Raw genomic sequence first — 144,179 nt, forward strand, 5'->3', positions numbered from 1 at the left:
TTTATATAGAACTGAGCATCTTCTGCCCTTACAAGGATAAATGCTTTGTACAATTGAATTATATCCAAGCCACTGATTTCATTTTGATAACTGTCTTCCCAAAATCATTTGCAAAACATTTGCATTTACATCTCTCAAATAACCAAAATACTGAAGAACAAATAATTTGACTGTTCTGAAATTGTGAAGTTTTCAGCTTTCAGTTTCTTTGCTGTATTTATTTTTGTTTCTTTATTTCTTTTAATGTAAAGGTAGCATGGACAGATTCAGTCAAACCTAAAACAATTTGGAGTTTTTTTGGTGATTACTAATATATCTTCTGTTTTTTTTTTCCTTCAAAGGTCAGTAGGGCTGCCATTTGATTATATAACTGTAACTGATTCATCCACTGAAGGAAGATTTAGTGGATGCAATCTCTGAGCTTAGTATCACGTTAGGAGTACACACTAAACACATCTAGAATACAAAAAATGAAGTTCAGTCCTCTAACCTCCTAAGCAACCCTAGAAGAAATGCAACATATTATTACAACAAGCACTGCAAATCAAGTATACTTAAAAAATAAGCAAAAGCAACTTTCCTGAATATAATATAGATTTAATAAATTAATGCATTGAATTTTTAAAAATTAAAGATTATTAGAAGAAAACACTTGCTTTACTGTTATAAAATCTCCATAAACTAGTCTAGTCCATAACTTTTAAAGGGACTCAAAATATTTTGGGTGAATTAATGAATATGAATGACCACAATAATGAAATTAAATGAAAGCCTGAGTCACTTTTATTGAAGCCTTACACTTTGAGTAATTCATAATACTGTTAAAACACATTATCCGATCTAAAATTTCCATTTTTTAAATAATTTTATAGTAAATGTTCTGTCATCATTATTATATTCTTATTCTTCTAGATTTCTGACAGACTAATCAAGCAGAGTTTAAAACTTGAGATGAATCTTGATTTTTCTTGTCCACCAAAGCGAGCAGTATAATTACTGTAAGGTATTTACTATCTACTTTTCCCTCTGATCAATCAATAAGAAATTGTTAAGTAGCATTTTTAAACATTCAGTCTGTGTTCTGAAGCTCTAGACATAATTAACGTCAAAATAAATTATTTATAAACAATATTTTTAATTTATTTGGACTTTTGAAACATTTCAGCAATTTGTGTTTGCTTTTCATGAAGCATTCCAGTACACAAATAAACAATAGTTTATTCCATTGCCTTGATAAATAGAAGCAAATCTTCCATGCAGTTTTTGTGAGGTCAAAATGATAAGAATGTAGGATAATGTTCTGTTATTACTGCAAAGAAACATGATTACATAGGACCTCCAAAGTCTGAGACTAATATTACTCTTTCTGTTTCCTATGGCCTAATCTCCTGAAGCTGGCAATTCAATAACCAAAATAATTGTTATCAGCCAAACTTGGAAACTCTGGCTTTGCTCCTAGTGATTTAATCTATACTATACACCTTTCAGTGCAGTCCACAATCATTCTTTTCAATGGCATATTTTGTCCATAAGCTGTCTTTTAACATCAGGTTTTCACATATCCTTCCAAATGGACACAGAGTAAAGGTTAAGAAATTTTTATTTTTGGCCTTAAATCCAAGTATAAATAAAAAAGAATTAAAATTAAGTCACAGACAAGTATGTGCATTATTCTCTAATGCATTTTTTTCTATGAAGACATTTCTATGTCCATATTAATGTTCATGATTCAATGCCTCATACTACATCAACAAATGAACAAAAAAAAATAGTTTGAGTTCAAGTTGTTTTTGGTCTTTTGCTACTAATACAGTGCTAATTTAAACAGAAATTTTCTTCTCTCCTTTCAGCAGTTCTACAATGATACCAAATTTTAAATGTTCCATATCAGTGATATTTATTACTGTAAAGTAAATGTGGCTTGCGGTTGAACATCTTGTTTTAACTTACGTATTAAAGTAAAAGATAACAGCAGATGGAGGTATTGGAAATGTTTCCACTCCACATTTTATTTGAGCAATACATTTATCATTACTGCTTATAGCAGAGCTATGAAAATTGTAAGTTTCTCCCCAAAGAAGGTCCCAAGTTTCTCCAGTTTCCTTGACTTTTAAGTAGCTGTGCAATAGATAAAAAGAATGAACTATAATCCTTTTGGTGCCAATCTTGAAAGGGAATCATGCTGAACTGTCAAAAATATTTGACTATAAATGCATTCATATTGTCTTATAATTTAAATACTTTATCCTATAAAATGAAATTATTTTATAAATCTTACATTTAATATAATTGAAATCAAACATGATATAACTTGCAGTATCTGATCTCAGCCTACACTGATATTTTCAAAAAGAAATAAAAGATAACTATAAAGATCAAACTATTCTTTGAAGAAAGTACCTACAAAATATGACAGATGCAGGCCACTCACAGAATTGAATCACATTATCTTAATGTTTGAATTTCGTGTTTATGTTGGCAAAAGTGAATCAATTGGTAAATTTGAGCTGCATAAACCCAAATATAGTCTTCAGAACTGAATCTCCTATCCATGCTATTTTTCTGAATTATATAATTACTACATCAAATACACAGTGACTATCAGAGCATGTACTACCAGCTTTCTTGTGTGTATGGACAGCATCCTTAGGAAGCTGCAGATGTTGATGCTGAAATACATCATCAAATCCCTTGTGTCCTCTACTTTTGGCTGGAGAGGCCCAGGGAAATTTTGGAAGAGGGGATGAGAGCAAAGTCATAGAGACCTGGCTTCAATACCCCTGATTCCCTTCCTTTGAAGTCACCTCCGTCTGGCTGCCCTCAAAAAGAGGGCACTACTGAACTCAAGGTGGCCTCTGGTTCCGAAAATGTCTTACCCCACATCTAGCACCTTTATACCTAAAAGCTGCTTCTGGTAGCAAAGTGCAGGGATTCTGCCCTAATCTTTGTGGTTTCCCAAAACTTCAGTCATTTCTTTTTAATTCAGCACTTATCAATAAACCATCTTCAAATTGTACTAATTTGAGCGTGCCATTTATTTTCTTTATTTAATAGAGCAAGTGATATCAGAAGTGTCCGAGGAAATGTAACCTCAAATTGGGATTATGAGCTTTGATTATGACCATACTATCCAGGAGCTCAAAGATAATCTTCATTCTGGAGAAAAATGAGACACAACTATGGCAAAGGGTGGCCTAACAATTACTCAGATTAGCCCTGCTGGTTACAGTGGATAAAACACAGATGGAGAAAATGTGTGTGATTAAGTGCTTTGATACTATATTTAAAAAAAAGAGAGCAATTTTCAAGTTCAGAAGAATCACCTGTCCTCCTCCAGAGGCCCTAGAGAATTAACATAGGGCAATGAGAAAATTCAAGCTATGAATGTGAGACTAAAAATATATGTGAAAAATCAAAATGTCTCTCTGACAGCTTTCATAAAGACTCTTATCTCCTCTAGTCACAGTACATGCATAGCTGAGGAACATGCAAAGGAATTATCATAAGTGTTGAGTTTCAGCATCAATTAATGCTCAGAATCCCAGGTCTTTTAGTGAATGGCACTAGTATACATGGAGAAGGACCTGAGACATGGAATGGTGACAATCAAATAGACAATGAAAGACTTTGAGGATCTTGAAACTTTAAATTCCCTTAGGCCTCCTCCATCTGAAAAATATCAATCTCCTCTCCCTGTTGCACCTGACACAATTAGCCTCAGAAGATGAAATTATTTCCAGAACTCTCTTCTCTTTCTCTCATTCCTTCCAGATCTATAAAAAGGCTTATATCCCAGCATAGTCAAGGCAGTGAGGTAAAAAGTCTGCTCTAGGAAGAGATAGTGTATACACCAAATACATTAAAATTCCTCACAAAAAATTTGGTGAGAGTCTAGGGGAGTGTATGTGGTAGTTGGTTCTAAATTTGTCAGACTACAGATAAAATTTAAGACTCATTAGGTTCTAACTCTTAGCGTGGATGCATTCACATTGGTTCCAGAATTTGTTGTGTAGGTTTGAATGACCAGTACATGGCATTAATATTCTACTAGGCTGGCTAATTTAAGCCTTCTCTCAACAAAGAACTATAGATAATGAAGTGTAAAGGCAAAAACTTCTCTGTCATACTGTGGATAAAGTGAATATTCATGTGACCAGGATTCTCATCTGGCCCTGGTCAGCTAGCTCACTACACACGTGTGGGAAATATGTTGTTATTGACTCTATATAAAGAACTATGCCCAGTGGTCTGTGTAAAATGGTGGCACAGCTGCAAGGCTGCAGGAGAGCAGAGACGAAGATAAAGATTGAGATAGCTGCATGGGTAGAGAGGCCCAGAGGCAGAGACCGGCTTGCTGTGTGCAGACTCACTCCGAGCAGAAAGGGTTCTAGTGATTGACCTGCCACCGTGTCAATAAAGTTGGTTATGACCCTTTCACCCCAAGAACATTCTGCTGTCATTTCTTTGGTCACATTGAATCCATAGTGAACTTACCTGTGGCTGAAACCCATTGGCAAAACACATATTCTAAAAGAAAGTCTTCATTCTTAAAGAAAAAGACTTGTTGGAATGAATCTATTAAATGGAATCTTCTCAGCCACTGCCTTGCTTCATACCCCTGACCTATCTGGGAAGACACTCCCTCAACAAACATTAGGAAATGCCTTCCTGTACTCTCATCCTTGTGACTAATTTATATTATGGCTGAGATTTTATGCCTCTTTATCCCTTTACCTATTACAGCATAGGAAATATAGTCATTAGTTCTGTAACATCTTTTTATGTTGACAGTACAGTAACTATACTAGTTGGGGTGAGGATTTAATAATGTATATAACTTGAATCAATATGTTGTATACTTTAAACCAATATAATATTGTATATCAACTATACCTCAATAAAAAGAAATCAAAGAAGAGAAAAAAAAAAGAAAAGTGCCTTCCTGAGGGAGGCATAAACACTCCTGATGATCTCTTTCATGGTCATTTGCTGTAGGCTAAAGATTCCAGTGTGAGATGCAATGAAAGCTGACCCTGTGATCAAAGTGATAACAGTGCATGGCTAGAACAGCAGAGTTCAGGTGCAGGTATTTAACCATCAGAGAAAAGGTGTGTGCTATCACACAATGAGCCATAGGGAGAAAATGGTTATCATAGTATGTTGACTTACAGGAATCTGTGCCTATTTATTAATTACTCACAGACTTGTTAGGCAGGAAAATAGATATGAGCAGGGTGGAAAGAGAATAAGGCCAGGAAAGCCCACCAAAAAAGATCCAGAGTTAATAAGTAAATCAGTTCAAGCTCAAAATGCCAAGAGTAATTTGGTCTGGAATGTTTGAATATTCCCCAGATAAAGGAGGGTACATCAGCATAGCCCATGTCTTTATTGTGTTAATCATGCAGGCCCAGCTTGTTTTTTTTACTTTACCTATATGCAGATTTTATTTTTCTCCTTCAGCCCTAACCAAGTAATTTGCAACCTGGGCAACTAATTTAGCAAGCAGGCCCAGCCATAAACCACATAGGAAAGAGCAAGAAGAATTCCATCTTAAAGATAAGATTGCATTTTAAAAACCAGGAAATTAAGAAATAAGATTCTTAACTTACTCATTAGCAAACAGACAGTATAGCTTAGCCCACCATGGGGGCTGGGCAGGCAGTCTTGTTTGATATGCTACCAGACCAAGAAACCAGTATTTCAGGAAGAAATCAGAGCAGTAAATTCCTTGTGTTGAGTTAATTTCAAATATTCAGAGACCACTTGACAATTCTGCACCTCCAGCCCTTTGTCACATTCCTGAAAAATGCTTAAAAGGGGGAAAGCCCAACCTTTCAAGGCACTCCTCTCTCTGAGGTAGCCTGCACTTTCTAAGTGCACAGATTTTCTCTTTCAATAAAACTTAAACCTTTCAAGGTGCCTTTCCCTCTCTGAAGTCACCTGCTGTACTCTTTCTCTCTTTAAGTAACTTTAAATAAAACTTTTACTGCTTCACCACTGTGTCTCTGCCCTTCAATTCTTTTTTGTGGTGGGGATAAGAACCAAGGAAAATACACAATGCTCCCCCAACAGACTCATAAATGAAATAAATTGATCTCTAGAAGTCCACTTTTAAATTCTTGATTTGCTGGGCAAAAATCTTCCCAAATTGCCATTTGGAGATTCATATCTTAGTTATTACACTTAAGTCCATTCAAGACAGAGACTTCCTCACAGTGAAGCTGAGGCTGATCAGTTTGACAAAAAAACAAAACAAACATAAAACCTGTATATTAGGTTCCCCAAATGGACCCACTACCATGTTCCAGAACGATTTTAGAAAGGGAAATACCCATATCAGAATTCATTAGTTACTGCCTCTGGACTCATGCTCATCCTCAGAAACCCACAATATAATCACGTTCCACTATCAGAGTAAGCCTCGGGTTATCCTAGCTGTGGTTTCAGAACATACAGTAGGAATAGAATATATTTAGGCAGAATTCTCATATTGGTTCCCTAATAGACAAAAGGGTCGTTACTGTGGAAACACCAAGAAGATCTCTGTGTCTCTTCCTTGCCCAAAAATAGTGGAGCAAAATGCCATCTGAGGGGGAATCAGAGACAGGTGTCACTATTGGATTTGAGATATGTGAGGATTATGACTCCTGGCACAGCACCGCTTAACTAGCCTGTCTGGTCAGTGTGAAAGCCTGATGGGTCACAGAAAATGACAGCAGATTGTAAAAAACTTAATCAAGTGCTGATGCCTCTCACAGTTATGGCTCCATATTGGAACTACCAATGTTCATGAATTTGCCCTCTTGGTGCAGTTTTCAGGAGTCCAGTAGCTTGGGTCATGTCAGAATATTTTTTTGTAAAGTTAAACATAAGCCCAATTCAAAAGAATAAGCACAATGATTTGTGGATATAAGTGGATTTCAGAGGCAAAATGTCTCCTATGTACATGAGCTGCTTACACCAGGCTCCCAATATGCCTATTTTGAGTGTGGTCTGGAGCAAGAAATTTCACTTCATCAGGCTTAGGATGTGGTACAATTGTGATAATATTGGACATAATGATTCAGTAATCCGAATGGTTTTAGAATCATCTGTGCCATATAGATGCTTTATGAAGTTTCTGGTAAACACCAGAAAGAAAATCAGCAAAATCTCAAGGGTCTTTTGAATAAGACCATGTCCTCCTCTTTTGGCTACTGTTCCATATTCGAAAAGCAGCTCCCGGCATTTAGTCTGTAGATCCTCGTACAGACTAAATGACTGAACATGAGATATTTAATGATCACAAACCAACTGCCCATTATGATGATATTTTTCTGACCCAACAAACCCAAGCACTGTATTTTCACAGCAGCATTCCCTCGTAAAGTGGTGGGAAAAAAAGCTCTAGCAGGTCCTGAAGACATGTGAACTGCACAAGCAGATAACCAAGACTTTCCTGCAAAGGGTTCCTATCATTCCACTGTCTCTCTCTCAACCCACATCTGTGCTCATAGAAAGTGCCCCCCAGCACGTTAATAAAAGAGAGAAATGTGTGGGCCTTATTCATGGGTGGATCTGCTTAATGCACTAGAACCAGCTGCAAGTATATGGTTAGAGCTCTACAACCCAGCTCTGAAATGGGCCTGAAGGCCAATGCAAAGGCAAACCCTTTTACACGGAAGTGGCTGTCCACATGGCATAAAGGGAAGGGCCTCCCATGGGTCTGCTGGAATGGAATGTAGGACAACATTGTAAAGTGAGTGACAAAGTGATCTGGTAAAGATAATTGAGAAAAAATTCTAGAGTCATGATAAGATTCATAGTTTAGAGGAAATTAGTACCCAAGAAAAATAGATCAATTTCTCTATTCTTAAGTAAAACAAAAAACAAATGTTTCTAAAACTATAGAGGAAATGAGCACCATGAAAAAAACTTAAAAAATTTTTTTTTAATCTGCTGTCAATTAGTCAGACTGTGACACAGCTCTATTTCCCAATATAATGATTTTTCAGTTCATTGTTTTGAAAGGAATAATTAACAACATTTGCTTAATTTATAATATCAGTGTAACAATATACTGAATAGCATTCTTGGTCATGTAGGAGCATAATGATGAATGATCAATGTTTATTTTTGCCATTTTGGGAAATGCTGGAAACAAGTCTTAACTGTTAAGTTACTTGATAGGAGCCATAACTCATTACCACACAAAGGCAGAAATTCAGGGTCTGAATAAGACCACCTTAACATTCTGTGTTTTGCTTAATAGATCCACTAAGTGTTTGCTTAGGGACAATTACAGGGTCTTGTCAAGGTTCTCAAGCTCAGGATCATTTCAATGGCCTGTAATTATAACAGCCTAATTACTTAGTGATTTAAGTGACATAAGTTTTACCAAGTCATCTTAGCACCATTCGGATTACTGAATCATTATGTGCAATATTATCACAATTGTACCACATCCTAAGCCTGATGAAGTGAAATTTCTTGCTCCAGACCACACTCAAAATAGGCATATTGGGAGCCTGGTGCAAGCAGCTCATGCACACAGGAGACATTTTGCCTCTGAAATCCACTTATATCCACAAAACATTGTGCTTATTCTTTTGAATTGGGCTTATGTTTTACTTTACAAAAAAATATTCTGCCATGACCCATAATTATCTCCTATAATTAATACTTTTATAGTTAAGTGGTTTAATTTCTTTTTCTGATTATTAAGACTAAAGACCTCTCTGTCAAAGGTCACAACATTGATCAGAAATCTTCATTCATTTGTTATGATAACATACTATCTAACCAATTAAAAGTCAAAAATATTAAGAAATATTATCAAGACTTATAGAGGAATATATCTGACCAGAGAGACTATTTTAAAAATTCCCTTCCATTCATGAATGCAACAGAGAAATTCTCTCTTTCTTTCATAGAAAAGCATAAATTAAGCATCAGGGTAAGTTGTCATTGTGCCCTTTTAAATTCTTTTCAACATACTCTTAAATAAAGAACAGAAGGATATTCTTACTGTCTGTTACATCAAAAATTACATTCCTTCATTTAAAAAAGATTTGGCTTGTACTGTGCACATATTACAGGATATGCAGTCAGGCAATACAGGAACACAAGCACAAAACCTGTTCCTGCCTTTAAACCTCCTACAGCCTAAGAAAGAGTGCTGTGAGGTAAATCTCCAGCCCACAAGCATTTAAACTTGTAAATCCATCAAGTAGGTGCATTTGCAGGTACACATGGAGAACTTAGCTCTGTCAGTATGTCCCAGCTCTGTTCTACTGCATGTAAGAAGAGCTAGCCCTACAGCTCAGCACAAATCCCTAGGACTTGTATATGTAACAGCAGATAATCTCTACCTGCAATGTTAGAGATCTTTTCTATGTAGCTTTGTGGCCCCTTTACCTACCTGGGAATGTACTTTGTCACACTGGATGTTATCCAGGATTGTACTTTCAAAAGAACTTAACCACTGCGCAAAAAATAACAGTGTTTAATAAATTTGCAGCTAAATAATGGTTCTGAATTGGATTAGTCTAAATTTAATGTACTCTGTGCTTAGGAATTTGGATGAATGTGTGTACTGGAGAATATCTCCAGGTTTTAAGATCATCTTAATCAGATTCCCAAGGGTTCTTCAGTGAGTAGTATTAGGTCCTACAAATTTACCTGAGAAGATATTTTTATTTAATACATTTTCATTGTCAAAAATTTGACTTCAAATATTCAATAAGTAGTTTAGCTTTAGAATGTGGTTTTTCTAAAAGTCATCAAATGATACATGCATCAGAAACTTAGACCAGATTATTCACAGCAGTGAAAGCAATATTCTTTGGCCATTTAATGCAGAGCATTAAAAAGAGCCATTGTGGCATTCATGAGGTTCACTGTGGTGGGTACATGCAGATAACAAGACCTCAGATCATTCTGTTTCTGAGACAGGAATAAAATGCCATAAGGATTTAAATCCTAAAATGTTATTTGGTTGGTCAGATACAGAAAATAAACTATCAAAATACAACAGAAACATTTAAGTTATTAATACAGAATTCTCATGTATTGCTTTCTACACCAGTCAAATATGTCCCCTGAAATAATATTTTTATTATACATTTCTAAATTGCCCAATTTGTGTATGGATACAATGTATTAGATGCCTCAGTTACTCAACATAAAACACATATTGTATGTTAAAAACATTTATCCAAATCACCCAATATATTACTATGAACATATGTTTATAAATTCTAAAATTAGTAAAAACAGATTAAGACCACCTTTGAAACAGTCACCTATTTTTTAGACGTTTGGTAAATACAACCCACTGTGATTTTGATGGCCACGAAAGTAGATATAATACCTTTTTTCATTCTTTTACATTCTTCTATATATCTCTGTCTTCAACAAATACAAAGATATGTCCCCAGATTATGTGTCATATAACTATAATATTCCACAAAGCTTCCTCCATAATCTTCTAGTATTATTATCCCTACTTGGAAGAAATGGATATCGGGGAGAAAAGGATTCATTTACTTAATTGTAGGACATTATTTGTTCCCCAAGCTTCCACGCAGAGATGATAAAAAGTACATGACAATAAAAGCCCTAATTGTTAGGAAAATATTTTCAAAGATTTAAAATAAATGTAAGGAGTGTACATTTATTACATTTATTTATGATCCTAACTTCATGAACTTACAAAGAGGAGATAAACTTACCATACTTTCATTAGTAAAGGAAACTCAGGAGATTTTTAATAAAGTTTTAAAGTCACTTTTATTAAGAAATGTAAATATATACCTGAGATGTTAAAAGAATAAGAATGGGAACAGAAGGAAAAAAAGTGAGGAAGTATTAATGAAGCCAATACATGTGAAACAAATACATATTGTGTGTAAAGTCTCAAGATAGTAGGTTTTTGGTATATTTTTAAAACTGACTAGAATAGGGATTTCCAGTCCTCCTCTCTGAAGTTTCTTAGTCTTTGGATTTCTTGTCCTGGTCAGACCATAGCTGACACAACTATGCCTTTTACATTCAGGAGTCCATAGCAGCATAGAAGCACCAAGAGAGATGCTAGCAAATCCTCTGGGCTCCAGACATACTTCCTTCTGCTCCCATGTGTGACATCAACCTTAATACTTCATTGCAATTACCACTAATTACTTTTGATATTACAGGAGTTTCTAATTCCCTGTCAGGAGAAGCTCAAAGCTGTTTGATATTATGCATGCATCCAGTTCAGTGAAATTCTTTGTCCCTGGAGGACTACAGTGTTATTTCCCTGAAAACCAGGATCCTCAGCAGAACCTTAATGGGCAGACAATGAAAGGATGTTGATAGGAGCCAATCCTTTTCCAAACATTTAGTGCCTGGAACTGTGTATTTTAGCTTGGGGGAATACTCCCAACAGAAAATAACTGAATTTAGTACATCTATAACTTCTGGACATCAGTGTCCTACCCCTGAAGGGTGTTGTCCCTAAAATGATGCCTTGGCTAAGCCTTTGATAGAAGCCATTCCATCATTCTAAAAGCTCAGTTGCCTCCCGTGTTTGTATGATTGCAACGGATTCTATGGTTATGCTTTTGATTTTTATGCCTCCTTTGCCATCAAATAGGCCCCTGGGCCTGAGGCAATATCCTATGAGATAACGTGTTTATAAAATAGACATTCTATAAGCATTTAGGTGGTGGTGGTGAATGGAAGCCACCATATCTAGATTGTAAGAAGGAAAAATTGCTGCCTCATCCAGGAGGGAAGGAATCCCATATAATCACTCTGTGATCAATAACTAATTGGTCTTCTAAGGACTTGATGCTGAGTCATATTGAGAGCTTACCATAAATCTCTGTGGCTGACAGATTTGACATTCAGAAGGAAGCAGTAGTAGTGAATCCTGGTAAAAGGGAGACTGTACTGTTGAGTCCATGCACAGCCATCCCTGCCACCATGGCTTCTCTGTTTATGGGCCCATGGAACCATCTTATGCTGGCATTTTAGAATCAGATCCAAGCATTTTACTCCTATTTCAATTATATGTAGGAATGCCCCTACTAGAGGTAGTAATTGAAGTGCAAGAGTGGAAAATACCATGGAAGTCTGGAACAGTTATTCATATAATTTTTTGTGCCTTTGGGATCTTGGTCCAATCTCAAATGAACAATTTCTATTACCCAAAGGGCTTTTGTATTCATACCCAAATTTATGAAACAATGACTCTGATAAAATCCAGGTTATTCAAGGCAGCAGTGATTAGAGCTATCATCTGCTCTGATTAAAGTAACCTACCCAATTCACCTTTTTTTTCATGTATTAGAAAGATGAAATAAGTAGGGAAATGATGGGGAACCACCACATCTGAATTTATCAAGTTGTTGATGGTACAGATTCTGAAATTTATTTTGCATATTATAAAGAAACCCAACTCTTCTAGTTGTTTTCACATTAAATAAGCTATTCTTTCTTACTGAATTTATGTATCATCTTAGACAAACACAAAATTTTTATGTATACTGAAATTTAGTTGTGAATTATCTTCCACTGATCTATTCCTATATAAATATAACATGGCGGTGATTATAGTAGCTCTATAATATATTCTGAAATCTGTGAATGAATAGAGATACTGTATTTTTCAACTGTATTCTTTTCATTGGCCTATCTTTATGCCAATACCAATCAAAACATCACTGTAACTTTATATTTTAGTTTAAAAGATCTTAGCTTTCAAACTTTATCCTTTTCTAAAGTTGTTTTATGTTATTCAAGGTCTTTTGCATTTTTGTATGAATTTTAGAATCAGGTTGTCAATTTCTATACTGCTCCCCCCCAAAAGTAATATAGTCTCTCCCCGGATGTGATTGGGATTTAGTTGAATCTCTGGATCAATTTGGGAAGAATTCACAATCATATTGTGTCTTCTGACCCACGAAAAAAAGCATATTTCTCCATTTAAAAAGATCTTTTAAAATGTCTATTAGCAGTGTTTGTAGTTTCAGCATATAAGTCTTGCATATCTTTATTTACATTCATCCCTGGTGATTTCCTATTTCCTCATGCTAATGTACATGCAGTTTTAAAATTTCTGATCTCTGAATGTTAAAAATATAAAAGTCCAAAAGTTTCTTATATATTGACGTTGAATCCTGCAATCTTGCTAAGTTCACTCATTATTTTATAGTAGTTTTTGTATAGATTGCATGAGATTTTCAATCACATTGCTTGCAAATAACAACTTTATTCTTTTTTTCAAGTCTGAAGGTCTTTCATTCTTGTTTTTGACTTGAACCAGCTAGGTCCTTTCTCTTTGTAGCTTTCTCATCTTGAGTACTTTATTCTAAGCACTACTCATGCCCCTCTCTGCTCTAACTCAGAGAGACACCCCCACCCCAAAGCAGTGACCTGATGCAAACGTAGGGCTCATCTTGTTTGCTTCCCATCTCTCAGGGCTCACTGAGCTTTGTTGCCTGATGTCCATTTTCTTGAAAACGATTGTTTCGTATATTTTGTTCACTTTTTAATTGTTTCAGGTACAAAGAAAGTCGATCTCTGTTACTCTACCTTAGTCAGAAATGAAAGTCATCTTGTACAAATTTTAGTATATTTGCTAATATTAATGCATTAGTAAATAAACATATCTTGTTTTCTGATAATTTTACTTTTTTAAATCTGTGGCATTTACTAGAATTACTTTGAAGTACTGAAGTATAATGATAGTGACTTTCCTGTTGTTTATAATTTTAGAAAATTATTTTAAGTATTATAAAGTTGGTCTGAGGTAGTCTTCATCATATCTAACAGTTTCTTCTGTTATTACCTCTTAAAGTTTTTATTAGGAATAATTCCTGAACTTTGTCAAATACTGTTCAACATGTACTTATATGACTTTTTTTCTACTTTAACTTGGTGATGTATGGATTATACTGATAAATTTGTTGTTTTGAATCATCCTTGATTTTCTGGAATTAAAGAGCCATGGTAATCTTTATCTACATTACTAAATTCTATTTGTTAAAATCCACTTTTATGTTTGAAATTATATCCATAAGAAAGTTAGATTTATGTTTCTGCTATATTGTATTAAGCCTTAATATTACAATTTTGCTACTTCATGAATTTTCTCTTTTCCCATGTTCCAGAATATTTTAAATTATATAAGAGTTGTCTGGTCTTTAAAAGTCATACAGAATTCAGCTGTGAACTTATTCTTAATTGAAGCTTTTATTAATGCTAAATTTTAGAGTACTCTTTTGAGCTTTTTCATGTTTTTTGGTCTATTCAGATTTTCTTTTCTGTCTCAGATCAACATTGGTAACACATTTATTTGAAAATCTCTTCAACTTTCTTCATAATTTTTATTCATTTTTATTAACATGTGTATAATAAACTCACAGTTATTATAAAATGTATATTTGGTTGCTTCTCTTTTTAATCCTTATCACTTTATATTGTTGTTTTCTTTTTTTTCCCCATAACTGAGCATACCAAGATATCTGTTTTACTGCTTTATCCCTTCTATGGTATCTTTCTCTTTCAGTTATTTTAGGTTTTCGCTTTAATTACCAGACAGGGGTTTTATGGCTTCTTGTTATTTTGCTTTCTACTTACTGATGTTAATTGTGTGACTCATTAGTTTTTAATCTTTCTTAATTAATAAAAGTAAAGATATACATTTTCACAAAAGCACATCATTTGTTGTCTCCTATCATTAAGTAAGTTTCTTGTTGTTAAGTTAGTACACTTGAAATGCAGGAATTCCACCAAGTCAGCTAGATGAGTCCTTCCATATTCAAAGATTCCAGTTTTTCTTCAACATTATCCTATTAATTTCTTATTATTTTTACCTATTCCTTACTCTTCTTATTTGATATTAATATTAAATCTTTTGAAAAATTGTCCTTACAAATTTATTGAGGTATAATTGATATTTTTAAAAGCTGCACAATATGATGAGTTTATACATATGCATACAATAGTGAATCTCTATTTTAAATTTCAAATCTCTTAGCTTTTCATTCTTCATGCCCATCTTTGAGATTTTGATAGCTCTTCTTCATCTTAGGATAATTTATTTCTCAGCTGAACCCATTCTCTAATTTGGTTTATTTATTGTTATTTTAGTTTCAGTAAGTTTATAATGATATAATTGTAGTTCAGTGAAAATGGCTAAATTTCTTCTAGTTGCTCAGCTTTATCTTCTTCCCTCAAGTTAATAACTTCCCTTAAGCAACTGCAAATTTTTCTTTGCCTGATTTTTGGAAGACAATTCTTCATAAATATTTCACATTTCTGCATAGTTTGGGTCTTCTGAGTGAAGGAATTTATGGCAAACAAGGGATGTTTATATAAAGAGATATTCTAACATAGTAAAGTTAAAGATTAATGATAATATCTCCCACTATTCAGAAAAGGATCAACAAGTCACCCATAGCCTTGTATAAGATTAGAGTATCCTAAATTTAGGACTCTTTGCAATGCATCCCTGTATCTCTGCATTTGCGTGTGTATACATACAATAATATATAAAAACAAACTAAACTTATAAATATAACTATATAAATATATATATATATAACTGTGGTAGATAACTTGTCAGTTTGAAAGTAGTATAAGAGCTCAGACACTTGTTTCTGACTTAAAACTGATCAACCTTGTACATTTCTTTAACATACCTACAGGTTAGTTTTTAATATCACTTAGGAAATAGTAAGCCAGAAAGAGGGCTTTTTTTCCTTTCAAACTAGCACAAATGTACCAGCACTCTGTTATCCCTCTGTGATGGCAAAGACAAGAGTCTGCACTGTTCCCAGGAGGTTTTCAATTCTGGTAATATTATTTTCTCAACTCTAAAGCTCAGCAGTGATTCCTCCCTCCTTTGCAGCCAATTATCATACTGACAGGAATTAGAAGGCTCTGGAAGTCATTCCAGTAACCACATACAGCAAGAAATTAAATGCAAGTCAGTCCATTCAGGCAATTACAATATATGGATTCTCATTCCAAGATTACAAGAAAAGGCTTTTCCTCAACTGCCTACTATTAGTCTCTTGACTGGTACTATGAAAAATATACCTGAGCTCTGGCAAAATGTTCTTCAGTTTTTAAATCAAGAAAGGGATTTAGGAGTAAGAGTAATAAGGGAAATAAAGTCAGGTCTGCCTCCCTAGAATTCCCATACTTTTTGAGAATTCAGGAATTACAGGGAGCTGATCAAGTAATATGAACTGTTGATTATTTTTTTAATTTAAGTCAACCACCAATGGCCTAATCCAGAAACTACTCTATAAGATTGATGATGAGGAAAATTTCATGTCAAATGCAAGAGAAGTGAGGGTATCCAAAAATGACAGCATTACCTCTGAAATATAAGGCATGAGTTGATTTTTTTCTTTAGTTAGTCCATAGAGTCTTTGATCAAAACTGAAAATTTAGCAATGATAAATAGGTAAGTTAGCCTCAAGTATGATTCTTTCATGTAAAGCAATAGGAATATATAAAGGACAGCAGTACTAAGAACTACTAAGAACACACTGTAAAAACACAAGACTGAGTAAAGAAGACTCATCCAATTTGGCACAGTCATATATAATGTCACAAAGTGTTTGTGTATTTTGTTTATCTTCTCAAATAACCAGCTCTTTCTTTTGTTGATTTTTTCTATTGTTTTCTTATTTTCTATTTTATTTCAGTTCTGATCTTTATTATATCTCTGCTACTTAATTTTGGCTTTGTTCTTCTTTTTCTAGTTTCTTTCATTATGAGGTTAGACTGTTTATTTGGGATTATCTGTATTGCTATGTATTTCCCTCTTAGAATCACTTTTGCAGCATCGCACATATTTCAAACTATTGTGTTTCTGTTCTCTTTTATCTCAACATTTTATTTGATTTCCTGATTCATTGATTATTTAGAAGCAAGTTGTTTAGCCTCCATGTGTTTGTGGGGTTTTGTTTTTGTTTTTGTTTTTTTGTTCTTTTCATGTAATTAATTTCTAGTTTCATACCATTGTGGTCTGAAAGGATGCTTGATACAAGTTCAGTCTTTTTTAATTTATTATGGCTACTTATAGTTTCTTGAGAAACTTCTGTACTGCCTTCCAATGGAAAGTGGCTGCACCAATTATAATCCTAATAGCAGTGTATGAGGGTTCCCTTTTCTCCACATCCTTATCAACATTTGTCATGTTTTACTTGAAACTCTTAGAGTCAGACTACAATGTCTTTGAAGTTTGAGGGATAGTTATTTCCAGTTTAAAACTCTATACACAGTCAAATCAGTAACGTTTGGGAATAACATTAAGAACGTACTTTTCCTATAATAGGGCAGCTAATACAGAATTGCTTAGCATCATCTTAATGTTGTATCTATTATACCAGCATAATTATAATAGCCCTGTCATTCACTTCCTAGTTCATCTCCATAAATATCAAAGATTCAGATGGTTTACCTTATATGCTCCATAAGGAAGTTACTAAAGATACATTCCTGCACAGCAAGGACATAAACCATTAAAGAACCCCTACAATTTAAGAAGCAAAATATTTAGGTAAGTAAAAAGAGGAAATTCTAGTATGGCTGTTTAGAAAAGGAATTACCAAAGGAAGGATTCCCATTCCAGAATATTCAGTCATAATAACTAGCTATCTTTGGTTTTGTAGAGCAGTATATTGTAGGATTGCATCAGGTGAACTGTGGTCTCTAAAATTAAATAATTTTAAGTTTTATCTATCATAGTTCTGTGATTATGATTCATGGATGTCTGATTCTTTTGTTGATGCGAATGACTTCCCCCTTTATTCTAAAACAATATTTAAAAACTTTAAGAGGATTGAGTAAAATTTTTTTTTTTGAGAGGGCATCTCTCATATTTATCGATCAAATGGTTGTTAACAACAATAAAATTCTGTATAGGGCAGTCAATGCTCAATGCACAATCATTAATCCATCTCAAGCCTAATTCTCGTAAAATTTTTAAAAGGTTATGGAATACTGAACATAGTCTAGGTTTCATAAAATCTTAGGAAAATAGATATGAAACATCAAAAGTTGTCTGACCTTAGTAATGGTAATGGAATCATACTGAGCTATTTGTATTTTCTTAACCTGTTTCTCTGATGATCAATGAAGCCTGCTGATAAGAATACAAGACTACCTATAATCATCTGTAGAATGATAACCCTCTTTTTGGTTATTAAACCTGCAACTTTGACACAGATAGTGTTATATGCACTCAAAAGAGTTTAAAGGACTTTATGTAAAAATTTAATGTCCATAAATACAAAGTTTGTCAGTAGTTGTCAAAAAAAATCAAAATTAAATTCCCATTAAGAAAAGAGCTATTACTTAGACTGAATCATCAACATTATCTAGAGATTTACCAAAAGATTCAATTTTGAAAAAAATAAGATGTGATACGATTCTCATGGGAAAGGAGTATTGTCCTTGCTTAATACAAATGCATTCATTCAAAAATCACTTATTAAGCTCTGAGGATATTCCAAACACATGGTAACCATGACAACCAGGGGGAAAAGCTACTCCTAAACTTCAGATAGAAAAGTGTCAGAGAATTTAAGTGAAAGATATAAATGCTCATGTAGCTTCAGACTCTAAAATGGGAAAGTTCAGAGAGTTTGAAAATCCTTGAAATTGAATTTCTACCTCTGAAATTACAAAAAAACTCATCAAGTGGAGTATCTGGAGATCCACAGTGCCTCCATGAAGACCACTTGGATGATTTTAACTTTTAAATTTACATATAGAAAAGGCATACAGAGGCACCAACCCAAACACACAAATGAAAGAAAAATGAGCCTGTGAGAAAAGCGCCAATAAAACAACAAAATTAGTTCAGGTTTGTGAATAAACTGCATAAGAAAAACAAATTGTTTCTAAGTTATAATTATATTCAGAGAAGTACAAAGAGAGTTTACCTGTAATATGTCTGGTGAGATTTTATAAATTAAACAAGTCACTTAAAATGGGATTCTGAAGATACTATTTTACTCCATAAATCTCCTGACCAGCAGAATAATTTTTAGCCTGAAGAAGGTGGCATAAATATTGGTAAAAGCAATTGAACCTCAAGATACATAAAGAGATGCTAAGATAGCATTTAGCTTTTCTAAATGATTTCAAGTCTCCAGCCCTGAGATTACACACAGAGTATGGTAAAAACTTGCGGATAAGTAATGAACTGCATGAAGAAAAATTTCTTATCATCCAGCCACTGGGGAAAATAGGAGATTTGACCAGAAATCCCGAGTCAGAAATATTTAGTCCTGACTTTTAAAATGCAAGGAAAAGATAGTGTCTTAGAAGAATTTATTGTTGTAATTTGTATGTGTTCTCACTGTTCTAAACCAGAAGGTTGGCCATTATTACATCCTTGCTTCCAGAATGGTTTTAAGTGGAAAGCAGACTGAACTTACAAACAGTGGCTTCTTCAATCTTTTGTGAAAACCTAATTCCTTGAAGAAAGGATGTTGGGTTGCAGATGCCATTGATGCTTTAAATATGATTCTACAATTCCTAGTCTCTTTGGCATATAATTTGGGACCATGTAACTAGTTCATGCTAAGGAATTATGAGGGGAAGCCATATGCTTTATTTCCAGACCAAGGCAGTTAAAAGCAAATTCCTCCTCTAACTGTCTCCCTGCCATAGGAAGAGATAGTGGCATCCATCATCAGACGGAAGGAGCCTGATTCCCTGAGTTGTTAGAGAGGACAATCTCTGACAATTCACATCAGATTTTATGTGCCTAAAATACAGACTTTTGCTGTGTTAAGCTACTCATTTTTCATATCTTAGGGTAGCTAGCATTAATTTCCCTGCGTTTATATAGGTACTTATTATATAAATGAAAGTTTAGAGATAGTTAAAGCCGTGGACATTGTTAGAGTATAATCTTAATTTTACTTATAAAAAGTTTTCTCAACTATGTATGTTGGCTTCAGCCTCCTCAGGCTGTCATCATTCATGGTAGCAAAGTAGGCATAGGCAGTCATCCAGAGCAAGAGAAAAAGCCTCCTTTTCCCTCAACCTAAATTCTATCCATTACTCTGATTAGACTGTCCATGAACCAATCACTGTGATGCATATAGTTAAATTATGCTGATTAACTCCAAGCAATTAGGGCCAAGCCTGGAAATGAAGACAGATCAATCCAACCCCAAACTTGTAGCTTCTAAGGGTCAAGGAGAAGTTAGATTGTTTAGGGGGAGAAAAAGCCATGAAATATACTAAAGATAACTCAAATATCCCTTAGATCTTTACTTTGTCTAATTCAAAACATTCATAATGCTTTATAGCTGTGGGTAAAACTACAGTGTTTCCAGAATCTCTCCCCTGGCCTTAGTCCATCTCCATATAGTAGGTGATTACAAGGGGGAGTGAGGGCATATCTGGCCCAGAGAGGGTCGGTGGGGCCCCCTTTTTGCAGCCAGGTCACAATAAACAGGGGCAAGCAGAAGTGGACAACCGCTTATAGGCAATAAACGGGTTTCTCCCACTTTATTTCTCCCTTTGACTGATTTCAGTTTCAAAGGTAATTTGCCCTGGACTGGGAAAGTATTTTCCCCACAGAGTTACAATAATGTTATTTGGTAGAGTCAAAGATTGTAAAGAAAGTATGTTGGATAACACAATCAAGGTACAAAATATTAATAATCAATTGAAAAAATAGTTCAACTCAAACAATATAAGTGTTTCTTAAATAGAAATTCAAAACTAATATGTAAGATATAAGTAAGGACCTTGGATTTAAAAGGATTAATTATATAAATATAGACCAAGTAGCAAAAGATCAGTACTGGCTCCTGTAAAACATTAGGGGGCCATAGTTAACAGGAAACACAATCAATGAACAACATGCTGAGACCATTTAACAAGGCAGAACAATGTTAAATTGCACAAGTGGATACAGATAACCTACAACGATAGAGTGAAAAATCACATTTTATTCTACATAAATTGAGACCACTCTTGGGATTTGTGGGAAATTTTGAAGCTCACAATTTAAGAGGGAGGAATATTGAAAAATCAGGATCTATCTTGAGAAGAATGAATAAGTTAATTAATGAACTTGAAGCTACATCAATTGTGTAGTTGAAGGAATTGTGGATGCTTAGCCATGAGAAAAGGGGCTCACACATGCAGAATCATTAAGTCTTTAGACTTCTAAAATACTGTCATATTGAAGAATATATAACTTGATTAGAAGGAATCATTAGGACGAAAGGATTGAAACACAAAAACATAGATTTCAACAGCATACAAAGAAAGCTTTTCTAACAGTCACAAATGAAAGAGGCTGCCTCAGGGCAGAAAGCTTTCTCATCGCCAGGGTGAGTTCCAGCAGAAGCAGGATTTTAACTTGCCAGAGGTGATATAAAGAAGGTAACAAGCACACGATGACAGGTGAGCAGGATAATTTTTATAATCCCTTTAATGTCAGTGTTTCTAGAATAATATGAAATAAGCTAGATTTCATGACTCCATAGAAATTGTCTATTTTAATGCTTAATTCCCTAAAGATGCTTGAATTCTACTACACAGCTTCAGAGAAAATGCAAGAAAATGTCAGCTTTAAATGACTCCTACTTTCTAGTACATGAGAGATTTCATAAATTTGATGATTCCTAAGGACACAGAGAATATGTAATATTTTCACTAAGAAAATAATTCATGTAAGTTAATATCGACTCATGAAATGTCATACTCTGCTCATTAAATGTGATGACAGACATTGGCTAAACAGTATTTTTAAAGAACTCTATCTATATCATTGGTTTTAAGGATAGAGTCTCCAAAGTTATTCATTCTGTTACTCAAGGAGATAAAACCAAGCCAAGAAAGGAGGGGATAATTTCTACTTCAGCAGTGCATTTGATAAGGAAATATTCAACACAGCCATCAAAGTCAGCAAACCACTTTTTCCCTCCAGTTGGCAAAGCACCCCCAGCTCCCTCCTCCCCTCTTCCAGGCTCCTCCTTTGCCCTGCGCATGCCAAAAATGCCACATATACGAAAACAAAATAATATAAATTGCTCCCCTTGCTTGTGCTCAGGGCTCAGACCTTGGGAGATTACTCCCCTCTGAGCATGCCGGTGTGAAATAAAACCTCAACACTCCAAGACCTCCGAGTGCCACTTGGTTCTTCTGTCAGTGACCCAGTCCAGGTTTTCCAGTATTTTACGTAACGATATTTTCCGTAACACATTTACCTTGCAAATTCCCTGGCCTCTCTCTGATTTTTTCCTGCTATAAGCTAATTTGGAATGGATTTTCTACAGCACTTCTCCCCCTAACCTCAAAAAAATTCGTAATATCAATTTGTGACATTGTGCTTCCTTTTGTCTAAAGCTTTGTGTATTCCTTTGGATAAAGCTGCCAAACACTACAGTTTCTCACATAAAATTCAGAAAGCAGGACTAAATGAAAATGCAGTTATCACCAATGGAAAATAATCTCATTAGAATTAATAAACAAAAAATTAACTTATCATACATATTTCCTACACCAAGCAGTTATCTGTGGAAGGCCCTTTATCTAAAGTATCTGCAAACTGTAGCCCCATTTTTGATATTTTTAAAATGAACCAAAGATATCCTGGAGAAAGTTCAAGTCTATAAAAGTGAGGGGATTTTCCAGAAATGTAGACCTCTGACTACTACGAAGGTTTTCGAAGTTACACCACTTTTATAAAGTTAAAGCTGCCTCTTCCTATGTTTCTGTGTAATGACTAAAAGGCATTACTCTTTGGAGTCTTTCTAACAACCTGTGTGAAGTGAACAGGTGGACCCGATCCCTTCAACCAACCCTACTGATAATTTTTGCAGGAAGCTTTAGAGACTTCACATTTTACAAAAAGTGAATTATTTGAGATCATTTATTACAAATTCTGCTTTCAACAGGACTGATTCTAAAGAGCAAAAAAGAAGGAAACCTGCCCCCTTGAAGTCATGAATGAGCTACTTCCCAGGGAATAGTCCCCCTTTGAAGAACAATTTACTGGAAACTTTGATCATCCTTTTGATGAAATTAAGGAAAATATTAAAGAACTATTCCTGGAAAAGCATGAGGAGATGATAGCTCTGGCTTTCAAAGACCTATATTTGGAATTAAACTATTGATTATATTAGGTTACTTCCAAACTTGCTAAAAATGAATTTTGATTCTTGTTAAATCAATCCAACTTTTTGGTAAATTACATTGTTAAATATTTGTGTTTAGATGTTTTCAACAAGGATTTTCACAAAAATAGGCAAAAAATTCATGCATTTGACAAAGAGATAACATGGACATTTGGCTATTTCATGTTTATTTAGAAAATATTTATATAGGTTTATTTGTAATTTTATTCACACTATCTATACTACTTAAGGCTCAGTTCTAGCCTATCCAATTTTTAGTTCTTGATCATCAAGTTGCGTCTTAAGTAGATGGGTTTAGGAACCTGATGCTGCAGGGCCAATATGCAAAGTGGTCTCTGCTGGGTAAGACCTTTCCAAACCCAAAGGGCTCTTGCACTGACTAAAGGGAAATCCATTACCTAACTCAAGCAAATTGTTCCTATACAGGAATCAATACTTTTTCCCAAAGAAGCCACAACTTAGATTTTTGTATAAAATTTCTCAATTTTGAAATGTTAGAATCTACCTCAAGTTTTTCAAAAGTCTGTACAAAACAGTATTATAAAAACAAAGCAAAAACATACGTGCAGCTGAAGGAAATCTAAATAATGTTTGTGCCTCTGGTCTGCAGATTGCACAGGGCATCCAGAAGAGGGAATCATGATTTGTATGTCAGACTCCTCTTCGCACTCTTCCCTCCTTTCAGTCCCTCATTCTTCGAGTAGTGCCTCTTTTTCTTTTCTTCCCAATCACCCAGCATTTTCCTTCACCCCTGAGAAAAAGCAACTGAAACTTCAGTAATATAGTGAGAAGTACAATAGAGAACCAACTCCAAGCTATTCAAATAGGCACCAGAATCCACTATCACTCCTTTTCTAAGGGGATCTGGTTGCTCTCTCCAGGTGCTCCTACCTGGGCCTGGAATTAATCATAATCGTATAGGCACGATAGACCAGAAAAACTTTCAGTATGAATAAAAGCATTTAGCAAAATTGACTTCCATTTGATATATGACTCTTCTATACTCCATGCTTATTATTCAAAATGATATTAGACATATATTAAATATTAGAAGTGATAAGTTAGGCAAGACCACAGGGTTGGTTCAGCCTAGTAAGGATGTGTTGACCTTGGTTTCCAACTCCATTTGCAAACAAGCATCAAAAGACATATGTAAACAAGGAAACAACTCCCCAGTATCTCTCTAATTACTTAGGAAGACATGCCTGAAGGTTTAGTGGTTAATGAAGTCCACAGAAGAGTAACAGTTGATACTAAAAGGCCAAAGCTCCAGGCTTGCTGTCTTTTCATGCGTTAGGCTGGGAAAAGGTTTTGATTATAATGCTTGCTAAGCCACGTACTTTCCTCTGTGTGATATAGGAATTACAGCAGTCCTAATTTTGACATATCACATAAGGAGACAGAACAGCTGCATGAAAGAGAACTGTATCTTTTTTAAAAATGTTAAAAACCATGTTAATGAAATAAACAGGAAGAACTAAAGGAGTTTAGAAAAGGAAACTATTCTATTAGCCAGAGTGATTAAAGAAAGCTTTTAAGTTATAGAGGCAACTCAAACTAGAACATGAGGGAAGTACTCTTGCTAATTACAAAGAGAGCACCGTTTCAGATTCAGAGAATTGCATGAATTTGCTATTTGGTTGAGAGACCTATTTTAGAAGAGTGGAGGGATTTGTGAAGGGTATCATAAAAGTTCTGGCTAAAATGATGGACCAAAGTCAGTAAGAAACTTATGAATTCCAAATTTCAGGCTAAGAAGTTCAAACTTTATTTAGGCTTTAGGTTTGGCCACCAGGACTTCTTGTGACGAACTGAAAACAACTACAGTTAAATTTGATTTCTTAGAAAATACATGGACGGCCACTTACTAGAGAAACCAATTTGGCAAAAGCACAAATCCATTGACCTTTAATGCAGACTGAATGTCCATCTGGTCAGGCCAACTTCCCCCAAAAGACATACTGAATACCACTGTTCCTTGGCACATCTGTGCCTTTTGAATCACTCTTTAAAAAAATTATGAAGTTCCAGCTGTAAAGTGCTTTAAGTCAGCTTACCAGATACCTTTTATAGGAAAAATAATTATGCATATTTACATGTATAATCCTCTCAACATTTTTAATTATACTCCATTTAACAGATCCTACAGCTTGTTTTTTAGTGTAATTTTGAACCTCACAAAGGAAAAAATTGTACGAACCTGACAATTTGAAAGAAGGAAATAATCTACCCAAAAACATAAAATGAAGACTAATTTCTAATAGAAGAATAATTATTTCTTGTCTTTCCTAGGAAATGCTCTTTATTCTTTTAAATCTAAGTAAGTAAGTATATATCCAGAAATTACACACACACACACACACACACAAATTTATTTGGACAGCAAAGGCTGTCTCAACTTAACTACAGATTTTTGACTAGTAAGTAGTATTTGACACAATATACAGTTGGGGTTTAAAAAGTAGAAATAATACATATCAGATAGTGATAGAGAAGAGAAAGTTAGGAAGTTCTTTTCATCCACACATACACTCTCCTCTTTAGAGGAGATCTATGCCATGATACACACTTTAATTTTCTCTTCCAGCAGAGATGATTGTTCTGATTTGCACAGAAGAAATCCTCTTTCAGATCTGTGGCACGTCAAGCTACATACATCTTATTTTTGCAAGCAGCACTTTGATTGCTTATACATACACTCTTGTTGGTAAGTGTCTGCATCTGCTTGAGGTCATTCCAGGGATCAAATTAGGAAATCGGTACCTCTTGTTTCTTCAGTTCTTAGAGCATTATTTACAAGGGAACATCATTCTGCCTTTAGATATCTCTGCCACTGGTATGTTATCTGTCCTTTGCTTGTCACATCATGCTTGCTTATATTTTAGTACTGAATCTTCATCATGTCTTAAAATTGATCATACACTAAACTTCTGAAGATCAGAAATCATGCATGTAGCTACAAATAGTTTGAGGCCAAGTTCCCCTGATTCCAGACTAATGCTTCTTCTAACTAAATTTCCTACTCAGCTCTTGCGAAGTACATTCCAAAACCATGATTAATGGAAATGTAGTTGCTGTGAACTTCATTAGCTTGAAGCACTATGATTTTAAAGTCAAGGAATCTGAATTTATAAAGACTGAAAGACATTGGGAAAGTAACTTAACCTTTTGAGCCTCATATTATATCAGTAAGATTATAATATTAGATTGCCTTGATTCACAGGGTCTCTGTAAGAACTAAATGAGACATTGTATTTAGAATATTTACTACAATACCTGGCAAAGGGTTGGGACATATTAACTAACTAAATAAGAAATATATTTTAATATATTTTAAAAGTAACACCCAAGATATTGTGAATAATGCATGTCTTTAGAATGAAGTTATTTAATTAATAGGATAAGAATTTGTATAGTTCTGAAAGGAATAATCTCCAACCAACTCATGTGACAATTAAGGAGATTTAAACCAAATCCACCTCCTTTAAGGAGAACTTCACCAAATGTAAGGTGGAATGTATTTGTTTGGTGAATATTTACTAAGCAATTACTTTATGCATAGCCTTGTATGGGAGAATTATCAGCAGTATCTTCTTTCCTTCAAAACATTCATAATTTATCTTCATATGGCACTTACAAAATTCAATAGCAAATTATAAGAAATGAAGAGAGTATTCCAAGGGAAGAAAAGGAAAAAACAATACAAATTAAAGGAAAACACAAGGAATACTGAGCACAACTGGAGGTTTGTCAAGGTTGAGGCTAGCTACACTAAGGAGCCTGGGTATAAAGATCAAGGATCTGGATTTTATACTGTGAGAAACAGAGCACTACTAGAGAGCCAAAGCAGAACAGTGATGGACTCATCTGACTTTTAGGAAGATCAACCTGGCAGTGATGCTCCCAATGAAGTGAGGTGGGGAGAGACTGAAGACATGGATATCAGATGGGAAACTAGCACATTCATCTGAGGAAAGATATAAGGGACTGAAAAAGGTTAATGTCCATCAGAATGGAAATTTCAGTAGGATTCTTTTGAAGAACCAATAACCTTACAAACTGATTACATATGAAGGGAAAACAAAAGAAATTAAGGATGACTATACTGTCTTAAGGTGTCATGTGAACAAGTCAGCTCAAACATGACCTTGGACAGAAGTTAACAGTAAGACCTAGCTCTGATCCAGAATTTACCATGTGCCAGATACTCTTCCATTTCTGTGGGAATAACTAATACATAGTTGGTTATTCCCACAACAATACCATGAGTTTAAGTATTATTATAACATCTTTTAGCTAAAACCTGGGGCAGAGAGAGGTTAAGTAAAAAGAGTAAATAATCAGTAGGTAACAATGCCAGGTCTGAATCCAGGAGGCTGGGCTCCAGGCCACGTGCCTTTAGTCATGGTGTTCCACCCCTTACCATTTCTGTAGGAGAGACAACATATTGCTATCATCAGGTTAATATTCACAAAAACTATTTCTCCCTAAGATAGTTGTATCATTTGAGCAATATTCCTTCCTTCTAAGATTCTCTTTCAAAACTCAGAACCAAAAACCATAACTCATGAAATAAGTCAGAAATTATATTTTATCCTTATTTTTTTCTTATAACAGTCAATGCCAAAGAGATAAAGAGTTGCCAGCTATAATTAGAAACAGTGGTGTAGAGATAACAGCATAATTACAGGAAGCTAGATGTGTCAGATTTCATGAGTGGCCTCAAATAGAAGACTCCTATGTAAAGACCTTTAATTTTTCTATATTTTATGCCACAATATTGATTTTTTTAATTTATTGTATTTCAAAAAATAATCAGAGGTTCAAATTAGTAAGTTGCCAGAACATACGAGGAAAAGGACAGTGTTCCTGGCTGTAGAGTGCTGTCGTAGCCCACAGGATGTGGGACATGAAGTGATTAAGGAAACATTTCCTTGAAGTTGCTTTACCCTCAGTGGCAGAAAGAGTGCTGTTTGCTGGTATGACAGTGTTGTGCAAATGCAATCTAATTTCAACCTGAGCTCAGGTTGTAACTGACACCTCCTAGTTTTGCATGTTCCTTTCCTCATTCTGAATAGAACATGAGTGATGGCCTACAGTGCAAAAATGCAGGACAGAATGTCTAAATTAAAGATAAACTTGACATGACATGCAGAAATAAAGAAAGCAACCAATATTTTTTCAATTACATTGGGACACCATTTTGTGATCAAAATTTTAAATAACATCTATTTAACGCATATAAGAGTTTATATACGTCCACACTCATGCACTCCTATTTATTCTTCAAATATCCCTGTGAGGTAGATAATATTATTATCACCATTTTATAGTTTAGGAAACTGAGACACTGAAATATTAAGTAACTATGCAAAGTCATATAGCTTGTAAGTGGCAGAAACAGGGTACCAATCCTGGCAATGTGGTTTCAAAGTAGAAATTCTTAAATCTCTACATTTTACCATTTATCAGTGTACATCGGAGCACAGCAGACTTTTAAAATATATTCACAGAGCTTTCATGAAGTATCTTTTGAACATTTGCAAATGAAAAGGCTCAGCAATATTTGCCATCAGTATTAAGAGCTCTGAAAAAAGACATTACAGCCCAGAATATTGTGAGACAAGATTTGAAAGACACAACAAAACTGATCATCATAACTGAGGAATGCAACAAGGTACAAACTGGCCCACGATCAAGACTGGCTCCTTAATCACACTGATTCAGAGTTATTACCTGAAGCTGGTGAGACAGAAATAGAAATTCCCATTCCAGGATTTGGGGAAAGCTCTCTTTCAATAGATTAATTGTAGTATTTCTAAATCCCTGAGTAAGAGAACTCCTATAAAGACCAAGGGTATTTAACTATCCCTCACAGAAACTTATATTAACATAAATTAAGTCTGTCTAGTCTACTAAATACACAAGTAAATGAGTTAAGAATGTAATTTTATTCTAACTGGAGTACTAATCTTTGCATGTCTTTTTAATCCTTAGGCACAGAAATTGGCCAATATTCAAGCAGAAACCAATTATTATTTTTGCACATACTGGAGCCCAAGCCCACCTGGTAGAGTCTATCTTCTACCATTTCAAACAGGAAATTTACCATGTGAGAGATTGGTAGTAATTTATATCCTTTTGGCTGGAAATTGGAGCAGGCTTTGTACCAAGAAGGACTATCTGGGGAGCCCTGTAGGTTATGGAGATTTTTCAGTGTGAAGTCACATTAAAGCTTAATAATGCTTTACAACACTAAGATACAAAAAAGTAAGAGAAACAACATTTAGTTTTTGGAATATATGTTTTGCCCTTTTCCTGAGACTAGATAATTGGGTAACTGGGCAGGCAGAACTGACCCTCTGTTTCACACAGAGAAGGAGCCTGGCCAGATGCTGCCTCCAGTACTGGACACTGGAATACTCCACGTGACATCATTTAACATATAATATACCCAACTGTTGAAAACTTACCACCAGCCATAAGCTTGGTGCTAGAACATGGACTTCCCTCTGAGGGGAGTGGATGTTCTCACTGCCCATCTGCCAGAACATGTTTAATCTGAGACAAAACATTAAGCCACGTGCAGCATGAAAGAACCTCTATGTCCTCTTGAGTTGGGAGAACAGAAGTGCAGAGGCTGAGGACTGGGATGGGATCTGGACAGCAGAGATACGGCTATGGTCTGGGAGAATCCCATTAGCGGGACAAGTGGATGAGCTTCTGCTATACGGAGGCCTGCTTGGGGTAAAGCAAAGGTTCAGATCTTGATTCTGGAGTCTGAGGCTCTCAGAACAATAGACTCAGATAAGGAGCACCTCATTTTTGTATTTGTAACATCTAGTCTTATAAAAAGGCATGCCCTGGTCTTGCTTTTGCTCTGGAGAATAAGAAGAAATGTTTCATCCTTCCAGAGGCCAGATAGGCAGTGTCAGCGGTCCTGGCCACCAGGAGCTAGCCAGGCCAACAGAGAGAAGTAGTAGGAAAGAGGACGCAACAGCAGCGGCCAGAATGAGGATGCTGGAGCAGAACTGAGGGGAGTTATGAGCAACAGAAACCTGAGAAAAATCACAAAAGCAGCTGGGACACTCTGGAGGGATGCAATTTCTGTCAGTTATGTCTGGTGCTTGTACTGAAACAATTTAATGTAAAAATAGACACAGATAATTTAATATAAAAATTACAATTTTTGGTTATGGATTTGTGAGGCCAGTTTATACTGATGCTGATGATGACAACAGTGGTGGTGGCGGTAGTTGTATTAAGCAAACATCCATACTTCTTCCATTTATAAGCTTTTCCTTCAATGTCCAAATCATAATAGCTTAATCTACATCCAGATTTCCAATATCCTACCAGATTCTGATCCTTAAGTGTTCCTTAGGATTTCTAAGAAATACTTAGTTGTTCCTCAGATGCACACGTTTTTGCAAGCCATCTAAGCCAGCTGTCAGGCTTGTGATCACTGCCACCCTCTTCCATAGTTCACTTTCTATTTTCCTGAGACTGGGGACCCCAAATCAGTGCCACTCTTCTTGTACCACATTGTCCTTCACATTGACACCAGCCCTCCTTAGACTCTCTAGAGTGACAGGTAATCAGGCTACAACACATGGAAGGGTTTTCTAGAGATCTGGTAATAACACAAGAAATTACAAACCCAAGGGTTTAAATCTGGGCTCCAACTGTGACATCTCAGATACACAGCCTTAAGCCCCTCCATTAGGCATTTCTTCCTATGTGGCACTCCCCTATGGCCCACTGCCATCGTGCCTCCCTCCCCTTGGGATCCACACCCCTACTACATGAGTCCTAGATAAAGGAAAACGTTACCCATTATGTCTGCCTAAGGCTTGTCACTCATGCTTCCTATTACTTCCCCAGAATTAACTTCTTCCCTGAATGCTTGACAATGTGAATGTGTATTTTTCCTACCCTTAAACGGTCTTGCCAAAAGTTGCTATTAGGACAATTAATCAGAATCTAACATTCTCTTACTATTTCTCTAGCCGGGATATCTCATTCTTAAATACCATCTCAAAAAGTATTTTGACATCTCAAAAAGTATACAGAATATGCTCTAGAATCTCAGATTGCCCATTAAGGATCTCTCTAATTACATGGTGAATATATGTCCCATATACTAGGTGCCCTCTTTAGGTCTCTACTTCCAACAATTCTATGACAGGAGTTCAATTATTATATCCACAGATAGAGACAGGTTGTTTAGCTTGCTCAAAGTCAAACAGTTATTAAATGAGGAATCTGTAATTCACATCCAGGTAGAATGACGTCAGAACCTTCTCTCTCATGCAGTCTAAAAACCTATTTAGAAAATAAACATCTCTTCCCAGAAGAAATAATCCATGAGATTCAACTCTGCATCTAAAGATAAAGTTTACTTTATCATGGCAGAGTAGTGACCAACTCTATTTTTTTAAATATGATTTTTGCTTACCTTTAACCAGAGAGTGATTTTTTCCCAAAACAAAGGAGTAGTCTAGCCCCATACCTGCACTCAGTCTTCCAACACTGAAGAAATAGAAGAATTACTTGTGGCTTTAAAATAGAAGTCCTGTTTACAAATGATAATGGCTACCATTTATGAAGCAGAAATTATTTGCCAATCATGGCAACTTATCTCTAAATATACATGTCTGTGCATGTGTACATTCTGAAAAAAACTTGACAAGGCATTTATAATTATTCTACCCAAGAGACTCTCTGGAAACATAAAGATGAAATAACAACCTCAAGATTAGTTAACAACTAAGTGGCTCTAGAAACCAAATCTGATTCCTAGTCCAGTGCTCTTCCAGCACATCCAGGAGCCATGGAGCCATGCAGAATGACTTCTTATTTTCTCAGATTCATTAAATGGCTTGGGTCTGACTCTAATTTGGGTAGGCACACTTTGTGAGGTTTATTGAGATTTAGATCCATTCTCAATATGCATTCAACTGGAACGTTAGGGGTTACAATGAGTGCTTTTCTTTGGAAAATGTAGGAAATAGTGATGCCCCATTTTTTTATGTCTATCATTCTCTACTGAGGCAAGCAAAAACCATTATCTTCTTTTAAGGAAAATCCAACACTGTCAGGACAAATAAAATGAGTTCAAGAGCATTAGATTTCCTCAATACCAGCTATCCAACTTTTCAAATCACATCTTCACATATATGAAATGGAGAAAGTGCAGACACATCCATGGCACATGTATGCCACAGGGCTTAAATGAAGTAAAATGCAAAAAAAAGCACACTCACAAACACTCACAAAAATTATTAAGTACAAGTTTTCTTTCATGAATATGCCACTGTAAGAGAAACAAAGTGTGGTGAATTACAAAATAAAACAATGTCATTCACATCTTCTGCCTAAAAATAAGATACAGCTGTAATTCAACACAGAAACCTGATGTGTTCTTAGGTAGAAAAAATGTCTCCAAGTTAGAATATAGGTGATTATTTGTTCCATTGATTTCCTTTGTGTACTTTTAAAATTACTTTATGTGGGAAAATATGGGGGCATATACACACAAAAATAGTTATTTATGAATGCTTTTGGAAATAAGGTTCAAAAATAAGTACACAAATTTTAACAGCAGTAATCTTTGGAAAGTGGAATTATAAATTTGAGGGTAGTGCTAAAAAATTATTCCAAATGTTTGTCAAAAAGCATGCATTATTTGTGAAATCATATAAAATGTATTTTATAATAATACTTTGCCACAGGAAACTCCCTAGAGCATTATGTATAAAACTATGGGTTGTAAAATTAATGGCAGAAAAATTATGTTAATGGGAGCAGTGATTAGAGCCTTAACTCTATTGGTGGCAAAAAGTACAGTTTAGTGACTCAGAACTGTCCCTTGCAGAATATCTTTGATAGGCTATGTTAGAGTTCTTTTTTGGGGAATATTGGGAAAAAGAAAGATAGAACTGTCCTTGTCCAAAGACTTCTCCTTCAGACATATTATTTATACTTTACACAAGAAGTAGTACACGGTTCTCAAATTTACGATATGCAAGTCACTTAAAAATGTGGCCAACTGATTTTAGAAACCAACAGTAAAATTACTAGCATCCTTTCTTTCTTTCTTCCAATTAGTAAGCATAGATTCACACCTTTTATACCAGATTCTAGGAATACAAAGATGAAGTGACCTAGTGCCTCCTCATGGTATTTTATGGTCCAGAAGAAAAAGAAAAGTACTCTCTGTACAAGAAAATATCCCTCCTTCATGATAGAACTAGAAGTTGAAATCTGGTTTTAAAACAATGAATCCTGGTCTTATTCTCTTTGCAAATTATGTATCCTCTTCCTAAACCCCTCAAAACCACATTAATATCATTAACATCAGCCTCCTAAATAGAAACTGTAGAATACCTGAAAGTAATTTGAATATCACCAAGACTCAACATGATGATAGAGAGTGACTAAGTAAGAAGCATATGAAGTTTGGGAAGTAGAATAAAGTACACTAAAAGCATGGCTTGGTTATTGCCTACACGTTTCTGCTTCTCAAAGAAATTAGAGATTTAAGGGAGACCCAAAACATGTGTGGACTCCATCAGCATATGTTTATTTCTATTGCTCCCCACAAAATGTGCCCAAGTAGATTAGCCCCAAAATTGTTGTTATTCTTCAAAAGCAAAGATAACTTAGATAATAATGGTGTAAGTGCAAATTTATTGCAAGATGTTTGCAATTTGATCCCTCACTATTGTTCACTACAAATTATGAAGTAAAATTTAAGCACTGAATTACTGCACAACAAATTTCTCTCCTTATATAATTCTCTCTGCCTCTCTTACTCCTATGCTGAATGCAAACTGCACCAGTAAGATAGGAATTCATCATCTATACTCACTGCTACAATCTCAAATAGGCCAATCAAGACTGCTCACTGTGTCGGATGGCCAGCCATTTTCACCGCATTGGGTATCTCTCAGGCAGAGCCAATCTGGAAGTTGATCATGCCAGGGAACCCGAAATGCTTTTTAATAGCCATATCTGACACCATCTCTCCATTTGCTTGAAGCAGTGAAGTATCAAAGGCAAACTATACACTTAGGGAATGCAGTCCACATACTGTGGCCCTCTCTACTCATCAGACAGCCTATCAGTGCCCTGACACGTGTCCTATCATCACTATTTATAATTTCATTGCAGGAATATAAAAGTCCATTGGCCTCGGGCTGCTACTGAGGTGAGTTTACATTTATAATATTTGAGAAAACAGCTCATGTGTTCAGATAAGGAAACTTGGCTTTGTGTTTTCCACACAATAACCATGCTCTTAATAGCTTCTGTATGGTTTTGTATGGTGTTAACTAGATTTATCTCTTGGTAACTAAACAGTGTAGGTTGAACTTTTACAACCCTGGCTTTAACAGCCAAAGCTCTTGCAGGTAACCCTTACAGATTATCTGATAAATACAGGGGAATTAAAAACAACAGTAACAACAAATGTCCTGCTAGGTAAACTATATATCCATGGAATACTTAAATTAAAAGGAATCTTGCCTAGAAATTACCCAAACCCACCTCGACAATAGGCAACACTCCTGAAAAAACTGCCTTCATGCTTAGCATCAAAATACCACTAATATTGTGAGTCAGATTTTCTTAGAAAAAAAAAACATTGTTCTCTTGCAGAAATAAAACCTCCTTAGGAAACCACCACAGTCAAAGTTCTTCATAAATTCAGTGATCATTACCCTAGTCAGTTTAAGGACTGTGTGCTGTGTTTTCCATGTTTCATTTATAAACTCAAAAAGGAGATGAAATTAGTTTAACTAGATAACTGAGCATTAAAAAATTGGAATGACACATTAAAAGGAAAAAAAGTGACTTTTTCCTCTTTGAAAATCAACATCCTTGATGATGGTCCATTTCTATCATGTGAAGTCTAATTGTATTTTTCTCCAGTGCACCAGAACAACCCTGATTATTTTTAAAGCATTTATTTTAAAGTGGTATCATCTGATCTAGCTGCTGAAGAAAGGGTCAGAAGTCAAACCCATCTTTTTGTTGCTATTGCTTTTTCTTTGTAATTTTTCCAAATGAGCCATGTTCTTATAAATTAAGCAACGTGACAAATGCAGAGGCAAAAAATATATTTCCTTGGAATGGAAACCCAAAGGGCCAAACAACATAATTTAATCATTGAGTCTTCTGAATTGTGGGATGACAATAAAATCTAACAGTAAAGCAGTAAGAGAAGGGCATCAGTGAAGAAAACTAAAGGTAAATTTTTTCAGTAGCATTATTAAATGAAGCAGCACTAATTCAGTACAGAACTCCCTACTAAGGAAGACCGAAGCTGGCCACTGAGTCTCACTGTTTCATGGCCGCTGCCTCCTACCTGGGCGATGTCACGTGATTCTAACCTACGGGCTAGACTACAGGGCTGAACGAGGGAGTTACAGTCACATTCATCACGGTTTGTAAAATTTACTCTCATTTCATGTTTTCTTTTCGATGGGTTAAATGTGTTCATTCATACTGAAGGAAATGTTTTAGAACTCTATGTACATTAAGAAATGTCAAGGAATTTCCTTAAAAATACAGTTATGCCAGCTTTACTTGGAAAAGATTATTTTCCTCTCCTTCTCTGAATTAATACCATACATTTCCAGAGCAGCAAAGTGCAAGATTAGTTCTTTTATTACCAATAATAAAGTTACAATAGTCACCATTTATTGAATACTCAAACCAGGCTAGTGCTTATATATATGTATTAGTCATAATAACTAGATGAAACATTATTATTATCATTCACATAACCATAACTACTTTATGAGGCATAATTTATGTTCAATAAACTATATTTTTGAAGTATACCATTGAATAAGTTTTGAGATATGCATATACATGTGGAAACATTACCAGAATCAAGATAATGGACATATCCACCATCCCAAGAAGGTTCCTAGTACCCATGTGTAATTGGTCCCTCCCTTTCCATCTCTTTCCCTCCCATCAGGCAATCACTGACCTGCTTTCTTTCACTGCAGACTATAATGTGGAGAAACTAGAACACTCATACACTGCAGGTGGGAATATCAAATGACATACACACTTTGGGAAATAGTTTGGTAGTTACCTAAAAACTTAGACATACACCTTAATGTGACCTAGATATTCCATTCCTATGTATTTATCCAAGATTAAAAAAGATATGTTCCTAGAAAGACTTGAACATGAATGTTCCTAGGACTTTTATGTGGTTTATGATGTGGCTTATATTTCAAAGAGATCCTTCTGAATGCTGAATTTGGACTAGACTCCAGAAAAATGAAGGACAAAAGGAGGGAGACCAATTAGGAAACCATTACAATAAAGGTTTGGGATGATGATGGTTTAACTAGTGTGATTTGATGGTAAAAGGGCAAAAAGTGGGCAAATCCTACATACATTTTTAAGTTAGACATCACTGTATTTCTTGACATATTGGATGCATGGTGTAGGAAACAGGTGTCAGGTATTTAACCTAAGTGGTTGGAAAAATGGAATTGCTGTTATCTGAAATAGGTAAAGCACCAGGATGAATAGACTGGGAGAGGTCAAGCTCAGAGGTTGGTTTGGCCCATGTTAATATGAGGCATCTGTCAGATGTGCAGGGGGACACGTGCAGAGGCTGTTGTATGCAGGAGTCCAGACCTGACTGAGAGGCAGGGCCAGAGATAAAAAGTTAGGAAGTTGTCAGTAAATAGATGGTTTCTAAATAGGTAACTAAATGTGGAAATGGAAAAGATGAAATAAACTCTGAGCCCTAGGACTCTCCATGGATAATTTGTCTCAGAGATAAGGGAGAACAAACCATGCAGATTGAGAAGGAACAGCCGGGCATAAGGAGGAAAGTCAGGAAAGTGTGATAGCATGGAGACTACTTTTTAAGAAGTCTTTATAGGAGTGAGCAATATTCCCTATCGAATGCAGTTGGTAAGTATACTAAAGAGGACAGAGGACTGGACATTCGACTTAGCAACACAACCAATGGTGGCTTTGATAAGAACACCGTCACTGGAGTGACAGGAATTAACTATTTGATTAGGGTAGATTCAATAGGAAATCGGGGGAGAGGAGCTGCAGATGGTGAGTATAAGCAAATCTTTCTGGACTTTCTGTGAAGAAATGCAGAGAAATGAAGGAGTAGTTGGAGAAGGATGCAGGATCAAGACAGGTAATTTTGCTTGCCTTGAGTTTGCTTTGTTTTGTTTTGTGTTCTTTTATAGTAAAACTGACAATACAATTAGTGTATTTGGTGGTCTTTGATATGCTAAAATTTGATACATAACTTATTTGACTGCATTTTTAACTTTGTATTTTGAAATGATTATAGATTCACGTAAAATTTCAAAACTAGTACAGAGAGGTCCTTATACTTCTTACCCAGTTTTGACCAATGCTTACATCTTATTTAACTATCACACAATATCAAAATCAGGAAACTGACTTTGGTACAATGTGTGTGTATAATTCTGTCATTTTATCACTTATGTGGATTCCTGTAACAACCACCACAATCAAAACACAGAACGGTTCCATCAGCCCAGAGAGACTATTGTGCTATGTCTCCAAGGTCACAACCTTCTCTCTCCCTACCACCATCCCTATCCACTGGCAACCACTATTTGTTCTCCATGTCTGTAATTTTGTCTGTTCTAGAATGTTATATAAATGAAATTATATAATATGTGACACTTTGACAGAGGTTTTTTCATTCAGCATAATATCTTTGCATGCCATCCAAGTTGCTGAGTGTATCAAAATTTGTTCCATTTTCTTTCTGAGTAGCATTCCATGGTATGGACCTACCAGAGTTTGCTTAGCCACTTACCAGTTGTAAGACATTTCGAGGATGTTTGTCTGTTCAGGAAATAATTCAGTAAAAGAGGAGGAACCTGATGATGCAGGAGAGCCTGAGATAAGCAGATCATCACTCTGGGTCACGCTTAGGGAGCCCAGGGGAGACTGTGGACATCCACCCAGTATGAGGCCAACAATGTCAGAGTCAGTGGGTGAAAACGGAAGCAATTGGATGTGGTGGTGGGAGCCTGCAGAAGCTCTTTTCTGACTGCTTCTACTTTTCTAAATAAATAAATGTGGGAAAATTTTAGTTCTTTCAGCCAGGATCCTCACCTGAACCTAAACTACTTGATGCTGTAACTGGCCTGCTGTTAGGCTACTGATTCCACACCCGCAGGCAATGAGCTGTTATTGACTGAGTCACTACATAAAGAGCTCTGCCCAGTGCTCTAGGTAGAGGCAGAGGTGGAGGAGGATTACAGATCTGCAGACTGTTGGATGCAGATGTAATGCTAGTGCTCAACCCATCGCCAGGAGAACAAGCTGGGTAATAAAAACCCTTTTACCCCAAGGTAAAAATAAAAACTCTTTTTCCTCCGTCTCACTGAATCTATAGTGAGCCTGCCTGGTGCTGAAACCCATTGGCAAGACAGTAAGCAACATCATCAGTTGAGAGTAAAAGTAGTAGAAAAGTTGTTACAAGTTTGAGGAGAAAAATGTACTCAACAAGCATCTAGGAGAGTGGAAAGCAAGCAGATTAGAGACATGCAGGATGTTATGCAGCAGCACGAAGGGCCCACAGAGGTAATAGCCATGAATTTAAAGCCAAAGCATCCAACCTGGCTGTGTTTTGCTCCAGCCTCAGTCATGGATGCAGCTGCAGACAATGCAGGAGGAATAATGATTTGAGGTAGGCAGAAGAAAAATGAGAAAAATAATAGAAAAAAAAGTCAAAAGTTTGGAAAAGCAGTATTTGTTTTGTTTGAAGACTTGTGAGGCACATTGTAGCTAGCAGATGTTCTGGAAATGCAAGCACCTTAAAAGATGCCTGAATTAAAGGAGAAAGCCCATCCTGGTTATCTTCAATGTTAAGCAACAATCCTGAAGCCCAGTGAAGCCCGCAGGTAGAAGCAAGTATTGATTCTGTTGTCTGCTAAGGTTAAGGTGCTGATGCTTAACACCTAATGCTGCCTGTTCTCCAAAGAGGGTTTGAACTATCCTGTCAGCTCCCTCAGTCACTGGTTCTTTGGCTTCTCCAGCCATCTGACTATCCTTTGACTCTTTACAGAACACTCATACCTTACTCTCAGCCATTCTGACAAAAACCATTGCTATTTTTCTACCTGTCAGATGTGATTACACAGAAGCTTTGTAACTTCTCCTGCATGGTGAATATGCTGCAGAGTATGCCCACAACATTCCTGAACACGTTATGTCTCCTGAGCAGAGACAGCGGTGCACGAAGCAACCCAGGACTGTGTGGTGTGCCCGAGGCAGTCAGCGTGTCTGTGAGTCACCAGCAGGCTGTCGCTTCCTGCATGCAAATACCACATTTCCAGAAGCTCTGGAAGAAGGATACAGAAACAATGCCTCAGTTCAGAGATATTTCCTCCTCAGGTTGGTGCAGCCCTCCCAGCCTGGGGCATCTCCCAGGATCAGTTGTTGTAAGCACACTGGACAGCACCATTTCACTGGTAGCCTGCTTTTTAACAGCCTGGAAGCTAGATATCTTCTAGTTAATGTCAATCGTTTAAAATAAATTTCTGCCACTCAGTTGGTTACACGTAATAAGGACCAATGACCTGTTAGGAAATAGAACACAGCACCTGTAGTTTGTTGAACCAGCGTGATATGTGCTCCAGCACGCTGAGGCCTCACACTCCCCCGCCCCCACCATTCTGCCTCTGCGGGAGAATGAACAAGGAGCCGCAGTACTCTTCTGGGTCACGGTACTTTGTTACTCAGGGAAAATAACAAATATTTTAAATTCTGTCACTAGCAGAGGTCAGAAAGATGACAAAATCAAATCTGCATGCTTTCATTGGGGGCCTTCATTCGTCACTGCCTAATTACTTACTTTTCCAAGTTCCTCCAAGTCAGCACATAGTTCAAAATACCTCTTAAATGCTCTTTCCCCAGTTATCAGCATGTATACTTTCACCATTAAACAACAGGCTGCAAATGTGACTTTCTGTTGACCTGGCTGACCTATTTTAAGAGACTTAAAGTAAAACTGACTGAGCGAGGCAACCTTGTACGGCTGCAAGGCCCAGAATAGGCGAGCTGGTCAAGCAGCAGCCAGTAAGGGAAATGTGCTCCGGAAGAGTACGCTTGACAGAGCTGTTTTCTTGGTGTCTGTTTAGGTGACTGGGGAATAGGAATGCTTGCCCGGGGCTCATTGTAAACAAGAAGGACTGGAAGGAAGTGGGCGGGCAACCGCAGGTACAAGCTGGTGCAGGCTTCTCCCCTGAGGATGTGCCTCAGGCCACAGGCCAACATGGTGCCACAGGCCCTGCTGTGAAAAGGGGAAGTCTTCCCAGGTCTGTCTTCAGCCCTGTTCCTGTTGCTCTTTGGAACCTTTGTGCTTCTGTCCAGCAGCCCCCTGCTGCCTGTCTCCTGTCCCCTGCCCCCTGCCTCAGTAGCGCCATCTCTCCTCATCCCTTTTCTCATTCCCATCCTTGGGGTCTATACCTGCATTTGGCCACCGTCTTCTAAATTCCCTCAACTTGCCAAACTGTTCATATCAGAATTTTGCAAACATTGTTCTTTTTGCCTTAAATACTCATTTGCCTGACTCTCATTGGTTGGATCTCATCATAAACATAACCCTTCTCAAGAGAGGCCTTCACACAAGATGAAATCTACATTAGGCCCCCAGCCCATCTCTACCCCTAATCACTCCCCAGTCTGGTCCTTATTTATCACAATTTGACATTTTCTACTTGTGTGCTCACAAAAGTTGAGAAAATAGTCAATTTTATTCACCATTGTATCAATGTCTAATACCATGCCCTGCCCAGTATAAATGTTGCCCTTTAAGATAATACTCTATTTTAATAGACTTGTTTTCATTAAGTTGTCCTCCTTGCCACCCAGTTATGTGAATCACCCAGGCTTCTCCAGCACTGCACCCTGACCTTGAAATATACTTTTCCATTTATTCATCAACACAGCAATGGGAAATATGTCATACTATACCATTTTACAGAGAAAACTGAATGGACAATAGTTGTTTGCTTTTCCCGAAATGTTTAGAAGTGCCAATGTCCAAATAAGAAGTTATGTAAGCATCTCAACCATGATAGCAGGCCAAATAGATCTCATCATAGATTATGAGATACAAGTTATTTAAGGACTATTTTAAAGGACACTCTATCAGTAGCTTCATTCTTTAGTATAGCACTGTTGCATCAACCCCAAAACAAGTTCAGGAAATACAGAATGATGAAAAAAAAGTATCAATGGTTGGGGCCATCTCTTTAAGTAACAATGGGCCACAGCAGACCCAATTAGCATCTAAAGGAATGTGAGGTACATGAAGAGAATTTTGGAAACATGGTACAGAATATTAATGTCAAGAAAGGATGCCAAACCTACATTTAACTATACCAGTACAAAGTTGTGGTTAAAATTAAATACTCCAGAATATGACAGAATTGAATTTTAACCTATGCCCTATTGCTGGCTAAATTTTTTTTTTTTGAGAGGGCATCTCTCATATTTATTGATCATATGGTTGTTAACAACAATAAAATTCTGTATGGGGGACTCAATGCACAATCATTAATCAACCCCAAGCCTAATTTTCAACAGTCTCCAATCTTCTGAAGCATAATCAAAAAGTTCTTACATGGTGAACAAGTTCTTACATAGTGAATAAGTTCTTACATGGTGAACAGTGCAAGGGCAGTCATCACAGAAACTTTCGGTTTTGATCACGCATCATGAATTATAAACAATCAGGTCAAATATGATTATTTGTTTGATTTTTATACTTAATTATATGTGAATCCCACATTTCTCCCTTATTATTATTATTATTTATTTTTTTTTAAATAAAATGCTGAAGTGGTAGGTACATGCAAGATAAAGGTAGAAAACAGTTTAGTGCTGTAAGGGGGCTAATGTAGATGATCAGGTGTGTGCCTATAGACTAAGTATTAATCCAATCTAGACAAGGGCAACAAAACATCCACGGAGCAGAAGATTTCTCTCAAAACAGGGGGGGTGAGGTTCTAAGCCTCACCTCTGTTGATCCCCAATTTCTCACCTGATGGCCCCCCTGCGACTGTGCCTGTCTTAGGTTGTTCCTCCCTTGAGGAATCTTACCCGTCTCTGGCTAACCAGTCATCTTCCAGGGCCATAAAGGGAAATGTAAAGTTGGTAAGTGAGAGAGAAGCAATATTGTTTGAAAAGGTTAGCTTTTTACTTCTTTGCAGATTTATGCCCTGTGGCTTCTATGCCCAGCATTTGTCTTGAGGTATCTTTACCACTTGGAAGAATTATAATACTCGGTAATTTCGATATGAGGCATGAATTCTACTTAAAGGTTGTAATTAGGAAGGAAGAAGAAAAGCTATAGAAGTAGCAGGCGGAAGAAAACATGGGAAGATTGATTATTTCTTTGACATATCTTCTTGTAGTGTAACATAAGCATGTATAGGTTTTAAACTACTAATTAAATTGCATGCACACATTAACATAATAGGAATACAGCTACATAACCAAAGCAGATCTACAATTACCAGCCATATCCAGTGAAACCAAGAAAACCAGTTAGGCACCCTAGGCATTTGTGAAAACCTATCAATAATATGATGGACATTGTCTAACTGAATTTGAAGAGTTTGAGAAAAATCAGACAAATTAAAACAACACATTCCTGGGAACTGTTCACATCCCATATGTTCTTTTAACAGTAGATAGTGTATAGTCGCAAGATTTTGGAGTGCTGCAAGTTGCACTTCTCCTAAATCTTGGTTGAGTTCTGACAGTATAGATCCAGTCAAATTTGTTGTTTTACAGTATGCACAGGCCAGCTTAGATATCTCCTTTTTCATTCCAATGGCAAGTCCAGGAACCGGTGGGATGAATGCAGCTACAACTGCAACAGTGCCAGGATCTTTGTTGAAGTTTTTTGATGATCATCTTCTGGAATGACTCTTCCAGAGGATGTTGCTGTTGGAAGTTCTTCTTCATATCATATCTTAATTCATTTTCTGGGTAGCCAAATTAGGCTTTGATCCTCTGTATAAACACAAACAAACCTTTTGCCCACACTTTGATATGCCCTTTATACCACTGTGAAGGACTTATTGGAGCTCACCACACAGGAACTGCTTTTTTTTTTTCTTAAGAGAAAGGAATATTATCAGAAAAATGTACTTCCATAGCTGATCATCTGACACCCTTTAAATGATCAAAATTAAGGATATTTAAAGCATGCATTAATTAGTGATTTTCAGTTAGTTTTATCCTATCAGGGAGTAATCCCTCTTTTCTTTCTTGTTTTTTTTTTTTGTTGTGATCATTAATCTACAATTACATGAAGAATATTATGTTACTAGGTTCTCCCCTATATTTTGCTGGCTAATTTTGACTCCTTTTTCCCATCTCTCAAATGAATACAACAATCCCATCTCCCAACACCAACGTGAAAACTAAACTACGTATATACATTGGTGAATACACCATTCTGACACATAGTAAATGTTCAATATATGTTCACTTTTATTGTGGCAATTATTATTAGTGTCATTATTGTCATTAGTTAGAGTTATAAGGCCAGAAATTTTAGCTCCCTTCTCTGTAAGTTCACATGCTAGATCTTGATGTTGGCAACCATATGGCAATAGCGCTTTCCCCTCTGTGTGAGAAATACTCTATAAATAGTACATTTGCACCTCTACTTATTCCCAAGATTGAAAAAAAAGTTACTTTTATAATAGATTGATATCATGTCATTTATATTATAGAGTTTTCTTATTTATACAAATTTAGTGGAATTTATAAGCACATGGTCATCAAAAGTTTTAAAATTTCACTTTTATTTTTGTGAGGTTGTTTTAAATACTTGCTGAGTACTTCCTTAAGTTCTGCAGTAAAGTTCCAATTTTATTATATGCTACCTGACAATTCACTCCCTCCGGGATATCATTTGTTATCATCCTAATTATCACTTTGGAGCATTCTTGACAATTATGCTCAGAATAATTTGCACAACCACATTTTTTTTAGGCTACATACAGATTTGACTCTGTTGGCTATATAACTAAATCAGTGCATTTGTACCTAAAACAAATTTGCAATTACCTCCACAGGAATTTTTAGAATCACTTCATGTAGTGAGTGGATACATTAATCTCGGTGCTTAACTACTGCTTAGGTATTAATTGGCACTCAGATAACATATTGAAGAACATTGCATGGTACAATTTAATAGAAAAATAAATTCTGTTAAATAACTAGCTTCAATGGCTTATGTTTCAGTACAGAATGATGCTAATGACTGAAACTATCATTTAAATATATTCACTGTGTTAAAAATGTAAAAAATAAGCCTATAAGAGGTCATGAATTTACAGGTTTGCTATTAGCCTTAAGAATTCTCTTCATTGTATAAGAAAACTATAAATAACAGTTTTATAATTGGATTGATAATGCAAAAAATGTAATTTTATTACTTTTAAAGACTTTTTAATGTGATCGAATGATTAAAATCGATACTTGGACATTTTCTAACTCCAGGTATAGCTTTTCTGCAAGATAAGCATTCATAATTGTATGATATGTTCTTTCCTACAGAACACTTTATTTTCCTCAGATACTCGGGCTGCAAAAATATAATAGAATTCTTTACATAGTGTGAAACACATTATATGATTGCCTAATAAAGACAGAGACTATTCTAAAACATCAATGCATGAATCAAATTTTCCCAAAATGACTACTGGAGTTAATAGGATTCTAGCTTTGTGGTTCATTTATTCAATCACTCCTTTATTTGTTCATTATTCATTTAGTCACTGAATATTTATTGATGATCATATTATATGCCAACCACTGTAACAGCCATGAGAAGCAAATACAAACAAAAATGAATGCCCTCAGAAAGCATCCATTCTAGTTGGTTGTAGAAGACCATAAACAAACAAAATAAATAAGCAAATATATATAATCTTGCATGGTGATAACTCCAATATAATAAATAAAGCAAAGGAGGGGAATAGAGAATGCTAGGGGTTTAAAACTTTAAAGTGGAAGGTCAGGGTAGGTCTACTGACATTTACACAAAGACCTGAAGGAGAGAATAGGACAAATCTTGCAGAAATCTTGGGGGAAAGGAATTATAGGAGAAGGAATATTAAGGATAAAGGCTCAGAAGTGAGAGAGTCCCTGGCACTTAGGAGGAGAATCAAGAATGACAATGTGGCTGCCATGTCATTAGAGAGGAAAAAAGAAATAAGAGATGGAGACAGAGAGGGTGCAGAGTTCAGATCTAGTAAGGCCCTGAAAACCACTGTAAGGACTTTCTCATTAAAACTAAGTGAAATAGGGTGTGACCCAACTCCTTATTATGTCTGGAGATACATTTTAATCATATGCTGTTTCCCACATACTCTATAATAATGGTCACCCGGTTGGACACTAAATGTCTCATGGCTAAACTACAGCTTTTAAAAAACTTCTTGTTTGTGACCAACTGATCAACAATAATTGCTAATCCTCCAAGGTCCATCTTCCCCTCCACTCATAATAGAACTCCAGCCGCCTTGTAACTAAGTACTGCCTGGCTAAGGGGGTGCAAGCAAAAAAGTGCCAACTCTAGATCCTAAGAAAGAATATATATTCCCATTTTGGCTCCTTCCCTTTTGCAGCTACCCAGAAGTCAATGAGAACTGAAACAGAGATGGAAGTAAGATATTAAAGTGAGCAAACTTCTTTTAATTTCTTTACTACATCCCACAGGGAGAAATACAACTGTATTTCACTATATTTTTCTAAACATAAATGAGAAACAAGAAATCCACGACACTGTGAACTCAAATTTTCATTCCACATTTAATGGAAAAGGAAAGAGGGACTTTGAAAATAATTTGAAGAACTTCTCAGAGAAAAACTGGACTTTATGACACAAAACATTTCCTTTTCTTGTTGTTTACTCAAATAGTAGTTGTATCAGATTTGTTTAGTAATATGAGGGTAATGAAAGTTATACATGGTGGGGGAGGAATTCACTAAACTATGACGTGAATGATGTTTGCTACAGAAAGAAAGAGAGAAGAGAGAGACTGAGAAAGACAAAGAAAATAAAACAGGGATATTGCGAAGACTGGCATAGGGGAGACTGAAACAGAGGATGAGGTCAGGGAGGGGAAACTGAAGGAGACGTGCAGACTCAGAAGCAGACAGGAACATGGCAGAAGGCTGTTAAGGACCATGCGTGGAAACCTGTTTACTCTGTGTTTTAAGCTAATGCTTTGATCACTGACCTCAGAAAACAGTTCAGGATATTTAAAACACATGCAGCCATTATCTGAGTAGTTGAGCAGAATAAACAAACCACCAATGAGGTGAGAACTAGTTGAGTTGCCTTTGCTTATTTTTCAGAGTTATTAAAGAAAGTTTCTCAAGGACTATTGTACAAATATATTTTAATGGATTACATTCTACCTATTTGTTTTGTCAGAGGTACAATATTTGCATGAATATGCCCAAAGTTCCTGACATTTCAATTACTTTTTCTAGAACTTTCCTAAAATTATTTTGTATGTGTATTAGATTAATTAATCTATTTATTCAACTTGTTAGAATTAGCAAGCCAGTAGATTGAGAGGGCAAAAAAGGAAAATAGTGCCATGCATACTATTTTAGAGGCCTTAGATTGTGTAACTTTGAAGGAATTTTTAAAGAGAAATTTAAGATACAGGCATCTATAGAATTCAAAAAGCATTATTTTTTAGTATTGCTGATATTATATTTTTTAATATCTGACCTTAAGATCATTTGGAGCATCTATTTGGAATGGTCCAAATATCAACACACAGATGCCATCCAACACCTTGTCTAATCATCTGAAGGATGTTATAAGAATTCTCAAATGATAGCGACTTTAGTGCGCATATGTGATTATTTCCCTTTATATGTTACCATCTAGGGAAATTTGTTTGTAAAAAGACATTTGGAGAGTTTGGGCAAGAACATTTCTAAGACAAATAAAATAAATTAGCTGTTTCATTTTTAATTCAAAATGCAATATGAGCTGATAAAGTTACAAAAAAATCACAAGTAGGAGGCACAATCTGTTTAGTAGATTGCTCATGTTTTTCTTTTTCTAAAAAAAATTGTTTTTTAAAGTCATGATAACATGTAGGGCTAATATAGAACAATGGTAAGAAAAATTAAAAATGAACAACTTGGCAACTGCCGTCTAATTGGATTCACACATCAAGTGATTGAACTGAAAAGAACTTCCAGGACCTGAGGTTCATCTCCTTTCTGTTATGATAAGGATTCAAAAGCGAGCATGCTCTGGATGAGCGGTTATCCAATCAGCTTCAACTGTTCATATGACTACATTAAATGGTAATAAATAATCCACCTAATTATCCTTTCATCTAAATAACTGATAAGCTTACCCATCTTTCATCTCATCTGCAAATACTAATAACTTACTGCATAATTTGAGTCTAGCACTAGAAAATAGAAGAAATTACAAGTGAAGTGTTTGCCCATAAGAAGTTTAACAAACATCTGGGGAAAGAAGGAAACACCACTAACGCCCGCTAAAACTACCAGGAAAACACTGAAGTCTCTAAAGCCATTCTCTACACTGTGTTCAGGGTGATCTTACAGAGGCACACCTGATTATGTCATCTCCCTCCCTGGTCCTCACCTCCAAGCAAAGATGTGCAGTGTTTCATTGAATTTCCAGGGCACCTACCTGTGAACACAAAACTCCTTGCCAGATTTCTAGTCCCCCAGAGTCTCTCCAGCCTGGTTTCTCACCGCACCCTTACCTCATGCCCTGCCTCAGCCACACAGGCAGTGCTTCTTCTAGCCGTGGACTCTTGGCAAAAAATGGTTTTGCTTCATCAAGCTGCCTCCTACCTCAGATTTCAGAACAACTGTCACTTTCCTGACCTCCCTTTTTAGGTCAAATTCTTTATAATATTTCATTGCACCATGAACCTCTCCTCTGTGCACAGAGGTTAGAGACAGTTTTACTTTTTTATTATTAATTAATGTCTATCTTCCTCTCTAAGCTATGAGCTCCAAAAGTAGAAAAATCATGTTCACTTTCATCATTGTAAAAGAAATGCTTTCTCAAAGAACCTGAATCCTATAATCCCTCAATAAGTATTAGTAAATGACTTATTGTTAAGTGAAAAATGAAAACAAATTCAGTCATTCCCTCAATGGAACTTCAGAGAATTCCCTGATAATGTTAATAATGAGTTTTGATCTTTAGCTTAAACTAGTTGTGAGTTAGTTGATTGCTTGGGTTTTGTTTGTTTCTTTGTTTTTTGAAAGATAAACCTTGAATTGCTCACATTAACAAAGAAAATGACTAACCATACTCTAAACATGTATTCCTTCATGTGTTCAAGCAAATACAAAAGATATATGTGAATTCAAAGGTGCTTTGCAAGTTTTAGTTACTCAAGAGCATGAATTTAAAAAATTACTTGAAAATAAATGTAAAATGTATTACTTTAAAAAATTCTGTTGGCCAGATATACTCCATTTATGGCAGACCAAAGCTGTGTACTTCTCATGCTCGATATACTGATTTGTGAGTTAAGTTTGTGCTTCTGTGAAACGGATTCAATGCTCCTTCATTTACCTGCACTTAGGAAATATTTCCTACACAGTATGTCTTTCTCTTTTGATTTAAAAATCATAACTGGTTTTAACAGTTTTAACAAATAAGTCCCTTAATCCTTCCAATTATTCCTCTTATCTATTGTCTTTATTTTCTATTGTTTATTAAACAAGCTTATGAACAAGTAAATTAACAAGCACTTAACAATGTGCCAGGCTCTGCACAAATTATTTTACTGCACTATTTCATTTTAGCATCATGATCACCCTTAACATAGACACAATTATTGGATTCTTTTAAAAACTATGAAAAGAAGTTCAGCAAGTTGCCTCATCATTACCCAGTTCATAAGGGGCATGGCTGGGATGTTAGACCAGCTCCTCCTCCTTCCCAAAAGATTATAGCAAGGATATAAGAGATGGCATGAAGTGGGAGAAAAACCTCTAAACTTAAGGAGTCTCATGACTCCATGACAGACAAGTCACTAAAGTTCTCTATAATCACCTTTAACATAAGGAACATGTAGAATATCAGGGGGGGTAAGAAACTATTGTCTGTCAAGTGAAAGTTAATTGATTCTCTGCTTACCTCATCTTGCCTTTACCAGCCCCAAAATTAAGTCCACAGAAAGAATGATGAATGGCTTAATGATCATGTATTATACAAGGAGACAGGAATGTAATCATATAGTCAGCATTTTTCATCTTCTAAACCATATGCTTATCTTCACAGAGTAGAATTTTCAGATTAGTAGCATTTTTTTAATGTGGTGTATATCATTAGGAGATAAGACTACTACCAGCTGTTTGAAGGAAATAGAAGTTTTGCTAAAAGAATACATTGGAAGGAAGTGAATAAGACAGATTGGTGATAGGAGAGGAAATCAAGTCTAACAGCTCCATTTCTTACCCTAACTCCCTATTATTATTCTAAGTTCCAATGACTTTTGTAAAAATTTTTAGTATCTTAATTTATATCTCTATGAATGGTTATAATGAGGACATTTTTACTTCTATAAAAATTAATGCTTGAAAAGTACTTTAAAATCTTTAGTACATCGAGCATTTGAAACATGAGTCCATACCATAAAAAAAAAATCTGCAAATAGGATACTGTATTACTACTAAAAAGAACACTTCGCTCAAAAGTCAATACATTTTTTAAGCATTACTGTTTCGACATGGTCTTAAAGATTCTGTTTCTAACAGAGAAAAGACTCAAGTCTTAATCACTAGATTTAACACACCTCTTTTGCCACTTGTAGCTTCCTGAAAAAGTATCACTCCGTATTTTTCTCTTTACGAGGAGGGTTTTTCCTAATTCAAGAGCTCTGAAACTGTTCAAGTGAGTGTGGGCTGGGGTTAAGTTGGACAAGAAGTAATGGAAGCCAGTCCTGTCAGATTGCTCTGTAGTTATTCAGAGCCACACATATGAAATGCTCAGGATTACTGCATGTCAGTCACATTCCAATATATATATACCACTTGACATTCCTCAGAAGTCTCGAATAAAAGCAGTTCCTTTTTACAGTAATGCAGCCTCTGTGAGGATGGATTACCATTTTTTTCCTTTAATAGGGTAAAGTACCAGATAGACAAAAGACTGATATCTAAAAGCAAGGGAACTCCCATTATTAGTGATGGGGGAAGTGGACACCAGCTGTAGATATAATAAAGAGAAGCCACTGAGTACAAAGTTAACCTTAGAATTCTTTTTAAGCAAACATGGAGAAAAAGTAGGATCATTTGTCCTCAAAGAAACTACCTCAGAACACTGAAGTTCTTCACTGGCTCCAAAGAAAGACTATTGCTGACAATTGGTAAAAAAGACACAATAAACCAGTTGTCAGGCGTGCCTACTGAATGCCAATTTGTAAAATAAAACCCTTTGAACAGCCAGAGGATGTTGAATGTTTTAAAAGAAGCTGCTGATTCAAAATGAATAACTTCACTTTGCTGTGTTTTCTGCTCTTGTATGGATCATCATTACTATTTTTACTTTCTATTTTCAGCAGAAATTTGAGTTAACCTTTTGTTCCATCTGTAGCCCGCCTTCAGAATCAGCACCACCTCCTTTTCATCATTCCTTTCAAAAGCACTGAAATTTGCAAAATGTGCCGCTGCCCTCCCTCACTCTCTGGAGGAGTAACAGAGCCAGCTTTTCAAGCATGAAAGATTCCTAATAATCAAAAGAACTTGAGGCCTAAAGTGTGTATGCAGAGCAGGTAATACCCAGTGTTAGAGCAGGTGTGAGTGGAGAAGCAAGTAAAATTCTCTTGCCCTAAAATGTGCTCTTTAGAAGCTTGTCATAAGCACCTGGAACTCCCCACTGTGACTTGCTGAAGACTTTAAGCCTCTAATAAAAATTAAAAATATTTTCATGAATATACTATTCACTAAACCATTAAAAATGGCTCAGCTCATACTGGCTTTTCTGATTATCCCTACCTGGTACCACACACTACCCCCTGATTCTCAGCAAAAAATGTTCATGGGGAGAAATTATAGAGTCCAGGCTTCAAACCCTTTCCACAAATGAGAATACTGGTAAGATCAAAGCAGTTGTCAACTCCCATATGATAATATTCATATAGTATGTTGGATAGCTTTAGTATTTGAGAAAATAGAAAACAAAAACTTATTCTGGAGTCACTCATGTCTTAAAATAGTTTTTTTCTTCCTATTCACAATAACACATTCATATATTTAAAATAGAGCTGTATATTTAGTTATGTTTATGAAATACTTATTTGTCGAATCCTCAGAAAGTGATCAAGGCAATTAAGTATTTTCAGCCCCACATGGAAACGTCTCAGCACTTCAGCCAGTGCGCTCCCTGCAAGGGTTGCCTATGCCGAGCTGGCTGTACACAGCTGGGTGGTATCACCTGGTCAAGGGCTGGTTCCAGCACGTGAGAGCTGAGCACAGAAGGGCTGATTCTGGTTTTGCCTTGTCAATTAATCCATTATGAAGAATTTCCCACATAGTTGTGGGATGACACCATAGATTATATGAATTGTCACTGTAGAATAAGAGCTGAGGATTGGGAGAGGCCTTTGAGGCCAAATAATCTAATTATCAGATGAGGAATGTGAGGCCAAAGGGACTTAACTACCCTAGGTCTTATAACTAGTAACAGCCAGAACAAGACTAACTCCCAGAGCCCTCTTTCTATGAATCTATTGACATTAACTGGATGTGAGTCAAAAAATTTCATCTACTACTATATTCGTAGTACTACAAACAATACAAATATAGTGTAAATACACTGATATTTATCCACACTAATTAAATGTACTGCCTAAAAGGATTCTGTAAAATTTTGTGGCACAGATACAGCACAGAACTAGGCATCAGAAGACTTACACATTAGTATTAATTCTGCCACAAATTGCATAACTTTTGACATGTCATCACATTCTGACTCATCTTTTTTCTTCTTAAAATTACTGTGGTTAAAATTTTTAAATCCCTAAAGTCCCTTCCACCTTATTATTCTGAAAAAGTAAAAATTCCCCCAAAACACAAAATATGGCCTCATAATTTATCTGCATTATTGTCATGTTCTCATTCTCCAATAGTATTAAAGGAGATTCATTCATGTCTTTTTCTGGAAAAGGCAAATATACATAGACTATGCAGTTCACAATAAAAATTCTATTATATGATATTTTCAAAGGTGTTTTCTTCCTCATCTGCCCTAACAACCTCAAGGAAGGTTATATTGAGATTGAAATAACATAGGTGCTTTAAAATATAAAAGCTTGACACTAGAAAGTGATGGCATTACAAAGATACTGCGCTTTGAGATACTTTGACAATAATAACTTAACTGCTGAAATGTTTACCCAACAACTGAGTGGCAGGTTCTCCTATTTGTTCAAGGAGAAAGTGATAATGTTAAGTTGATTTTAATCATTCTAAGTATCCTGAGCACTGAGTATTCTAAGTACTAAAGCCACAGGAAATGTAATACTTTTCTCTTGATGAGCAACTAAAGCTCTACATCCATCCACTGTCAGAGAGGATTGTAGAGATGAGGACAAAGTATATTTTTTGGCCTCAGTGTCCTAGACTGGCATGTGATTAGTCTCGGAACTCAATTCAATTCCCTTTTATTGTTCAAGTGTAGCTCACTTGAGTAAAAGGACAAAGGGCATAAGAAACCATAATTAATTCTCTATGAATTTCATCTGACAAAAGAGAGAACATAAACTAATACAGCCTTAAGGCTACTTTTATATAAAACTACAACCAACTACTAAAAAGAAATTAATTAATCAAGCAGTGATTTTTTTTTTTTTTGCTATGAATTGCCTAACATTTTCACTGATTTTTCTCTAGAGAATGGATTGTTAATATGGTAATAAGTAAACAGAGGTTAAAAGAAGTTAAACATACCAAACTGAAATTCAAGTCAAGGTTTGTTAGGATCATAGTAATGCAAATGTCCATCTCCTGTTTATTTAGCCTACAAACATTTCTTGAATGTATAAAATATTTTAGAAAATGTCCTGTGTAAATCTAAAACTTTTTCAATTAATCACTGCAAAGTTCACTGTGCCCCTTGGCGTATTAAACTTCAATAAACATATTTGGCTCAGTAAGAACATGTAGGGAAATGGTGACATCTATGAACGTGACATAAAACCTATTATATTGGTAATGCACAACAACAGAGGACAGTCTTTTGAGTGTAGAAGGTTGTGGGCCAAAGAGTCCCTGAGGTAGAAAAGAATATCAGAGTACAATACAATTGTCAGACCCATCTGTATTGAACTCAAAGCAGTACTCCAATGGGAAGTTGGTGTTGATTTTGTTTTTTGGAGAGTTAGGGGCTAATATTATTGTTGCAAGATTAAAACCTTGTTTCTGTTAAACTGGGCTTCCAAGAAAAGTAAGAGACAATGATAAGTATCCAGGAATTTTTAACTCTGAACCGTTTTGTATGTTCAGTCATTAATCAAAAGAAGAAAACAGACTTGAGTACTAGGAAAGCTGCTCTTTCTCTTTTTTAAATTGCAAAGCATTTTAATATTTTTTGCCTGTATCAGTTACAAACCCAGAACTGCAAATAATAAAAATCAGCTATAGTTTCGAGGGATTTATTTGAAGAAGAAGAAAAAAAAATACGGATGTTACAAAATCCATAGGAGTGTAGAACCAGAGTTAGAAAACAGAGACAAGCTAAGGTAGCTCCTAGCAGGCAAAACATATAAATCACAACAAAGAGACTAGTGTAGCCAGCACGCCAGCACTGCAAGATACTCACGCTGCTCTAAGATACAGCCACCACCTACTGACAGGGCTACTGCAGTAGACGCTCTTCTTTAGCTCTGTGAATTTCCTTGTTTCACTGTCTTAGTATCACTCTTTAAAGTATCAAATTCCTGGGTAGACATATCCAGTAGATCATGATCATGCCATGTTTCCAAGCCCTGAAAAGACATTGTATTAGCTACTTGAGGTTGCTACAAAACATAACACACAGTTAGTAACTTAAACAGCAGAAACATATATCCTGGAGGTCAGACATACAAAATTAAGGTTTTGGCAGGGCTGCACTCCATCCAGAAGCTACAGGGGAGGTTGTGTTCCTTGCCTCTCCCTGCTCTGGTGGTTGCCAGCATTCCCTGCCTTGAAGCAGCCTCACTTCAGTTTCTGCCTCCACTGTCACATCACTCTCTCCTCTCTGTGGGTCCCTCAAAACTCCCCTTGCCTGTCTCTTATGAAAACTTGTGTGATGGACCATATATGGTCAATTAATATATGATAAAGGAGCCATGGACATACAATGGGGAAATGACAGCCTCTTCAACAGCTGGTGTTGGCAAAACTGGACAGCTGCATGCAAGAGAATGAAACTGGATTATTATTTAACCCCATACACAAAAGTAAACTCAAAATGGATTAAAGACTTGAATGTAAGTCATAAAACCATAAAACTTTTAGAAGACAACATAGGCAAACATCTCCAGAATGTAAGCATGAGCAACTTCTTCCTGAACCCATCTCCTCGGGCAAGGGAAACAAAAGCAGAAATGAACTCATGGGACTGCATCAAACTAAAAAGTTTTTGTACTGCAAAGGATATCATCAACAAAACAAAAAGGCATCCTACAGTATGGGAGAATATATTTGTAAATGACATATCAGACAAGGGGTTAACATCCAAAATATACAAAGAACTTACACACCTCAACACCCAAAAAGCAAATAATCCGATTAACAAATGGGCAGAGGATATGAAGAGACAGTTCTCTGAAGAAGAAATTCAGATGGGCAACAGACACATGAAAGGATGTTCCACATCACTAATCATCAGGGAAATGCAAATTAAAACCACAATGAGATATCACTTCACACCAGTAAGGATGGCCAGCATCAAAAAGAGTAAGAACAACAAATGCTGGTGAGGATGTGGAGAAAGGGGAACCCTCCTACACTGCTGGTGGGAATGCAAGCTAGTTCAACCATTGAGGAAAGCAATATGGAGGTTGCTCAAAAAACTAAAAATAGAAATTCCATTTGACCCAGAATCCCACTCCTTGGAATATACCCAAAGAATACAACTTCTCAGATTTAAAAAGACAGATGCACCCCTATGTTTATTGCAGCACTTTTTACAATAGCCAAGATATGGAAGCAACCTAAGTGTCCATCTGTAGATGAATGGATAAAGAAGAGGTGGTACATATATACAATGGAATACTATTCAACTGTAAGAAAGAAACAAATCCTACATTTGCAACAACATGGATGGAGCTGGAGGACATTATGCTCAGTGAAATAAGCCAGGCAGAGAAAGACAAATGCCAAATGATTTCCCTCATTTGTGGAGTGTAACAATGAAGCAAAACTGAAGGAACAAAATGGCAGCAGACTCACAGACTCCAAGATTGAACTAGTGGTTACCAAAGGGGAGGGGTGTAGGAGGGCGGGTGGGGAGGGAGGGAGAAGGGGACTGGGGGGTTTTATGCTTAGTACATACGGTGTGGGGGTTCATGGGGAAAACAGTACATAACAGAGAAGGGACATAGTGGATCTCTGGCAACTTGCTGCACTGATGGACAGTGACTGCAATGGGGTGTGAGTGGGGACTTGATAATATCGGTAAATGTAGTAACCACATTTTTTTTTCTTATGTAACCTTCATAAGAGTGTGTATCAACCATACCTTAATAAAAAATTTTAAAAAAAAGAAAAAGGAAACGTGTGATGGCGCTTAGGGCCTACCCAGATAACCTAGGGTAATCTCACCTTAAGATCCTTACTTTAATTGCATCTGCAAAGAAACTCTTTCTAAATAAAGTAACATTTACATATTTTGAGATTAGGACTCTACTAATATAGAGTGACAGAAAGTAGATTAGTGATTGCGTGGGAGGTGAGAGGAATAGAAGAGAGGCATTAGAAGAGGCACAACATTTTGGAGGACATGAATGTGTCTACTATCTTGATTATGGTGATGGTTTCATGGACATGTATATATAGCAAAACTTGTCAATTTGTATACTTTAATTGTATGTGATTTATTATATGAAAATTACACTTAATAAAACTGCTAGAAAATCGTAGTAGGGGATAGTGTCATATTAAGCCAAAAAAGTGAAATAAGAGAAAATGGAGCTGTATCTGAAAGCATGATTTTAGCTACAATAAATGAAATGCTAAATTTAAATGGACTTTAGAAAGACAATTTAATTATAAAACCAAAGTTAAATTAGCAATGACAAGGCACAGAGAAAGAATGGGATAATAAAGATCTGAAAGCAGATAAATTTATTCATACTCATTGTGTATCATATGGAGCACACATCAATGCCTCAAATTTGTATCATTTACAGATTGTATTCTGCAAAAATAGTATTCTGGTGAGAGGTCTTAGTCATATAAAACTGAATAGCAAAGCCATGGAAATGAAAGTAAGCTTAGATGAACATTTATCTACTACTACCTATAATGTGCCAGAGACATTAACAGCAATAATGATAAATAAGACATGAGCTATAATCATTGCCCTTGATCACTTAGGATTTCCCATTTGACACAAATGATCGTTTGGAAAACCAGGCCCCAAAACTATGAAAAAGCTCACCTCTCATCTTAACTCCATATTTATGTCTCTAAAAGGAGCTGGTGAAACCCTAAAAAGTTACTTCAACTTTTTTGTATAGTGGCTAATGAGTTTTGATCCAATTAAAGCAAATATTTATGAATAAAATAAGGCAAAGTGTTTTATCCACAGCAGTACTATACTGGTGTGTAATATTCACTAGATATAAATAATTGATAAATACAGTGATAGGCAAACGGAACTGCACCAGTTGGAAGGAAAAAAACAATTACAGTGAGATTTGTGCAACAAACCGGGAACCCATTGACATGATTTGCATATAAGGAAGCTGCAGAATTCTTTATTTTTATTAATTCTATCATTTATAATCAAGCCTTAAAATAAATCTATATTACAGTCTAAAGTCCAATTGTATGAGATTTTCTCATAATAAATTTTTAAAAAATAAAACATTTTAATGTGTAGCATTTAACATAAAAGTCAGTTATTGGCCTAGCAATCAAGTTTAAGACATCTTGTGCCCCACTTGAAGGGCTCTGACCCCCACCTTTTATTCCAGCTGCTATTGCAATGACCCATATTTACTAACTTTGATAAGTTTCACATAGGCGAAACATTAGGTCATTACTTCATATCTCTTGTCTTCGGGATTTTCTAATGCCACAGTGTGGGATGTCTGCAGATACCTGTTCAGCGTTTAGGCATGACCAACTGGAGGGGTGGGAGGATGGATGCCCAGGAGCGTCCCCCACCGGTGCCAGATGAAAGCCAAAGGACAGATGCAAGTCCTTCTTGCATCCCCCAGGCAGGTCATTTTAAGACACTGTTTATAAAACTCTTCATAAAGGGCAGCGAATTCAACCTTCAGTTTCTCATACTGATTGCCAATTTAATCACGTGCATCTTTATTTTTAGCTTTCCCTCCTTCCTTGTTTTACTCTCCCATTCCTTACTCCTCATTGATTTTAGGCCAAACACCAAACATGCTTAGGTATCACTACAACCTAAACAAGGAAATGCAATTTCTTACACATTAAAGGAACTGCAGTGACTCCTATGTGGAGAAGCAGAAACCAGAGGAATGTATCTGAGAGAGAGTGGTCTTGAGGCTACTGCATTAGGCAGTCGTCAGGGAGCGATAAAGCAGAATACAAAGCCAAACAGAAGATAATTTATTAGTTTAGAAGCCTGTGAGTCAGAGTTCAAGGTCCTAGTAAAGACCTGGTTTTGTTCCTGACACACTAGAGGACCAGCTCTTTGCAGCTTGGGTTCAGTGACAACGGATTGACAGCCTATGAGATAGAGATTATGAAACTTCCTTGGAATAGTATTGAGAAAGGGGTCAGAAGACTTAGGGAAATGAGAATTTCTAAATGAATTTACTATGAGAGACTGGAAAACCTGATACTTGACAATGTCCCCTGAAAGGACCCAGTGGACATATCTTCACAAAGATAAGAAATGTACTAGTGAGAGAGGCACTGACATCTTTGTAAAGCTTAGTGGGTATGACTTCTGCAGACAGGGAGTGACTGTAGGAGATGCTTCCTACTCTGCTCACTGGAATCAATAGGAAGTCCATAATTCCAGAAGAGCAGAGGCAGATGCAACATTTAAATGTCAGAGTAAGGCTGAAGTGTCAGAGTACCTTAACCCACAGAAGTTAGTGGTAATGGCTGGCTAGGAGATGATGGTGCTTCAAGAGACAATACAGATGTACAGTTGATAATGATGGTACTTTTAACTATGAACCTAAAAACAACACCGTCAAGGTTTGGAAATTAGAGGGCTGAGACAAATTGCTGTGTTGCAAAATCACAATCCCTAACTCAATTTCCAAAACTCAGTCAGTCCACATATCCAGAGTGCATTAACTGAAGAATGTATACATTTTCTAGGGCTGCCATAACAAAGCAACACAGACTAGCAGCTTAATACAACTTATACAACAAAAACTTGTTTTCTCACAATGCTGGAGGCTAGATATTTGACATCAAGGTGTCAGAAGGCCTGGTTTCCTCTGAGGTCTCTCTCCTTGGCTTATAGATGGCTCTTTTTACCTATGTCTTCACCGATCTTCCCTCTGCACTACTTTGGGTCCAAATTTCCTCTTGATATAAGGACACCTGTCATATTGATTAGGGCCCACTCTAATGACCTCATTTTAACTTATCTCTTTAAAGATCCTATTGCCAAATAGAGTCACATTCTGAAGTACTGGGGTTAGGACTTCAACATATAAATGTAGGAGGAATAGAATTCAGCCCATAACAAAGAGGAAGTTAGAGAAAAGCATATTATAAAGATTCCTTTAATAACTTTCTAAAGAGATGCATGACCCTATACCAGGGAAAAGACAGTACTCAATGTCTTTTTAAGACACTGATACCAAAAGACCTGAAACACCATCTGGGACTTCTGATTTGTGAAGGAGTTTATAAAGACCAGGTAAGGAAGAGAATTTTGGTTCAAGGCCATATCACAGTGATCTAAAATTCCTACTGATTGATTCATTTGCTAATTCCTCAGCCTCTAAATGTGTAATTTACAGAATCTATTTAGTAGCTGTCATACCTTCACATTAGTTCTCTGACCAATGGAATAAGAGCCACACGGTAGGAAGGATGAGTGGAAGCACTATAACCTTCCACTGAACTCTACAAGATTGTAAAGAAAAAACAATACTACAATCTAGGAGGGATTTTAGATACTACTGCTATTTTCCATAAGCCTCTTTTCAACTCACCTGTTGTCTGAAAAAGCAGATGGACTGTAGCAAATCAAGATGGACTGTTACAAATGTGTCTAAATGGTGCTGAAATTTGTTCTTTACTTAAACATGTCAGGGTAGCCTCTGGTACTTTATATGTGGCTATTGATCTACTGGATACAGTCTTTTCAATCTCTACAGATATAGAAGATGGACAGGAATTCTCTTTTACATGGGAGAGAAAGCAGTACACACTCACTAGCTTTTTTCAAGATTGTGTTCACTACCCTGTTCTCATCCTCAGGGAACTATCCTATCTTCACAGAGAATCTGATCATCTTGACACTCTGTAGAACATCACTGGTTTATTTTAATGTGAAAACATGCTAATTGGAACTCAAGAGCAGTCAGCAATCTGCTAAGACAGAATTGTTACAGGGAAGAAGATAAACACCATGATGATTCAAGGGCCCACTCTGTTGTGAGGTTTGCAGGTGTCCAGTGGCCAGGGGAACATTGAGGCATTCTGTTTATGTCCCAGTATTGTTGCTGCACTGCCTCAAAACTATGGCTGCATCTTGCATCCCCTATCATTAAAAAAGAAGCACAGAACAAACAGTTGGTGACCTTTTTTGACATTTGGAGGAAATCTGAAAATTCTGTTTTGACTTATTTAAAATAAGTGACTTACAGTGCTACAGTTTTGAATAGTTTCCAGAGCAATAGGTGGTCCCACAGGAAGCCTAAGCTGGTGCAAGCTGTTCCAACACTCAGGTCATATGACCTAGCAGATCTGATGACGCTGGAAGTACCCACTGCAGATTAAAAAGGCTTTGCTTTGTGGGCCTCTGGTCAGTCACAATAGAAGAGTCACTTCACTATCTCTTAAGGATTTTTCAGCAAAACCATGTTTTCTGTGGCAAAGAACTACAAGCCCTTGAAAAATAGCTCCTATTGTACTCTGAACTCTAATGGAGTCTTCAGACCTGATAGTGGTCTACTAAGTAAAAGCAGATTAGAGGAGCCTATCATGTCACAGAACAGACAGCAACCATCTGCATGAAAGAAATGAGACACTCAGGACCATGTCTGAGCAGATCCAGAAGATGAAAGTAAATTACAAGAAAAGGCCCAGACCCCATTCCAGCTAACTCTGATATGCACCTGTCCTTTCTGGAGAAGTGCCCTAGAACTAACCAAGAGGAAAATACTTGGACCTAGTTTACAGTTGGATTGGTATTGGTACTTGCCACAGATAAATGACAATGATGAGGGGAAAACCGAGAAGTAGAGTTGCAAGCAGTGTACTTGGTCATTAATTCCATATGCAGATTTTCATGTGTCACAATAAGGCCCATAAGAAAGTATCCACTGCAGAGAAAGCACTAACCATTCAAACAGGCATGATTACATGTCCTAGGAATGAGAACCAGCTTTCTTCTCTACCACCCAAGGCTGGAGAAATGAGACACAGATGTAGGTAAGGAGGCTGTGCATGGACCCAGTAGCATGAGTTCTCTCTCATCAAGGCTCATTACTTCCACTGCTGAATAACCAACTCACCAGCAGTGGAAATGGCAAGGAGCCTTCAATATGCATTACATCTCAAGGACAATAGCTAACTATTTTTTGCAATTCAACTACATCTGACCTTTAAGATCTTGGAAGATAAGTGATAAATCCTTACCAAACTCAACATCTACTCTGGAACATATGCTCTGTCTTCCCTTCTGCAAATGCTTCTTCCAGCACCATCATTCATTTGCAGGTTACACAGTAGAATATGGGACCTATTTGCAGCAGAAAGAAGTGTAACAGTGGGAAAATGGCAATGGATCCTTCAAGTTTTACTACAAACCTTGCCACCTAGATCATTCAACCCAACAGAAATGTGCTATATCTTCTTAGAGGCTTTGCTAAATTGTTAGCTTAAGGGCAAAATTCTGTGTGGTTTGCTTCCTTTCTTCCAGAATGAGTTAATGTGTTGAACTAAAGCCAAAAGTTGATGCTGTGTCCCAACTAGAATACACAGGTCCATAAACCAAGGGGTTGAAATATAATTAGCCTTTACACTCAATATTTGAATGAACACACTTGCAGAATTTGTGCTCCTTATTTCCACAGAATATCCTGAAGGGAATAAAGGCCCTTCCACCAGGAAAAACAGTAAGGGTTTCACTGAACTTGAAGCCATGACTATTATCTTGGGATCCTCATGTCAGAGACCGACAAAAAAAAAGTGACTATAGAGGAGAGTATTGACCACGGTCACCAGGAGGAGCCAGGAGCGCCACTGTGCAATGAGGGCAGTTAAGGAGTGTGTCTGGAAAACCAGTGATTGGTGGAGAATTTCTTGGTGCTTATGTGCTGGGTAGCAACTGTGATCAAACAATTACAACAACTATAGTACAATAAAACAATTCAATTAAAAAATCAGCCCCTTCAGGACTGAAGGATCATTTCATTAGGCAAGTAACCTAAGTAAGATGAAATTTGATTAGGGGTAAAATACACCTAGAATGGAAGCTTGAAAAGGTAGATAATGAATACCAATTATGACCTTAAGACAAGCTGCACCACTGGAACACTACCTTGTTCAAATAATCCTGTGGATCAGAGAGTCTAAATAGTTCTGAGTGCTACAAGACGGGTACTGCACATAGAGCTCTTGTGCCTATTTCCAGGTCTCCCAGTGTCAACCCTTACTCCAGCTGCGGTGACGAGACCTGTGCAGGCTGCAACCCATTTCACACTGATGCTGCCTATAAGCAACTAAGCACAGACCAATGATGTGTGTACACCTCCCACTTCCTGTATGAGGGTTTCTTTAGTGCTGCAGTGTGAGATGCTCGGGGGAGCTCATTTAGCACTCATGTACATGTAACCTAGAAATATGAATGAGGTATTACTCATGGATGACACTTGCCCAATGAGGAACAAGAGCTGAGGTTATATGCCCTTGTTTAGCCAGAGAGTTCTGAATACATTCTTTGTTTGCCTCAGAAGATCACACTGTGTACCTCTGTCTGTTATTCCTGCTCTGGGAGATCCTGTTTCCGAATAAACTACCTGCATGCAAAACTGAACCTCAGCTCTGCTTTTGGGGAATCCGGGCTGAGGTTGCAACTGCCCATTTAATCTCAAGAGTTTATATTCTAAGGACACATACTTAATATACAGTATAGTTAGAGATTTCCTTTTAAATTAAATGTGCTCTATTTTCATGTATTTCAAACTTCCCCTCCCAAAGGACCTCTTCCATAGGCAAAAAAAAAAAAAAAAAAAAGTGTTTCTTAAACTTGGAAGATTAATGTTTTCTACCTTTTAATGAAATTCAACCATAATGTCAAATATAATTGACCTACCTTAGAATGTAAAGACATCAGCCATTATTAATGAAGTGTTTTAAGGCACATTTTGGAACATGATCAGAGTTATAATATATATATGAAGTTCTATAAGATAAAAGATTAACTTACTAACCTTGGAGCATTTTCTCTGCTTCAGCAAAGTTTTAGAGTATTAGAAAAGAAGCAATTTCTCAAATAATTTTAAAACTTACTTTAACAACACATCAGAGGAGGAAAATGGACAAGTTTGTTTCAAATAAGGAAGGCTGCTTCTCAAAAGAGCAGTTGTCTTAAGTGTAAAACCCCCCACTTACTCTGTAGCTGTCTATTACTCCACCTATTATCTTTCACCTCTTTGGTTTGGAGTCTTCTCTTTAAATGTGTTTACAAAGGCAAGGACAAGTTTAAGGCAATTATCAAAGAAAAGTGGGGCAGCGTGGTGCACAGAGAAATAAACATTGTGCTTGTTTTTTTCTTTTTTTCTACATATTTCTCAGTATTTGGCCTATTCCCAGTTTCAGTTGTCCCTCCTTCTTCCTCCATATGCCTCTTAATCTACAACCAATATTTCAACACTGTATTTGAATGTTCATTCTCTTCTTTGTATTATTTTTCCACTTGAATACATCATCTCTTTTCTGATACTGTTAATCCAAATTGCTTGGGTATACAGTGGACCAATGAACAATGCAGGATTTAGGGTCACCAACCCCTGTGCAGTTGAAAATCTGCATATAACTTCTGACTCCCCCAGACTTTACTAATAATAGCCTGCTGTTGGCTGAAATCCTTACTGGTAACATAAGCAGTCAGTTAACAAGTATTTTGTATGTTATATGTTTTTATGTTGTATCTTTACAATAAAGTAAACTAGAGAAAAGAAAATTTCTTCGAATTCTTGCAAATCTCCAAAAAATTTACCAATATATTTATCAAAAAAAATCCATGAGTGGACCCATGCAGTTCAAACTCATGTTATTCAAGAATCTATTAGGTTTGTACTTCTTAAACAGATTCACATATCATTGTAAAATTCTTTGTAACCCATCTCTACAGCCTGAAATATCTTCATTTCAATTTCATTGTGATATTTTATAGTTTTTTACTGTTTGATTTTCTGAAGTTGTGATTTGTACATTTTCTTAAATCTCAACAAGTTGATTTTGTAAATGTATTTCATTTTTTAAAATATTTTGTTATCTATTGAATTATATATTTAATGGTAACAAAATATACAGTAATACTTAGGCAATTAAAAAAATACATCCCATAAAGGTGAAATTCCAGTGAGATGGGCATTCAAACATTGCTGGTGAGATTATGAATTTGCAACATCCAGCTTTACAACATAAATCAGTCTATTAAAACGGTTATTCTTCTTGATTCATAATGTATCTCATTCTCTATCCTATGGAAATATCCTGAGATGTAGTCAGAAACTTATAGGTGAGAATATGTATTCATTTCAGCAGTATTTATCCAACTAGAAAATTAGAAAGCTTACAGAACTTATAAGATTTATAAATAAAATATGATACATCTGTACTATGGAATTAATGTTGTCCTTTTCAGAGCATATTTGGATAAAGTTTTAATGTAATAGCATAATGTATTATTAAAATACTTGTGACATGATGTTAAGCAGGAAATATTGAATAGAATATTGTATATCCAATGTTGAATAACTTTTGGAAAAAATAAAATTATATACAAAGACATAGAAATAAATTATAAAGTAAAACACTGTTAATAAATTTTTTCCAGAATAATGGGCTATCAGGTGATTATTTATTTATTTATTTATGCTGGTATTTTATACATCTGCTCCCTAACCAGCATGTAATTTTTATATAAATTTTTAAAAACCCTATTTTTTAAAAGATTAAAATAAAATGTCTGAGTTCTGTTTCTTTGACAATTAGTAAGTAGACTGAAGCTTTTCCACCACAATATTTAACTGCCTCAGAGGTGAACCATTAATAAAATAAGGTTTCTCTGTACTCCTGATGACTACATTAATTAAACAGTTTTATTTCAAGTGACAGAAACTTAAAATGTGTTATAAGGACCCTAAGACATCTTATCAAGCCTAGGGAGTGGGAAATGTAGGTAGCTCCCAGCCAGCAGCATGCAGAAAAAGATATTTTCTACACACCTCATCTCTGCTTCTTTTCTTCATGTCTTTAAACAGCCTGGGTTTCTCCACAGGACAGAGCAGATGCATATGATATGCTCTTAGGCTTCTCATTTCACAATGTTGGCTATCTATAAAGAATATGATTCGCTGACTCAGTTTCAGAATTCAGAAAGATTCTGATTAACCTAGTTTGAATCAGTTGCAATTATTTGTGGCTAGAGGAAAATTAGCAGGGAAGTTTCCAGAAAACCACATTTATAGAGCTGAAAGAGTCAAAGAGGGCAATTGCCAGAAATGGGAAATTACAGAAAATATAATGTGTCTAGTACAATAACCACAAATACAAAATTAATAAACAATTTCTAATTGTATCATTTCAATTACTATTTCAAATGGATTAAATTTTATAGTACTGTGTAATAGTGATTTGATATGTAGGTATATTCTTAGAAGTTTTTGAAAACCATTCCCCAGTGTGTATATTATACATTTGTAATATACAGAATATCTTTATTGTCTAGACAATATATTTAGAAAAGCTCTTTCCAGCACAGATATAATATGAAGCACATATGTGGTTTTTAATTATTTAGCACACATTTTTAAATAGTAAAACAGTTAAAATAAATTAATAATTAAAATTTAACCAAATATAACCAAAATACCATTATTTCAATATGTCATATTAACTACATTTCAAGTGCTCAACAGCACCTCTGGCTTATGTCTACTCTATTGGAGATGTAATTATAAAATTTATGCTCTATATATGTAAACACATAGAATACATATGTTCTCTTTACAGAGGTATATGTATTAAATATAGAATATATTTATTCAAAAATTCTATGTAAATATGGGGTATATTTGTTCATATAGTGTATGAAAGTTATTAGTGCACTGATATAATGTGTATGTTATAAACATACACCATTTTTAAGAGAATTATTGAACAATATAAGCTCTAATGGCTTCAGTCACACTGCAGTGCTCTGTAGGTTGAGCATATACAAAGAATGAGGTAGGTGATGGACAAAACAAACAAATTTCTGAGTATTCTTCACTTGACTTTAATGATGACTCACTAAAACTGTCTCCTTTAAAACAGATTACTGTTTTTATACAATAGAACTTTCCACAGGATAGTATCAAACAGAAATAAGGTCTAGTTCAACAAAACTTATATCAGATATAATGCTTCTCTTTTAAGAAAAAATGCAAAATCCTTTCTATTTCACAAAATGCTTCATAAGTATACATAAGTAGATGTAAACAATCCTTGCCACAAGCAAAATCAGGAGAAAATCTTATAGTCAAATCAGAAATATAAACTGATTTTCATTCTTTCTCTCTCAATGTGTATGAAATTCATAAATGAAAAAAAAAACCCTCTAAGCTCTCCCTTTTTTTATCTCAAAAAAAAGAGTTGAATCAGCTTAGGAGAAAGTTACTGTTTCTCCATTTTTCTATAGAACTTTCCCTAACAAATTATTGATGGCTTTTGCATTCACAGGCAAGTGGTCTTTCATTCCAAGAGTACCTTGAGACAGTTCAGTACTGAGGAAACTAAGGCATAGGAGAAATGAAAATAAGCTTCTAGAAGGATGTGGCTAAATGTCACTAGCTCTGCTAAATGGTGATAGACACCATGCAAGGTTTGTGAGAAGCTCTGCATCTTTCTATAAGCTTCCCCTTTAGTTTCTTTCTTGGTGCCAACTTAAGTGACCAAAGTAACAAGAGGTTTGGCTGCCGTGGGTGACTTGAGAGCTGGCAATTTCTCTTTGCTGTTAGTTATATCATCTTTGCTGTCCTCCTAAATATCTTCACCTACAAGAATAAAAGGTGCTTTTGGGGTGGGAAGAAACAAATATATGTTCAATGAAAGTCTCTGCCCTACCGGAGTTGATTTAGAGACAAACAACTGAGTTAAATTGAGAAGGGGAAAATTGACCTCTGAACTCTGTGAAGAATCATCACTTCAAATGTATTTTCTCTCTCAGAAATGTAATTGGAGGAATGGCAACTGTTAGTACACAGGGACAAAAATGCCCTTTAAGGCTGACAATTCTGTATTTACTCCTTCTCTATCAGCTGTGTAGGAATACAAAAAGTAGTCAGTTGGTGTCTTTCCCCACCTTGGGAATAACCAGACATTTTATGGAACAATGACATTTGGATACATATAAACATAACTTAAAGTTGTCAGGGCATTTAAAATCTTTGAAAACATCAACCATACACTATAGATCTACTGAAGTAGTAAATGCTTGACTTAAGAATCATAATAAATTCCCCAAACACAGTAATATTGTAAGTTTCAATTTGACTTTAATAAAACATCTTTGGCATGTATTAATTGTCAGGCATATAAAGGATGTTCAAAATAAGTTATACCAATATCCCCCCCTCCATAATAGAGGTGTAAGTACTGTACAGCAAAAAAAAAGAAAATGAAAGACCATGTCAGAGTACTACAGTTTTTATCATTTACATATTCTTTCCTTGACTATCTTGTGTGCATGTGCATTGCTGAGAATTCATGCATGCCTGTTGAATTTATGCAATTCCCCTTTGTTATATAACTAGGACCAAAGAGCCCAGATGGCAGCTTTTTACAGACTTACCTTTCTTTTTCTCAGCAATGTTACACCACAAATTTTCCTTTTTTTGAGATGCCTCTGCTCACTCCTCTGTACTGCATGCTGACTCTCCTCCTGCCTCTCCTGCACGGTGGCATGTAATGCTCTCTGGAACTGCTTGTCTCTATTACTGAAGCTTCCCTCACACTATCAACAGTCTCTTTCACTTAGATCCCTCTCACAGAATTAAATTTGTCCCCTTATGTTCTTATGCATTCTGAGCTCATAGCTTTTTCTTTATGGATTTTGCCTGCCTTGGCACCAAGATAGCATAATATATTCTGTGTCAGGTACCCTATCTGCACTGACCTCTCTCTCCCCACCCTCACAACCTGGCCATTAAGGTCATGCATTTCTCTGAAAATATTTTCCCGATCTCTTTTCCACACAAGGAAATGAGCTACTTACTTCCCATGAAGCAACATAGTTTCAGACTAGAAAACCTGGCCTTTATGTTCACCAGCACCAGAAGACCATCACCTCAGGGGCACATGTTTCAAGTATTCTTCATCAAACTACATGATGAATTTAAAATAAAATTCTTTATCTGGATCTTGCAGAACTGATGAAACTGATTTTTTCTTATAAATATTTGCACCCCATTACAGGTCCACCACAAAAGCTCAGCATGCCCTGCTTTCTTATGATAACTGCACAACAGGACACATTTCAAAGGATCTGGATTTTACCCATATGTCCAAAGCTATGCTTCCTTAAGGAAATTTAAAAAATTTTTATAACCTCAGTAAAATAGGGACTGAAACAATATAACAATTCCTATCCTTAAATGATGCTTGTGGCCAGATCAACACTTTCATCTTCCGTCTGATGAAGCATTCTACAAGACAAGCATTAGAGTAAAAACAAGAGTAGAATGGTTGTAGTCAGGGTCTGGGGCATCAGAGAAATGGGGAGAAGTTGGTCAAAGGATACAAACTTCCAATATGAGTAAGTTTTGAGGGTCTAATATAGAGCACAGTGATTCTAGTTAGCAATACTGATTACATACTCGACAGTTGTAAAGAGTGGATCTTAAGTGTTATCACCATACACACATGCTTGTGAGTATGCACACACATTTACACACACACACAGTAATTATGTGAGGTATGAAGGTGTTAACTAATCTTGTATAATCACTTCACAATATAAAACATATCAAATCATCATGTTGTACATCTTTAACTTACCCAGCATGTTAGTTAATCTCAATAAAGCTGGAGAGAAAAAAGAATATATCATTCAGCACCATGGAAGTTTGCCAAAAAATACTCTTAGATCAACAACTGCATGGACAAAGTGGAATGCTAAAGTCACCTTTATTTCTTTGGCTTGATTTTCTAAGCATTACCTATAGGCATTTGATAAATACTTGTCCAGTTTTTAAAAATGTGTATTTCTCTAGCATTCTATACATTTAAAGTGCTTTTACATGCAATTTTTATTTACCTTCATATGCCCCTTTGAGGTTGTAGGGGCATATGAAAAAATGAAACATTTTTGAGAAATGAAAAATTAAGCTAAGAAAAAATACAACAGCTTAGGTGACTTGCCCAAACTGATAATGTTCATGAATGAGGGAGTTACAACAGATTCTAGGTTTACCACAGATTCAATCTCTCAATATACCTAATTCCCCAAAATTAATGCATTGAACAGAGAATTATTAAATTCCACTATGCATTAGGTGTTATGTTACTATAATAGGTAAATACTGAGAAAAGTATTTTTAGTATTAGTTACTTCCTGAGGGGTGTCAAGAGAGACTTCAAAGAGGCAGAGTTTAGCTAAACTCATGAGAAATGATTACATTTTTACTGGGTGGATGATATTCTAGGTACATGGGTGGATAAGAACAGTCCAGGAATATGATGAAGGGAAGGGAAGGGGAGGGGGTAGAGGGGAGGGAAGGAGAGGGAAGGGGGGAGGGGAGGGAGAAAAGAGAGAGGAGGGATTTGGCTTGTGGATATTAAAATCTATTTTATAATAAGCTTTAGAGTTATGCTTCCTATATTGCTCCGATAAAGCATTTAAGGAGATATTTGAAAGCCAATGGCAAAGGAAAAATGATCAGTTAAGCTCTAGGTAAAAGAAAAGAGAGCTGTTTATCAACTCACTATCAAACTATCTTCCTGCGCTTAGGACAAAATAAATTACAGCCTGTTCTGCCTCTGGGAAGTTTGCTCTGGGCTCCGAACAAAGGATGCTGAGATAGTTATGTAGCTGCTGAATTGATAAATATCTATACTGGAAAAAGACTGCATAAAAAAGATGAATTAGTGGCTACAATTTAAATTTCAGGAATTTCCATTCAAAAATTTAGTTCTCTAGCTTCCCCTGAAAATACAATAACTAGCAGGCTTGAGGCCACATTCCCACATGGCAACCTGTGAGGCAGCAGTGACTTCCCATTTTTGAAGGGGCTTGGGAGCTCTGGTCCCCGTGTCTCTCTCTGGGGCTCCCTGCCCTAAGGCAGCATGCCCAATTCCCATCTATCATCTCATGTAGACTGTTTGTTTTCTGATAGTAACCTTATGAGAAAGTGAAATATTTTTTATAAGCAGAATTCTAGAAAAAGTAAGAAAATAAAACTTAGTCAAAAAGGGCAAATGCTTCCAGAAATATTTCTTATATTCAGGCCACTTTGTTCATTTACACAGTATACTCTTGGCCCCCTTAGGAATTTGTGTTTACTTCCTCTGATTTTAGATAGGTTGAATTATTTGAACTGAAAGAATATTATTGACTCTGCTTCCCCAGGCCCGAAGAAATTTGATAATATATCAATTTCCATTTTATTCCTTCTCTAAGAATTTGCTCCTTGAGAAAGTCAATCTGACTATCCTTGCACTAGCCTTTGAACCATGGCCCAAAGTAGTCATTTCTGGTTTTGGCTTTGCTTTACCCTCTTGACAAAGATGTCAGTCTCAGCTCTATACTTCTCATGTATTTTAAATACCTCCCAGCTTCAGGTTTTTCCTGTCCTTAGCAATCTGCTGCCTTATGGCCCATGAACCCATACAGCCATTCCCAAGTATCAAAGTCAAAGCAAGGGACAGACAAGGGTATGTTTCTAGTTCCACAAACTTTTATTCCTGCATCCAATTGCAGTTCCCAGTTTCCCGTATGTCCTTATCCAGACAGCAGTAAAATACATGTCGTGAAAACAAAAATCTATTATTAACAAAATGAATTTTAAAGCATAAAATTTGAGTAAATATCTGAATTTTTTATCTTGTTATGTTTTGCTTGGTAATCTAATCTTGTAAACTTTGGGTAGAGGTAGGAATACATTTGCAAAGTGGGATCATTTTCTTGTATCAGGAAATGACCCCGCCTCGCAAATCCTATGTGAGTGATTTGCAAGTGCCTTGGAAAAGCAAAAGGCCCTGAGCAGCAGCACTAGTGACTTTTTTTAAGCTAACAAACCCCACTATTAAGATAGATGTCAACATGGGTAGCTATAGGTACAGATATGAATATTGATATAGACACAGATACTGGTACAGCTATGAGTATAGATACAGAAATCCATAGAGATTTCCAGACATAGAAGAATGAACAGAAAGCATTAACAGGCAATCAACAAAAGCCCAGGCAGCGATTAAGCTGTTTTCAGTTTGAGGCTGCACTATTTGGTAATTAACATCTGTTTCCAGACTACACAGGTAAAGTTCATAGTATTGCTACTGAGGCCTTATCTGCTTTCTCTTCTCAGTAGCAGTTATTCTGATTTCTAGGCCTAGAGGCAGAAGAGAAACTGGCACCTGTTTCTGATTCTCTATTGAAGCTTAAAATGAAAAATAATAGCCTAATTAAATGAAAGGAATTTTCTCCTGTCCTGGAGCTACTGGGAAGAATGCAAACCATTCATTGGAGTATTAGGGTTTCTGTGCAGTAGAACAGATGATGGATACAAGTTCAGGTGCTCTGTAATTAGTGCTGGGCAAGTGCTTCTGGCTGGCATCCAGTGCGCAAAGACAGCACTGCTACCGTCTGCCAAGCTGCATCCTTAGGAAACCTCATTTTCCATCCCTTCAAAAGTCTGAATTGTAATTGCCACATTCCGAGACAAATGAAGGAATAATCTTCTTCCTCACAGGGTACATTTCTGAGGGCAGCAGTGATTCCCACACAAAATGACCGCCTTGTCATTATTTATCAAGGGAAGGTCTGTTGCTCATTCACATCAGAACCATGGAAGAAAGGGAAGGTGTTAAAATGTACATTGCTGGATTCCAAACCAGACCACAAAAATCAAAATCCCACAGGGGGAAATTCAGAGTCTGTATTTTTTTTAGCAAGTTCTATGATTCTTGTTCACATTAAAACTGTAGACCCACTGATCTTAGGTTATTTTTTCCACAAGAATTCTAGAAAAGCACTTACCCTTTAGGTTCACAGTATTTCTTATTCAGTTGAGAAGGTCACAGACAATTTATACTCTTACCAGACTGATAGCCTTGTAAAATATAAAATGAATAAGTAAACAAGCAAATCTATTATTACAAATCTTGATCATCTCTATGAAGAAAAAGGAATTCATCACAAAATATAAACAGAAAATCAGCTAAGTAGGTAGATGAGGGAGAGCCCTTTCTAGGAGACCTCTTCTCCTCATACAAGAAATGTCAATTTTCTGTAATGTGTCAAAACCCTGTTTCCTAGCTATATAACCTTGAGAAAATATAAAGTCAGTTCGAAGGAGATATGGGATAGTGTAGCTTTGTCTGTGTCTATAAATATCTGTGAATATTCTACTGCATTTGATTCTTATATCAAGCCTGCAAAATCATCAAAGAAAATATTATCATCCTCATTCATAGATGAGAAAACTATAGTATTGAATAATTTGACCATGATCAGAAAACTAATTTTTTGGCTAACCTTTACTTTGATCATGAGTATTCTTGTTTTAACTTGACTTCACAGATGAAGAGAGATTCAACAGGGACCCTGAGTAGATGTTTTAGGCCATCCCAGAAATATAATCCCTAGTAAAGAAATAGTAAACTTGTTTTAATAGAGTGGAATTCCCAGTGCCTATGAAATTATCACTGATCCAAAATTCCTTCCCTTTTATCTAGCTATGTGATAGTACCTTACAAACAGTTTAAATTTAGAAACTGCCTCAAATTCAGTTCAGTTCTTAACCTTGCATTGAGAGGAGGATATTAGGGTAGGTCTCACAAAAAATGATTAATACATGGGCCTATCTGTCACAGGACTTACAAGCCAATGAGTGAGAGAAACAACAATTATCTATAATTAACCCCAAATTAAGTAAGTACTAAGTAAAAAATTTGGAGTGATTAACTTAGGCAACAAATATTTAATTAGCATCTACTGTATGAGAGAAACTCTCTTATGACAGATGTACAAAGCATTTTAAAGCAGGTGATATTTTAACTCTACTTTTCATCAGAAAAAAGAGATTGACAGATGGAAAATTAGGAGAAAGATTACATGCTGTGGGCAATACACAGACAAAATTAAAGAATGAAAAAAGCATATAATATGTAGGAAAACTGTAAATATGATTTGTTTAGGGGTTATAAAATAATATAGTAAAAGAAGAGAACAGAAAGTTTGAGATTAGATCAGAAAAAAATCCTTACCAATTTGGTAAATGTTTTAGATTTTATTCCAAGACAAGAGGAAGCCATCTTAAGTTTGAAGAGTGGAGAAATATACTCCAATTCCTAATCAAGAAGGAACACCTGAATTGCAAAATGACACATAAACAAACTAATACCTAATTTTTCTTTTTGGTTTTATTATTTTTTAGTATGCATATACCAATATATAGCTCTAAAACTGTAAAATATTTAAGGGTAGGAAATAAGATAGATGCAATTTTCTCTGAAAATCATACTTTGTCAAGAACCAGCTCAGCTGACTAGTACATGGTCATGAGTTCCTTTCTAAAGTAGGCAGAATGGATTGGAGGTTTCATCTCATAATATGCATGCCACATCTTACCTTGCAAGCACTGTGATTTCTGCATACTACTGTAGTGCCTGGCATATAGCATTGGTGCTTAATGAATGAATGAACATATAAATTGAAGATCACAGTTCTAGTATAAAAAAGCTTGAAAGTTTAGTATTTTCAATAATTTTCAAAATACAGGTTTGCTTATATTTTCTGAGCATGCTGCTTGAAAATAGGATGAAATCTACATCAGATTACATCCTATAGATAGAATTCTCACTTGAATATAGCCCATCTGAAAATAGAAGGATAAACAGAAAAAGTGGTCAACATGTCTTTCCTCATCATCTTGCTAGAAGATAGATAGATGATACACACACACAGATAAATATATATATGTACATGCATACAAATGTATAATTTTCACCTTTAAATTCAGTTTATGTGATTAAGGAATATTGAGAAATATCTTTAAGAAAAGTTAAGATAAAAATTTACTTTTATATAATCAAGTCAATTTGGTACTGGCACAAGAACAGACCCATAGACCAATGGAACAGACTAGAGAGCCCTGATATAAACCCAACCATATGTGGTCAATTAATATATGGTAAAGGAACCATGGACATACAATGGGGAAATGACAGCAACATGCAAGAGAATGAAACTGGATTATTGTTTAATCCCATATACAAAAGTAAATTCAAAATGGATTAAAGACTTGAATGTAAGTCATGAAACCATAAAACTGTTTTAGAAGACAACATAGGCAAACATCTCCAGAATATAACCATGAGTAACTTCTTCCTGAACACATCTCCTCAAGAAAGGGAAACAAAAGCAAAAATGAACTCATGGGACTACATGAAACTAAAGTTTTTGTATGGCAAAGGACATCATCAACAGAACAAAAGGCATCCTACAATATGGGAGAACATATTTGTAAATGACAAGGGGTTGTAAATATCCGGCAAGGGGTTAACATCCAAAATATACAAAGAACTTACACACCTCAACACCCAAAAAGCAAATAACCTGATTAACAAATGGGCAGAGGATATGAGGAGACAGTTCTCTGAAGAAGAAATTCAGATGGGCAACAGACACATGAAAGGATGTTCCACATCACTAATCATCAGGGAAATGCAAATTAAAACCACAATGAGATATCACTTCACACCAGTAAGGATGGCCAGCATCAAAAAGAGTAAGAACAACAAATGCTGGTGAGGATGTGGAGAAAGGGGAACCCTCCTACACTGCTGGTGGGAATGTAAACTAGTTCAACCATTGTAAAGCAATATGGAGGTTGCTCAAAAAACTAAAAATAGAAATTCCATTTGACCCAGAATCCCACTCCTTGGAATTTATCCAAAGAATACAACTTCTCAGATTCAAAAAGACAGATGCACCCCTATGTTTACTGTAGCACTTTTTACAATAGCCAAGATATGGAAGTAACCTAAGTGTCCATCAGTAGATGAATGGATAAGGAAGATGTGGTACATATACACAATGGAATACTATTCAGCCGTAAGAAAGAAACAAATCTTACCATTTGCAACAACATGGATGGAGCTGGAGGACATTATGCTCAGTGAAATAAGCCATGCAGAGAAAGACAAATGCCAAATGATTTCCCTCATTTGTGGAGTGTAACAATGAAGCAAAACTGAAGGAACAAAATGGCAGCAGACTCACAGACTCCAAGAATGACCTAGTGGTTACTAAAGGGGAGGGGTGTGGGAGGGTGGGTGGGAGGGAGGGAGAAGGGTATTGAGGGGTATTATGTTTAGTACACATGGTGTGGGGGATCACGGGGAAAACAGTGTAGCACAGAGAAGGCACATAGTGGATCTGTGGCATCTTACTACACTGATGGACAGTGACTACATTGGGGTATGGGTGGGGACTTGATAATAAGGGTAAATGTAGTAACCACATTGTTTTTTCATGTGAAACCTTCATAAGAGTGTATATTAATCATATCTTAATAAAAAATTTTTTTAATGTACTTTTATGTCATCTTTAACAGATTGAAATCAAAGCAAGTATAGCATATAGTAACTCATTTAAATGGAATTTAATGCAAATTTAAATGGCAATGTAAAGTCATCTTGTCATGAGAATCAAGTTTCTTCTTAGTGAAGCTTTTCTTATAAGTCAGCTGCAATTTCCTTAATTAACAAAATATCTGGAAATCACTTTCATGAGTGAGCTTATAATTTTTCTTTTATATATGATGATTAAATCTTCCTAGAGACATATCTTCTCACTTTACTTCCAAATAAACTCCAAGACTAAAAATTATCAGTAATTTGGGAAAAGAATACAAATGACATAAAATCTTGTCCAACTAAAAAATATTGGTAAGGAAAATGATTTGTTTTCAAAGAATGTCTATCACAACTTCTGCAAAGGAAGAAACACAAAGGAATTAAACTATCAAATACTTTTATTAGAATATTATACACTTTGACATTACCATTTTCAGCAGAAAACAGAACTTTCTCCAGCTGCTAATTCTTGCCATTCCAGTGGGTGATATATTCATTTTAAGATACATTTTTTAAGCCATCCAATTACGAGTTTTTGAGCTGAAAATACAATAATAAAGGGTTGAACATATATATATATATATGGGACTGCAGATACAGTATTTTCCTATACTTTTTTAGAAGTATATAGTCTATAGTCACAAATAGAATTTTAGCTTAGGTTTTAATAGCCAAGACTAACTAAATAAAAATCAAACATTTTGAGTCAAGGAGGTTTAATGATGGTTTTGGCACCATACTAGGTAGGATATGTAAGCATAATTATTTAGATGTAGTGAACAGAGTATCAGTTTGTATTTGAAACAATGCACTGTTATACAGTGGACTAGATTGATTACAAAAGTTCTGTCCCTCCATCCATGACCTGTATAACTTGTCACTCTTAGTGTGAGCTTGATAGTATGATTTGTTTTGGACAATGGGATGTTAGCAAACATGATGCAAACAGAAGCTTGAAAAGCGCTTGTGAATTGGGAGTTCTTTCCTACTTTTGGAAACTCTATTACCATAACCATGTGAACAAAGTCAAGAGAGGCCTGCTGGATGATAAAGACTCCATAAACCAGAGATGAGCGACCCTAGCTAAACTATCCCAGACCAGCAATCCATCAGCTAACCCAGAAGTTGACTGCAGATATACAAGCCAAACAGAGATCAGCTGAGCCTGTTACATCAGCAGAACCACACAGCTGAGCCCAGCACAAATTGCAAACTCACAGAATTATAAGTAAATTGCTTTTTTTAAGTCACTAAACTTTAGGATGTTTTGCTACATAGAAAAAGTTAATCAATATATGATCAAATTAGTTTCAACAATCTACTGATTTTTATAAAGTTCCAGATGCTTGTACACCAATCAATCTAGTGATAATTGCTCTGTAAACTGCAAAAGACAAATAGCATTATTTTAATGTGAATAAAATTTCATGGATGTCATCATAATTTAAAAATATTTTCCCCACTTCACATCATAAAGAAGCACAAATGCTATATTCTGTTGACATGAAAGTCTATATTTGAAATGTTCACAATTTTAGGAGCAATACAGCTATGTATGCATCAATATAAACTTTAAAATCATCAAGACATTAATATATACTTTTTGAGAGTTTTCTGAATAACAAACCAGAGCAGCAAAGAATTCTGGAGACTTCCATGAACCTTTCATTAGTAGACTTCAAAAACTACCATTTAAGAACTGCAGGTAGTGCAGTTTTGCAACTTGTTTTACTTTGTTTTCCTTTTTATAGAAGAGACCTGAATGAAGAGAGGTAACCTGAAAACAAATTCCTACCAAGAAAATGAATGGTCTGTCTGAAAATTTCATTTGGGTATACATTTTAGCAAGGTATTAACTATGAAGGCTGTTGCTTAGTTGTGACAAATAATGCTTTTGTCTAAGCATTTTGACAAATACATACACATATAAACATTTATTTGTTCATAAAGATGTATGTGCATACTTCTCTAAGTGGTAGTTTTCAGGATATTCAGAGAAGGTGACAGGTACCTCAATGACCAATGTAAAAAGGAGCTGAATTGAATTTGGTGGTGGAACAGGGACTGTATTGTTATCTTACGTGTAATGTTACATAAGACTAATTACCCAAAACTGACTTATGCAGAGCTATTTTTATTTTATGGCTATTGGGCAAGACCACAATACATAGGTAGTTTCTTTCAAATCAATGAATGGTATTAGCACAATTAGTATTACTTAGAAGGTATCAATGCATCAATGGAAATAGGATGAGGAGATGCATCTCTTAGTTAAAAGTAGCAATAGAACTTCCTTTTTCATTCTGGATGAAGTTTTGTTGGGGGGTGGAGCCTGACATCCACACAGACATGGTAAACTAAACTCTCATTAGAGGGAAGAAGGTTGACTGGCCCTCTCAAATGATATTAGGTCAACAGTTGAGAGGAAAGAAATTTTACAAGTACCCCAAAGAGTGGCTGGAATTGTCCTTGAGTAGCATAAATTAATCTTGTAATTTTCCCCAGGATCTCCATATTCTTAGTAAGTTGTAGTTTAAAATTGCAGTCTAATCTCTTCTTTCACTGATGGGAATTGAGAGTTGAATCTAAGGTGAAGGACCACAAAGGAGAACATCGATAGCTATGTGAACATTGGGAGGGTTGAGGCTTGGTCCAGAGGCCACTACATGGCTTAGGTTCAGAGAATCTGCTACGACAACTTCACGGAACAGAAAAGCATTCTAAAATGTTCATAGAATGCTTACGTTTATAAACATTGTATAATGTTTACCATAAATACCTAATGAGGGAAACTTACAAAATAACTGGAATTCCATGTGGGAAATGACCTGGAAGTACAGGGATTACATCTAAACATTGATTTTAATAACACATGAAATATGAAGTTACAAAAAGATTGCCTAAATGTATATTAATTTAATTTACAAAAATACGTCCAATTTTAAGTCAAATTTAAAGCTATGTTGTTTAGTTAATACCAAAAATTAAAAAAAGACAAAAAGCCCAATAAATAAACTAAACTACATGCGTCTCATATTTCCCAATTATCATGAAGGATAGGCTCCAAAAATCAAATATCTTAGGCATAATCACATTATACATGGCTAAATTCTTCCAATTTCATCCCACAAAGCCTCTTTAATTCTCCTGATACCTAAATTCACCTATAATCCCACAGCCTAAGCCTGAACTCCTGTAAATCCATAACCTTCAGTCTCCAATTACTCTAACCCTAAACTCTGAGCTGCTTTGAGCCCTAGACCTCTCTCTCAGATTCTGAGATGTGAGATTGAACTTTAACAGAATTTTAATAACAAAGGGGATTATTTTATCAAAAGGCAGAGTACCACCAAATAAATCACCGAAATCTAGTGTGCACCAAAACTGACAAGGGCAATTTGACAGAACTAGTTTTTTCTTGGGGCTTGATTCTTGTGGAAAAAGGAGATTGTCTAGTGCTGGAAAGTGTGCTTAGTGACAGAAGCTCTATTTCCTTCCTATTTGAGTAAGATTGGTTAACCTGGTCCTGATAAATGCATCTTTTTTAAAAAGCCCCAAACTGTAATCCAAACACACTATTAACCTAAATATGACCTCATTGCTAATTGCTTAGGCATGCCTTTAGGGGCTATGCTTTTTAAGGAACAATTTGTGATCTTTTGATAAGTTAATTTAATATTTTGTAATTTCCTTTTGTTAATGGTGTTTTTTTGTACACTGGAGTGCAAATTATTGAAATGGCTTTTTATTTAAGAGGATATTCTTCACATGAGAAACATCTTCAAAGAACATTTCAATTTTGCACAGCTCTATTTCACTTCTCTAGAGGTCACTATTCCCTCCATCACTGAAGTAAACAGCATCTAGGGTAATACCCAAGGGCAACACCTCATATTAGAATAATTCTTGCTTACAATTATGATCAAAACATCAAGAAAACTAAATAACTTAAAGGGTAGACAGTTTTAAATTGCAGTGATATTAGAGGTAAAGTACAGTTTGGATTGTATTTTAAGACTTCTTGGATCTAATCCTTGTCCTGCACCTAACAAGATGTTTAATGCTGAACAAGCCATGCAATCACTCAGGACCTCACTGTCATCTCTGTAAAATTAGCAGGTTATAGTAAGATCATAATAACTGTGCTTCTAAAGTACCACAACTTATGGTTTCAGTTGTCAGCTCCTCAACCTGTTGTCAGCTCCTCAACCTCTAAGCAGTAAAACCTTCTGAGTTCTGAAATGTATAACAAAATATTAGCAGAATTTTTAATGATTAAGTAGCTCTCATTTATGGAAGTTTAGATCAAAGAATAAGTGGTAGACAGAGATGTGACTCTTACAGCCCAGCTTCAGAGAATGGAGTCAGCAGACAGCCCCCAGTTTACAGCTCCTTCCAGTGCCCCGAACCTGGGTCTATCTCAGCTGTAGAGAGCCATATGGCTCAGGGTCAAACCTTTTCTAGGGCAGTCTACATCCAACTACTGGGGAGGTGGTGTCCCAACATGGAACACTGATGGGCAATACCTTCCAGTCCTCCGCACTGGGTGGGCCAGGGCTCTGCGATTCCTACTGAGATAGAGCAGGGAAATGGGGCAAGGGTCATGCCATTGTAAATCTACTTTGCCTGCAAAAAAGGCAAGTTTATTCTTTACCTTAATCAATATGCTGTTCATTCTCTTCTTCCAGCACCATAATCAATTAAGTTTGTAACCAGAATGAGAAACAGAACTCTGGAGTATAAATGAACCTACATGGATAAAGAATGCTGAGATCTGGATCAACACAGTAAACTACATAACCCTATTCTTAAGACAAAATTTCAAAGGAATTATTAATGACCTGTTTACATCATGCCATATGCAGATCCCTACCCAAAAGGCCCTATAAAACCCCAAACCTTAAACCCTTAAGTGCACTTGCTCTCTGAGGTCATCCGCACTCCCATCCCAAAGTGCACTGCTTATCAAATGAACTTTCTTGTTGCATAAGCATAGTGCACTTCATCTCTGAACTCTTTTTCATGATAAATACAAGAATTTCAATCTCTCCCTTGGAGATCTCTACCCTGGTAGTAAGTGTCTTTGTCACTTTGCTATTCTATTCAGTTTTCTCCTCTTATGCAATCCTTTTTCTCTGTCCCTGTTTTATTTAAGATCACTAGGGAAATGGAAGTTCTCAGAATATAATCTCACTTCATCCAGTGCTCTGCAGCTCCCCCAAATTCTGGGGTGGTAGGGATATAATTCCCACACTATGCAGATAAAACAGACACTGGACACCAGGTGACACTGGCCTTAGGAGTGGCAAGGGATTTTCCCTGTGTGAAGCAGGAGTTCAGTGAACTTCCCTTTCCTCCCTCTGCTCTTCCTTGCTCTCTGCTGCCTGCCTGAATGCTGACATTTGCTTCTACTCCTGCTTTAATGAATTCCTTTCTTGGTAGTACTTGTTTGACCTGATGGCAAATTCTTTCCCAATCAAAGTCAAGAACCCTCTCCCATACCGCCTGAGGTCTCACCTAGTGAACAGGGAGAGACCTCCCCAGAGAAAGCTGCCCAGAAACACTACCTCAAATTTTTCTTTCTCTTTTCTGTCCTGTTCCCTATTTTCACTTTTTTTTGATAGTATAGATTCCTAATAAATATTTACACCTCAAGTTCCATCTTAGCATTTACTTCCAAAGAACATAACTTGGGACTAGCTTCTCTACCAGTCCATCCACAAGTGGTGGGTTGTACTCCTAGGATTTCAGGGGGCCATGTCAATTCCAGGGCCCAAGGGTAAAAACTCAAAAGGGGTGAAGTTGAAAGGGCCTACTTTGATTATAAATGTTCAGGTTATAATCTCATAGTGGATTTCCCTCCTAAGTGGAGATCAAATTCCAGGATTCATCCATGCTATAGGGATAAGGAAGAATCCTAATTCAACTCAGATTCCCCCAAACTCTAAATACATTAAAACCAATAGGTTCTAGGCCTTGAGGAAAACTCTAGGTGTAGTAACTTACTAGAGTGAATATCCTCTCATGCCCTGCATCCCAAAACTAGTTCAATCCTAAAAGCAAGACAGGGGTCCAAATATTTTGATGTAAGTGAGTAAAGTATGATCCTTTCTTTTGAGACACTAAATTGACCTACTAAATATGAAGAGTCTGCGCTATGTGAAAATTCTGAAATATTTTGCCTTAATTAACCAGAACATTCAGAATCTACCTAAGAAAGCATGTGGGTGTGCCTTACCTAGGCATTGCATACATGCATATTCTCAAAACCTAAATCAATGAGAATTTAACAACTTGTGGAAAGCTACCCACATTAGCCATTAAGAAAATAATTCCTAAGAGATGGCTCTTATGACATTTTTCTCAGGATCATCTTGCAAACCTGTACAATGAAGATCAGAAAAATGTTTCACTGCATGTGATAGTCTTGTGAATAGAACTGTTAAATACAGAGATAACCAGCTCTAAGTCATATACTTCATAATGGGATATAACAGAAAACTAAAAGTCAACTTCAAAATCTCTCACCAGTATTGAAATGTTATATCATCCTATGTGAAAATAGTTCAAAGATCTTAAAAACAAAAACAAAAACCTTCACCAGAGAATTCTTGCTTTTGGCATAACAGCAAAGAACAGAATCAAAGCTTCAACTCTAAGCTGAAATCAATCTTGCTGCTTTTAAGTTTCATAACATTTGGTCAATGACCCAAGAATCTTACCCACATCTCCCAAGTAATTCCTCCCCCAAATTGTTTTAATTGAAGTTTATCAACTGAAGCAGAAATTATCTGAAATAATGATTTTATTACTACATTAAACCTTCAACCTAAATTTTGACTTGAATAGTATTTAGTGTTCTAATAACATGTAATGTTAATTTAATATTGTTTAATGTACCTGCCTTTCATGACATTTTTTCTAGAAAACCTCAACATTTTGGGGATACCTTATAGTTTCAACATAGAAAACAGTAATATTTTGCTAAAATCCATTAGGGCCAAATAACTAATACCATTTTCAATACCATACATATATATGTCATGAAGCCCCATATCTTGTGTGTGTGTATATATGTATACACACATGTGTATGCATGTGTGTATACATATATACATGCATATATACATATAGATGTAATACATATGCACGTATACATATATGTGTAAATTTTGCTTTATTTGATTTGTGTTTCTTGTGAAAGTTTACCTTTAAACTTCTGAAAAATCAAGGAATTTGAGCTCAGAGAGCTGGGGAAGATGCTAGAGTGAGCTCAGCAGAGCAGGAGGCCCTGAAGACGTAGCAGGTGGAGTTCCAGAACCAGGAGCAGAGGGTGGAGGTGGAGCTGCCTAATGCCCACAGCGCTGTGAGGACAAAGAGTCTGAGCACCCAAACATGCTGCTGATGCCATCCCACTCTGGCCTGCAAGCCATGGACTTGGCACAGTGATTCCCTGCCTTTGCTCTTACAGGGACCCCAGCGCGTCTCCCAGGAGTGCCGAGGTCAGCTTCCATAGAGGCATCTCTCTGGGTGGAGGAAGGACGGAAGACTCTGAGACCTTGCGGATGGAACAGAGGAGAATATAAATCATGTGTGTATTTGCCAAGTAGCAATAGTAATAAATATAAATATATGTGCATATACATACATATATGTCACAGAGTTTCACTCACACACCACCAGTGTTGGCAAACCCCAAAGAGCTGCTTCAGGAAGCTAAATAAACACTGGATAAATACAAATACCGACATTCAGCACTTAATGAACACCTATGATATGTAAGGTGGCAGACTGATTTTCAACAGTTTCTATAAGTAGTTCTATAGTCTTGATTCTTCTACCATCTCATTAAAACATCTTGAATAAGACATTAATCTTCACTGGGCTTTTTGTTTCCTCAGCCATGAAGGAAGAGGCCTGGAGCAGCCAGCTGTAACACCCCATGCGAAAGAAGAGAGGTGATGCGAACTCAACAGCCCAAGCAGGTTTATTGCCCTACCTGAGAGGGACCCCTCTGTCCTGGCCAACAGAATAAAGGAAAGAGAGTCTCTAACAAGTCAAGAGGCTTTTTATGGTCAGGGCTTTGGTGGGCTCTTTGAGGGGAGGGGTCAGGGGAAAGATGGGCTTTTGGCTTGCTGATTTGCCCCTGGAGAATGCTTGTAGCCTAAGTAAGATGACACCTAGGTCTCTCTGAGATGGTGGGTGGGCTTATCCAAAAGGTGGTACTCAGGTCCGGATTCTATCACCATGGACCTGTACTTCTCCTGAGAACAAATGCACAGCTAACAGAGCTGATAGTCTAGCTTGAGAAGCAGACCAAATTCATCTGAAATGGAAAACAAAAATGCATGTAAAATTCTAAATTAAATGAGACAGTATCAGAAGAGCTAGGATTTGAAATGTCACAGAACACTGTATATAATGATTTTATACAGAACACTGTATGTGTGTTTTTCCAATGGGCATGATCAACAGAAGAGATTCCCCATTTGGACACATGGCATGAGAACAGGAGAACATAAAGGCTGATTGATAAGGAGGTACTTGTTTCATTGTCTCAAGGAATGATGTTGAAAACATATATATATAAATGCAAATTCTTGGTGAATTTTAAGAGGTTCCAAAGCAACCATGTCAGGAATGTTGGGGTACACCTTTGAATCCAGAGAAGGGAAGTAAGTTTCAAAATCCTTGTTTGAGACAAATTGAATACAAATATAGGGTCAAAAAGGAAAGGAAAAGTGAGGTATTTTAGAGGACCTTGCTCATTTTGCTTAACAGACTTTTGAGTCAAATACGAAGGAAAAAGTACCTTTCTTGTTGAAAATTCTAGGTTTGCATGGCTGAACCATATATACAAAAATTTGGTTTCTATCCCTTTTGCTTTATCACATAAGGAGGAATAACTTGCATGCACCACAAGGCAATAAAGACAATAATTCCAGGGCTAGTCTGAGATGACAACATGCACAGCCCTCTCAATCCCACCTGGGTAACTTGCAGATGAGCAGTGATTCCCCTTTTTTAAAAGGCACATTAAAGCCCTATTCACCCACCTCCTTGAAGCATCTTTGCCAGACTGTTATACAGCTTGATTCTGCACAAAAAAGATCATAGTCAAGAGATCGAGCAAGGCAGCCTTGAGGCTTGAAGGTACATTAGGTTGAAAGATCTGAAATTGCTTGGCTTCTACCCCTGATCGACTTCTGAGGCCAGGCAGAGGTTAAGCATCAACTTCTTGTTGTAGAGTAATACATCTGCCGTAGGGCACAAGGCAGATTATCACCTGTAAAATCTGTTCTAATTCCCTAAAAAAAGCCTGCTATTTAGAAAGCACTCTTGCCACAAGTGTGCTCTAACATATGGAATAAAACATTTAGGAGACAAGTTTTTTTGGCAGACTAACTAGGGCAGGCTTCACTTCCCTCTAAGCAGTTTGTGCAATTGTTGCCCCAAAAATCATTTGTAAATGAATGGCTGTCATTTGCAGGATCTGTCTGTTTTTGTATTCTTAACTATGTTCTTCCTTTTACCCCCCACCTAGTTCCCTACTTACTAACTCCACATATACTTGATCTAAACTATGCGATGTTGTCTATGAAAACCCATTTGGATTATTCAATCATTGTCATTGATTAACACTGATTTCTTTTTGAAGGGGTAAAGATTCACTGTTTGGAGACACCACCTCAGAGACTGGAAGAATGATTGCAAGTATGTCCCTCCAAATTTTAGGATAACAAACAAAAGCAACATGCATCTAGAGCATCTATACCACTTTAGTGAACCGCTGGTAGTGTTTCTATTAAAGAGGAAGTTGACATTGTGCTATGTTGGAAGAAGCACTGGGCAGGGAATAACAAGAACTAAATCAGATTCCCAACTTTGTCATGTACTAGCTATGACAACTGGAAAAGTTATGAATGGGGACAGAATACACCACCCCAGAATGTGCCACTCTGGTATGTGGTTTGTTTTGAACTGAAGACAATCAGGGCTCATTGGACTCAGGAAGAAATTTTTATTTCCCCTTTAACTGCCTAAAAGGGGTTAGATAGGGGACCAATAGACAGAAGAGAGCTATTACCAGAGATAACTTTTTATATCAGCGAGACTTCTGTTCATGGCATGGCAAACATTTGTTTACCAAAAATTTGCTTTTCTCATCTGCCTGTGAATTGTCTTCCTCCCCTTTGAAGGCCCAGAGATAGCCCTTCTCCTTAGCTCAGGATGGCATATCAGCCTAATTCCCTGACGGCTGCAGAGTCTTTTATTTTTTATAGGGCTTCTATACATACAAAATTTGTTTTTCTCCTATTAATCTTATGTTTATTTAAATATTAGCTCAGCCAAAGAACCTAGAAGGGAATAATGGAGAAGGTTTCTGCCCCTACGGTTACACTGGACTCTTGCTGCCATTTCATCTGCAAAATGAGTCATAATATCTGTCCCACAACCTATCTCCCAGGAATGTTAACAGGATCAAAATAAAATTTTAAATATGAAATAAACTTCAAAGATAATATATTGACAGTATTACAATTTTTAAAGTTTTTCTAGGCCTAAATATGTATTACTCTTGCACCTAAACTTCTAGAGAAATGATCATTACCACTCATTAATTTAAAATTCATAGATTTAAATTCTAATGCCATCCTTTATTCACTTCATTAAAATATATCAAAACACTGTGCCATATTGTAGGAGCAAGCTCCTGCTTTATAGGGCATAGAGCATTGAATACAATTTTGTTTCTAACTTTTTAAGTGTTTGTTCCTTAATCTTGTATCTATGAGTAAGTGCCTAACTAAATGTCTTGCTCATAGTAGGAACTTAATACATCATTTTTATTTGAACACATAGTTTGGCCTGTCATTCATCAGATTGCCAATTAGGCAACTGAAGGCTGTCAGTAAGGATTATCTGAGCAGTATATAAAGTACAGGCTATCATGCAAGAGGCCCTTCTCCAGGCCTGCCACAGTCAGTTCCTACCACATTTTATACAACAGGAAAAATTCATTGACAGCACATGCATATAGACTGGTCAATCTTTGATGCCTGCATTGAATAATGAATGTGTAGTCATTATCCCATGTAGCAAAAAAGTGCAGGTGTTAGAAACAAATCAGAGCTGCAGCTAGATAATCAGAAAAACAGGAAGCACATTTTGCAGTTATGTAGGTAATTTCAGGATAATATACTCAAGGTAAAGCCATTTGGGGAGCCCTATTTGGAAGCTGTAGAGGCATGATATGGCCTCCTCCAGGGCAGACTGAATACTGTTACCTACCAGAGCACCCCTTCCCTGAGGAAACACGGGCTCTTTTAAGCCACGTAAGCTCTGCTACTAGCCTGAAGTCCCCTGGTATCCCTGCTGAAAGTGTATCACTTAAGCTTATGGCAGTAAAACTTGACTTTTACAAGACTTGTGTAGCAGAGAACTCATTTCTGCTGAGGTGCAAATTCAGTCCCTAAGAGATTAACTCATCAAAGGAATGAAAATTGACAATAACATCCTTGAATAATAAAAAGTAAACAGTAAGATAGAAGGATCTTCATCCAAACTAGCATATTCATTCATTCACTCATTCATCAAATAATTTTGAGTTTAAGCAAACTGCTAGAGGCAGGGGACAGACTGAGACAGCATATACATGGTCTCTGCCAAAATGGAGTCACGATTACTGCTCATTATAACAAAAATTAGTATTTGATATTGTGATATAATGAGACATAAGAAGTACATATTTGTTCATTCAGATGACCAAATATACATTTCCCGGGTATGTTTGGTCTTTATCCACAGTTCCTGAAAACACTGCAATGCCTTAAAGGTGAAATGAGAGTTTGCCATGCTAATGAGAGACTTCTGGTCCTACCCAAGGGCGGGGGCTGGAGGCGGAATCAGCCAATGGCCAATGATTTAGTCAATCATGACTATGGAATAAAGCCTTCACAAAAAACCATGAGAAGAGCTTATTGCTCTCTGGGATCCTGCTTCTCTGTGTACAAGGGCTTCCACACTTGGGGAATTAGGAGGCTTCCGCATGCACAGAGCCAGGCCCCAAGCTCCATGAGGATAGAGGCTCCTTTATTTGGGATCTTGCCCTATGTCCGTCTTCATCAGGCTGTTAACTTGTACCCTTTATGGTATCCTTTATGAAACTGGTAAGCATAACTTTTTCTGAGTTCTGTGAGCTGCTCTAGCCAATTAATCAAATCTAAGGGAAGGATGTGGGAGCCTCCAACGTTAGCCAGTAGGTCAGAAGCACAGGTAATTACCTGGGGCTTGCAATATGTGTCTGAAGTGGGGGGCTGGAGGATAGTCTTGTAGGAAGGAGCCCTTAACCTGGGGAATATGGTGCTGTTTCCAGGCAGATAACATCAGAATTGAGTTGAGTTCTTGGACAGGTGTTTGAGAATTTCTTGGTGCTGTGTGGGGGGGAAGACTCCCCTTCCCCACACACACATTGGAAAAGGGTCCAGGAACCTGAAAGGAGTTATAAACTGTTATACTGCTGTAATATACTATTGTTGTTGTATAAATATGAAAAAAATACCTCACAGATACATTGGATTATAGTTCCTAAAACACATACACATGTTATAAACCAGATAATATGGCATGTCATAAAGAGCAAAGCCAGGAGAAAGAGAAAGTAAGGGAAGGAGGATATTTAATCCAAGTTGTGTCACTTAAGAATTCTTGGAAGTCATTTAATTCTTACCAAGTCAATTTCTTGCTAAATCAATTTTCTTATGTTTAAAATATGGACTATTATGTTATGAGAAGTTATATGTAAAATTCTCAGTACAGAGTAGTGCCTCAATAAATGATAGCTATTGCTATTCAGCATCTATATTCTAGATGTTTTTGCACACCTAACTTATCTAACCACTCCCCCAACACATATACTCTCAAAAATACACTAGAAGGTAAGATTTATGAGATCAAAGACTTTATCTCTTTTGTTTCCTGCTGGATCCCTTAGTTTCTAGAAAGAATCCTGGAACATAGCAGGGCCAGGAAAATATTTTTTAGTGAGCAAATAAATGAAAAATAGGATGCATTAGCTCCCTTTTGAAGTTGAGAAGGTTGAAGTGATCAGACAAAGGCCTTATGATTAGATGCTGGTGATACTGACACATGCTTAGAAAATTCCTGTTCCAGTTTCCCAGTCAGGAGGTGACACACGGTGGTGTGTTCCCACTGGCATGATGTTTTATGCTTCATATATCTCCTATTAGCTGGAGTTGAATCCAACTTCTCCACATTTTTAATTTGGTTTAGGTGTTCTGTGCAAATAAGAAGATTTTATTGTAGAAGTATAAGTAGTCCACCAGTTCTCAAGGCACTGGCTGGTCAATTTACAGTACTTCTAAACACAGTGAGTAGCAGACAGGCAGACATTGTTCTCAAACACTTCAAAGAAAATGAACCAAAGGAGAAAAGGATCATTTAACACCACCTCTTCCCATAGATTCAGACATAATTCACTATATTTTAACAATATGTATTCCTTCATAGGCTCTTGAAGTTTGGAAAGTGTTGCCTTTTTTTAACTCATTTTATATTCATTCCATCACATATTTAATAATAATCAGCCCATTTTAACATTTTGCTCATTAAAACAAAACATTAATTTTAAACTGTTTAAATCTTTAATAGTGGTTACAACAGATTTATTCAACAGGGCTAGAATTTACTGAAATAATGGAATGGCCCTACGGCAAACACCACAGAGGAGACAAAAGGAGTTAAGGGGTGGTCTCCTCCCCCTTAGAGTGAGCAGTACAGCACGGACACCAGAAACACTTAGAAAATGATAGAGATGGCATGTGATTAAAAGCCATAATGAGAAAATGTGATAATAAGTGTTACAGGTATTCAGTATGGAGAGATCAGGGGGTAGCAATGATCAGAAAATTTAACAATGGAGGAGGAACTTTAATAGGAGTCTTGAAAGATCTGTAGTCTCTCCCTACTCTCCACACTCATTTTCTAATCATTACCCACAGTAATGAGCATGGTGCATTCAAGGAACAGTAAGGAACCCTGCCTGGAAGATTGTTCAAATGTAGCCCTCCATGCACACCCACCCAGTTACCAGCCCATCAGGCTGACAGCTCACACAATAACTCTTTGTTACCTGAGATACAGAGACTCAGATACACTTCTTTCAATGTAGAGACCCTGGGAAGGGGTTAGGTTTTGTTCTGAAGTTCAAAAACAAAATTCCACTAAGTAAATTTGAAGATGTAATTGATTTTATCAAGCGATTCATGAATCAGGCAGCCTCCCATCCAGCAAGCAGAGAGATACTCCAAAGAGACCTATAAATGTCAAGTTTTTATAAGAAGGAGGGTAAAACAAGAAGTCATTAGCAAAAGAAGGGTTTGTTTCAGGCAAGGCCCCCTTCCTTTAGGGGGAACAGCAGGGGAGCTAATGCAGATTGCCTCATCTTCTTTTTGGGACATGGAGAGGGCTCATGTGACATATCACCTCATTGGTACTGAGCAGAAAATTCCTATCTCACTACATTTCTGGGGGAGGCTAGAACTGCAATAGGTTAGGTATTAAGCTCTGGTCTGGTGACGTGGCCTAGCAGAAGTGACTCCAGAGAGACAGTAGTTTTTAACAATTCCTCCCCTTTGATCACTCTCAGCTTAACTGAGAGATGTAATGAAAATTTAAGGCATCAACATCATCCTTAGCTACCATTCTGAGTTTTTAAAATTTTGTTGTTGTTCCTTTTGTATGGTGTTCCTAAATCATGATGTTTTGACTTAACCTCTATTGTATTCACAGATCATCCATCCTAAGACCGAGACAATGTTGATGGAGGATGGAGAGGGGAAGAGCAGCCAATGGGATGAGTTGTGAGCAGTATGGCTCTTGATCACCCAGGAGCCCTCCCTGAGTTGTCTGCACTGACAGCTGGGCTGTCTATTGGGGTTTGACCCTGTGGCTACCAACATGGTACCATGTCAACTGGATGGTTGGTCACTGGCCCCTTTGGAGGCAAGAGCTGTGGCAAAGACCCATTGGCCTCTGGTCAGACTAAGACAGTTACCCTATATCACATGACTAGCCATTTGCCTTTGGCATCCCCAGGGAATGATGAAGCAGACACATTGGCCCAGGTGCACTGACTAGAAGGAAAGCCTGCCTCTGATGTATCCCAATGTTTACATCAGCATTTGTTGCACGTGGAGCAAAAGACAATGTGGGCTGTACCCCTTTGGTAGGGCTTGCCATTGACCTTTGAAGAAGTCAGCAGAGCTTGGAAGGAGTGCCTGTGTGCTCTAAGAGGGACTTAAAAACAAGTCCTGCAGCAACATGGGACAATCAATAGTAAGAGGGCTGATACCCCTTGTCAGGTGGCAGATAGACTGTATTGGGCCACTGCCTATATCAGAAGGATATCAGTATGCTGGGACTTATGTGGACATGGCTACTGGACTATTGGTTGCTTTTGCTGCACATAATGCAGATCAGCAAACCACCAAGAGAAACCTAGAGCAGGTCTTTGTAGCCTATGGCTGGCCACAGGTGATTGAGAGCCAACAAAGCACCCACTTTACTGGACATGCATTACAAGAATGGGTGCAGCAATTAGGAATAAAGTAAAAGTTTTATGTACCATATAACCTTACCGGGGCAGGCATGACAGAGAGGTACAATGGTTTGTTGAAATCTGGCCTGAAGTTGGACACCAGTAGTCACTTCATTTATGGACAGTGCTATGGTGTTTGAATGAGCTACCCCAAAAGGAGCCTTGAGCCTTGTGGACATGCCAATACACATCGCTGCCTCTCCTCTACAGTTGTATGTGCAAACCAAGAGTTATCAAAGCCAGGATTTGGCAGGTAGAGCTATGCCCTGTAAACAGCCCCAACTGTGTTAAACCCTGGAGACACTGTTGAGTGGACATGGCCCTGGACATTTCGACACATGGGCCAGTGATGGCTGGTCCTTCTGGCACCTTGGGGAAAAGGCCCAGAAGCTGGCCTTGTGTGTGTTTCTGGAGTAACAGCAGAGTGACCCCAAAGATCACAGTAGTGTACCCAAAACTTTCAGGTGCTAAGAGCATCCTATAGGGAAGTTTTGCTTTATCTTTATAGCTAGTGCGTGTACCTCTCATAGCCCTGTATATTCACCCATTTGTAACTCCCACAGGGTGGGCGATGAAAGTCTGGTAAAATAGACCACAATGAGTCTGGTATATTAGACCACAATGAGATCCCAGTCCTGCAAATGTCCTATCACAGTACAATTCTCTTGCATTCATCCTATGTGATGGACAAGATTTGCCTATGCTGGTGTCATGCATCTTATCATCCTTAATATTATTTTCTTCCATAGTCCCTGTGGCCTGGACCTGCACCCTGCCGCTGTCACGTGAGGATTGCTCTGAACTCCCTAACTGTTCGGCTACTGACCACCGATGGAATGATCGAGCTATGGACTTAATCTGCATAGGACTTTGAACTTAGCTGAATCCTCTGCCTTGATTATTATCATGATTTTATTGCTGTTGATTTTGTATGTCTGGTTACAATGCTCCAGTTTTCTCACACAGGGATCATTGAGGAAGATGGGGAACATGTAGATTGTGAGGCAAGATTTCTGGAAAGGTATGCTGTTGGTAAAATTGCAATATTTCTAGAATCTCTCACCTGACCTTAGTGCATCTTCATTTCAGTAGGTGTTTCCAAGTAATGGAGAGAAGTAGTCCATCTCTCTATCAATTGGTAGTTACAAGGGAGAGCCAGGGCATATCTGGACCAGAGATGTTGAGTGGGATTTGCTTCTCCTGCGGCTGGATAGCAAGAAACACAGGAGAGCAGAAGTGGACCACTGCTTGTAAGCAATAAATGGGTTTTTCTGGCTTCAATTTTTTCCTTTGACTGACTTCAGTTTCAAAGGTATTTTGCCCTGGGATTGTCCATTGGAGTTAACACTTGCTAAAAGAGATATCTCCCCATTATTTCTAGTAGCTTTAAGTACCATACTAATTAGAATGCTTAACCCTTAGAAACATTAGTTTTTAGGCCAGATGAACTTGAAAAACATTGAGGTTTGTTTTCATCTTTCTGAGAGTTAGAATGCCCTATCCTTATAGGTGCTTGCCTTCAAACCAATGAAATAGAATTCTTTTACAAATTAATTTGAACAATATGATCCAAAGGTAGAAAAATTTAATGCTTACAACAAATATATATAGACACACACAGAATCAAACAGACACCTTATAGCTTATAGCTTTAAATTATCACCTTGATTAGGTATAATATAAAACTCACTAGTAATAAAAGAAATGCCATCTAAGTTGTAGATGGAATAAGTTAAGGTTACCTGATCAGATGACTAAAGTTTTTATTCTAATATTCATGAAAAAGATAGTTGAAATATGTATTTGTCTTTAACAAGCTCCAAAGACCTCCACACCTTTTTTTTCTTCATAAGAATTGAAGGGCCCCCACCAGTAAGATGGCAAACTTCCGGCTTCTCTTCAGGGTCCTCGGATCCCACCGGCGCCACCTGAAGCCCAATCACCTCTTGCTCCCCTCCCAATCCCAGCACCTAGCCAACAGCCACCAGCCCCGTAGAAGTGACACCTCAATCAATTCATGCCCCTTCCTATATAACCCAGTACCTTTCCCTAATAAAGCGGAACTCTCTGGTGAATTGCTGCTATGTGTCGCTCCTTTCCTTTCATTGGTGCCGAAACCCGGGAGACGGGACACCCCAACTGGGCCCCGTCTTCCCCCTGACACCAGCAGCAGCTTGCCCTCATCCTCTTTTTCTGGCGCTGGCTCATCACACTCACCACTCCTCTCTGGCCTTTAGGTAAGTTTTCCTCCCGGAGTGGGCCACTCTTCTCCGAGCTATCGCAGTGCCATTGACTGTGATCCTCCGGCAAGGCCCTGACGCTTGGGGATGAGGAGGGAAAGCTCCCCGCCTCAGGCCTTCACGGCTGCGGCAGACCCTCAGGCCACTCCTCCAACAGCCATAAATCCCCGCCTCAAGGCTTTACGGCTGCGGCGGACGCTCAGACCCCTCCTCCGACAGTCATAAATCCCTGCCTCAGGCCTTCACGGTTGCTGCCGACTCTCAGGCACCCCCCTCTAACAGCCATAAATGAGGTGACTCCTTTGTAGATGAGACCGCTCCCTTTTTTCCCCCTCCTCCTTCTGCTCCATCCGCCGAAAACACCTAGCACTAGGTACCTCGTGACTCCGGCACTCTGCCTTCTTAGGGAAGTCTGGGTGACGACCCACACTTCCTAAGAAATTCCAACTCATATACGAGTTTCCACAGACCACCAAGGGTCATCGGGGACGCCCTTTGTCTCCTTGCAGTCTGCTTCCAGTCCGAGGATCTGCATTTGTCTTCCCCTGTTTGTCTCCTTCTCTGTCCTTTAGCCATGGGAGCCTCCTCATCCCTCCCTGAAAGTTCACCTCTTGAATGCCTGCTCAAGCATCTGGCTACCCTCTCCTGACGCCTGATATAAAACCAAAACTTCTCCGTAAATATTGCTCCCAAGATTGGCAGACATACCCCCTAGACAATAACAACCAATGGCCCGCAGGGGGAACTCTTGATCCTAACATTACTCGCAATCTCTTTAACTACTGCCAGTGCCTGAAAAAATGGAAGAAGATTCCCTATATCAAAGCTTTTCACCTCCTAGCTCAAAATCCCAGCCTCTGCACTACCTGCTCCCTGCCCCAAGTTCTCCTAGCCTGCAGGCCATCTCCCTCCCCTCCACACACTCCCAGTCACTCTTCAATTACCTTTGACCTGGCCGACGAGCCTCTGCCATACAGACTTCCTCCTTCAGCCCCTCCCCCTCCTACAACCCCTTCCTCTACCGCCGCCACTGCTGCCTCTTTCCCCATGGCAGAAGCCTCCCGTCCTCTCCCTTCCCCTTCTTCTCCTACTATAGCCCCTCCCCCTTCCTCTACTGCCGCCGCCACCACCTCCACCCCCGCAGAAGCCTCCCATCCTCTCCCTTCCGCCTCCTCCACCATCTCCTCCTGCACCTCACCCCCTCCTCCTCCATCCCCCTCACCTTCCCCCCTCCCGCAGATCGAGCCTGAGCCTTTCAGCCCCCTTCTAACTAAGTTCCAGGAGCCTCGTCCGTCTTTGCCCCCTCAGATTCGTTCCCGAAGGCCTCCCAAAATTATCACGGCTTTGCCCCCATCACCTGTTTCCCCCCGCACAGACTGAGCCAGAACCCTTCAGTCCCCCTCAGACTCGGTTCCGAGGGCCTCCCAAAATTATCGCCCCCCTCCAGGAAGTAGCAGGATCCGAAGGCATCATGCGCGTTCACGTCCCTTTCTCCTTAAGAGATTTAGCCCAACTTGAGAAACGCCTAGGTTCCTTTTCCACTGATCCCACGACATACATCAGGGAGTTTCAATGGACCCTCCAGTCTTACAGCCTCACGCATCATGACATTTTCATGCTCCTGGCCAATACTCTCCTCCCTGAAGAGCGTAGACGAGCTTGGGACTTCGCCCAAACGCATGCTACCGAAACCCACAGGACTGACCCCACCTGTCCCCCTGGCCCCACTGCTGTCCCCGAACAAGACCCACACTGAGATTATAACACCGCCGTAGGTCTCCGCTCTCGAGATATGTTTGCCTCCTGCTTAATAGCAGGTCTGAAAAAGGCAGCTCGTAAAGTAGTCAATTTTCAAAAGCTCCAAGACATAATTCAAAAGAGAGATGAAACCCCCTCCGAGTTCTTAGACAGACTCACTCAAGCCCTATTACAGTATACCAGCCTAGACCCAGAAACACATAAAGGAAGACATGTCCTTATGACATACTTCCTAGCTCAAAGCTACCCCAACATTAAAGCTAAACTCAAAAAGTTAGAACAGGGCCCTGCTACCCCACAGACTGAGATCCTAACAGTAGCCTTTAAAGTCTTCCATAACCGGAAGGAGGAGAAAGAACGCGGTACACAAAAGGCTGATCAGGCCAATTTCCAGATGTTGGCCCAGCTGATAAAACCACAACCTGGGTGCCCCTCTACAAACAAGCCCCCCCAGGAGCTTGTTTCAAGTGCAGAAAAGAGGGACATTGGTCAAGGGCATGCCCCTCCCCCAGATCTCCTACCACCCCACACCCCAGATGCCACAAAAAGGGCCACTGGGGGTCTGATTGCCCAACCACCTGAAGGGGAGGCTGGACAAACAACCCCCATCCTAAGCCCACCGTAGTGGGGCTGGCAGAAGAAGATTGATGGGGCCCGGGCTTCTCGCCCGACCATTTCCATCAACAAACAGGAGTCCAGGGTTACTTTAACAGTAGACGGTCGACCCATCTCCTTCCTCCTAGATACAGGAGCCACCTTCTCAGGCTTGCGAGAATACCGGGGCCCTACCACGCCAGCCATTACTCCTATAATCGGGGTAGGAGGTAAACAGATTCTCCCATTCAAACCCCCTCCTTTTTTATACACAATCCTAGACAATCCCATACCTTTCTCCCACTCCTTCCTGGTTATGCCCCAGTGTCCCATCCCTTTACTAGGACGAGACATCCTTTCCCTCCTCCACGTTTCCATAACTATATCCACTCCCACAGCCCCAGTACTCCTTTTCTGATGGCCCTCATAGCTGACGACCCCCCTCTATCCAATGAAAGCTCCGGTTCTGCCCTCATATACCCTGTAAATCCCAAAGTTTGGGACATTACAAGCCCCTCCATGGCCCTATGTCCCCCTGCCTCTATCAAATTATGTGACCCCTCTCAGTATATCTGTGAGGCCCAATACCCCCTAACCACTTCAGCCCTCATAGGCCTCCAAACCATCATTCAAGATCTCTTAAACAAAAATTACCTCAGACCCACTCACTCCCCATTTAATACCCCCATATTAGCTGTTAAAAAAACCAACGGATCTCTCCACCTTGTCCAAGACCTTCGCCTCATCAACATAGCCATTGTCCCTATCCATCCCTTAGTTCCAAATCCATACAGCCTCAGCATCCCACTTCTCAGTCCTAGATCTCAAGGACCCATTTTTCTATCCCTCTAGACCCCTGCTCCCAAGATTTTTTCATCTTCACCTGGACGGAGCCATACACAAGACATTCTGAACAACTCACTTGGACAGTTTTGCCACAAAGCTTCCAAGATAGTCCCCATATTTTTAGACAGGTCCTAGCTCAGGACCTCAAACAGTTTCATCATGATCACTCCAAGTCCACCTTATAATACATAGACAATCTTCTACTCTGCAGTCTCTCATGGGAACAGTCTCAACTTGACACTGCCTCCCTACTTAACCTTCTAGCTTCCAGAAGTTACTGAGTATCCCCCGTCAAAGCTCAAATCTCTTCCCCTCCTGTCACTTACCTCAGATTCCTTCTATCTCAACAAAGAAAGTCCATTACCTTAGACAGAAAATGGCTCCTCTCTGACCTGCCCATTCCCAAAACCAAGACAGAAATCCTTTCCTTTCTAGGCCTGGCTAGATATTTTAGAGCGTAGATCCCTAACTTCTCCCTGCTCCCTGTTGGCAAGACCCCTATACGTCCTCAGCAAGAGCCCCCCCACCTAAAAAATCATTATCCTCCTCACCCCGACACTCCTTCATTAAGCTCTGTCAAGCCCTTGTGGAAGCCCCAGCTCTCCATCTTCCTGATTTGTCGAAGCCCTTCTCATTATACATTCATGAGAGGTCCAGTAAAGCTCTAGGAGTCCTAGGCCAATATTATGGCCCATCCTTTGCCCCAGTAGCTTATCTCTCCAAGCAATTAGACCCCACAGTTCGGAGATGGGCACCCTGCCTACGAGCATTAGCCGCTAGACAGGTCTTGCAGAAGGCAGCTCATAAACTGACATTCAGGGCGCCTCTTACCATTCTGTCCCCACATCACCTAAAAGATCTCATAACCTACAAAAGTTTATTGACTCTCCCTCCCTCCAGACTCCTGACCTTACTGTCCTCTTTCCTCCAAAATCCCATTCACCCCTTTGCCATCCATACCCAAATCATGACTTTTTCCTCCTTTACTGCTCTCTCACTTTTTTTCCTCATTCCTATTGTCTTCCCTGCCACCCCAGCCTCCTTTGTATGGCGATTCAAAGTCAGACAGACTTACACACAGCATCAAACAAAAGTTACTGCCCTCATTACCACACCAGACTGCCCTCTGAAAAGCTGCTCTGAGCCTTTATACCTCCACTTTCCTCCCTCCACTGAAGTGTTCACTAGCAGCTACCCTTATTCTCCCTACCTCTGCTTCCTCTATGACCAAAAACAAGCCTATTGCAGGCGATGGCCAGACACCTACAGGAGATGTCCCTACTAGTCTTGCGCCATTCACTACATGGGTAACTTCCAGTACCCACAGTATTACTCCTCCAACTGTTTCATGAAATATCCCAACGGCTCATTCTCCTTATCAATCCCAGATCCCTGGGACTCTTGATGAGCTGCCAGAGTCACAGCCTCAGTTTACTATGGGGGGGGGAGGGTCCTCGATCCCCCACAGTACCCTTCATATCTCTCAAAAGTATGTTCCCTCTCATTCCCAGATCTCTCAAGTTGCATCAGATAGCAGACATTCCGAAAAAGTCATTATCCAAACTCTTGACGGCGCCTCTTCATCTTCTTATCCCCGCCCCTCTTCTCATTTCTCCTACTCTTCGTTACAGCTCATTCAGGACACCACCATCTTTCTCAATCACACCCTTAACACCGCCAATTGTTTCTTGTGTGCATCACTACAGCGCCCACTGCTGGCCGCCGTGCCCCTTAATATTTTCAACTACTCCTTTCATGCAGAAAGACAACCCCTCTGCCCTCTGGCAGGCATACCCCTATGGGAACCAGAATACACAGATAGACTCACCATCCACCACTGTGTAGGCCCAACTCCACCCCCCTCCAGAGCACTTCACTGCCTCTCTATCTACACCCCTACCTCCGGCTCTAAGACTTTAACGCAACCGGGACACTTCTTTTAGTGTAATGGCAGTCTTTTCAACTCACTGCCTCTCAACTCCGATACACCCTGCATTCTCGTCACCCTAATCCCACAGTTAACACTTTACAGCATGGCAGAATTTCTTGAGCTCCAACCTCCCTTGCCCTCGTGCACAAAAAGAGCCGCTTTCCTTCCCATCATGGTCAGTAGCTCTTTGATCACCTCAGCCATTGGGGCAGGGTTTTCGAGAGAAGCCTTGGATCACTCTCTATAGGCAGTTAGAGATCTCAACGCCAAACTTGAGGGAGCTCTGACATCCACTGCCGATTCCCTAGTCTCTCTCCAAAGACAGGTCACTTCGCTAGCTAAAGTCACCCTTCAAAACTGGCGGGCCCTAGATCTGCTTACAGCTGAGAAGGGCGGCACCTGCATCTTCCTCTGGGAATAGTGCTGCTATTACATCAACGAATCCGGTATTGTAGAAACTGACATTACCAAACTCACCGACCTTGCCTCCAGCCTCCACTCTGCTTCCAATTCCAACCCATCTCTTCAATACTAACAAACCCCCTCCTCACCTGGCTCTGGCCCATTGCAGGGCCCATAATAATCATTCTTCTCGCCTGTCTCTTCTTACCTTGTATAATAAAGTTCATCAAATCCCAAGTCAGAAAAATCTCTAATCAAGCTTTCAACCAGCTTTTACTCAGGAACTACCAGCTTCTGGCCACAGAAGATCCCTCACCCTCACGTGACCTCCTCACCACACGCTGAGATGGACCCCTCTCTCCACTGGAAACTGTTCCTGGAAACAATAGCTGCAGACGCCTGGCTCCTGACATCCATATCCTCTTGGCACCATTGGAATCAACAGGTCCTCAACCTATAGTTACAGGGAACCTTCATTAATTTCCAAACCTGAAGAAGTCCACATCTACTCATCCTTACTGTGGGGAGTCCTATCAACCCTTTCCTCCCAATCCTCAAGCCCTCACTCCCTTCTCCGCCCCTGTTCAGCAGGAAGCAGCCAGAGAGAAAGCAACATCCACAACCCCATAGAGGAGAAAGGGGGGAATGAAGGGCCCCCACCAGTAAGATGGCAAACTTCCGGCTTCTCTTCGGGGTCCTCGGTTCCCGCCGACGCCACCTGAAGCCCAATCACCTCTCGCTCCCCTCCCAATCCCAGCACCTAGCCAACAGCCACCAGCCCCGTAGAAGTGACACCTCAATCAATTCATGCCCCTTCTTATATAACCCAGCACCTTTCCCTAATAAAGCGGAACTCTCCGGTGAATTGCTGCTATGTGTCGCTCCTTTCCTTTCAAGAATTACCTCCCTGAAGTTTGCGTATCAAAGAAATGGTCTAGAATATTTACATCTGAAAGGCCCAGGGAAAAGTGCAGACTCCTCCTTAGTTCCCCTAAGGCAAGATTTTTAGACTATATACAAGCCTTTTTTCATAAATACAGGAGCTTTGGGATTAGTGAAAAGGATTGGTGGTGTAACATTGGGAAGAGGAAATCCCGGGGCAAAATACCTCTAAAAGCAAAATCAGTCAAAGGGAGAAATAAAGTTTAAAACCAATTTATTGCTTACAAACTGCAGTCTGAGGCTGTCTCTCACACCTGCTCCAGTAGAAGCAAGCAAGGACGTCTCCCTAACCTCTCAGGTTCAGATAAACCTTAGGTTGCCAGGTCATTATTACCCATTGATATGGAGATGAACTTCTCCTGAGGATATGCAAATGCACTAAAGCCAAGCGATATATTCTGGAAATATTACAATTTTACCCACAGGCCACCACTCCAGAAATCTCACTTTACAATCTACTCATTCCCCCTCTTGCACAATGGTCCCTGGTTGAGAAAACTGGAGCATTGTCAACAAGACTAATAACATACAATAGTAGCAGCAATAAAATCATGATATCCTTAAGCTGGAGGATTCAGCTAGGTTCAAAGTCCTATGCACATTAAGTCTGTAGCTCGCCCATTCCATATGCAGACAGTAGCTGAAGAGGTGGAGGGCTCAGAGAAATCATCATGCGGCACTGCAACAAGAGGGCACATCCAAACCACAAGGACTGTAGAATAATATAAGCTTAAGGGTGATAAGATGCATGTTTTAATGACACCAGCATAGGCAAATCTTGTCCATCATGTAGGATACATGCCAGAGAGTGGTCCTGTGATAGAAGAGTGGAAGGAATGGAATCTCGTCCTGGTCTAGTATACCAGACATTCACCCCCCTCCCTGTGGAAGTTCCAGATGGGTCAATATACAGGGCTACAGGAGGTACATGCACTGGCCATAAAGATAAAACAAAACTTCCCCATAACATTTTGGGTATACTACCGTGATGCTTAGGGGCCACTCTGCTGTTACTCTGGGACTACACATGAGGCCAGCTCCAGGCTTTTTCCCCAAGGAGCCAGAAGGGCCAGTCTTCACTGGTCCATGTGTTGAAATGTCCAGGGCCACATCCATTCAACAGTGTCTCCAGGGTTTAATGCAGTAGGGGCTGGCAACAAGATGTTGCCCTGCTGGCCATATCCTGTCTTCAATAACTCTTCTTTGGTTTGCACGTACAGTTATATAGGACAGGCAGCAATGTGTGTTAGCATGTCCACAGGGCTCAAAGCTCCTTTAAGTGGCTTCTCATTCAAACACTGTAGCACTGTCCATAAGCGAACTGACCAGCTCTGTAGACTATTGGTGTCTGACTTCAGGACAGATTTCAACAAACCACTGTACCTCTCTATCATGCCTGCCCCAGTAGGGTTATATGGTACATGAAACTTCCATTTTATTCCTAATTGCTGTACCCATCCTTGTAATGCATGTCCAGTAAAGTGGGTGCCTTGATGGCTCTCAATCACCTGTGGACAGCGATAGGCTACAAAGACCTGCTCTAGGTTTCTCTTGGTGGTTTGCTGATCTGCATGATGTGCAGCAAAAGCAACCAATAGTCCAGTAGCCATGTCCACATAAGTCCCAGCATACTGATATCCTTCTGATATAGGCAGTGGCCCAATACAGTCTATCTGCCACCTGACAAGGGGTATCATCCCTCTTACTATTGATTGTCCCATGTTGCTGCAGGACTTGTTTTTAAGTCCCTCTTAGAGCACACAAGGCACTCCTTCCAAGCTCTGCTGACTTTTTCAAAGGTCAATGGCAAGTCCCACTGACGGGCTACAGCCCACATTGTCTTTGGCCCCATATGCAACAAATGCTGATGTACATCAGAGGCAGGCTTTCCTTCTAGTCAGTGCACCTGGGCCAATGTGTCTGCTTCATCATTCGCTGGGGATGCCAAAGGCAATAGCCAGTCACATGATATACAGCAACAGCCTTATGCTGACCAGAGGCCCATAGGTCTTCGCCACAACTCTTGTCCCCAAGAGGTGACCAACCAACCAGCTGGCATGGTACCATGTTGGTAGCCACAGGGTCTAGCCCCAATAGACAGACCATCTATCAATGCAGGCTCCTGGGGGATCAAGAGCCATACTGCTCACAACTCAGCCCATTGGCTGCTCTTCCCCTCTCCATCTTCCATCCATATTGCCTCAGTCTTAGAATGGAAAGCCACAGCCCCCCACTTCAGAGGCGGCCCATGATTGGAGCCATCTGTATATCAAGCATCTTCAGGTATAGGGGCTTTTCCCTCCTGATAAGGACTCTTGGCTACCAATGGCTCAAAAGCAAGTTATTCCTGCTTTCCACTGGCCTCAATAAGCACTGGAGTTTTCCACATAAGGGGCTAGTAGAGAGGGTGCTGCTCTGCTGTAAATATGGGCCCCATTTGGCCAGTGTAGATGTCTTTACCATGCCACTCATTGACCTTTGAGTCCAGTCTCGCACCCACCCCACAATGGGACAAATGGTTATTACCATGGTCAGAGCTGTTCCGGTGATGGGCTCCATAGCCAGCAAGGTGTGGTACACTGCAGCCAGTTGCTTCTCTGTCAAGGTGTATCAGACCTCTGCTCTTCTCCATAGTTGTGACCAGAATCCAATAGGTTGGTGTGTCCATTCAAGCTGCTGCCAAAGACCTGATCCATAGCCATCTTTGGTTACATGAACATCTAGCTCACAGGGCCTTGATGAGTCCATTACACTCAAGGCCTGTATGGTCTTGACTGCCCACTTGGCAGCAGTAAAAGCTGCTGCACATGTCTCATCACAGTTCCACCTGATGCTTTTTCATACCAACTGGTATAAAGGTTTCAGAATTTGTGCCAGGAGTGGGATAAACATTCTCCAGTAGCCCAAAAGATCCCAAAACTCTTGTAATACTGCCACAGTTGGAGGGTTAGGGAAATCCTGGAGTTTGTCCATGACTGCTTTAAGAGTAACTTTAGTTTTACCTGACCAGACAACCCCCAAGAACTTTACAAACAAACCAGGTCCCTGAACCTTGGTGCTGTTCACACCCCATCCTCTTTCCTGTACATGTTGCAGCAGTCTAGGAACTGCTCCTTCTAAATCTGAAAGAGAATCAGATGTGAGCATAATATTATCAATGTATTTATACAACCGCACCACTTGTGGTTTCTTCCATGTGGCCAAGTCCTGGGCTACAAGCCCGTGACAGATGATGGGATTGTGGAGGTATCCCTGTGGAAAGACAGTGAATGTCCACTGCCGGCCTTCTCATGTGAAGGCAAACTGTTCCTGATTTCCCTGTGCTATGTCAAATAAAGAAAGCATTAGCAAGGTTTTTATTTGATATAATAATACATCCCAGCTCATGGCTGAAGGTGTCCAGAATGCTGCTATAGAAGGGACAGCAGCATGCAAAGGGGGTGTGACTTTATTCAATTTCCTGTAGTCCATGGTCATGTGCCATGAGCTATCTACTTTTTCACTGGCCACACTGGGGAATTAAAAGGACTATGAGTGGGCTCTATGATGCCCATCTTCTCCAACTCCTGTAGAGGTTCTCCAATTTCTTTGTGCATCCCAGGCAATTTATACTGCTTAGTATTTGTCACCTGCCAAGTTACAGGCAGAACTACAGGTGGGTGCTTAGCATTTCCCCTCAGAACTGCCTTTACCACATGTACCCTCAATCTGAACTCACATGCAGTGACCCCATCCATAACCATCTTTGGTTACATGAACATCTAGCTCACAGGGCCTTGATGAGTCCAGTGAATGTCCACTGCCGGCCTTCTCACGTGAAGGCAAACTGTTCCTGACTTCCCTGTGCTATGTCAAATAAAGAAAGCATTAGCAAGGTCTTTATTTGATATAATAATACATCCCAGCTCATGGGGATGTATTATTACACTGCAGGTGAGTTCAGACTGAGGGTACATGTGGTAAAGGCAGTAACCACAGGCCCTGCAGGATATCTATCCCCAAAATATATTCAGGGATGGGAGAAATGTAGAGTATATTCCTTTGGAGGTAAACGCCCTATCCCTAGTGGGATTGGAGCTTTTTTCATTCTAATTGCCTTACCCCCATAGCCATCTATCATAGAATGGGTCCCAGGAAAACACTCAGGGTTGCCGTAAGTCAGACAACATCAGCTCCTGTGTCCGTCAGCACCAGGACACATTCTACATTCACAGGGGACCAATGAATTGCTAATTCTACATATGGCCTTGGGTCCCCACCACTCCCACAAAGTAGATAACTTGATCCCCACCCCCTCAGTTGAACCACAATGCCTAATCTTCCTCCTGTCGAGGTGAGGGACCAGGTGAATCCTGAGTACTATCTCCCAGGAAGTTTTTCAGGGACACAGGCTGAGCATGAGGCCCTGACTCCTGTTTCCATAGCCTGGACCTCAGTGGCTGCAACTGCTGCTCTGGCTTTAATTTGTGCCACAGTTCTAACAAGATTCTATTGGACTGCCCATCAAGTTTTTCTTTCACTACCCTGGCCTTTACCAAATAAACCCACATCTGGGTCCTCGAGATCTTCACGGGGTCTTTCGCACCTCTCTTTCATTCGTAGCCCATACTTTCTTCCATGCCCTTATTGTTTCAACCTTCCCCAGATCTGCTAAAGTATGAGTACCCTCACTTATGGGTTGCCCTATGTGGGGAGGTAAGAGTAGTCACTAGGGACCCAAAGAGAGATGTGGTAACTGTATGAAGCACCAGATTTCTCATTCCTACAGTGAACACCTCCCCACTGGGGACCTGAGGGATCCATATTATAGACAATATTTTTCATACCCAATTCCTACAGTACCTGTTGGAGCTCTGTATACATTTTCCAACTACTGGATAAATATGGTAAATCACCCTGATTAGGCCAAACTATCCTGATGGCAGCTGTCAGCCATTCCAGGAGTGTCTGATTCTCTGAGACCTGACAGGATTTTGCAACTGTTGCTGGAGGGAAGGGTGTGTCGTCAGGGAAGCCATTGTATGCATCTCAGTACCCGACATAACAATGTTTTCCACCCCCCATATTCCAGAGACATAAAAGCCATGTAGGCAGAGATTCTGATGGCTTCTTCCTATACCAGATGCTCATGGCCACCAGCTCATCCTGGGTATAGGAGTGGAGCATGGAGTGCTCCACAACCTGGGAGGGAGCTGCTCCTCCCCCTGAGGAACCTGTAGTTGTTTCATTTTTATTTTCTTAATTACAGCTGGGTGGACCTTTAAAACAGGAGAGACTGGTACCTGGGGCAGTGGATCAGCCCATGGCCCCACCTTATCCTCTTCTCCTGCAGGCTCCTCCACCATCTCTGAGACTGAAGGCACCACTCTTTCCTCCCCCTCCCCCATGGCCTCCTGCAACGTGGTTTTTCCTGATGCCTCCCCCTTGCAGCTGCTAAGGAATCTTCCAGGAGCATGACCTGCCTTTTCAGTAACTTAACAGCATCCCATTGGTTATTGCCTAGCTCCTCCAAGCAATGCTGAAGCATGTCTCTCTCCTGCCTAAGTCCCTCTCTGTCCTTGGTAACCCTCTCGACAATCCTCTCTTTCTCCTCAATAGCATTTTCCACTATCTCAGTGAAAAGAGACCCTACAATGCCATTCGCTACATGGCCACCTAGGGTCTCCAACAGTCTTCCAACTTACAGAGGGCTAATTCTCCAGCTTCTGGTGTTTTCACCCTTCCTCAGTTCTAAGAAAGGCCCCATCCCTCTAGGAGGTACTTTACCCTAGATCAATTCCACTCTAGGGGCTCTCAAATTGGAAGCCTCACAGCTGGGGGGATAATAATAGGTGAAGCTACACCCTCTGCTGCTGCATCCACTGGATCCTCTGCACCATCCACAGGGGGTTTCTGGGCATCTCCCCATCATCTCTAGGTGAGGGCCTCCCATAAGTCGCACCCCTTTTGACAGATTTCAGATTTAGAGGTCCTGCCAACTACCACCAGATGTAACTCTGGGGAGAGAAAAAATCCCAGGGCAAAATACCTCTAAAACTGAAATCAGTCAAAGGGAGAAATAAAGTTTTAAACCCATTTATTGCTTACAAACTTCAGTCCAAGGCCATTTCTCTCTTCTGCTCCAGCAGGAGCAAGTAAAACCTCTGCCCAACCTCTCAGGTTCAGATGAGCCCTTGGTTGTTCAGGTAATTACCCATTTATATGGAAAAGAACTACTTCTCTCCACCCCTGAGCAACACCTGTTGATATGGAGATGCACTAAAGCCAGGCAAGAGATTCAGGAAATTTGACAATTTTACCCACAAGTGGACTTTGAGCTATTTCTGGAATCTCCCATTTGGTCCTATAAATACTAGATTTGCCAAAAAAGAACAGCTATTTGACAATTTTACCCACAAGTGGACGTTGAGCTATTTCTGGAATCTCCCATTAGGTCCTATAAATACTAGATTTGCCAAACAAGAACAGCTATTTTTTTTTTTTTTGCATTAACAGGAACGCTTTATTTTTTGTACCAAAGAAATTGCTTTTTTTTTTTTTTTCTGAGAGGGCATCTCTCATATTTATTGATCAAATGGTTGTTAACAACAATAAAATTCTGTATAGGGGACTCAATGCTCAATGCACAATCATTAATTCACCCCAAGCCTAACTCTCGTCACTCTCCAATATTCTGAAGCATAATGAACAAGTTCTTCATGGTGAACAAATTCTTACATAGTGAATAAGTTCTTACATGGTGAACAATACAAGGGCAGTCATCACAGAAACTTTTGGTTTTGATCATGCATTATGAACTATAAATAATCAGGTCAAATATGAATATTTGTTTGATTTTTATACTTGATTTATATGTGAATCCCACATTTCTCCCTTATTATTATTATTATTATTATTATTATTATTATTATTATTCTAAAATAAAATGCTGAAGTGGTAGGTAGATGCAAGATAAAGGTAGAAAACATAGTTTAGTGCTGTAAGAGAGCAAATGTAGATGATTAGGTGTGTGCCTGTAGACTAAGTGTTAATCCAAGCTAGACAAGGGCAATAAAACATCCACGGATGCAGAAGATTTCTCTCAAAACAGGGGGGGTGAGGTTTTAAGCCTCACCTCTGTTGATCCCCAATTTCTGACCTGATGGCCCCCCTGCAAATGTGCCTGTCTTACGTTGTTCCTCCCTTGAGGAATCTTACCCGTCTCTGGCTAACCAGTCATCTTCCGGGGCCATAAAGGGAAATGTTAAGTTGGTAAGTGAGAGAGAAGCAATATTGTTTGAAAAGGTTAGCTTTTTACTTATTTGCAGATTTATGCCCTGTGGCTTCTATGCCCAGCATTTGTCTTGAGGTATCTTTACCACTTGGAAGAATTATGATACTCGGTAATTTTGATATGAGGCACGAATTCTACTTAAAGGTTGTAATTAGGAAGGAAGAAGAAAAGCTATAGAAGTAGCAGGCGGAAGAAAACATGGGAAGATTGATTATTTCTTTGACATATCTTCTTGTAGTGTAACATAAGCATGTATAGGTTTTAAACTACTAATTAAATTGTGTGCACACATTAACATAATAGGAATACAGCTACATACCCAAAGCAGACCTACAATTACCAGCCATATCCAGTGAAACCAAGAAAACCAGTTAGGCACCCTAGGCACTTGTGAAAACCTATCAATGATATGATGGACATTGTCTAACTGAATTTGAAGAGTTTGAGAAAAATCAGACATATTAAAACAACACATTCCTGGGAACTGTTCACATCCCATATGTTCTTTTAACAGTAGATAGTGTATAGTCGCAAGATTTTGGAGCGCTGCAACTTGCACTTCTCCTAATTCTTGGTTGAGTTCCAACAGTATAGATCCAGTCAAATTTGTTCTTTTACTGTATGCACAGGCCAGTTTAGATATCTCCTTCTTCATTCCCATGACAAGTGCAGGAACTGGTGGGATGAATGCAGCTACAACTGTAGCAGCGCCTGGATCTTTGTTGAGGTTTTTTGATGATCATCTTCTGGTATGACTCTCCCAGAGAGTGCTGATGTTGGAAGTTCTTCTTCATATCGTATCCAAGTTCATTTCCTTGGTAGCCAAATTAGGCTTTGATCCTCTGCATAAATACAAACAGACCCTTTGCCCACACTTTGATATGCCCTTTATACCATTGTGTAGAACTCATTGGAGGTCACCACACAGGAACAGCTTTTTTTTTTTTTAAGAGAAAGGAATATTATCAGAAAATTGTACCTCGATAGCCAATAATCTGACACCCTTTAAGTGATCAAAATTAAGGATATTTAAAGCATGCATTAATCGTTGATTTACAGTTAGTTTTATCCTATCAGGGAGTAATCCCCCTTTTCTTTCTTTCTTTCTTTTTTTTATCATTAATCTACACTTACATGAAGAACATTATGTCTACTAGGCTCTCCCCTATACCAGGTCACCCCCACAAACCCCCTTACAGTCACTGTTCATCAGCATAGCAAAATGCCACAGAATCACCACTTGTCCTCTCTGTGCTGTACAGCCCTCCCCCTTTCTCCCACCCCCCCCATTATGCATGCTAATCTTAATACCCCCTTCTTCTTCCTCCCCCTTATCCTTCCCTACCCACCCATCCTACCCAGTCCCTTTCCCTTTGGTACATGTTAGTCCATTCTTGGGTTCTGTGATTCCACTGCTGTTTTGTTCCTTCAGTTTTTCCTTTGTTCTTATATTCCACAGATGAGTGAAATCATTTGGTATTACTCTTTCTCCACTTGCCTTATTTTACTGAGCATAATATCCTCCAGCTCCATCCATGTTGCTGCAAATGGTAGGATTTTCCCTCTTCTTATGGCTGAGTAATATTCCATTGTGTATATGTACCACATCTTCTTTATCCATTCATCAACTGATGGACATTTAGGTTGCTTCCAATTCTTGGCTACGGTAAATAGTGTGGTGATAAACATAGGGGTGCATCTGTCTCTTTAAAACTTGATTGCTGCATTCTTAGGGTAAATTCCTAGGAGTGGAATTCCTGGGACAAATCGTAAGTCTGTTTTGAGCATTTTGAGGAACCTCCATACTGCTTTCCACAATGGTTGAACTAATTTACATTCCCACCAGCAGTGTATGAGGGTTCCCCTTTCTCCACAGCCTCGACAACATTTGTTGTTTTTTGTCTTTTGGATGGTAGCCATCTATAATGGTGTGAGGTGATACCTCATTGTAGTTTTAATTTGCATTTCTCTGATAATTAGCGATGTGGAGCATCTTTTCATGTGTCTGTTGGCCATCTGTATTTCTTTTTTGGAGAACTGTCTCTTCAGTTCCTCTGCCCATTTTTTAATTGGATTATTTGTTTTTTTGTTTTTTGATGCATGTGAGCTCTTTATATATTTTGGATGTCAAGCCTTTATCGGATCTGTCATTTACAAATACATTCTCCCATAATGTAGGGTTCCTTTTGTTCTACTGATGGTGTCTTTCGCTGTACAGAAGCTTTTCAGCTTAATGTAGTCCCACTTGCTCATTTTTGCTATTGTTTTCCTTGCCCGGGGAGATATGTTCAAGAAGAGGTCATTCATGTTTATGTGTAAGAGGTTTTTGCCTTTGTTTTTTTCCAAGAGTTTAATGGTTTCATGACTTACATTCAGGTCTTTGATCCATTTTTAATTTGCTTTTGTATATGGGGTTAGACAATGGTCCAGTTTCATTCTCCTACATGTAGCTGTCCAGTTTTGCCAGCACCATCTGTTGAATAGACTTTCATTTCGCCATTGTATGTCCATGGTTTCTTTATCAAATATTAATTGACCATATATGTTTGGGTTCATGTCTGGAGTCTCTAATCTGTTCCACTGGCCTGTGGCTCTGTTCTTGTGCCAGTACCAAATTGTCTTGATTACTATGGCTTTGTAGTAGAGCTTCAGGTTGGGGAGTTAGATCCCCGTACTTTATTCTTCTTTCTCAGGATTGCTTTGGCTATTCAGGGTCTTTGGTATTTCCATATGAATTTTTGAATTATTTGTTCCAGTTCATTGAAGAATGTTGCTGGTAATTTGATAGGGATTGCATCAAACCTGTAGATTGCTTTGGGCAGGATGGCCATTTTGATGATATTAATTCTTTCTAGCCATGAGCATGGGATGAGTTTCCATTTGTTATTGTCCCCTTTAATTTCTCTTAAGAGTGACTTGTAGTTTTCAGAGTATAGGTCTTTCAATTCTTTGGTTAGGTTTATTCCTAGGTATTTTGCATCTTTTTGAAGCAATTGTGAATGGAATTGTTTTCCTGATTTCTCTTTCTATTGGTTCATTGTTAGTGTATAGGAAAGCTACAGATTTCTGGGTGTTAATTTTGTATCCTGCAACTTTGCTGAATTCCTATATTAGCTATAGTAGTTTGGGAGTGATGTCTTTAGGGTTTTTTATGTACAATATCATGTCATCTGCAAATAGTGACAGTTTAACTTCTTCTTTACCAATCTGGATTCCTTGTATTTCTTTGTTTTGTCTAATTGCCGTGGCTAGGACCTCCAGTACTATGTTGAATAACAATGGGGATAGTGGGCATCCCTGTCTTGTTTCCGATTGCAGAGGAATAGCATTCAGCTTCTCGCTGTTCAGTATGATGTTGGCTGTGGGTTTATCATATATGGCCTTTATTATGTTGAGGTACTTGTCCTCTATACCCATTTTGTTGACAGTTTTTATCATGAATGGATGTTGAATTTTATCAAATGCTTTTTCAGCATCTATGGAGATGATCATGTGGATTTGTCTTTCTTTTTGTGGAGGTGGTGGATGATGTTGATGGATTTTCGAATGTTGTACCATCCTTGAATCCCTGGGATGAATCCCACTTGGTGAAGGTGTATGATCCTCTTGATGTATTTTTGAATTCGGTTTGCTAATATTTTGTTGAGTATTTTTGCATCTATGTTCATCAGGGATATTGGTCTGTAGTTTTCTTTTTTGGTGGGGTCTTTGCCTGGTTTTGGTATTAGGGTGATGTTGGCTTCCTAGTATGAGTTTGGGAGTATCCCCTCCTCTTCTATTTTTTGGAAAACTTTAAGGAGAATGGGTATTAAGTCTTCCCTGTATGTCTGAAAAAATTCCTAGGTAAATCCATCTGGCCTGGGGGTTTTGTTCTTTGATAGTTTTTTGATTACTGCTTCAATTTCATTGCTGGTAAATGGTCTGTTTAGATTTTCTGTTTCTTTCTGGGTCAGTCTTGGAAGGTTGTATTTTTTTAGGAAGTTGTCCATTTCTTCTAAGTTTCCCAGCTTGTTAGCATACAGGTTTTCATAGTACTCTCTAATAATTCTTTGTATTTCTGTGGGGTCCGTCGTGATTTTTCCTTTCTCATTTCTGATTCTGTTGATTTGTGTTGACTCTCTTTTCCTCTTAATAAGTCTGGCTAGAGGCTTATGTATTTTTTTTTCTTGAAGAACCAGCTCCTGGTTTCATTGATTTTTGCTACTCTTTTATTCTTCTCAATTTTATTTATTTCTTCTCTGATCTTTATTATGTCCCTCCTTCTGCTGACCTTAGGCCTCTTTCATTCTTCTTTTTCCAATTTTGATAATTGTGACATTAGACCATTCATTTGGCTTTGTTTTTCCTTCTTTAAATATGCCTGGATTGCTATATACTTTCCTCTTAAGACTGCTTTTGCTGTATCCCACAGTAGCTGGAGCTTTGTGTTGTTGTCATTTGTTTCCATAAATTGCTGGATCCCCATTTTGATTTGGTCATTGATCCATTATTTAGGAGTGTGTTGTTAAGCCTCCATGTGTTTGTGAGCCTTTTTGCTTTCTTTGTACCGTTTATTTCTAGTTTTATGCCTTTGTGGTCTGAAAAGTTGGTTGGTAGGATTTCAGTCTTTTGGAATTTACTGAGGCTCTTTTTGTGGCCTAGTATGTGGTCTATTCTAGAGAATGTTCCATGTGCACTTGAGAAGAATGTGTATCCTGTTGCTTTTGGATGTAGAGTTCTATAGATGTCTATTAGGTCCATCTGTTCTAGTATGTTGTTCAGTGCCTCTGTGTCCTTACTTATTTTCTGTCTGGTGGATCTGTCCTTTGGAGTAAGTGGTGTGTTGTAGTCTCCCAGAATGAATGCATTGCATTCTATTTCCTCCTTTAGTTCTGTAAGTATTTGTTTCACATATGTTGTTGCTCCTGTATTGGGTGCATATATATTTATAATGGTTATATCCTCTTGTTGGACTGAGCCCTTTATTATTATGTAATGTCCTTCTTTATCTTTTGTTACTTTCTTTATTTTGAAGTGTATTTTGTCTGATACTAGTGTTGCAACACCTGCTTTTTTCTCTCTGTTGTTTGCATGAAATATCTTTTTACATCCCTTGACTTTAAGTCTGTGCATGTCTTTGGGTTTGAGGTGAGTTTCATGTAAGCAGCATATGGATGGGTCTTGCTTTTTTATCCATTCTATTACTCTGTGTGTTTTGATTGGTGCATTCAGTCCATTTACATTTAGGGTGATTATTGAAAGGTATGTATTTATTGCCACTGCAGGCTTTAGGTTTGTGGTTGCCAAAGGTCCAGGGTTAGCTTCTTTACTATCTTACTGTCTAACTTAACTCGCTTGTTGAGCTCTTTTAAACATGGTCTGAGGATTCTTTATTTCTCTCCCTTCTTATTCCTCCTCCTCCCTTCTTCATATGTTGGGTGTTTTGTTCTGTGCTCTTTTTAGGAGTGCTCCCATCTAGAGCAGTCTATCTGCGAGGTTCCTTCTCAGGGGAAGTTGTAGCAGATACCGAAGCTGTCTGTGTTAGTCTTGTCTGGATCAAATTTTTTTGCCTTTTCATGTTGATAGGTGCTATTGACTTGTCAGCTGGGAGAGCCAAACTTTCCACTTGCTACTGGCCTTTCTTTACTGGGACAACTGCGACCCCTCGTGGCTTGTGTTGGGCAATTGCGTGTAGACTGGGTCTTTGTGTCTTGCCCGGCCGGTATCGATGAAGCTCCTTTGCTGAGGGTATGCCCAGCCTCCTGCTTCTCTGCAGTGGTTGGGCCCCAGAGGAGCAATGGACGGGGAGCTGCTTGGCTGTTTACCTCCATGAGGCGCCTCATAGCTGTTGCCCAGGGCCTTAGTGCGCCCAGGTTTCCCTGGAATTTCCAGTTGCTGGGCTGTGACCTGGGATGTTTCCGTCCAGCTGTTGCGTCCCTGTCCTTTTAAGACTTTCAAAAAGCACTTGCTTTTCTTTGTCACAGGGGTATCAGCTTCGGGACCTGCTCATAGATCTTGCTGCCCTGTTTCCCTAGTTTCCAGCCATCCATGCATGCACTGTGTCTGCACTCTGGTGTGGGTGGCTGGGGCTGGGTGTTTAGCATTCCTGGTCTCCCTCTCCTCCCACCGGGAGCTGGGGTGAGGGGCGCTCAGGTCCCGCCAGGCTGGGGCTTGTATCTTACCCCTTTCACCAGGCACTGGGCTCTCACACGTGTGGATGTAGTCTGGCTGTTGTCCTGTGTCTTCTGGTCTCTCTTTTAGGATTAGTTGTATTTGTTGTATTTTCAAAAATACATATGTTTTTGGGAGGAGATTCCCACTGTCCTACTCACACCACCATCTTGGCTCTGCCTGTGAACAGCTATTTTTAATTGAAGAACTGGGTAGCCACCTACTTGGTATCAAAGGACAGACACACCCATCTACCTATGTTAGAATGTTTTTCTTTTCCTCTAGGTACATTCAACTTAGGAGATAAGGCAAAAAGAAAGAAAAAGAAAGAAAGAGAAAGAGAGAAAGAGAGAAAGGAAGAAAGGAATGAAGGAAGGAAGGGAGGAAGGAATAAAGGAAGGAAGAAAGAGAAAGAGAAAAAGTAACCTTTTGTAGGCTTCTGCATGCCAATTAAAATAAGTATACAATTCTGTTTGTCTAATTTTGGAAATTTACTCTCACATGCACATTTTAAATGATCTCATAAATATTCCCTTTAGTGCCCATTGTAATTCCAGGTTGTTTTTGTTAAAATTTTGCCATTTGCTAGATTTCTGCAACTGCCAGGAATGTAGTTCTTACACAGAAAATATGCAGGTGTACAAGAAGCTGGTATACTTTGGATATAAAATATCCAATTTCTTTTAGGCAGGCCTTTCATCAGTTTCTTGGAGTTGCCCTAATAATCTGATGAGTAAGGAAAGGACTGAACCTGCATGCCCTAAAAAATTGGGATGTCAGACTGATTCCATACAAAAGGACAACTAGCAGTGCCACCAGCAGTTCCTGATATGGAATCTGGGGAAGGATTCCAAAGGAATAGGGAATTTAAGGCTAGCCTATCAGCAGTTTCCAATATGTAATCCAAGAAAAACAGTGAGATCTGGGGTGTAGACATTATTGCAGTTTGCAAACAGAAGGCCCTGTGCACACACTAGCAATTCCCAACATGGACTAAATCAGCAGACTCCACTAATGGAGATTGAAACTGAGCAAAGGACTAAAACGGTAAACCCCAGTGAATGGGGACTGGAACTGGGACAGAGATTCCAATATGAAAATATGGAGTGAACCAAGGGATGAGGGCTGGAGCTCGGTTAGAACCTACTGTTGGTCTACTGACCTGTTAACCCTGGACTAGAAATCCCATTATATTGTGAACTCGACCCAAAAAGAGTGGGGCTCAACTGAGAGGGACTCATCAACAACCCTCAGAAATGGCAATAAAGACAGTGAACTCAAGAGGGTTCATGCAGCCCCATACCTGTGATTCTTTTTGCCATCAGAGGTTCACTTTGGATCCCATCACTGCCACCAAATCTGTTAAAAAACAAGATTCAAATGAGTAAATTTGAAGATGTTGCTTTTATTACTGGCTCTAAGTGACTTTATTAAGTGATTCCAGAATTGGGCAGCATCTCATATATATATATACAAAGGAGACCCACAAAATGGCAAGTTTTTATAGGAAGGAAGGTGAAACAAGAAGTTATTAGCAAGAGAAGGGGTTGTTTCAGTCAAGGTCCCTTTCCTGTAGGCGGAAGAGCAGGGTGTCTTATTATGCAGATTGCCTTATCTTTTGGGGGGACATGGAGAGGGCTCATATGACAGATGACCTCATTGGTGCTGGGCAGAAAATTCCTATCTCACTACATTTCTGGGAAGGTTGGAACTGCAATAGGTTAGGCATTAAGCCCTGGTTTGTTGACTTGACCTAGCAGATGTGACTCCATTTTGGGTCTGCAGTTTTCTTTTAAAAAGGGTTATTGCACTTTAGTTAGTACCATTTCACAGAGAATCTATATGGGAAGCAATGATATCCTTAATGGGAAATTTTGATTATCTCATCTTGTCCACTAAGCACTAAGCTAGGAAAGAATTTTAATGATAAGTTTATTACAAATGTTAAATGGAGAATTACACATTAGGTTGATATTCCTGCAAAGGCTAACACTTCTCAGAAATAGACTAATAATGTCTACAGGCATGCCAGGGAAGCTCTTTCAGAACTCAGCAGCTAAACTGTATGGTATTTGATGTGGTACTTTGTTTAAGTTACATATATCAGCAGAACAAATAATTCAGTGGTGACTAGAAATAAAATAATAGGATTTTTCACATTGCAAAAATGTGCACAAGGGATATGTGAGAGGAAATTCTGAAATAGGTCCTTAAAAAGAAAAAAAACAGGTATGGGAGAAAAAAATATAACTAGCTGCTTATTTTACTTTCACTAAGGATCTGGCTGGCTCTAGAATTGTCTCCCAGTACAGACTGGAGTCCTGTCATTATAGCTTATTTCACTTACAGTCAAGGGGAAAGAAAAAAAAAAAGACAGGGAGTCTGGAAGTCTTATAAACCCACCGCAGGAGCTCATCTGTTACCACTTAATCCTAATAAGTACCTACATCACATTTCTGAAAAATTGGTGGTGACTTATTCTCAAAGATTCCTAAATCTCCATTAGGAAATCTGTTTGATTTCCCCTTACCACTTGCATCATGCTGTTCTCCAATTGTTCTTTCCTTTATGTTGTTGTCCATTACAAGGATGTATAAGCAAAACGCCATGCCCTTCCAAGAACCCACTCATAATACTTGAATCACACAATCCCCTCACTCTCTTTGACTTGTTCCCTGCACTCATGATAATGTATGGAAATGGAGCTCTGTGGCCCTGAGAAAGTTTGAGTAGGCAGGATGTGATATAATAAGAAGTACATGTTTGGTCATGCATGTGACCAAAAATATATTTCCCAGGTATATTGGTCTTCATCCACTGTTCCTGAAAACACTGCAGAGTCTGAAAGGTTAAATGGGTATTTTGTCATGTTAATGAGAGACTTCTGTACCCCCATTGAAGGGCAGGGCTGGAGGCTGAATCAGCCAATGGCCAACAATTTAGTCAATCATGACAATGAAATGAATCCCTCACAAAAATCCCAGAGGGGAGCTGTTCTCTCTCTCTCTCTCTCTCTGCTTGCTCTGCTGGGTGGGATCCTGCTTCTTGGTCAGAGAGAGATTCTTTGCTTGGGGAACCAGAAAGCTTCCACAAGCCACCAAGCCAGGCCCCATGCTCCACAAGGAAAGACGCTCCTTTATTAGGGACCTTGCCCTGTGTCTCCCTTCTTCTGGCTATTATATCCTTTATGGTATCTTTTATTAAACTGGCAAATGTGTTTTCCTAAGTTCTGTGAGCCGTTCTAGCAAATTAATCAAACCTAAGGGAGAGGTTGTGGGAACCTCCAATCTGTAGCTGGTAGGTCAAAAGCACAGGTAATTGTCTGGGGATTGGTACCCATGTCTGGAGTCGGGGATGAAGGGCAGTCCTGTAGGATGGAGCCCTTAACCTGAAAATCTGGTGAGGTCTCCAGGCACAGCATCAGAACTGAGTTCAGTTCTCCAACACGCTGCTGATGTTTGAGAATTGATTGGTGTAAGTATGTGTGGGAAGACCCGCTCCCACATACTCACAAACACTGAAATCGGGTCCGGGTACCTGAGTGAAGTCATACTACTATTACTGCTGTGTATGATATTGTCACTATTAGACATATACGTAGGGAAAAAACACACCATTGCATTTGGTGTTGGATAAGTCAGAACAGCACAGGCTTGTCTTTGTACACAGCAGAGCGCCTTTTCTGCCTTCTTACTGTGTTATGCAGCTCTTTCTACTTTCAAATTCCTTGTTTCTCTTATGTCTTGTCTACTCTCCCTGTGGCCAGAAATTTCTCCCAGAAGAGGGGCAGTTATCAATCATTTACACCTCTATTTGAGTTTCATTCAAAAAGCTATATACATATTGGGATAATTACAACTGAAGCTTATCACTAACAGTATGTTGAAAGGCTTGACAGACATACAGGTAAAGAATCTAAATGACAAGCAGTGGGAAAGATATTTTCAGGGAATCTTTTCAGAAACCACATTTTCTATTCACCTACTCCTGGTGTAAGATACGAAACTCACACAATCCTCTCTCTTTTCTTTTTCCTATCCTTTGAGTCAGAATTTTAGACAGCTCCCTTCCTTACTGAGTTTTCAGTTACTTGTGTCTATTCAGAGTTGACACCTGTCTGTCAGGGAAGTGTTAAACTCCTGGGAGGCACATCCAGGAGTTGGGAAGACATTTATTCCAAAGGGATCATGCTTTTTATTAACATCAATCAGTCAACATCTGAACACCAACCCTCACTGCAATGCAATGATACAGAATCCCTACGGGATATGTACTTATAATGTACTTACTAAAAAGTTACTTGAAAGAAAGGAAAAGAAAGAAATAGACCCATACCCTTATAAGCATTTATTCTAGCACCTAATTATTTGGATCTTGCATGGTACTGAATGGAAAAAAAGGCAAACATATAGCATGTGTATTTGTAAGAAATTCTGTATTCTTATAAGTTTGAAATACAGATGTGTCATTTTAGTGATTTTCCTAAATAGTAGTGAATGAAATGGAAAAGCAAAGTAGGAGCATTGATTAAAAAAAAAGTAAATGTGTAGTATATACTGAGAAATAGTCTCTTTGTACTAGTTTCATCTGTCTTATAGACATCTGGAAGTCAGACCCAATATATTATTCATTTCCATTTCTCTAAACATGTCACCTGGTATGAAGAAGGTACTTAATAAAATTTTCTTTAAAAATTGTTTTTTGTTAATGAAGAAATGCTGTCAAATCAGACAGGACAATTCATTGAATCTGAAATTATGTCTTTACCAATGATCACAAATGATGTATAGGCAAATATTGTTGTTATTTATTACAATAATTTCAAAATATTTAAGTGGAATAGTAAGCATTCCTGGCTTACTCTTTAATAGCCCATTTTGGCCCAATTACTCATATAGTTATTAAAATATTTCTTTTACGTTATGTTGAGAGCCAATCAGAGGATATTCTATTTACTTAAAATGCTCTCACAATTCACCTAGAATTTGGAGAATATTTAGATGATATATATTTCAAAATCACATAAGTTCCTTCATAAAATTTTCCAGTACATATATTCATTCTACATTCATATCCATTTAGCATATACTCTTGAACTCAGAAAATATCTTCCACACAATGATCTTTTTTACAATTCCTAAATTAGTTTGTTTTCTGTAATAAGTAAAATGAATTTCAAAAACTAACAATTTTGATAACCATATTCAAATAATTATAGAAATACTGAATAAATCTGTATACAGATATTAAACATTAAATAAGTAATTTAACTACTATAAATCAACATTTACTTGACCTATTTTAGTTATCTTATGCAAGACTTCAACCTTTCAGAATCATTCATATGCCAGTTAAATATATATAAAATCTAACTCCTAAACTATTAGAAATACACAGGGAATCATTATGTAATAGGCATAAAGAGACAATAGCTCAGCAGTTGAGAAGTAGTATATATACATATGTGTATATATACTGGAAATGTTTTTTTCTGGCAGATACAGCAATGTTTCTATTCCAGGCTTTTTTTCCCCATATGCCCAGTTATTCGTTCAATAAATAAATAAATAAATACCGAGTACTTGTTTTGTACATGGTTGAGGGGGACATGGTTACTTCTTTCAAGGTAATCATCTGGTACCAGTGAAAATCTACACACATGAAGACCAGAGAGCAATAAAATGATGTAAGACATCATATGATAAGCATCATGAAACAGTTTACAAAAGCTGTTGACATTTCAAGGCTGGAAAATTCCTTCCACCCAGTGAAATCAGGGAAGGACCTTAAACCAAGACTGGATATGCAATCTAAGTAAGATTTCAACAACAAGGAGAACATTTAAACTAGAGAAACAAAAATGTAAAGGCCTAGAATTAGGAAAATGTATGTGCGAAACAATCAGGGATTGTACCAAGTAAGACTCTGACCCCTGGAGGGCCTTAAGTGATATGTTTTTGACAATAGGTTTTATTTTGAAATCAAATATAAGACTTTCTAACAAATAAGTGAAACACTGGGACCTGCCTTCAGGTGGAGCATAGAACCAGAGCTACTGGAACGATTCTTCCTTCCAATGCTTAGAAGATCAGGTCTAGGATATATTCCTGCATCTATCATGTGTGAAATACATGTGGTACTGGGGAGAGACTGCTTATAGTCTAATGATGGAAAGAGACAATAAATAAGCAGACAAGTGTAAGTAAACAATTTAATCAAGAGATTAGATGCAGTATTGACATTTCAAATGAAAAAATATATGAAGCTCTTGGCTCTGTATTTGGCTTGGAGCCAACACATTGCTACAATAAATTTCTACTTGGGTAATAACAATCTCTTCCTTTCCTTAAAGATAGTTGTTTCATTATTCAGATCTAGAAAAGCAATTCTTTGAAAGACTATGTCATTCTGGCACATGAAAACAAAGCATATGAATGGCACCCAAATAAACATTTGGTTCTGCTTTTTATGTCCAAAAAAGTGAATGATCTCTATGTCATCAAATAAAGGAAGCAGTCAGCTCAGCTGATTTAACTATTCCCCCCAGCCTTCCACAAAACACTGCATCAGATACAGCATAATACTGTCTGCCTTTCTTTGATGGGAAAGAGTGATTTCTAACAAGTCATGTCATTAGTGTGAACTGAAGAAATTTTCAAACAACAATCAACAAAGATATTATCACATTTTTCTCAAATACTTCATTTAATCTAATCCTGTTGACAGTTATCATCTGTCATTTGCATCATCTCATCTGTTTCCAAGTTGGCCTACAATATGCTGAGAGGCAAAACTCTGGAACCAAGAAGCCACTGTCAGGCTTTTTAGTGCAGAAGGAGTGGAGGCAGCCTAACAATGCCCTCTCACTGCTCCTGGGCAGAGGCATCTGTGATTTTTTACAGCAAGATATGGAAACCTAGTATAATATGTATGGTCTTTATAATGTTTTCTAGGGATTTAAGGCAAGCATCAGCTAGGCTAAAGTGGTATTTTTATTGAAATTTCTGTTACACTTTCATTAAAAACCAAATATGAACTCAACACAGTGATTGAAAACATTTGAAGCCATTTCTCTGCAGGTAGACCATTAGCTGTGTCTTTATAGGAACACATTAGGAAAGAAAAGAAAGAAAAGAGAGAAAGAGAGAAAGAAAGAAAGGAAGGAAGGAAGGAAGGAAGGAAGGAAGGAAGGAAGGAAGGAAGGAAGGAAGGAAGGAAGGAAGGAAGGAAGGAAGGAAGGGAAGAAAGAAAGAAAGAAAGAAAGAAAGAAAGAAAGAAAGAAAGAAAGAAAGAAAGAAAGAAAGAAAGAAAGAAAGAAAGGAAGGAAGGAAGGAAGGAAGGAAGGAAGGAAGGAAGGAAGAGAGAAAGAAAGAAAGGAAGGAAGGAAGAAAGGAAGGAAGGAAGGAAGAAAGGAAGGAAGAAAGAAAGAAAGAAGAAAGAAAGAAGAAAGAAAGAAAGAAAGAAGAAAGAAAGGAAGGAAGAAAGAAAGGAAGGAAGGAAGAAAGGAAGGAAGAAAGAAAGGAAGAAAGAAAGAAGAAAGAAAGAATAAAGAAAGAAGAATGAAGTAATACTATCAAAACATTAGTGTATTTATTTAGTGGCTCTCAGATGTTAATATGCACAATAATCATCCCAGAGATACTAATGCAATAGTTTGAGGAAGGAGGTGTCCAGGAATCTGTATCTTAACAATCATTCTACAGATTTAGCAATCATCTGTCCCTCCTAATATCAGAGGTCTCCACAACATACTCTGAGCTCCTAATATTTCCACAGGGAAAAAATAGTTCAGGGAATTGTAGTAAAAACACAAGCATGCTTATTTCAAAGTGGTAAGATTATGAGTAACTTGTATTCCCTATCTTTATATATATATATATATATATATATATATATACACATACATATATGAATTCTCTTTTATGGTCATTGGTCACTTAAAAATTTTAAAAATGAAATAAACTAAGAAATTAAAGTTTTTATTCAACACGTAAGAGTTTTATACTGGGAACATAGAGTGATTACCTTAACATCAATAAAAAATTAACTATTTAAAAATTTTTTGTGAATAGCAACTATGTTATATACTGTTCTGTAGTCCAGAATTTTGTTTAGTGTAGAACATAATTAAATACTGAAGATGACAAAAGAGGATGCATGGATGATTAAAAGAAGAAAAAACAACCATTGCGATGGGTAGATGGAGGAATGGATAGACAACTGAGAAGAAGAAACAGATGGAGAAGAGGAATGTGTTCATGAATGGAGGAAGAGTTATCAAAAGAAAGACATGGAGGGCTGCATGGGTGCCCATTTCTGTGCATGACTGAAAGAAAGAGAGTAGTCTGAATCTGCTTTATACTTGTACATATCCGGTTTTATTTTAAATTACCCTAAAGATGGAAGACTTGGTGTTCCGAGACTACATCAATGGAGGTGTCATAAGTAGAAGTTCCATCAGACAAGCAGCTAGGATCTGTCTCCACTTAATATGAGGGCCTATCATAGCTGAGGGGTGCAGACATGTGGAGAGGGAAGCTAACTGACTTACAGAGCACCCACACACAACTCATAAGTCTGAGGGACAAATCTTCCATTGTGACATTCTGGCTCTGCTCATATCCTTTAGAGATAGTTAAGATTAATTGTCTTAGTCACACTTAATTTTTATCAACAATTAATGAAATTGCTATAATAATAAATACAATAATTTTCTGTCATGTTCAGCTCTGCCATTCACTGAATCTCTGAACATTAGAGGATAGATAATTCACATACTTAACCTTTAGACTCATCTCTAAATGGAGGGCTGGAAGGTATAAGAAAATTTTGGTAAATTTTTAGGGAGCTGAGCCTCAGAAGGAATCAAAATGTTTCACAAGCGCTTCAGGAGACTGGAAGGTTACAGGTTGATAAACAGTAAAACATATAATCCTTCAGTCTACTTGGAGCTCTCAAATTATACACTGTTTCCTTCTCTGAGAGGAAATGATTTGTGCTGATGACTGTAAGAAATTCAATTTACACATTTCCAAATGAAGTTTCCAACTGGCCAGAAATAAGACAGTTTCTCATCTAATTTATTATCATTCAAAAAGTTTAAAAATACCGAGGTACATTCATACACAACTCTGATCTACCTTAGCTCTACAAGGCTGATGAAGAAGGTGAAGCTAAGGTACAAGTCAAGTAACACAGAATGAAGGACTCCTGTGTGACTCCTGACTAAACCAAAGATTTTAAAATAAGGGAGAATTTTTGGAAAGATCACACGCATTTCTAAAATATTTGGAGAATTAAATTTTTTAAGTTGCTTAGTCACAATGACTGTTCCAAGTGCATATTTTTCAGACCCATTGGTCATTTTGATGGTTAATTTTATGTATCAATCTGACTGGGCCATGGAATGCCCAGACTAAACATTATATCTTGATGTGTCTGTGAGGGCATTTCCAGATAATAATGGCATTTAAATCAGTGGACTCAGTAAGTAGCTTGCCCACCCCAATGTGGATAGGCATCATCTAATCCACTGAAAGCCTGAATACAACAAAAGCCAGAGGAAGGAGGAATTCATCCCTATTGCTTTCTGCCTTCCTGCTTGAGCTGAGACATCAGTCTTCTCCTGCCCCTGGACTAGGATTTATACCACTTGTTCCTCTGGTTCTCAGGCCTCCAATCTTAGACTGAAATCACACCACTGGCTTTCCTGGTCTCCAGCTTGCAAACACTAGATTGTGAAACTTCTCAGCCTTTCTAATCACATGAGCCAATTCCTCATAATAAATGAATAATTGATCAGGCAAACAACAAATAATCTACTGGTTATTTTTCTCTAGGGAACCTTAGCTAATATAGTCATCATCCACCATGACCTCTTCCTAGAATTCCAACCTTCCCTGGCCATCTTGCAGATCCCTACGCACGATTTAAGGCTCAACTTGATCTTCAATTTCTCACTGAGTTCTGAGGAAAGAAAACATAGTCCTTCAATTCCCTATACTCCCACAGTACTTTGCACATGCCTTTACCACTGAACTTACTTCGTTTTACTGTATCTATGATTTAAATATCATATCTTCCCACCTATAACACTTAGAGTGAGAGACAGAAGAAAAAGAAAGTAAGATAGGGGTGGGAGAACAGAGGATACTGCCAGGAGCATCTTGAGATGGAATGAAGTTTGTTTCAATTATAAATATTAAAAAGGCTGAGAGATCTTACATTTAACTTGTTGAATGAAATAAGGAAGACATCATTCCAGACTGAGTATTTAATAAATACCTTGATGATGCTGATACAAATCAAAACACTTTTCACTCTTTGTGTGCTTTGAACACAAGAAATACAGAGAAAAATAAAAAATATCTTCAGGCAAAAACAATTTAGCATGTTTGAAAGTACCTAATTCAAAATGTAGATCTAGTAGAATGAATTTAAAATAAATGCTTTAAAAACAGTATTATTTTGTGATTTTTTAATCACATCATACTTATTGAATCTTCCCCAGTTCTTGATTTCAGTGACTTTTCCTACTTATTTGTGAGAAAGGAATTCACTCATTCTTCACTACATTCAAAAAATGAAAAGTAATTGAAACAACTGACAGAGGGGAAGTCTCAGTAGGAACAAAGGTTCCTGGGACCTAGACCCTGTTTGGAAGGAACAAAGCTTGTGAGTAATGCAGCCAAGGACCAGGTTAAGAAATGGGTCAACTTCTGCACAGTCAAGTACGAACCCGAAGGAGAGTAAAAATGGATGCTCAATGCAGATTCTGAGACACACACAGGCAAGATAATGAAAAATCAGCTGAAAATTGAGGCCTAATGTATTTTCTCTCAATAGGCCAAGGTGAAAAAAGCATTTCAGAGAAGATTTGCAAAGGAGAACACAGAACAGAAGGAAATTCTTTCCCTATACCCTGGAAGAATATTAAGTTCCTTAATAAGTAGCCAAGTTCCTTCTTCCAGAAAGGGGCTGGCTAAACCACTGTGAAAGAGTAGAAATGGGCCCCAAAACATAAAATGTAATCATTATCCAAAAAAGAGGTTCGATTTTTCTGATGCAAATATTATCCACATCCATTTGATATTGCTTAATACTATGTAATTCAGAGCAGAACTACTGTGGACAAAGGAGTTCTTGAACTCTGGGAGGCAAAGAACATTAAAGAAAATTAAGGAGGTGCATATTCACCCACACTCACATTCACAGAGTCAAGCGCTTACTGTGCAGTGTGCTGTGGACTAAGCACTGAATGAGATGATCTCACATGATTCGTCACCTTATTTAATTCTCATAAAAGCCTCAATAATTACAAACAAGGGAAATGAAGACCAGAAGACCTAAGCAGAGCTAGTAAGGAAAATTTCTAGGATTTGAACTCACATCTAAAATCTACGAAAATCATCAACCCACGCTGAAAGAAGTCAAACTCACATCCATTTTATATTCACATAAAATGAACCCACCGTTAAATTTTTTTAGCATTTCCTTCATTTGCCATTGCCTACACATAACATCATAAACTTTAAGCCTGCTGGAAAATGAATGAGAAGTTTTATCACATTTTAAATATTAAAAAGGAAGAAAAAATTACCTTGACTTTTGATAAGTGATGAATTCGCTGCAAGCCAAAATCCTGTCTCAGGATTAGGAACTGAATGAGTTAGTCTTTCAAAATATCTGATACTCAGTTAACTCATTAAGGTAAGCAAAAAAAATTAAATAAGAATGCCAGACAGAACAGATAATATATGTTATAAAGACTGTACCAAATAGGGTACATTGGAAAATGCATACTTGTGTACCAATATAAAATACAAATTTATGCAATTTTTTGGTTTTATCTTTATAGCCACTATATTCAAGCCTTAATTTTTATCTTCATTCCCACTATATACAAATAATGCTGGCCTTATTTCTGACCCTTGAGTACTTCAAGCTCATTCCCATTTAACAGTCTTTGCATTTGTTGTACTTCCTTGTAGTTTTCCCCCAATTACTCATATAACAAATTCCTTTTTAACCTGCTTATTAACACAAATTCCACATCCCATCTTCAGGATCACTTTCTCCAATACTTTTACTGAACATCTTAGTTAAAGTAGCACCCTCTCTCTGTACCGCCAAACTCTATAAACATGAAATTCAATTATTCAACTAGTTTTGTCTTTATTTTCTTCTTCGTGATGTTAACATGCAACCTCCCTGAGGTATATATGTGTTTATTTCTATATGACCAGGACCTACAACCATGCATGGCACACATACATGAACTGATTGGCTGACAGAGTATCAGTCATTATTTGCAAAATAACCCATTTATTTGCAGTCTTACAATAATTAAAGGTTCTGGTGAAAGGGCAAGCTCCCAGATTTCATTTCAGCCACTCGGGACCTGGATCCTATTTCACCGAATCGGAGCTTGGTCTCTCTCCTCTCCAGTCAGCAAGGAGCTCACCCACCACCCTTAGACCCGGCCAATTCACCAGAGCCACGACCTATCACCCCACCAACTACCCCTAGATCCAGCCAATCAGCCAGAGCCATGACCATCATCCCACCAACTGCCCTAGAACCCCGTAAAACCTTTGTAGTATTGAAACTCACTCTCTCTTTCTCTGGCATCTTGCCACTGCGTTGGTGTAGATGAGAGATTGAGCTCGAGCTAGCTCGAATAAAGGCTCTTTGCTTTTGCATCGGTGTTGGCTCCTTGGTGGTCTTCTGGGATTTGCGACTTTGGGCACAACACTGAAAACTTTGAAACATATTGTAAGCAGTTCTTTATCTTTCTTTTATAAATTTATAATTAAATGGACTAAACGCAGGTTAGAGAGGCCATATATATTTGAGAAAATAAATACTAGAGTAAAACCCTTTTAGTAACTCAAAGTAAATTATAATTTGCATCTTATGTCTTCTACTACACCATTAAGGACCAGAGCATGGTAGAGGTTCATAAATCATTCAAAAGTAGCAAGTTGAATGCAGGAGAGAAACAAAACAAAAACTGAGTCTGGTTTATTTAACACTAAAAGCCCAGGATCTTGGATGAAAAGAATAGGCAAATAAAAATTAAAATCAGGAATTCAAGAAATAAAGTTCTAGCTTATCAAATCAAGATCAGATACACAGAGGTGAGAGTCAAATCCAGACAACTCCAGAAACACAAACACCCATAGGCAAAATGAGGAGAGGTGCATACGCATTATTTCACCAGGTGGGGTTTCTGCCACAACCTGGGCCTGCCTACCCTTACGGTTAGGCTGGTTTGTCTATTTGACGTACCCACTGTCTTCCCTCTCTGCCTTTCCCCTATCCATTCCTCTGTCTATGCTAGTTTTATTAATCCTTCATTTCCCAGCTCAAGCCCTATTTTTTATTTTAAATAGTTACAGTAACTCCAACCCCCAGAATTATCTTCCTCTTCTGACTACCTTTTGCTGTGTCTATAGTCAGTGCCATTATGTTTGCCATTTAATTATTCTTTTACAAAAAAAAAAAAAACCTTAGGACAGGGATTATTTCTTTGGTATTTCTTCCTACAGAGACACAAAGAAGAAACGTTAGGTGGAAAATTCTATGTACATTTCCTATAGATAAAAGTCTTCCTACTATCTGTAATTACATACAAAGATAAGGGAACTCTTCTACTGCTTTTGGAAATACCAAGGACAAGTAGGTTCAAGGCAGCAACACTTTGAACTCAAATAGATCAAAATCTCCCAAAAGAATGCTAACTTTGCAAGAGCTTCAGACACTTGGAAGTGAGAGAAGTGACACCATAAAGAGAAAAGGAAACAAGGGCTTAGAGTTGTAAGAAAACTTTTACAAAAGAAAAAGGGAGTCTTTAAGAGAGTTCAGTGTGAGAGTGGGTGGAAAAGGGAATTCAATGGAAATTTTAAATACAGATCAAATAGCTACTCTGACTGGAAAGCAGGTAAGAAATTAGCATATGGAGAGGAAGTAATTCATGATATTATAGAGGGCTTTACAGTCTAATAAGGAAGGATAGCATAGAAAAGAAGAAATTACATTTTTAAAATAGTATAGTTAATTTTATCAATTATCTAGTTTCAGTCCTCACACCTACTTGCACTTAATGTTTCGCTATTAAAGTGAAAGAGAAAACTTTACAATGCATGGAGTCAAACTGAAGAAAGTCAGCAAGAGAATGCGAGAACACGGTGCTTTCATAGTAGCTCTGTGCTGTTTCAATAAAGGTGATCTGTGACTAACCTGGAATCAATATGAATGCAGGCAAAATGTATTCTTTTCACTGGGTAATTCTATAACTGATACATACCTTGCTAAATATTTATCATTTGAATGCAGAATACTGTTTTGCCAATGCTCGATATACAAACAATAAATACAAGCATTGCCTACTTCACGATTTTTCTCTTACTTTTGCTCTGGCTTTTCCAGGACTAGGATAAATGAATAGTAAAGACCCACCTCACAGTTCATGAAACATGGTAAAGGAAGCATAAATCCCCAAGATAGCATTGCTAACAATCTCTAAAAGAAGTAAATGGCCCATGGATCCTTTAAATGTCCTAAGTACAGCAGTTGAATGAATATGAGCCATACATTAAAGTAGGATCATTTGGAAGGATGAATGAATCTTTAAGGTGAAGGGGCTTCTTGTCCAAAACTGTCAGACAGAGGTATGCAAATATCCTTGCCTTTTACATTTTGCAGTATTGATAGTTTTGAATGTGTCACAGCTCATTTCAGTGTGAGCCGCCAGCCATTTACAAAATGAAATCCTCAAAATCATCTCTCTCCTCAAGGGTCATGAAGCAAATTGACTTGGCATTGGTGGTCTCAGTAGAGCCACAGCTTTTTTTTTTACAGTTATTCCAGTAGCAGAACTGGAGGCAAGAGAGATATAAAACTGAAGTGGTAAATTCTATAGGTCAATATCATGCACTCCAAAAGCTTTTCTTTGAGCAAAGATGGAGCCAGAACTTCTGTCATCCCAATTCCTTCTCCATTTTTACATGAAACATATAAGGAATCTCCAAGTCCCATATCTTTCAGACCTCCAAATTGCATTTGAAACTCATCTCTTTCACTATTGTACTGCTCTGCTTAACAGGACCCATCTTTGTGCTCTGAAAGACTGCAACAGACACTTAGTTGGATTTCCTCTCTTAAGAATTGCTCCTTCTTGAATATTTTTCTCACATACCAGCAGAATAATATTTTGTTGTCTGATCATTTCATTCTACAGCACAAAACTCTTTTAGGGCTTTTATTGTTTTGTGTAAGTCTAGCATCCTTCAAGATGACATTATAAAGTTCCCTAAATCTTAATCGTAATCACTCCCCACATGCCTGTCCGCCATCAGTACCCTGTGCTGATCTTTCCACGATTATTGCCATTGCTTAAATTCATCCCTCTTATCCTTCGTCCTTCACCCACTCCCCACTCCACCCTATTCCACACCAATCTTTCAGAAGATCCTAACTTAATCTGAATTTACTTAATCTGAAAAGGCTTCCCTGCTCATCCAAGGCTGAGGAAGGGACTCCTGTTTGACTGGAAGGTGCCTTACCAAAGTGTTGATCACAGTGTATTGTCACTGCACAGAAGCTCCAGTACTGCAAGGTCATGTCCGTCTTGTCTTGTTCATTGTGATATGCTTAACACTTATTAGTGCCTCAATCAATACATTTTGTTGAACTTAATTAAGCTAAGGTAAGACAAGATGGATAAACTTTTGATTCTGGTATTTTAGGATGGACTTGTGGAGAAGAAAAAAATAATAATGTAAACAAGATAATCTCTACAGCCACCCACACCCTATCTGAAACACTGGATCCTCCCCATATCTGAAGCACCTAGACACAGTTCAGAGCATAGACTTGTCATTTCTTCCATTACCACTCAGCTCAAACTTTCCTTCCTCTGAACCACAATAAATATATTTCCCATGGTGTTCAACTTCTCAAGGATCATCTCAAGTCATGTCAGGTCATTTGTGAAACATTTATTTGATCAACCACAAAAAAAGGTGATCTTGGATTTGTTTTTATCTGAAGCCATGACTGATCTAAGAAGCCTGACTCTCTGATTGGACTCACACTCTGAGAACAATGAAATGTACTTTGAGGAATAACTGACCGTAGGGGTGAGATTGTGTTACTCAGCTCTTGCTGCACATTCAGATGATGTGGAAAGCTCCCTCTCCAGACCAACATGAATTCAAATCCTAAAATATGGGTCTACACTTCAGTGTTTTTTCAAAAGATCTCCAAGAATTCTGTGGAAACTGCAAACCACTGGTTTAGACTTTCAGGGGTCAGTAAACTTTTTCTATAAAGGGTCAAATAGTTCATATTTTAGGTGTTGTGGACGATATGGTATCTGTCACAACTACTCAACCCTGCTGTTATAGCTTATGCATAAGCTTAAACAATACCTAAACTAATGGTAATAGCTGTGTTCCAATAAAATTTTATTTACAAAAACAGGCAGTGCGCCAGATTTGGTACACAGGTTATAGTTTATCAACCTCTGCATTGGAAATTCTATATCCTCTCCTTATGATAAATGACTTTATTTGTATCGCTTTATTTCCCATTTTGTTACTGGTAAGATATATGCCTATTTCATTAAAGGATTTTCGTTTGACAAAAATAAAGCCTACCAAAATTTGACAGAGAACTTCTGGCATGTGATTCAGAACCAGGATGGAGAATATTCTGCTTATAAATACATTTATGATTTATGAAAATATGCTAAATTCTCACACATATTTACAGCATCTTTTATTCAAATCACACTGTACACTCTTTACACTTACCCTAATTATTTATTAGAAAAGAATATTAAGAGGAATATCAGTTGTCTCACCTTATTTATGTATTTCAAATGACAGCCATAAAACACAGCTGCTGCTAGGTGGGGCTGGCAATGAAAACTCAAGCAGAACTGAAACAGCCTATTAGCTGCAAAATCCTGTCCACACAGGTGTCTCAGAAGGCTGATTTCCAGCACCAATGGACTGTGAACTACATTGTTGTATTACAGCCAAGGTTCATAAAGTTTTATAATTCAGATGAAGAAAAACATGAAATAATGCTGCAGAAGGGATATACAGAAATTCCATTTGCTTACAAGTTGTTATTATCTATAAGAGGAATTTGAGATTGGTTTCTAGAACTGAAATTTAAATGACTGCTAATGACTTGCACAGGTTTCAGAGGTTAACCCAAGGAAACGATGATGTGAAATAACCACATTGTGTACTTACTTGGATAATAACCATTTGTTTTCAATTTTTGGAAACTACAGTAAAGCACAGTGAGGTCACATTTCACCCAATTTCTTTCTGTAAGGCCTGGAACAAAAATTACTCCACTGTTATTAATCAGGCCTGAGCACAATTTAAGTATTTTGTAAAGAGTAGTGACCACTGAACTGCATTAATAGAAACAAACTTGAAACGGTGTATGCCCAAATGTGGACTATGACAACTGGAGTACCTCTTATAAAAGCTTTCTGGGTCTGACCCAGATGTGAGAGACTGTCAAGTGATACCCTAGTGAAAACTATACATCAAAATATAAGAATTGTAGCTTTAAAGAGAACAGCATGCCACTATGCAAAGAAACTCAGCCCAAAAACCTGAATTCTAATTCTTATTCTGTTACTATTAGAGGGAACTTGGACTAATCATTAAACATTCTAGGTATCTCACAACTCAGAGATCATATTAATTCTACCCTATGATCATACAGGAAGTAAACAGACCTATATTTATAGCAGGGACAAGTTGCCATTAATAAGACTTATGAGTGGTTGGTGGGAAAACTAAGAATGAAAGTTAGCTTGTTTCAATCTATCATGGGTATTTTGGTTTCTCAACTGAGGAGGTTAAACCACTTCACTCAACCCCAACTTCTCTTACTCTCTAAATACTGAATATATGTAAATGGTAAATTCAATCTTATAAAATTTGTAGACCAATATTTGAAATGTATAACACATGGAGTTAAACTACCTGGTAGCCAGATCACAGCATAAAGTTTCATTCCAGGAAATACCAACTTAAAAATAACTAGGAATAATATGAGACTAATTAAAATACTCACTTGTATCTGAAATAAAATTAACACATGCTAAAATTTAATGAAATTCATATTCTTCTATCTATAGGAAACCTATTTTAAATAATACTTAGCAACTGAGTGACCATTTTCTCAGCTACCATGTTTATTCTCATCAATAACCGGGATTCTTTATTCAAAAAAGTTACAGCAGCAGATACAACAAGAACTAAACACTTTTCTCTAAAAGAAGGGGTAAAGGATGGTACAGCATTCGAAAATCCATCAACATCATCCACCACATCAACAAAAAGGACAAAAGTCACATGATCATTTCCAAAGATACTGAAAAAACATACGACAAAATTCAACAACCACTCATGATAAAAACTCTCAACAAAATGGGTAAGGAGAGCAAGTACCTCAACATAATAAAGGCCATATATGACAAACCCACAGCTGACAACATACTTAACAGTGAAAAGCTGAAAGTTTTTCCTCTAATATCAGGAACAAGACAAGGATGCTCACTCTCCCCACTTTTACTAAACAGAATTCTGGAAGTCCTAGCCATGGCAATCAGACAACAAAAACAAATAAAAGGCATCCAGATTGGTAAGGAAGAAGTCAAACTGTCACTGCAGATGACATGATATTGTACATAAAAAAAACCCTAAAGAATACACTCCAAAACTACTAGATTTAATATCTGAATTCAGCAAAGTTGTAGGATACAACATTAATACACAAAAATATGTTGCATTCCTATACACTAATGATTAACTAACAGAAAGAGAAATCAGGAAAACAATTCCATTCACAATTGCATCAAAAAGAGTAAAATACCTTGGAATAAACCTAACCAAGGAAGTGAAAGACCTATACTCTGAAAACTACAAAACACTCTTGAGAGAAATTAAAGAGGACACAAATAAATGGAAATTCATCCCATGCTCCTGACTAGGAAGAATTAATATTGTCAAAATGTCCATCCTGCCTAAAGCAATCTACAGATTCAATGCAATCTCTATCAAAATACCGACAGTGTTCTTCAACAAACTGGAACAAATAGTTCTCAAATTCATATGGAACCACAAAAGACCTTGAAAAGCCAAAGCAATCCTGAGAAGGAAAAATAAAGCAGGGGGGATTATGCTCCCTAACTTCAAGCTCTACTACAAGGTCACAGTAATCAAGACAATTAAGTACTGGCACAAGAATAGACTCATAAATCAATGGAACAGAATAGAGATCCCTGATACAAACCCAACCATATATGGCCAATTAATATGTGATAAAGGATTCATGGATATACAATGGGGAAACGACAGCCTCTTCAACAACTGGTTTTGGCAAAACTGGACAGCTACATGTAAGAGAATGCAACTGGATTACCGGCTAACTCCATACACAAAAGTAAACTCAAAATGGATCAAAGACCTGAATGTAAGTCATGAAACCATAAAACTCTAAGAAGAAAACATAGGCAAAACTCTCTTGAATATAAACACGAGCAACTTTTTCATGAACATATCTCCTCAGGCAAGGGAAACAAAAGCAAAAAGGAACAAGAGGAACTATATCAAACTAGAAATCTTCTGTACAACAAAGGACACCATCAATAGAGCAAAAAGGCATCCTACAGTATGGGAGAATATATTTATAAATGGCATAGCCAATAAGGGGTTAACATCTAAAATATATAAAGAACTCATGTGCCTCAGCAACCAAGAAGTAAATAACCTGATTAAAAAATGGGGAGAGAATCTGAACAGACGCTTCTCCAAAGAAGAAGTTCAGATGGCCAACAGGTGCATGAAAAGATGCTCCACATCGCTAATCATCAGAGAAATGCAAATTAAAACCACAATGAGATATCACCTCTCACCTGTTAGGATAGCCACCATCCAAAAGACAAACAACAACAAATGTTGGCGAGGATGTGGAGAAAGGGGAACCCTCCTACACTGCTGGTGGGAATGTAAATTAGTTCAACCATTGTGGAAAGCAATATGGAGGTTCCTTAAAGAGCTCAAAATAGAAATACCATTTGACCCAGAAATTCCACTCCTAGGAATTTACCCTAAGAATACAGGAGCCCAGATTCAAAAAGACATATGCACCACTATGTTTATTGCAGCACTATTTACAACAGTCAAATATGGAAGCAACCTAAGCATCCATCAGCAGATGAATGGATAAAGATGTGGTACATATACACAATGGAATATTATTCAGCCATAAGAAGAAAACAAATCCTACCATTTGCAACAACATGGATGGAGCTAGAGGGTATTATGCTCAGTGAAATAAGCGAGGCAGAAAAAGACAAGTACCAAATGATTTCACTCATCTGTGGAGTACAACAACAAAGCAAAAACTGAAGGAACAAAATGGTAGCAGACTCACAGAACCCAGGAATGGACTAACAGTTACCAAACAGAAAGTTACCGAGAAGGGGGTGTGTGGGAAGGGAGGGATAAGGGGATTAAGGGGCATTATGATTATCACACATAATATAAGGGGACACAGGGAAGGCAGTATTGCACAGAAAAGACTAGTGACTCTATAGCATCTTATTATGCTGATGGACAGTGACTGTAATGGGGTATGTGGTGGGGACTTGATAATAGGGGGAATGTAGTAACACAATGTTGCTCATGTGAAACCTGAGCTTAAATTGTATATCAATGATACTTTAATAAAAAATAAAAAATAAATATAAAAAAATAAGTAAATAAAAGAAGGGGGATATGCCAAACACAATTTGGTATTTTTCCTGTCCATGACAGTACCAGTTTTGAATTGTTACAGTGGATGACTGTTGCTTACTTTAAATCAGTTCCACTGGGAAGCTACCTGTGTAAATTTTTAGAAATATACTGAAACATTATTTATTTACTTATTAGACTGAGACATTATCCATTTATTATTCCCTAGTAAAAAAGTAGGTATATTGGAATTCCTAAATTTTCATCTCACAATCTAATGATTTTTGTTTATTATTTCCAGATTTTCAATATTTATAAATTCATATTCAGTTCTTTAACCATAATTCTCACTTTTCCCTGACATTAGTTTTGTGTTAAACAGGCTGAATGCTCACTGCAAGCCCATTTATAACTCACCTTCATCATTCCTAAATTTCTTATTTTGAGTTTTTTCTGGATTTCATTATGAACCATGTCAGGTTTATTCTTTTAATCATTTGAAATATAGATCTGCTTTGAAATTTATAGTCCTGGTGATATGAAACAATGGGAGAAAAGGAAAACTAGAGACATATTAATGAACAATGAAAAGTGCCCAAAGGGAGCCAAAAACAATAATAAATATCTACTTTAGCAGGAAGTTCCCTTCCTTTCTACCCCTGCTACCAATGCAGTGAAGGTGGACGAGAAGTTGGAGAAAGTTCACTAGTGAGGTAATTCCATGGGTTATAGAGAAGATTAAAATGTTTTAAAAGCAGAAGAAAAGAAAAATGACACAATGAAAATAAGTGAGAAGGACATTGAATTACTTGTGAGCCATATTGGATACTCAAAGGCATGAGGACATGTATCTAAAATTCCAAAGGAAAATGATTTTCAAACCAAAATATTCCATCCAGCCAAATCATTAATCAAGCATACAGGAAAATATTTTAGAAGTCATGTAAACAAGAAGTGTTTAACCACAGTCAAATGCCTCAGTAATAAAAAATCAGGAAAGCATTAAGCAGACCCTTGAATGCTGACATAGCCCCTCCTACCAAGCTAATGGGATAAAAAGCAGCAAGCATTCAGTTCATAGCATTTATGGTCTTGAGGTTTGTCCACTGTGTGCAGGCTGCATTGACCATGGAGCTTTGAGCACAATCTGGGCTATAAACACTCTCTCACTTATACCTCATCTCATCCCGTTTACTGATTCAATATAAATCAAAGCAAAAGTAACTTGAGCCAAATCCAAGTAATCTTTCCAGCCAATCAGGAACCTAGATGAGCCTATGATGTGACCTAATTCAAAAAGCCTCAAGATATTTACCTCTTTTCAGAAAGCTAAGGAATTCTTTCCAATCAAATGAAGAGGCAAACCAAGAAATAGGAAGAGATAAGGTTCAAGAAACAGGGCATCTAACAGGGGAGGAAAATAACAGGATGACATTTGTGCATCAGTTCCAGAGAGCCAGTTTTCCAGATTGGAGCAGATGGGTGGAGGTCTGGGAGGGGAGCTTTCTCAGAAGATGAAGTGGAACTGATAACTTATTTAATAAGTGAAAGTGTTTGGAATATGATCATAGTTTTTTACTAGATCATGTTGGAAAATTTGGGAAAAATTGATCATATATATATACATATATATATATATATACACACATATATATATATATGTGTGTGTGTATATATATATATTGATTTTGGCCATATATATATGACCAAATCACAAAGCACTTTGTCTCAGCCTAAGTCCTCTAGAAAGCAGAGCCTGTAGCAACATTTAAGAGGAACTGGAGGCATGTAAGCAAGCCGAGGAGATGGGGTGAGGAAGAGGAGTTGAGGCAACTGAAGATGTGAACAAACGTGATGTAACACAGCACCACACCAGCATCCATTTCACCATGAGCCACAAAGAGACAGAAGGTCAGTCATCCTCAGGAGGCACCTTCTGAAAAGGCAACAAGGGGGCACTTCAAGGTCTAACCTTGCAATGGCTCTCCGCTTCCTGCTTCACTCCTGCATCTCATTCCTGCTGCCTGACAGTGAACTTTCAAACTGCTTGCACTTAAGCTGTAGTTTCATGCTCCCTTCTTGGTGCTAAGAAAATCACTAACATATAGAAGGGACAAAATGAAAATAAAGAACAAGCCCTCAAATAAATAAGCTTGAGTTTAAACCAGAAGTTGCAGAAGTGATCCAGCAAACCAAGAGGATTAGTGCTAAAGCTTCCTTGAGTGACAAGTTCCCATGAACTTCTTAAAATCTTGCATGTGCTATGCCTTTGAATAAGGGTATGCTTGAGTATGGAAGCTGTAAATGCTATATTCCATCAAAGATTTCAGAGACATTCCAGGATACTAAAGATAAAGGCCTTTTCTCTCCTTCCTGGAGATATTTTCTTATATTCCAGGGCTTTAAAACTCAAAATGACCTCTTTTACTACCCGAGAGGAGGGTTTCTTCCATTCCAGGGAAATGAGTCATCTTTCTCCAGAATGGAGGATAGTAACATCCCCAACTACCTTTATAAAATCTCAGGAGTTTCCTTAGTTCAGGGCTCTTCTCCTGTGGTACAGCCCACTGCACAAGCAGATAAATACCAGGCACTCATCATCTTGCCTGTGGAAACTGGACCATGAGAAACTGATGTGAGTTATTGCTCCAGCTGCTGGGTTTTGCTTTAAGCAAGAAAAGATTTCTCTGACCCAGAGGACTTTTCTTCTTCTGTGTGTATGTGTGTGTGTAAATTGTGGCAAGCTTACTTATTAGTTTGCAAGAAGAATAAAATATCAGACCCTTGAGGTGGAGCCAAGATGGCAGTGTGAGTAGGACAGTGGGAATCTCCTCCCAAAAACATATATATTTTTGAAAATACAACAAATACAACTAATCCTAAAAGAGAGATCAGAAGACACAGGACAACAGCCAGACTACATCCACACCTGCGAGAACCCAGCGCCTGGTGAAAGGGGTAAGATACAAGCGCCGGCCTGGCGGGATCCAAGCACCCCTCACCCCAGATGCCGGCAGGAGGAGAGAAGTCAGAGTGGGGAGGGAGAGGGAGCCCAAGACTGCCAAGAACCCAGCCCTACCCATCTGCACCAGAGCGCACACACAGTGCAGGCGTGGAGTGCTGGAAACTAGGGAAACAGGACAGCAAGACCTGTGAGCAGGTCCCGAAGCCGGCAACCCTGTGACAAAGAAAAGCGAGTGCTTTTTGAAAGTCTTAAAAGGACAGGGAAGCCACAGCTGGACGGAAGCTTCCCGGGTCACAGTCCAGCAGCTGGAAATTCCAGGAAACCCCGGGCACACTAGCCCCTTGGGCAACAACTCTGGGACCCCTCACGGAGGTAAACAGCCAAACAGCCCCCCCGTACATTACCCTTCTGGGGCCCCGCCATAGAAGAGCAGCAGCCTGAGGCTGGCCACTCCCATAGCAAGGGAGCTTTCTCCATATTGGCAGGGGCAAGATACATAGACCCAGTCTACACGCAATTGCCCAACACAAGCCACTAGGGGTCACAGTTGTCCGAGTAAAGAAAGGCCAGGATGTAGTGGAAAGCCTTGGCCATCCCAGCTGACAGAAAGTCAATAGCTAACCATTGCAACTATCAACATGAAAAGGCAACAAAATTTGATCCAGACAAGACTAACCCAGACAGCTTCGACATCTGCTACATATTCCCCTGAGAAGGAACCTGGGAGATAGATTTAACCACTCTTCCTGAAAAAGAATTCAAAACAAAAGTCATAACCATGCTGATGGACTTGCAGAGAAATATGCAAGAACTAAGGAAGGAGAATACAGAAATAAAACAAGCTCTGGAAGGACTTCAAAACAGAATGGACAAGATGCAACACACCATTAATGGACTAGAAAACAGAGAACAGGAACGCAGAGAAGCTGATGCAGAGAGAGATAAAAGGATCTTCAGGAATGAAAGAATTTTAAGACAGCTGAGTGACCAATATAAACGGAACAATATCTGCATTATAGGGGTACCAGAAGAAGAAGAGAGAGAAAAAGGGATAGAAAGTGTCTTTGAAGAAATAATTGCTGAAAACTTCCCCAAACTAGGAGAGGAAATGGCCTCTCAGACCACAGAGGTACACAGAACTCGCATGACAAGGGATCCAAGGAGGGCAACACCAAGACACATAATAATGAAAATGGCAAAGATCAAAGACAAGGACAGAGTATTAAAGGCAGCCAGAGAGAAAAAAAGGTCACCTACAAAGGAAAACCCATGAGGCTATCATCAGACTTCTCAATAGAAACCCTACAGGCCAGAAGAGAATGGCATGATATACTTAATACAATGAAACAGAAGCACATAGAACCAAGATTACTGTGTGCAGCACGATTATCATTTAAATATGAAGGAGGGATTAAACAATTCTCAGACAAGCAAAAGTTGAGGGAATTTGCTTCCCGCAAACCATCCCTACAGGGCATCTTACAGGGACTGCTCTAGATGGGAGCACTCCTAAAAAGAACACAGAACAAAACACCCAACATATGAAGAAGGGAGGTGGAGGAATAAGAAGGGAGAGAAATAAAGAATCCTCAGACCATGTTTAAAATAGCTCAACAAGCGAGTTAAGTTGGACAGTAAGATACTAAAGAAGCTAACCCTGAACCTTTGGTAACCACAAACTTAAAGCCTGCAATGGCAATAAGTACATACCTTTCAATAATCACCCTAAATGTAAATGGACTGAATGCACCAATCAAAAGACACAGAGCAATAGAATGGATAAAAAAGCAAGATCCATCCATATGCTGCTTATAAGACACTCACCTCAAACCCAAAGACATGCACAGACTTAAAGTCAAGGGATGGAAAAAGATATTTCATGCAAACAACAGAGAGAAGAAAGCAGGTGTTGCAATTCTGGTATCAAAAAAACAGACTTCAAAATAAAGAAAGCAACAAAAGACAAAGAAGGACATTACATAATGATAAAGGGCTCAGTCCAACAAGAGGACATAACCATTATAAATATACATGCACCCAATACAGGAGCAACAACATACCCAAAACAAATACTAACAGAACTAAAGGTGGAAATAGAATGCAATGCATTTTTTCTAGGAGACTTCAACACACCACTCACTCCAAAGGACAGATCCACCAGACAGAAAATAAGTAAAGACACAGAGGCACTGAACAACACACTAGAACAGATGGACCTAATAGACGTCTACAGAACTCTACATCCAAAAGCAACAGGATACACATTCTTCTCAAATGCACATGGAACATTCTCCAGAATAGACCGCATACTAGGCCACAAAAAGAGCCTCAGTAAATTCCAAAAGACTGAAATCCTACCAACCAACTTTTCAGACCACAAAGGCATAAAACTAGAAATAAATGGTACAAAGAAAGCAAAAAGGCTCACAAACCCTTGGAGGCTTAACAACACGCTCCTAAATAATCAATGGATCAATGACCAAATCAAAATGGAGATCCAGCAATATATGGAAACAAACGACAACAACACAAAGCCCCAACTACTGTGGGATACAGCAAAAGCAGTCTTAAGAGGAAAGTATATAGCAAGCCAGGCATATTTAAAAAAGGAAGAACAATCCCAAATGAATGGTCTAAAGTCACAATTATCGAAATTGGAAAAAGAAGAACGAAAGAGGCCTAAGGTCAGCAGAAGGAGGGACATAATAAAGATCAGAGAAGAAATAAATAAAATTGAGAAGAATAAAACAATAGCAAAAATCAATGAAACCAAGAGCTGGTTCTTCGAGAAAAAAAAAAATACATAAGCCTCTAGCCAGACTTATTAAGAGGAAAAGAAAGTCAACACAAATCAACAGAATCAGAAACAAGAAAGGAAAAATCACGACAGACCCCACAGAAATACAAAGAATTATTAGAGAGTACTATGAAAACCTATATGCTAACAAGCTGGGAAACCTAGAAGAAATGGACAACTTCCTAGAAAAATACAACCTTCCAAGACTGACCCAGAAAGAAACAGAAAATCTACACAGACCAATCACCAGCAACGAAATTGAAGCGGTAATCAAAAAACTACCAAAGAACAAAACCCCTGGGCCAGATGGATTTACCTTGGAATTTTATCAGACATACAGAGAAGATATAATACCCATTCTCCTTAAAGTTTTCCAAAAAATAGAAGAGGAGGGAATACTCCCAAACTCATTCTATGAAGCCAACATCACCCTAATACCAAAACCAGAAAAGAAAACTACAGACCAATATCCCTGATGAACATAGATGCAAAAATACTCAACAAAATATTAGCAAACCAAATTCAAAAATACATCAAGAGGATCATACACCATGACCAAGTGGGATTCATCCCAGGGATTCAAGGATGGTACAACATTCAAAAATCCATCAACATCATCCACCACCTCCACAAAAAGAAAGACCAATCCACATGATCATCTCCATAGATGCTGAAAAGCATTCGATAAAATTCAGCATCCATTCATGATAAAAACTGTCAACAAAATGGGTATAGAGGACAAGTACCTCAACATAATAAAGGCCATATATGATAAACCCACAGCCAACATCATACTGAACAGCGAGAAGCTGAATGCTATTCCTCTGCAATCGGAAACAAGACAGGGATGCCCACTCTCCCCACTGTTATTCAACATAGTACTGGAGGTCCTAGCCACGGCAATTAGACAAAACAAATACAAGGAATCCAGATTGGTAAAGAAGAAGTTAAACTGTCACTATTTTCAGATGCCATGATAATGTACATAAAAAACCCTAAAGACATCACTCCCAAACTACTATAGCTAACATCGGAATTCAGCAAAGTTGCAGGATACAAAATTAACACATAGAAATCTGTGGCTTTCCTATACACTAACAATGAACCAATAGAAAGAGAAATCAGGAAAACAATTCCATTCACAATAGCATTAAAAATAATAAAATACCTAGGAATAAACCTAACCAAGGAAGTAAAAGACCTATACCCTGAAAAGTATAAAACACTCTTAAGAGAAATTAAAGAGGTCTCTAACAAGTCGAAACTCATCCCATGCTCGTGGCTAGGAAGAATTAATATTGTCAAAATGGCCATCCTTCCCAAAGCCATATACAGATTCGATGCAATCCCTATCAAATTACCAACAGCATTCTTCAATGAACTGGAACAAATAGTTCAAAAATTCATATGGAAACACCAAGGACCCCGAATAGCTAAAGCAATCCTGAGAAGGAAGAATAAAGTGGGGGGTGGGGATCTCACTCACCATCTTCAAGTTCTACTACAAAGCCACAGTAATCAAGATAATTTGGTACTGGCACAAGAACAGAGTGACAGACCAGTGGAACAGAATAGAGACTCTAGACATTAACCAAAACATATATGGTCAAATAATATATGATAAAGGAGCCATGGACATACAATGGGTAAATGACCATCTCTTCAACAGATGGTGCTGGCAAAACTGGACAACTACATGTAAGAGAATGAAACTGGATCAGTGTCTAACCCCATACACAAAAGTAAATTCGAAATGGATCAAAGACCTGAATGTAAGTCATGAAACCATAAAACTCTTAGAAAAAAATATAGGCAAAAATCTCTTGGACATAAAGATGAGCAACTTCTTCATGAACATATCTCTCCGGGCAAGGGAAACAAAAGCAAAAATGAACAAGCGGGACTATATCAAGCTAAAAAGCTTCTGTACAGCAAAAGACACTATCAATAGAACAAAAAGGCATCCTAGAGAATGGGAGAATATATTCATAAATGACAGATCTGATAAAGGGTTGACATCTAAAATATATAAAGAGCTCTCACACCTCAACAAACAAAAAGCAAACAATCCAATCAAAAGATGGGCAGAGAAGCTGAACAGACAGTTCTCCAAAGAAGAAATTCAGATGGCCCACAGGCACATGAAAAGATGCTCCACATCAGTAGTCATCAGAGAAATGAAAATTAAAACCACAATGAGATATCACCTCACACCAGTAAGGATGGCTACCATCCAAAAAACAAATATTTGCAAGGTTGTGGAGAAAGGGGAACCCTCCTACACTGCTGGTGGGAATGTAAATTAGTTCAACCATTGTGGAAAGCAATATGGAGGTTCCTTAAAGAGCTCAAAATAGAAATACCATTTGACCCAGAAATTCCACTGCTAGGAATTTACCCTAAGAATACAGGAGCCCAGATTCAAAAAGACATATGCACCACTATGTTTATTGCAGCACTATTTACAACAGTCAAATATGGAAGCAACCTAAGCATCCATCAGCAGATGAATGGATAAAGATGTGGTACATATACACAATGGAATATTATTCAGCCATAAGAAGAAAACAAATCCTACCATTTGCAACAACATGGATGGAGCTAGAGGGTATTATGCTCAGTGAAATAAGCCAGGTGGATAAAGACAAGTACCAAATGATTTCACTCATATGTGGAGTATAAGAACAAAAGAAAACTGAAGGAACAAAACAGCAGCAGAAGCACAGAACCCAAGAATGGACTAATAGTTACCAAAGGGAAAGGGACTGGGGAGGACGGGTGGGAAGGGAGGGAAGAAAAGAAAGGGGGCATTACGATTAGCATGTATAGTGTTGGGGGGGGCACGGGGAGAGCTGTGCAACACAGAGAAGACAAGTAGTGATTTTACAGCATCTTACTATGTTGAAGGACAGTGACTGTGAACTTGGTGATAAGTAGTGATTTTACAGCATCTTACTATGTTGATGGACAGTGACTGTGAATGGGGATGTAGGGGGGACTTGGTGAAGGGGGGAGCCTAGTAAACATAATGCCCTTCATGTAATTGTAGATTAGTGATACCAAAATAAAAAAAAAAAAGAATGGCAAGAGAAAAAAAAATCAGACCCTTCATAGTTTCTGACCTAATAGGCTGTTGGCACCCCTCTTTTTACTCTTAAAAGGGACTCACTTCTTCTATTTAACAGAAATAATTTAACCCCAGAAAGCTATTCCTTAAATAGAAAACCTACTGAACTGAAGGCTAACCTTAGGTCTGACTATTGCTGACAGCTGATCTATATATTCGTCACATGTAGACATTGCCAACACTTTGATAATTGAACATCTTTGTCACTGGAGTGATATAATGGAAAGATCATTGTCTTTTAAGTTAGCTATTCACATATTTGAAAAATATTTCCAGCATAAAATAGCTGTAAAACTTTGACCAGTCCTAACAGGTAAAATATATCATAGAATTATGGAAAGGATTAAAAAATATGGATGTAGAACAACTGGCAGATTATCAGCCAGTCAGTACCTTAAAAATGTTCATTCCTTTCACTTTGTGGACTACCACTAGGTTTTTAGAACCAAATTGTATATTCCTTGATTTTTTTTTTAAGTAAGTCATTCACAAATACACACAAAGGTTCAAAAGAATTTATTTGATGCTGCTCCGAGAGCACCCCTTAATTATCACTGATCATCAGTTGAGTACTATAGAGCTTGGTTTAGTTTATTTGGGTTTTGGGTTTTGGGTTTTAGTTTGATTTTGGTTTTCTTTTTGTAGACAGGAGTAAACAAAATCTAGAGAAAGTTTAATTCTTTGGTAGAGGAAAAGACACATTAATATGAATAATACCTTTTCTGAAGTTAGTTATTTGTTTTAAAATATAGAAAACTCCTGGTGATAATAAAATCAGAATTAAAGGTAATATCCATAAAAACAATTTTACATGTTCCCTGAATTCAGCTACCTCCTGCTTTCTGAGATGTACCTGTTCCTAGAGATGGATAAATAAAGTTAAAAATGTGTTAACAATAGAAGATGCTTTCAAGTGTGTGTGTGTGTGTGTGTGTGTGTGTGTATTAGTACTGTATATTTTTACAGATTTTTCAACTTATTGGACTCTTTTAAACTTGTATACTTTAAATGAGAAAGTATGTTAATCATCAACTCATACTAGCCTTTTCACCTTAAGTGCATAT

This window comes from Manis javanica, chromosome 3 (assembly GCF_040802235.1).
Source record: "Manis javanica isolate MJ-LG chromosome 3, MJ_LKY, whole genome shotgun sequence".
Lineage (NCBI taxonomy): Eukaryota > Metazoa > Chordata > Mammalia > Pholidota > Manidae > Manis > Manis javanica.